Source organism: Hemibagrus wyckioides, linkage group LG22, assembly GCF_019097595.1.
Source record: "Hemibagrus wyckioides isolate EC202008001 linkage group LG22, SWU_Hwy_1.0, whole genome shotgun sequence".
Lineage (NCBI taxonomy): Eukaryota > Metazoa > Chordata > Actinopteri > Siluriformes > Bagridae > Hemibagrus > Hemibagrus wyckioides.
Genome location: NC_080731.1, coordinates 14,030,759 through 14,133,617, shown reverse-complemented (window position 1 = coordinate 14,133,617; position 102,859 = coordinate 14,030,759). Strand labels below are relative to the sequence as shown.

The following is a 102,859-nucleotide window of genomic DNA, read 5'->3' as shown; positions in this document are numbered from 1 at the left end:
GCAGCTGATATAAACAGCTCCTGAACCCAAGCAAGAATGCAATCACTTGAGGAGAAAACTTTCAGCTGGCTCTGTGGCTGGACAAAACAGTGTTATCTTAGTGGAATGAAGCAAAGCATTCTTCTCTGTTTTTTTCTTCTTTTTTTTGTTGTTGTTGTTGATGTGTTGTGCAGAGCTGGCTTGGTGCATATGATTACTGCAGGGGTCTTAATCAGAAGGCAGTGCTGTCCCAGACCCCAGGGGCCCCACGCTACTACATATCCTGTCAGGACACACTGAGAAACAATCAATCATTTCAGGGGCCTCTGACATGTAGAGGAGGTACTGATGCGCTGCTTTGGAGAGTGGGGGAGGGCGAGAGAGAGAGAGAGTGAGAGAGAGAGAGACAGACAGAGAGAGACAGAAACCTTCCCATCTTCCATCAGCTATGAATATGAAATAATTCTTCAGAGAGGATACAGGCAAAGCAAAGCCATGTCAACAGAGTTACAATTTACATCAACTCACGTCTAAACCTGGACTCCATCACCTTGACCTCCTTTTTTATTGTCACATCCAAGTCATGGATCATAAATTAAGCATAAATCATAAATCATAATCTATGATGCTAGCTAAAGATCACATGTCTCTTAAAAGCTCAAACTAGGATCCAATGCTCTGGAAAATATACAAGGCCAAAGTGATACCCGCGTCAGACTATCTGTCTTATCTGAAGACCCAGGAGCAACAGGAGCGACTCGTCAAAAAGCCGTCGACAGCCCTCAGCCCTGAAATGGCCTTAACCTGCTGAAACCACAGCGGGAGAAAATCCAAGCCACCATGCAAAGGATTTCCTCCAGAGTTGGCGAGCAGAAGAGGAGTTAAAACAGTCAAACAGCCGAGCCCATAAACTTGATTTATATTATTTAAAAAGATGTGCGTTCTTGGCACACTACGAAGGATATTAAGGCCTCAAAGGGAGGTAAAGACCGAAGAGCTCTTTAATCTCTGATAGCAGGACATTAAGGGGGTTGTGTGTTTGTGTGAGTGTATGTGTGTGTCTGTGTGTGTGTGTGTGTGTGTGTGTGAGAGAGAGAGAGAGAGAGATAGAGATGTACTGTGTGTTTTTGGGGAGTGAGCTTTGCAGTGGTGTACTGTTGATTTTTTTGCTGCCTTTCATGGCAAAAGTCAAACTGGAAAAATGTTTGGCTTACCTCTTGGCCCATCCCCCAAGTGCAGACATTCCCACCATCTGAAGAGAAAGAGAGAGAGAGAGAGAGAGAGAGAGAGAGAGAGAGATAGAGAGAGAGAGAGAGAGAAAGAGAGAGAGAGAGAGAGCAAAAATAAACAGACAGCGCGCACACAGGAATTGTGTTGAAGGAATCAGACGAGTAAGAGCAACGCTTGCCGAGAGCAAAGAAACAAAGAAGGAGAAATGCATCTCTGACAAAAGTGGCTCAAGGATCATACATCAAACACTTGTTACCCCTCCTGGATCTTCTGATTGCACATGACTGCAAACAAGTCAGTGATAAAAATCTGAAGAAAGATGAGAGTGATCCTGCTCACTTTGGAGATCATCAATCACGGCCTGTAAGCCCTGATATTATTAGTTCAACTTAAGCTGCACTCTTCCATTTTATGGACATCATAAAAAGCCAAAGGAAGCATGCTGTGGGGAAAGGGTCCTCCGGCTTTTCACAGTGTACTTTAACTACGGGCGAAGATGGAGCTCGCTGTGACTGTAATGCTTGGATCAAGCTGTTACCTCAATTTAAACATTAATGCTTCACTTTTATGAACACACACTACACACACACTTTCCAATTCCCATATACTTGATCCTCCATCTCTACATATTATATTTAAGGAATAAAACATGACAGGGGCATGCCGTTATAGAAAAATAATCCAAGTTGCAGTGTTAGCAACTGGTTTTCCAATAATAGCATGTCCTTAAATGTTTTATTCCTTTTATATTTATTAATCAAACGACATGTGCTTTTTAGCTGTTAGTTAGTTAATAGTTACATTAGGTGTGCTGGAATGTCTGTGAGACAAGTTACTTCCTGGTATCACTTATGTTATTGCCACCATTAGCAGTCGTTTAGCTATTTCTATATCTTAAGTCAATAAGGAAAAAGAGAACACAGATTGCCTTGTCATGTTTCCAAGAAACTGCAAAGCTTTCGCAAGATCCTTTGTCCTCCAGTGGAAAACTGACTGAGCATTACTGAGACATCTTCCATCCAGCTTAATAAACATCTCCCTAAAGAAAACTTCACCATATCAAATGTTGTACATGTTCTTTGTTAAACAGCATCACATTTTCTTATCAGTTTATTATTAAATTCTCTAGCATGTGTACTGTACAAGGCCTTGTGAATGATCTGTTACTATAGAAACTGTAAAGTAATAGAAAGAGTGCATTAATAGAAGTCTGTGGTTCGCTGTGCAGCCCGAACTTTCTGAACTGTTTGTATAAAATATTCATAAACATCATCTGACTCATCAGATAAAAAAAAAATCAGAAGTGCTGTGAAAGAAATTATATATAATTCTAGACACTATGTAAATAATAATAATAATAATAATAATAATAATAATAATAATAATAATAATAATAATTGTGTGGTCTATCCCAGTACACTTTCCTGATCAAAATCTATCTAAACCCAGAGGTCTGTGACCTTTTATTTCACACTAGCTCATGCTTTTGATATCCTATTCCGTCTTGCTTACACTTAAGCATTACCAAATCATTAATCACAAGCTTTTTCTGTTTACTAGCTGGCCACTGGAGACAGATAACGTTACCACGCTTCATTCTGCGGGGAGCTTGTTAGGCTGAACTCTAGCGTCTGAGCTAACAAAAGAGCGCGGCGGGGCTCTGGACAGCCCTGGAATGTCAAAGGGTTCACATTTCACATGCAGATGTGTGACCCTGGTGACCTTTAGCGGGAAGGTGTGCTTTAACAGCAGAAGCGAAGAGGCCGGCAAGGGGGCAGGGGGCACATACGGGGAGCAACAACAACCCCCAGATCGCTTTAGGAGGATCCTGGGCTCCTAAAGCTACTAAACTGCTCCAGTTGGGTCATGAAGTAATGTCTGGGGTGGGTGGAAATGGCTATTTGATTTGTTTACAACTGACAAAGTTTGTTTTTAGTGTTGAACGCATGTCTTCCTGATCAACTGAAAGGATAGTTTATAAAACAACACTTATTAGGTCTGCTCAGTTTGCTCTGCACACTCTGCGGTACTGCGGCACTCTGTATCGCCCAGCCTGTAATTGATGTGTCTAACTAATTTGTCAGTCATTCATGGCTCGAATTAATATACAAAGAGGAGCCTCATTCAAAATCACTCTGCGTACTCACTCATCCCAGCGAAACCTCCTTTCGACTTGAATGGGCCGGACAGCCAGAGCTAGACTGCTGGTCAAACGCACTTTATATCTTTCTTTCTTTCTACTTTGATAGACCTCAATTCGGTCATTTTATTTTCATTTATGAGATGATTTAATGTAGACCGAACCACTAATTCTGTCTGCATTTTTCCAATACATGTAGAACAACGTAAAATCTTGTAGTACACGTAATACTGAGAAGTTGCATGCATCATTAGAGATTTGGCTCAAATCACTGGAAGAGTTCCACAGGAGAGCACTTAAACCAGGAGGTCCTCAGAAACTAGACCTATATGTCTCTCTCTCTCTCTCTCTCTCTCTCTCTTACTCCTGAATGTATATGTAATTGTCCCGCCTAGTACTTATGTATTGCCAAATCTCTCTTCTTCTTCTTCTCTTCACCCAACACACAAGTGCTTCATTCTGCACCTCCCCACTTACTTGTGTCTGTAATTGCACCTCACTACTACAGCTCTAGTGTTATGCTGTGTAAGCATGCATGATGCACAACAAAACAAAAAAAGTGCTTCTGATTTCTTAGACACACTGCTGAAGCACATTCTTAGACAAATCTAATCAGATGTTGCACAATGACCCATGAAACTCGTCCAGTATATTAAACAAGCATAAACACATATTGCTGTAACACTGTTACTGAATTCTACAATCAAGTAAATAGAGGCCTGGCATCAAACAACTGAAATGAAGTGCAAGACAGTCTGTCTGTCTGTCTGTCTGTCTGTCTGTCTGTCCTTATGCATTTCACTCTCTTCATGTTATGACTTCCTTCAGTAGCGGGAAAACATTTATATTGGGTCTTGTGGAACCACCCATCACTGCTGGCTCTGCATGGTGCTCCGCAGAGGAGCTGGAGATATGATTTCTTTTTGAGGAAGTACAAAGCTGGTCATTTATCAGGGGCTCAGTCCCGCTCAGAGCCTCGGCTCTGTCATAACACCAGGACGGAGGCCATAAAGCCAGATGAAAAATACAACAGCGCACACCACACCAGGGCAAGTTATTATTCCCTCATCCTTGGACAATAAAACAAAATCAAAAGAGACAGAAACAGCCTACCAGTCATTTTTACACTGACTGCTAAAGGAATCAAGTGCGCCACAGACTGTTGACATTGGGATGAGGCTGAGAGTCGAGTACAGTATACTGTACATGTGCAGGAGGAATGAAGCGGTCACATATGTTCTTCTTTTTATCCAAATGGCCATTTAACAATAATTATTAATTATATTTAGCACATAAATAAATATACTTTGCGATTATTTATACGCTACTACTTAAAATATCATATTCACAAACACTCTCTCTTCAGAAAGATGTGTGTTTCATATAAATATGCCTCCAATTCGCTTTCAAGGTCTACTTATATACCCTTAATCAGGGGTTTTCAACCCTGCTCCAGCACATCCTCCTCCTACGGAGGTCAGTTCCAGGCCAGATGTAACACAGGGGTGTCATAAGGAGGGAATTTCCAGGGAAATTGTTGTGCTAAAGATATTGCGAGAGAGAGAAAAGTACTGGTGTGTGCCAGTGGCATTCGTCTCTAGAGGGCATCGAGTGTGTGTTTAGTGACCTGATATCTTGCAAGAGGAGGAGGAAGGGAGGAAGCGAGAGACCGATAGACACAGAGAGAGAGAGAGAAAGAGAGAAAGAGAGAGATTGAGCCATCTACAGGGTCCGGTAGCCATGGCAACAAACAAGGAGTATATGTCAAGCCTGCATCACTAAATTACCCATTAAAGCAGACAGAAGAGGGAAGAGAGGACTGGTCAGGCCACCAAAGGCTAATGGAGAGATAAGATGGCAAGCACACACGCGCACACATGCTCCCACACACATTTTCTCTCTCACACACACTCTCTCTGTATCTCTCTCTCTCTCTCTCACGCACACACACCAGAAGACAAAACATCTTTAATAAAGGTGCTCTTATAGCCTGTATCCACAAGAACACCAGTGGACTGCATTAAAAGATTGTCACCTCAAAAAAAAGCCTCAGACATTCATAGCAACTCAAGAGGAGCCAGACAGACAGAGAGCGAGCATGAGCGAGCCTTCACTTGTATCCTGTCCCCATGGCACTACCAGGCCTGAGCCAATGAATGAAAGACTAAATAACTGGATAAATATATAAATAAGTACAGGCAAGAGCCATACAGCGGGCAAATTTGCAGTGGCAGTAATTAGCAGACTGCAGAGTGAAGCCCTTCCTGTGGGAGGCTCTTTGATAGCTGCTGCCACCTCCTCCTACTCCTCTTTCATTTGGGTGTGTCAGTGCGAGATGCTACATCTTCATTTCAGGCCACAGCCAGGCTCGATACAGCTCGCCTTACCACTGCAGTGAACCTACGCTCCTCTGCTGAACAGACAGTGAGACGGAGGGGTGGGTGGGGGTGCGATAGCAGACGTCTCGGACAGTGGCCCATAATGAATGCAGTTATTAAATTGTTTCAGCTGCAAATAAGGCCGCTATTCTTATGCCATTATACAGAGATCCATTTATCCCCACTGATCGGCCCTGTCTCCTTTCTCCCTTTCTCACTTTGATCTCCTAGCATATTGCCATGATGTGTCCCATTCAATAGCGAATCTGGGGCAATTTTAATGCTTTTGTACCTCTCCACTGCTCCATTTCCTTCTTTCCTCTCTCTCTCTCTCTCTCTCTCTCTCTCTGTTTAAAAATAGCTGTTAATTATAAGTGCAGTTTAAATGTCTCTCGTGACCCAGAAATGCAGGTTGAAGGCAGAGTGAGTAAGAGAGTGAGGGAGAGAGAGAGAGAGAGAGAGATTGTAAATTACTGTAGTTTTCATAGGTGTCAGGTGTCTGCTTTTTTGTCTTACGATCTCCCAATACATTTGTGCTCTTCTACTTATGGATGTAGGTCCCTTTTGGCTCAGATGTGCTGGGTTTCTCAAAACTCAAATCTTAGATTTGAAGAGTTCCAAAAAACAGATCCAGGCAATGTGGCAGTGTTTTGAACTGGGGGAAGGAGCCGCAGAAACGAGAGCGCTCTTTTTCGGTGGAATAACCCCAATGGCACATAAGGAGAAGACTGATAGGGGACTCCGCCGAGTGGCTGCTTAAATAAGAACCAAGTTCTGGGAAGGGAATAGAGATGCAAGATGACATCTAGTCCTCGCTTTTTTTTCTCCTGTCTACCTGCTCACCTGAGGGCAACAACACACACACACACACACACACACACACACAGCTGTCTCATTTTGTCACATTGCCTTGTTGGAGTTTCACAACGGTACCGAAGAGAAGAATCAGGTGCCGATTAGGACACCATGTATACACACTCACACACACACGCACTATCTTTCACCTTGCCTAGGTGGATTTTCACAGCGGTACCGAAGAGAAGATCCAGGTGCTGTTCAGGACACCATGCACTATCACACCCGTGTACACACACACACACACACACACACTGCAAAACAAGAACTGACCCAAAGGGGAACCAAAAAAAAAAAGATTTGTCTTACAAACCTTTCTGTCTGTGCTTCTAGCATTTTTTCCCCTCTTACACGTTTATCCTGCCTCTGCCTTTACAGCTGATCGAAAACAACACAGTAGGTGTTTGTTATAATCTTTTGTTCATGTGAGATGTTAAACATGAAACATTAAAATTTGGTTTTTAATGTGACAAACATTACCAATGCACCATATTCTGAAATTTCAATTTATTTACTTATTTATTATTTTCTTATTTATTCTGTCTTTGTCACCTGTAAAAGAGATGTGGTGTGGAAACATGTCTAATGTAATAGGAGAGTAAAACTAGCTTTCCATATCATCTTCTTTAGTCCAGCATTTGGTTACTTATCGTAAAGTATATTAGCCAGCTACATCTACAGTGTAATTCATGCACAGACCTGAGCTTAGACATAAAATCATCCTATTCACCCACAAGCTCTACAATTGTAAAAACACTGAGTACACTCAAGGTTTTGTCCTCGTATCGTCTCTGGGAGTTTTTCTTTGCCACTGTCACCTTTGGCTTGATCATTAGAGATAAATTCATATTTCCATTCTGAATTCTTATATTCTTGTAAATAGGTCTATTGTTAAAAGTGTGGTACAAATCAAATATCAATTGAATTTTTCAAAGATTTTGCAGATTTATTTCTAACCTAAAAATATAAATCAGCTGAAGTTTGATTGATTGTCAGGTATAATAGCAGTCAGAGAGGAAGGAAAGCTTAAAGTGGTGCACCTCAAATGGGTTTGACTTGAAGCTAATAAATAAGCTGGCTGCACTGGTTTGCACATAGCTTTGGCTGTACTGACAGATCTCATAAAGCAATGTCCTGACCTTACTAACATTGTCCTGACAGTAAATAAAAGCATGCACACAAGATGACACAGGTCAGAGAACAACAACAGACAAAAAAAGGGCCAACTGGTTATTACCATGTTACACAGAGTTGCCAGTTTATTAGCTACAGCTCTCTAGTTGCATGCTGTTCCTCCTCTGGCCTTGAGAACAGCAGGAATTCTCGCCGGCATTGATTCTACAAGATGTAGGATGCTGGTGCAGGAATGTTGTACCATGTGGAAATGATTGCATTGCACACATCCTGCAAATTGGATGGCTGCTGCTGTGCCACGAGTAGACCTTTCATTTCATTTACTGCTTTTCTTGACCATTTCTAAAAGTATTGGCATCCAACATGGTCTTCAGCTCAAAACAAAGTTCAGTTAAAGATCATTTTAAGGTGCTGCCCTATAAACCATCATATATGTTAGCTCTGGCTACTTGCATGACATGATTTTCACCATCTTCTTCACTGATATCTGGACTGCTGAGTTTTACACCATTCATTATAGAATTTAAAGGTTGTACATGGAAAAAACTGGGATGACATCCATTTGGCACAAGCTACAACCCCTAGAAGCGCTGGCCTGCCTGTATATTAGCACAGATTGCAGTCATGTGACATTTGATTTATTGTAATGTACAATTTATGTGAAGGGGCGACTCAGTGTACTTCTGGCTTCACAAGGATATTTTTGCATTAAACAAAAATGTACCTTAGAACGTTGCACTGAGAGACAAATGCATGAACACTGTCTATTTGAAGAACTGAATTTCGCACAGAATGTACTCTGACATGAGTCAGCTAATACACTGCAGAATTCTAAAAATATCTTAGAGGATAAAAAATCTTTACATCTTTCTGTACATGTATCTGCAATCACCAGTAGTAGTTGCATAAAAAAAAAGATTTATTTCAACAAAAAATGCTTATAATACACATGCCTGTACATTATGTGTGAAAGCAACCTTATAGAAATGACAGAAAGCCACCCGGACCACCATTAGTTCTAATTAGAAGATTCAGATTACAAAATGTTGTATTATAAAATCAATATGATTAACATATCGATTTTCAGCTATTGTTTAAACTACGAGCAAAAGCTGTAATTTTACCTCTATGTTCCACAACAGTAAACAATTCAATTGCCTTTTGAGATCTGAAATATTCAAAATGGCATTTTAATCTCCAAAACTAGTAAGGAAATCACATTAAACAACATTAAACACTTGCACACCTGCAGTGGGAGAGGAGTGTGTAGGCACTATGGTCAAGCCCTTTTCTCCCCGATATCAATCTAATGAGATAACGAACACATGCAAATGAGCTCATGCATGCAAATGAGCTCACTAATCTTCTTAACGAGTGCTGATAGTCATCAGCTATCTGAGACAAACATCAAACACACACACACACACACACACTGAAAGAACAGGGTCAATGAATACAGGGCACATGGATCTACTCACACTGTACATTTACACAGTCTACATGCAAACATCTCCCTAATAATCATACAGGGATGTTGGCTTGTTGTTGTACTGCCACAGAATGCGCTACGTGACTTCTGGAACTAGAGAGGGAGTAAGTAATTAATTCTGAACTGAAATATTTACTAATATTACCAGGATTTTAAGAATAATATTTGCTTATTAGGGATTGGGAGAAATAGATTTGTGAGGGAGAGCAATAATGGCTAATGGCTAATGTTTCAGCAGGGTAAACAGTAATTGGGGTTAGAGAGCTAAGGGTGGGTGGATAATGATGAGCAGCAAACAGCCCACTATCAGCCATAGTCATACCAAACCTCTACACACACACACACACACACACACACTCTAAACCTGGACCTCATGCACTATTATTAACCCCAGCAATGTGGTACATTCCAAATGGTTAAAGAGCCAACTCTAGGCCAGCCATAATACAGCAGCCCTGAAATAACACATCTGCCACTGTGCCATCACCAAGTCCCACCATCACCACTGTAGCAGCACTGCAGAAAACAGGATGCCCTCCTCCGTCATTAACTCTTCTGTATGATGCACCAAATGTGAATCCATTTAATATCTCTTATCCATATCTGGTGTAGCTGTCAATTCCATTATTTCTATATTTAAAGAGCACAAACAGCAGCACAAACATCCTAACATGTTACCTAATGGTCTACTTTCTTACCTTTTCTGTATACTGATTGGACAGTAGGATCACATAATAAATCCCACAAATGCAGGAAGTTTTTTGGGAGTAAGATAGAGAGAGAAGGGTTACTGTAAAATTCAATCCTTCTTTATCCTTTTTCTTTGTGGGTTAGAAGTGAGATAATGTAACTTGCACTTTAATCAATTCCTTCTTTGCTCAATATTTCTCTCCAGTTCTTCATTTGCACATTCTCCTTCCATAAAATGTACGCATATCCAAAGGTCTCACAAATAAGCATTGTGCGTTGGCCTTTGATATACATGCACCCCCTTTCTACTTCATTATATATGTTTAAGCCAGATCTACTGATTTAACGCCTACATATTGCATGTAATTTGCCCACTCATTTAGTAGTACAGGAAAGTTGTAGGAAAAGCATATGTCATTTGGAGCCTGGAGCATTCATTCAGTGCCTGCTGTAGTATCGTAAACAAGGACTATTGATGTTAAAGCTTGGGTGACCTTTCTAGGCCGCCCCTCCTCTCCTGCACTTGAGACCTCCATATGACATTTAACGCTAAGCTACCTATTACAGCCAACACTTCTCAACACCAGGGGGTCAAGCACCACACAACACTCATAGCATCCAATATCTACTCATCGGTAAAGAGCATGCTTGCTGATGGCATTTGCTATAGGACTATATCTCAGCGCCTTGGGGGGCAGTGAACTGGCCTTTTATAGTACAGAATGTGACTGCACTTATCTCTTTGTTTGGATGCATCATGGTTTAATAACAGCCTGTAATAAAGCTTTTAAAACATATTATTAATGCAAATCTTCTAGCAAACATTTGTTATGTCCTAATAAAAGCGAATCATGCGAGTGAACCTTAATAGCTGATACATTTAGTAATATGATGAAGCCATATTGTGTTTGATAATGTACACAGTGCCATTTCATGTGGACAGGAGATGAGAATACAGAGATAAAAGTACATTCTCAGATATAAACTACATAACATATACACAGAAAACCTGAGACAGCTGAATATGTATGTTTGTATTTTTATGTAAAATGATATCTTTATCTAAAATGATTACATTAGAAAGTGTTTTATGCTTTTAGAAAGAGATACTAGCATACTTGTTTTGGTCCTTCACATGCACACATATGTGCACAAACTTATTTAGATACCAAGCTTGTGACATAAGTATGTAAGCTTAGCTCCTCTAGGCCGAGGTTTGAGTTGCTTCATTTAAAGGATCATCTTACACCTACGGCTTGTGAGCAGTGCCTCACACATCACCCACTACCTCTGAGCACATGATGTTCAGACAAAAGTGAGCAATGTTGTATAAAGTGGGCCGGAACCTAAGCAAAGCCTCATGCATTAGAGGCTTCTCTCTCTCTCTCTCTCTCTCTCTCTCTCTCTCTCACACACAAACACACACACACACACATTTGCTGTGCATGTTACATTTCAAGACATTGTTTTCACATACATGTTACACTTTTAAACATCTCTACATGTATGCCATGTATATAATATAATAAACAGTTATGTACTTGTGCATATAGGGCAGTGTGAAATCTGTTACAGGCTTATTCACAGAGCAAAATTTCCCACTCTTCGAATTGTCTTCAGCATGAATCTCACGAATCTCCCTTCCACTCTCAGCTTCTTCACTCCAGAGCCCATGGGAGGCCAACTAAGTCAGGCCCTTTACAGCCCCTTGAGTGACTATTAAGCCTGTTTGCCAACAGCGTCTGTGGCCATGTGCTTTCTAAAAGCCACCCCCTACTGGGTTGAGGAGAGAGCTTGAATCAGCTGGGCGTGTAGGTGTTCCTTCATGCACCAAGTGCCTTCTTGAACCATTGTGGTCCTCTCTCTCCCTCTCTCTCTCCCTCTCTTTTATACCCCCATCTTGTTTCCCCTATCATTATGTATTGTGTTGCCATTCAAAGCTCCATTACATTAGAGCAGTAATGTTGTTGGAACGGATCTGAAGTCTGATTGGTTAGTTCACTATTAATACTGATGCACTTTTAAATAGACATATGTAATGGAACTGATCTTAGAGAACAGTTCTAGAAGTTGATGGTCGACCATTTCCTGTTCCTGGACCTCATGCCATCCCATTCCAGAGCCCCTGTTGATTCTGCACTGAAGGTTAAGAGAAAAAGAAAAGCATTCCAGTATCAGTTTGTACTGTTCAAACAGATTTACAGTTTGTGTCTGAAAGTGCAAACTATAGCACCGTTTAGTTTGTCAAAAATGTACACACTAAAGCTAAAATATATAATATTACTCCTAGATTACTATTATTACTATTAAAAGCATGTGCATGAACGTGTTGAGACATGCGTTGTTCAATTCTTTGCAGTTATTTTTTTTTTGTTCAGTAGAGCTAAACATGATTGAATTATCCTTGCACTACAGCATAGTGAATTAATTCCAATTCCACTCAGCTTGTTTAGTGCTAAATATAGACATAGACATAGAGTGTGGTAGACATAGCATCCTCCACCCATGGAAGAGCAGCTTCTGAGCTTTAAGGAGGAGTGTACGGTCATCCACACGGTGCAGAATCAGTGTGCTGTTGTGTTATATGATTGATAGATTTTTTATTCATCAAATGTAAAAATGCAACTTTTTGTGCACTTTTATAGGTTGTTTTTTTAATTTTTAATGAGTTGCCTAAAAAACACTGAAGGAAAAAAAGCCGTTTTTGCTGCAGTAGAGCTGTTAATTGAAGTGCAGTTGAACACATTCTTTGCCATTGTTTAATTAACTTCACATTGCCAGTCTAAAAATAGTCATGTCCTGAATCAGCTTTTTCTGTAACCATGGAAAAGATGACTATTTTAAATTACTGGTTGACTGGTAAAACATTAATAGTTGTGAAGCCCTTTATAGCTACGGATTCTGGTAGGTAGTACACTATTAATATTGACACTTTGGCCCCTGTTATTTTTACACAACAATTTTGCTTTTAGTTTTCTATTTAGATTACAAATATACACTTCGTATTGTAAGTTATTTTCTTACACACAGAAGCAGAATATAATTTGACAGCTGAGGCCTTTGTGGTGTGTATGAGTGTAACTTATCACAGAAAACAGGAAACAATGACGGAGGTCATCAGTCATGTAGGTTCTTTAATATCATAGGCCTTACAGCATTAGCATCTGACCGACACTCTGTGATGATGGGTGAAGGGTTAAGGGCTTGACTGGGACAAATCTCAGAGAATGGAAATAGAGGTGCGAAGGGGCCAAAGCCCTGGTGCACTGATGCTCATTTAGTTGGGTTTAGGCTAGCAGGCACCTGTAGAGCAAGCCATATACTCTTCCTGAGCTTAGTGCTTCCTGCCATGACAGAGGCCTAATTAAGATGTTATTTGGTAGCACTGGTACTAAGAGATTTGGGTCAATTGAAGAAGGGATTTTGAGATATACAGTGTGGCACAGAAGGATTGAAAGAAGGGATAAAGGCTGACATGGCTGGGACGCACAGGCGCTCACACAATGCCATATCTTATCCCACAATGCTAGAGTGCCACAGGCAGCTGTGTTGTGAAGCTCATGAAAATGCCCAGTTGTCACCAGGGGGTGATTTACAGGAGAAAGATGCCAGCATTTTATAGACACTGTGTATGACCTCAGATATTTGTGTTCCTCTGTGTATCCTAATGCAGGTTGTGCACAGACTAATCCCAAATATTCTGGTTCTGCTTGATGTGAACTTCCTGGACTTCTGTAGCAAATCCTTCTTTATACAACATTCTTCTGATATGATGCCACGTGTCAAGCAGGCCACTTCACGGCCACAGGTCAATACACGCATCCTGGAATACACAAAGCCAATAAACATACATTCAAATATTTTCCTCCTCTTTCTTTTCAATACTTTAGTATGGTTTAAGATATGAAATAGAGATTTATCCTCATAATACTAAGGCAATGAATGATCAAAATTTTTTTATTATTAAATTAAGCAGCAGCAGTCATTAGTTGTCAAAGAAGAGATAGTATATTTTGTATATGGAACTTAACTACATGTATTTGAATGGATAATTGTTTAAAAAGCAAAATAGCTAGCTGTAATATTCTATAGAACAACATTGCAAATAAAGTCACTGGAACAACCCCAAACAAATACACTGATGTTCTATGCTGTCAATACATTTTATTCATAGCAGCAAGCCTTATTCAGAGTTAGTTTTTTTCTGATGGTGTGTACACTCGTGTGTGGTATTTTGGTCATGAGCTCTTAATTTCACTACAAACATGTGAAATAGCATGGGAACTGTGAAGCGTCTGACATTGTGCTAGGGCATGTCTCTGGCCTGGCTCAACACCTGGGTGTCTACACACACACACACCCAGACACACACACACACACACACACAGATATGAGCCAGTATGCCATTGTCAAAACCAGCATATTTTTTTGCTTAACATGAAAGATTATATAACAGTGTGATGTCATACTGTGTCTATTTTCTTTTTAAAATAATGCAATGTTCTGAGTTAGGCAATTATGTTATATTAAATTATATTATAAGTGACTGCACTTTCTGTTTCCAATGTAGGGATTTGATTGCATTGTTAAATGAGGCTGACCCACAACTAACATGTCTCACACCTTCTCCTCAAACAAGCTTATCACAGAAAGTGTTGATTGTAGTGAATAAAATAGTTTAACTTCGCTTTCTGTTTCAAGGTGAAAGTGTTCCTTTTAAATCAAAACGTTATACTATATTAGCAGCTGAGAAGTGGTACATCGTTTCATTTTCTTAATGAACTTCATATGATTTTTGAACAGATGGCTGAACGTAGAAAATGAAGCAATGCAGTGTTTATCTCTGCTACTCAGTCATTAAAATGGTTTAGCAAGTTGGCTGGTTGGGGCTGTTTTTTTTCCCCCAGTGCAACAGAGTTGTTTCTACTAAACCTCAGGACTTTCCAAAGTTAGTTTTGTTTGGCTCTCAGAAGCAGTTTTGATGAAGCATGACAAGCTCTTTACTCTTAATATCCCTGTACTTCTGGATATGTGCAGCAGAACTGATTTTGGAGAAACTCCATCAACAGCTGTTCAACATGAACACTGGAGGCAGAACTTAAAGCTGTGACCCAATAAACTGATACACATTCATCCTTCAGATGCTGTTAGTCTGTCCTGGCACTAGTTGGCCTTTGTCATTGCCTTGTAATAAACATTACTGTTGATTTATAATGATCCACAGGTGATTATTAGTTTAGGTTGTGCAGTACAAGACATTATGATGAATAATGACAATAGCATGAAGCTGTTAAAGCATAAAGTTATGCTAGCAGGAATCAATGCTTGCTAGCAAACGCTTGGTATTTTTTTCTTCACCTTGCTACTTAACCGGATAAACTGGATTCAGAGATCTGCTGCGCATTACAGCAGACAAATTTTGTTTTCCTTTCAGGATTCTTATTGGCTGTTCTTGATACTAGTCACTGCGAGACTGTGCTTGAAAATATCAGAGCGTCAGTAATTGTTTGCAGACTGAGAAAATTGCGTTGCTGAACCATTCACATACACGAGCAGACACCATGTGAGCGTGTAGCCAGAATTTGGCAAAGGGTGGGGTTTGTTTTGAGTTAGAAGCCACAGAGAGCCAGAATGAGTCGGTGACTGAGAAATTATGTAGTGTGCATTCGGTTCATAACACAATGCTTGCTCCACCTTCACTCCTTTTGTGTCCTAGGCTTTTTAAACTTGCTTTCTTTTTTCCTTTCCATATTCCTCTGCCTTTCTGCTGGGTATCTATATGAATAAAAGAACACTCCTACTTTCGTCAACCCACCCTCTGAATATAAAGAGACAGCAGAAGAGAGGATTATATGATTCTGGTCTGGCTTTGTGACCATTGCTAGCAATATGTTGTTAACTCTCTCTCTCGCTCTCTCTCTCTCTCTCTCTGTTTCTCTCTCTCTCTTTCCCCTCTACATATGTGTGTGTGTATGCACTCACATCACGATTCCCAGCCGCCAACTAATTTTGGGACTCAGAGACTTCTCACTACTCAACACTAACAAGGGGAAAGATACTACCTCTCCAGGGCAAGGCTGCACTCTGAAATAAAAATCTACCAAATTGTGGCCAAATTCAATTACGACTTTTACACCGAGTGACCCTTCTGGTATAACAGCTGATGCCCCAGGGCTCAGTGAATGCCACCCTCTACATGTTTGTGCTGGGAAACTTGCCCACCTGTTATAATGACCTAAAGCCCCATCTTACCCCTGTTTTGTGTGTGATGAGAGGCTGAGGTGCTGCGTGAGAGCAGACCTCACAGTGGGACACTGCTTTCTGCTATGGTCCATTTAGAGTCTCACTCCCTTCATTTAGCTTCGTTTTCATTTATCACTCTACCCCTGACAAACACCAGCTCTCTGCTTCCTGTTACAATGTAAAGAAAAAATAACACTCGTTCACATTTTTTGTCTTTCCTGAGCTCTTTTTCTTTCTTCCTCTTTCAACTCCTTGTTCTTTCTCTCTTCTTCCACTTTGGCATTGTTTTTTGTGATGAATAACAGTTCAAAGTTCACCATGATGAATGAGCAGAAAGTTTGATGAATCTATTTAGTTATTTAGTGAAGTTTGAAATTAAAAATCCATGGAATTTTGATGAATGAAACTTTTAATTTCTTTCGATTTCTTCCTCTGATTGAGTTTTCATCATCAGTCGGCTTCATTTTGTCGTTAGTGATCCTATGAAAGTGCTTTAATCTACCTACGCGATGAAAGAAGATAGCAAGATGGAAAAAGAAAGAGAGAGAGGCAGAGGGAAAAGTAGAGGAAGGGAAACTAAATGAAATTGCTGGTGCCCCTCCCCCCATTTTCCAAAGTGTGAAAGTCTCTATAAACCCATCAGCTCCAATAAGGGAGCAGCATGGAGAGATGGGAAGCAGAAGAGAGGGGGAGGTGACAAGGAGAGGACAGGGGGCCATGCAAGTCACCACACATTCACTTTCAAATGGGCCGGCATACACTCCTGCACTACTAAATGGTGTGTGTGAATGTGGGTGTGTGTGTTTATGTACTTTAACTGTATGCACCAAGAAGGACAGTCAGGTGAACAGAAACATAAAAGTACCACACACATGCAATCCTTTTTTTAGTTAACTCTCTCTCTCTCTCTCTCTCTCTCTCTCACACACACACACACACAAACTCACACACATACACACACCCTCTGGGATTTACGCCATCCATGGAGAGTGTGAGTGGGAGAGGTATATCTTTCCCCCCTCTTCAGCAGGACGAGGTCAACAATTGAGAGGAGGGATTATTGGGGGCCATGGCCCAATGGACCCCCTAAAGAGGCCACTCACACACACACACACACACACACACACTACAGAGGAGCTCTTGCTTACAGTTTCTCACACAGACACAAAATCATCTACTGCCCAGACTCAGCTCAAGAATTCCTCGGTTGGGTTGCATCTATTTCCAGAATCAAGCATTAAGCAAAGTAATCAGTGGAGCTGATGAAACCCTAGAAAGTGGCCTAGTCCAAGGAAAATAAAAGGGGGGACCTAGTGGTGGGAGGTGAAGAGAGAGAGAGGCCCCCTAAGGAAAGCATGTTTGGGAAGGAGCGCTCCATTAACTTTCAACACCCTGTCTGATACCCTCACCCGAGGTGTGCATTTTCTCTCTCTCTCTCTCTCTCTCTCTGTCTCTCTCTCTCTCTCTGTCTCTCTCTCTGACCTGAATCAAGTGAAACAGTAAGAAACGGCAATAAACAAACACACCGACATCCTATAACTGCCTCACCAGTAGACAGAGCACTGTGTGTGTGTATGTGTTTGAAGGTGTATAAAACCACTGCTAGCGATCCAATCAAAGGGATTTTCCGCATGAAACAATCAGCGCCCCCAAGGGACGAGGTCAGAGCACTGGCCATTACAGATCTAGACATCGAGGCCAGTTTTCTTATAATGAACAGGTTTACTGCTAACGTACACAAGATGGAGAGGCTCGTAGCCACCATAATGCTACTCTAAATCGTGTTCAATACTGCATAGTGCCTGTGTCATTAGGGCACATTTTGTGTTTCATTACAGCTTATCTAATAGATGTTATCAAGAAATGCACTGAGTATATATACACACAATATAATGTCTTCTTAAATAATGCACAGTCCTATTGCTCTACTTTGGATCTGTGGAGCACTGAGTTGAGGTCACATACTTAATAGCTATTATGTTGGTGGAAATTTATACATTTAATGCAGAACAAATCCTAAATACTGAATATATATATATATATATATATATATATATATATATATATATATATTTAAAAAAAAAATCATCCATGCAAAGTACTATCTCAGGTTTTACATTTTGCAATTGTACAAGCTAAAAGGGTCAAACAATCATAAACGTACCCATAAATCACTTTCCGACACTTGCAGTCTTACACAAGCTCTTCTGCATATGTATACATCGTACAGATTACATTTACACATGTCTTAGCTTTCAGCATGTGCCCTGAACACAATATGTAATCACATATGTATTTCACATATCCATAGGATTCATGCCTTGAGGGTGTGTAGCTCATTATTCATTCACTTAAACTGTGTGTGTGGGTGTGGAGAGACGGGACTGACACTGGAATCTAGATGACTTCATTTAGGATGCATGCAAAATGTCAGCATTTTGCACTCCATTCTGTAAATATAGCAAATTTGTGCAGATTCATGCAGATTTGTGTAGAATAGAAAATAATTTGATCATGGCGTTTACAGCTAATGTTTGGTAATAAAAAAAATCTATTCTCATTATTAGAGGATTAATTGAAATGTTAAGCAAATTTAGATGATTTCATTTTGTTTTAATCAGAGAATTATCAGTATGCTGTAAAACTCATTCTTCTTCTTTTGGTATAAACGTACCTGTAAAAGACCAAAGTCCAGCAGCAGACACAAAAGGGTCCTGAATTATCCATTGCTACACTTGCAGCATTCACAATCACTTCTTTCTGCACCACAGGGAATTCAGTGACTGATGTTTAAACTGATTGGCTACTTTGGGTTTTAGACTGTGCACCTGCCTTGCTTGGGGTTTGTAAATAAGCTTCCCTCCATCTCTCCCCAATGGTTCAGGCTTATTTCAGCTTCCTATCAGCACACCAGAGGAGAAGGGAAAAAAAAAAGCTAGAGGACTCATATCATGGTCGGGCCAAAGGTGACGCGCCCAGAGAGAGCGTGGGGAATGAAATTCTCCCAGCCCCATTTTAGCAGCCATTCAAAGCACATTACTCGTGGAGAAGGGAGACTTATAAAGGATCCTGGCGCCTGAACACATTTCGGTGTGTTTATGGGCAAGAGAGAAGGCACAGACGTACAGGGATCCATAATAGATTCCCAATTTAAGGGCTCTGTACTTGGCTGCCTCCTCTCATTTTTTTCCTTTATCTTTCCACGGCTGCTCTACCCGCACCAAAACCCAACCTGCATCGGAATAGACCAATTTGCTTCATTTACAGCCGCACCAGCTCTCAGCTCTACAGATGCAAATGACTGTGTACAATGGATTTAGGCAATTGACACTCACCTTCTAATAATCTAATAATCATTTCCTTCATTTAATATGTTTCGCAGTAGCCTACAGACACATACTATAGACCATATGCTTTCTTTTTTTTCTTTTTTATCTTTTGTTCTAAACAAAAGAGAAATGTGACATGTGAAAAGGCAATGAAATTACACAATTCATAAGTGGGACAGTAAATGTGTCAATCATCACCTTAAAACAATTCTGGATATCGAGGTTGAAGATGAGGTAATTGCAAATGTGTCATGTCTTTATCGTCAATCCTGTCGCTTACATGTAGCTAGCATATTTTTATTGACACAGATAACTTTGAGTAAAACTGAACTCATTAAAGAATTGAACATATCCATTTCACGAAACTCACAGGATCCCACCAGGCTATGATTAACCTATTCACCTCTCTTATTTTCACTTCCTGGCGATCATCAAACAGAAGTACCTTTAATTAGGTTACCATGTTACGTTTAGCTGAATGTACAACTTGGTAGAATAATGGTAGCTCTGATATTAGGAAAGAGACCTATATCATTGGACAATGTGTAAGTTTACACTCAGAACTAAATGGAGGTCATTGGGAACCTCCAGTAGACAGAATATCCCATGTGCTATCTCACACATAGCCAATAGAAAGATCTTTTGCTCTCCGTATGAATGATTACACATTATTACAATCCCTTAAATCCCTCCAATCCAGCTTTATCCTTTGGCATCAACTTAATACTCCGGGGCATGCTCGAACCTGAGTAAATGAATTCTAAGTAGACAAAAGAGTGTCATATGGTGTGATGCTGGATCAGGCGTGATGAGAGCAAGTGATGGTTATGGGAGGGTATGGTGCTGATGCCAGGCTCGCCTTGCTCCAGGGCTGAGAGCCAGTGAGAGCGAGAGATCAAGGTTGGCAGGTGGGCTCTGGCCTGAGGATAGGGCTGGCATCACAGCTGGGTCCTACCTGAAGTACCCTCAGGTGTTATAAGCATGAGCGAGACCAATGGTTCAGATATACGCCTCACTGTCAACATGATGAGTCCTGATCTGCCTAAAGTCAATAGACAAACTTCTTTTTTACTGTATGTATACACTATTGCAAAAATAATCCTAATTGTGCATTAGTTTAATTTGTATCAGAAAATGAAGTGATTTTTATAAATTAATAAAAAGTTTACTCTAAACCTATATATTACTCTCTATTTTATTTAATATAACAGATTATCAAATTTCTGACTGGCTTTAAACAGAGATGCATCAGTAATGGTGTCCTTCATGCTTTTCGGGGCATACTGTCCTGTTTTAATCAGTGCAATGTGAAAATGAAATGAAATGTCGTGGCCTTTAATACAAGAGCACTGAGGGAAATGTCGATTAAAATGTCAAGTGGTTGTGGGTAATATGGGGCTGCTAATGTCATCTGTACACCAATGCACACGAGCCAGTGGGCATCCCCAAACTTACAGTGAAGCGCAAAGAAAAACCTAGATAGACATATCCCCAGGCCTTCATGTATGCATTTATATATATTCACATAATATATTTATTTAAAAAAAAAAAAAAGAAACATGAAAGTGACTTTTCAAATTCTTTAAGACAGTAAATGGACAATCGTATAATTTCCTCCACGACTGATGGATTTAAAGTAAATGTAAAGGAGTTAAAATGACAGGCTGTCTGTTACCATTGGGTTAGCACTAATATCAAATCATGATATCATGTTTTGTGCGTGTATGTGTGAGACAGAGAGAGAGAGAGAGAGAGAAAGAGAGAGAGAGAGAGAATGGAAGCTGCTCTGCTTGTGCTGTATCCTGAGCGCCAAATTAGCCGTGTGGCAGACTGGACTGTCAGCTGCAATTATTTGCTCTCCTCTTCCCAGCTCTTGCCTCTCTGTCTTTCTCTCTCTCTCTCTCTCTCTCTCTCTCTCTCTCTCTCTTTCTCTCTCTTTCACACACACACACACACACACACACAGCAAATATCTCCAACAACTAGGCTACCATCAGCCCTGACATCCTAATAATCACAGCCTTACCTGGCCCACTCTCACCCTCACTCAGGCAGGCTATTTAGAGAACTATAGGTCCCCTCTTCCACACCATATTATGGCACAATTATTTCCCTGTAGAATGTTGTGTGTGTGTGTGTGTTAGGCTTTGCAAAATTGAATAGCCATAGGCTGCCATTGATTGCCTCTCTACTTTTATTAGCTGACTAATTAGATTTGATAACGCTGAATGTGGTTGGTAGTGACCACTCGCTTCAGAGAAGTACATTACGCCAGAGGTCCTACACTGTGACTGTGACCCTTACTGACTTCCTCATGTCAGAAAGATCATTACTGCCTTAACAGTGAATCAGCTTAACTGCAGCTGAGGTGCCCCAGTGACCTTTGTGGATCATCATCACTGGCAGAATAGATAGCCGTAACAAAATCTAGAAGTTTTCTTTTCTTTTCAAGGTCACTACAAGATGACCTTGACCATGATTAAAGAAGATACTCAGAACAACTGAAACAATGAAATTGACCCGCTGCTTTGTTGGTAGTAAAAAAAAATCAAACTGTCAAAATACTGAGTGTCAAATTCATATATTCTTTCTCTTGGAATTTACAGAAAATTGTTACACATACAAATGGACAAATTGCTTGAACATAAAGAGTAACAGAGATTTTGTCAGGTGATACCTGCATCCCTCTGTAGCTTTGCCCTGTCTTTAACCAAATCTGTGTGTATTCCCTGTAACTTGTGACACATTTGCAAATGCAGCCAAACTCTTTACTTTACTCCAAACACCATAAACTGTACCAAGACCTGCACCTTTTTTCACAGCATGTGCCTATAATGCCACAGGACACCAGTATAAGAAGAAGATGTGCAATCATCCGTGTGATCCATGTTTATGTAAGTATCCACAGGGAAGCCTGAGTATTGAAAGAAAAAGAGCTCACAGGCAGCCAAAGTGTCATCAGACCTGTTAATGCCAGGGCATAGAGAAGCACACAGTGTGTACCTCTGTCAGTATGTGTACTTCATCCAGAATACACAATTATATTAGGGCATCCACATACATGCACACACACACTTAATAAAATGACTTACAGCTTATTTTAGCCTAAAACAATATCAGGCTAGAAGATTGCAGGGTACAGTGCCAGAGGGATGGAGGTGATAGTGTTGCTTCCAGTCTATTTTCAACGCTACTATCAAAACACATTTCACATCTTAATACGGAGTAAGTGCTTACTTTCTAAAATAACAAAAAGGGAACTTGAGAACGGGGGCGGAGGTGTAGAGAGCTGGATAATAATCCGAGGGTGTAGTGCTGTAAAATCAAGAAGCAATGAGAACTCAATTGGAAGCCTCAAGCTGACAGCATCACCAGCAGCCCACAGGTAGGGAAAGAGCAGAGAGAGAGAGAGAGAGAGAGAGAGAGACAGGCAGACAGTGGAAGAGAGAGAGAGAGATACAAAGACATTCTCTTGCTCTAATTATTACGCCCTAAGGGTTTGACTAGGGTTGTGCTTGTATCACTGCAATACTACCAACACACACCATTTCCTACATGATCCATCATATCTAGCGAATATTATAAATACTATAAATACCATCTGTGCAGCTTTAGCCATCAATGCCACACAGATATCTGGAGCGCTTCCCTCCTACAGAGTTCAGTTCCAAAACAAATCCAAAACACCTGCTTTAATTGTTCAGAGTCCAGACTTTGATTTGCTGCATATTGCAGCTGTTGGCTGAAACCATGTCATAAGCAGCATACATTTCTAGTTAGAAGCTTGGTAAACATAGCTCTAAGCACCTTTGTGGTATGATAAAATCTTATTCAGATTAGTAAAACACTTTGTTTAAGACTGTCAGCTATAATTTTGGTACATTTGATCAGAACAGTGTACCCCACTAACAAATGTTTGAATGAATGTGTGTGCTCTGCGCACTGAGATGAACTGGCATAAAGTGTTTACTGAAAATCAATGAATAAACGTCTCCCAATCCTTTACTGATAGTTTCCAGAAAGCAGGCTCTATAGACACTCATTCACTCATACATTAGTCATGCCATCCACTGCCATGTTTTTATGAGGTGGGAGGAAACTGGAGAACACAGAAGAAACCCACACACAAAAAAATGGCCAAAAGACATGAAACTCCACACAGAGCTCAGGAACAAACCAGGTACCTTAGAGCTGTGAGGCGACAATGCAACCAGCTACACCCCTGCACTGCCATCACATACTCACAACAGCCAAAAATTGATCCGGCCTTCTTTTAAAATGCAACAAAAATGGCTAACAATTATTACTCAGCCATGATTTTAAGAGCATGTAAATGTCTGTGTATTTACAGCAATGTATTTACTAATAAGGACCTAAACAGATATGCACAAAATGTCATTTTCACTAATTTAGTATTTATTACTTGATTAGTTTTTCAAGTTTATTCTTTCAACCCAAATTATTTAGTAAACACCAATGAACCTTACTATACTATACTATACTATACTATACTATACTATACTATACTATACTATACTATACTATACTATACTATACTATATATTGTATGCTAGTCTTTGTCTTTGCACTTCTGGACAGCTATTCTGTTGGAGATTAGAATTAATTATGAGATCTAATTAGAAGCTGTCTATAGACATGAAGTTTTCACTACACCATCTCCTTTCTACTTACAAATCACTGCCTAAACTTTTATGACAAACTTTGGCAGCCACATGCAGATTCTCTTGAACTGAGCCCCATGGGGGAGTGAGAAACATTGGGGGATAATGGCAGCTACAGAGCAGCTATGAAACTTTGTGTAAAAAAAGAAGAAGCCCAAAGCCAGACTTCTGCTCATGCCGCTAAAGCACCTGCCACTGCACAACAATGACTCATCATTGGCTGTTAGTGAGCACACCAAGGGCTCCGGGGATTCCTTCGATCAGGTGAGAACTGAGTGCTGAGTGCTGAGTGCTGACTGAGTCTTTGCTGAAAGCGCCAATGCTCTTTTAGAGAAAGATCAGGAAGTTTGAACATGGGAAACAAAGCACATTCGATACACGGTGTTTCAGGTAATGTAGTGAAATGTTTGTGTCTTTTGAAATTACATTTAAATGTTAGAGAGTGAGAAATATGCAGGGACTGATGAGGTCAGATGATCTGCTATAGAACTTAACGGATAGAGCAGAAATCCTGGGAGCCTCGGACAAGCAGAGATTGCATATGAGACCTTAATTGTTGTTTTTTTTTTTTTACCCTGGTGACAAGAAAACACAATACTCCTTTTTGTCTTTCTCAAAACTAACATTTTCATTTGGTTTATAGCTAGTTTGTTTACACCTAACATGCAATCTATATGATGGTAGACCAATCTCAGTTGATGGATTAAATGGCATGCACATTTGACAGACATACAAGACTCCTGTTTATAAGTAACAGTCACCTCACAGTTAAAACACAACATGCGAAAGCCAGGTTCGAGTAGTAATTTCACGTGATGCAATGATTGAGCTTCACCTGTTTAGCTCAGACTATTTGTTGAGGGTGAAAATGCAACGTGCTTCTTTATAGAAAATAATCGCATTATACTTATACTCTTTGCCTGCATTAATACACTTAACTGATAACTAGCTAGTAATATGGTATTGCATTATCGTTAGCTAACTTTTTTTTCCACTTAGTCAATTAGGTTTCCAGGTAACCAAAATAATACACTGGGCTTTTGTTTGCCCAGTGAGTGAGTTAATGAATTTATAATTTGTTCAGCCCTGAACAAATTATAAAAGGCAGGTTAGTGTGTGTGTGTGTGTGTGTGTGTGAGAGAGAGAGAGAGAGAGAGAGAGGAAATAAAAAAACAGTTTGAAATACACAGTAGGTATATAATATATATTAAAAATTGATGTATTCTTAGCTGTAATAAATTCAGCCATCATATATGAAGAGCAGTGCAAAACATCAAACTAACTTCTTGAAGAGAGATGAGAAAAATATCCCCATATCCATCACATGTGGAAAACAAAAACGCATCCAGTTCATGTAGCAATAAAACAAGTTAGCAAACACTTTTCTCTAATATATGCAAAGTTCACAAAGCACAAAGATATGATGATTTATGAGAATTCTGTTCGGCAATGTTACACTGAAGTACATCAAATGGGCCATAAATCATAAATGTAGTCATTCGTCAAGTGTTACAGACCCCCATGGCTTCTCCCCAGGCTTAAACATCAACAGAAGAGCAAGGGGGAGAGAAGCCATCTTCAGACAACCTCCTAGTGGGTTCTGTCATATGCACCTCATGGTTCACCGCTTCCAAGGCAGGATAAAAGCAATTAATAAGTAAACAAAACACACTGAACTTCCAAACATGGATCTTGCAGAAAAGAGGCCAAATGGATGGTGAAAAATGTCTGGAATCTCTTTGCAATTTAAAAGTCTCTCATATCGTTGAGTCTTTAACAAATGGGTAAAAAAGAGGACAAAGTGATGGAGAAGATGAGTATTTAACATGAGTGTTATAAGTATTAGTATTATTTAGTGGCATTAATATTAATTAACATCTTTTCAGTGATGAACAGAATATTTAGAGAAATCCGGTTTTTTGAAACCAGGCTTATGCAGTTAGAAATGACGGAAATCTTGGAAATCTTTTGAAAGACAAAGAAAGTGCAACTTCATACAATGAAAATAAAAGGGAAAAAAGGTAAACGTGCATGACTAATAATAATAGAGACATTTCCACATGCACAGACATATTAGCTGGCCCTGATATAGAAAAATGATGTTGAGGTGTCCATATGAATTGACCAAAACATTTCCTTAAATACACCCAAATAATTTTATTGAGCTGCCTTTCGTCTAAATTACGCTCTATATTAACTCTGCTGAATTTAATCCATCAATTACCAAAAAGAAGCTGTTGCAAATTCTCCCATGTTGCCTGTAAATTGCTGCTTCGCACACCATCTCAGGGTGGATTTGGCGCTCACTATGTTTATCTCGTCCCAATGCATATTTATTTCTAATTCTTATATAGCCGCTGGCTGGGTGGCGATTCACCATCTTGCACAAGCATTAGCCACCCAATAATAAGGTTTAGAATTACATGTTGGAGTTGCATGGTGGGATTTATCATGTTGGAAATTATTCTCCACTAAAAGTCTGCAGCAGGAGCTGAAACATGAAGATGGGCAGTCTGGAAGCAGGAGTCTTGGATAGGATATAATGGCATTAATCCTGAAACTCATGATGCTTACAAAAGACTCAACCAACCCAATTTAAAGAGTGGAGAAAAAAAAGAAAAAAGTTGCCTCTGTGATGAGGCTGGTTGAGAATAAACTTCTGCTTCTGGGTAAACAAGCATTTAGAAAGGTCATGTGTGTTAGCAGGTACATGATTGGATTATGATTACAATTGTTTCTGGCCGTTCAAACAAAGTGACAATTTTCGTGATGCTGTGGGGTCATTGACATTGTCAAAATTGCTTTTCCTGACAGACGGCTTTCTAAAGTATGTGTAGTGCTATGCAACCTCCCCCACTGGGATTTTTAAAAGAACATTTCTGCCCACAAAGCCAGGTCTGTTTAATTTTCATTTGACGAGGTCAGCAATGCTTTGAAGGCTTCACTCATTGCCATTCTATAGCCAATAAGTGGAAACAAATAGTGTGCTTTCTTAACTTTGTTGTGGTTGCTCTAGTAATTACAAAGGAATCTTTCTCTGTTGTTCGATGACCTTTGCCCTCTGAAGGTAAGGGAGATAACTGCAGAAAACCTGATCTTATTTTCAGCCACTGGGCATGTCTTCTTCTCCTTCTTCTTTTTTTTTTAATCAAGCATTAGACTTCAGGTCAACTTCACAGCACAGCACAGCAAGTCTCCATTACCTTCCAGAACATGATATAAAATGAAAAGTCATGAAAACTGACCCACAGGGGAGAGTCTGTCCATCCTTCTAGTTGACAGATGTCAGTCTGGAAGTTCTTCCATCACCTGGTAGCATGTGGAGCAGATTAAGCAGATAAAGGGAAAACGAGTCAGTAGTAGCACACCACAATATCCAAAAATGGTTGTTTCAAGGTTCACTACTTACTGTGTTGACTAATGGAACAGGACTAATGTGTGTTTCAACTGCTAATGCGTGTTTCAGGTTGGGTAGTAGGTGTGTTGAAAAGCTAGAGAAAGCAATAACAGAGCTTTAAAAACAGAGTAGTTGACCCTTGGCTACTTCTGGCTGCAAACCTATCAGCAGCACCCATATCCAAACCCAGGTGCCTGCAGCAAACAACCTCCACATGAGAGGAAAAATCCTGTTCTTAGGAGCTGGAGTGGGACATCTTACCTTTGTTAAACCATTGTGCACTGTTTATAGTTTATAGTTTATAGTTCTCCTTCCTGAAACATTGTCTTGTTTTCAAGATAACAGAATAAGATAATGGAATACAACACATTATTAAAAAATACAAATAACTAAAAATATTTTTGAACTCCAATTTACCATAAATATAAAATATTTGTATTTTCGGCCTTCATTTGATCTTTAAAGATAGTTCTACCAAAAACTGACTTCATCTCATGATTATTAGAATCTCATGATTTCTAATTTTAAATTTCTTACCAATATACAATATAAATTAGACATCATTATCCATCCATACATTTTCTGTAGCATATATCCTACACAGGGTCATTGAACATGGAGTCTATCCCAGAGTACTTGGGGTACTGGATGGGGTATCAACCCATTGTTGGGCACAACCGTGCACACACACACACACACACACACTCACACACACACACACACACACACACACACACACACTCACAAACCTATTCACAGACTACGGACAATATAGAGATGCCAATCAACCAACAAAGCATGACTTTGACTAGACTAGAAGAGGAAACCCATTGGAGAACATGTAAACTCAACACACACACACAGGACAGAGGTGGGAATCAAACCCCCAACCCTGGAGGTATGAAATATGAACCTGCTAATTGCTAAGCCACCATACCCCCAGGTATCATTATTAGGTGGAATTTCAAATGGCTTTTTAATCACTGTGTATGCTCACTACATAGACTACAACAATGGTATTGTAGGATATCTGTAGTTTGCTATGTGTACAATAGCATGGCATTTGCATTAAATTTAAGCCGCATTCAATATTGGGATAAAGATTTCTTGTATTCCCCTAGATGTGCTTAAACTTTTATCTATTTTTCACCATAATTAATGTTTTAGCACACTTTTTTTTGCTGATCTTCCCATTACTGTAATCAGTCATACTATGAATGTATGAAATCATTCAAGAAACATCTCTCTCTCTCTCTCTCTCTCTCTCTCTCTCTGTCATACACACACACACACAAACACACACACACACACAATCAGATTAGCAGATATGGTGTTTAATATTCAATAAATCTAGACACACACAGGTTGAAGATTATAGAACTCTATACTAGATTATCGGAAACAACACATCCTCCAGACACGAGTGATTCTTAATAAAAATCATTGCGATTACACTGCAGGGCTTTGGCATGTTTCATGTTTTTATTTGCATGATATTGCTGCATACATTATCTACCAAGTAGAATTCTGCATAGAAAGCAAGATTAACATTAAATATGGGTCCATAATCAGTTTGGAAGCAAATATAGATGATGTTTAATAGCTGTTGAACCATAATAATCCACCCAAATCCAATAGAAAGTGGAACAAGCATGATAAATGAAGGGCACAAAGAATGCACCATCATACAGAAATATACCAACTTTGAATTAGGAGAAACATTATTAAAAATAATGTGATGCAAGCAAACATGCAGCAGCTCTCCTCGATATTATTCATTATTCAAATGAGAATACATGGGAAGTAAACTAACATGTTTCTATAAGACAGTGGGACACAATAGAGCATGGTTACTAACGTGAATCTTGAGCTATGCATATTCTGGTCAAATAACCTGTGTTTGTTGTTGCATCATATAAGTGTAGAAAGAGCCACAGGAAGTCGAAGGGTTTGTAATTGCACTGTCCTAATTTCTATTTTTCTCCTTATAGGTCTTAGTGAGTTTTTTCGTCTCCACTGTTGCCTCTGGCTTGCTCATTGGGGTAAAATTATAATTTTCAAATGTAAACCCTGAATTTAAATAATTCTATAAAGCCACTTCGTGACAATGTTCATTGAACTTAATGAGGTTGTGGGGGCATCAGTTAATCAAGTTAGCATGATATAACCACATCACTGATTAGTAAATTACTGCAAGAAATTTCCAAAACAGTTCTCTTTGAGGAGTCACAGTGGCACAGCAGGTAGTGCGGTTGTCTGTGTGCATGGTGCCGTGACACAGTCCCATCCAGTGTACCCAGGATATGCTCCACTGCTATCACTGGTTTTACTTGTCTATCTCATATCTCTCCTACTCAACTTTAGATACAGTGAGTTAATCTGCAGAAATGGTGGCTAGAGTTGCAGTATTTGAAGCCTAGAGAAAAATAAAGAGAATGCAAATATTGACACATGGCCTTAAAATATAACAAAATCACACCTTCAGTCACACACCTTCTTGGGGATCTTACTTGAATCAGGGGTGATGTAATAAATATAAATTTAAACAAATATCCATGACAAGAAAACATTATGGTTGTATTGTGATTGAAAAAAAAAATTACTTAGCAATTTTATGAAGTGATGGTATGAAATGAACATGTATATTGCCATTTACATCTGCCAGTTTAAAATAAATAAATAAATATTGGTATATTTTAATTACAAGATTGCTTTACCTATAGTCAATAGCTGTATTCATTTATTTATTTATTTCAATAAGTATATATTTATTTTTCTCCCAATCTGACGATTTGCTGCTTTCCACCCACTAATTAACTCTCTATCACATAATAGCTAGAACTTGCAGATGCACCATTGTCGAGATTTTTTCTGATTTCGGACAAATAGGTTGGCTCTCCTTTACACAACCTATCCTGATTTTTTTTTTATATCATCTTTATTAAATGGCCTGTTTAGTTTTGTAACCCTGGCATGAGCAGTAACCATAGCACAGGTCATTTGGAAACAATGGCATAATAAAGTTACATCATGGATTTGTTGCTAGACAGCACTGTCCAGTGGAAAACAGTCTGCAAAAGAGGTTCACACTTTGGGTGTCTGCTGGATCTCACTCACACCTCTCTCCTTCCAAAGCTGCAACTCTCTCACACCTACACACATACAAAGTCTTAAGCTGGAAACACAGAACAGCTAACACAAGGTGAACTATAAAAAATGTTGGACTCGGCCTAATTACCTGGGCATTTTCCTCGGCTTCAGTTTCCCGCAAATTCTCCAAATCCACCAGACAAAAATGATTAATGTGTACACTGGCTTTGGGAAAACATTTTTCACCCCAATAAAATAGAATAGCAAGGGTAAACCAGGAGTATGCTTATTCTGGCATGCGATCAAACTCACCCTATTAGCCATGATGGGCTTAGTATGTAGAAGTGTACGTGTGTGCATGTGTGAGTGTGGGGGTGTGCGGGGAGTACAAGGAAAGCAGGAGTGTGGTGTATCTTATATAAACAGTCGGTGTAAGGGTATTATTTTTAAAATCCTGCTTAGTGGAGGCTTAAATGTAACATTGAACGGCATTAAAGTAGTATTGCTATTATTGTGGACAAGGTTTGAAAGTTCACATGTAGGTCTCGCCCAGTGGACCCTGGCAGCTAGTGATAATAGCACAGCTTGTACTAATCCTGTAACCTTCTTTTGACCAACATTTTAATGCAGGGATGTGGAGCTATGAATATGTCCAGAGTTTCGGATTAGCTAAATGGAGTACTCAGTAGGAGCACATTCTTCCTGGTTGACTTGGCTGCTGAGGTCAAAAAGAATGTTGAACACACTTTCACACTCACGCCCACACGTCAATAAAATCGGCAAAGACCCAAAGCATCCTAACACCATGGTACATCCTCGACATCCTATCTCATTGACTACAAACTGACTAAGTTTCATAAAAGGAGTGTGTGTGTGTGTGTGTGTGCAAATGTAGTATTTTGACAGTGGTTTATTAATTCAACTGAAGCTTAAAATACCACTATTAGGGCACAGGGTTATATTTGAAAACACATTTAGGTCAAGAGCTCAAATCATTAGGGACATGGTCTGTGCTTATCTAATACAGCAAATGAAACAGATGCCTGATCAAAGTTCTGGCTGGGTGAAGTCACAGGAGAGGCAGAGCAGGTTCTGGGTCAGGGTTAGAACAGGCTCAGCAGACCTCTCACTAATCACATGCATATACACATTATGCATAACTTATATAGTCCTTTCATCATTTTTGATGCAGGCTGTAAATGCCACCAGTTGGGAATGCCTCTAATATTTTAATAGTATGAATACTATTAAGATTACCAGCTTCGTACATAATCATTAGTAATGCATTCATGCTTCACATGTAGCAGAACATGGGACAACTAATATGAAGGAAAAAAACATGGTAGATGCTGAACTGACACTTGTTTAATGGGAAGTGTTGCAAATGCACCTCTGGGTCTTGTGTTATGACTCCATTTGCAGACTTCTCTTCTTCAATGTGTGTGGCAACCTGGGAAAACCCTTTGCATGGTCCAATTTTGACATTTTCTACCAAATTTAATTTTGAAAATTACATCCCTGAGCATAAAATATTCTTCACTTTTGCATTTATCTCAACCAGAAATAATAAGTATGTGAACCGCAAAAGTGAAAAGGAAGAACCAGAACAAAACAGTTATTTAAAAAAAAAAAAAGAGTCTTACAAGCTTGCATTGGTAACCAGTACAATGGAAAGGTTCTCAAATTGATTCACAACAAAATACACACCAGATTTTTGTTGTATTTAATGAGGTAAAAGACACTTGCTATATTTAAACTCACGTCTCGTTGTTGTCTATTTACTCGACTGATCTCTGTTCATGCCAACATCAGTGCTGAAAGACTTACTGACTGACTGACAATTTTATTCTGCTCTATGTACTAAATTATTATTAATGCTAAGTCAGGAGGCCTTGGGGGCTTCCTCCTGTACTCCGGTTTCCTCACCTAGTCTAAACACGTGTTGTAGGCTGACAGGCATCTCTACATTGCCCAGAATGTGTGTGCACTTGTGTCCTGTGATGTGTTGGCACCATGTCCAGTGTGCCCCATCCTGGTGCCCCGAGCTCCCTGGAATAGACCCCAGGCTTCCTGCGACTATATGCAGGATAAACACTACAGAAGATGGATGGATGGATGTATAACATTAAATCATTTAAACATTGTTAATCTCATTGTACTGATTGTGTAAGTGCTTGCCTTTGCTTCGATGATGTAAGGATGAAGGAGCATCGCAGACATTCTCTGATTGTTCAAACGAATTCGATTAGACAGATGCCCATTTCAATATGTAATGTATGTATGTAATATGTAATATATGTAATTTTGATCAAGTTAGCTAGCAAGATTTTAGACATCTTTAAAGAGACTGACTGCATCTACCACTGAATTTGTTAAACCGACACTTTACATGAGCTTTGCCCACAGAGAGTCAAAATAAGCTTAGAAACTAGCCTAAATAAAAAATAAATCCATGTTGTTTTGGTAAAATCTACTTATGTTGTCTTGCAGTAGAGATATCCAAGTACATTACTGGCAGAAAAACCCTTTTGGCACAGTGACCTCTGAACAGTTTTCACAGATCACCACATACTTGTGCTCAGAATATGCAACTGATGCATCCAGGGATTGAAATTACACCCAGCAAAAGCAAATAAAATTTGGCACTGGTGGGTAACTTTAAAAATTTTCAGCTGTTTCCATTTATTTCCAGCCTCTCTCCATTTCAGAAGTCTTCCTCAGGCAAGATTACATTGTGCTGCTCTATGCCTGGCAGAACACTGTGGAGGAGCAGTGCTTCTTGCCTCAAGTTTCATTAATTGTTTGTTTGGGAAGCGTTGTTAACATATAGGCTTTCACATGCCATCTTCCTACACCGCTTGGATTGCGCATTTAATTGAGGAGGGTGTTGCTTGTTTGGTGCGACAGTATTTCAAGTGCTGCATGCAGTGGAGTCAAAGCACTCATTTGCACAGTTTTACATCTATGAGCAAAGACAAGAGTTAGAGGAAGGTAGAGCGAGAAGAGAAAGCGAGAGAGAGAGAGAGAGAGAGGCGACCGTAGTCTCTGAAGAGCTATCTAATTGTTACGATAATGTGTTTGGTAATTTGCTTGCTTTCCTTTGCTTAGACTCCCTCACAGCTGCCTGCAGTGAACAGAACAGGATGAAAAAAAAGTGTGTGAATGAATTGTTTTGTAACTCTCCTCATATGAGCTCTGCTAATGGCTTTCCAGAAAAAGGCGAGGAAACAGCTTAGCATAAAGCAAGAACAAGTGTCGTTGCCACGTCGTTCCCTTCAGAAACGTAGAGCAAAAAAAAAAAAAAAATCTCACGGAATAGACCACCATCACTCACACATTTCAGAAAGATATTACCAAGAGCCAGACTCCTCTGTACTGTACAGCCTAAAGCTTGTAAGTGTTTCATTACAGGGGCTTAGTCACAGAGAGAGGCTTTGTTGTAGCATGGCTGGTGAGTGCGCGGTCAGTCTCATCATGTAATTAAACCAGAGGATTATGAAGCATGCATACACACTCACACACACATGCACACACACACACAGGTCTTAGATGGCAGATTAGCCCAAGTAGGTCACAGGGGTCATAAAGCCAGACTAACACAGGTCACACTGCTATCTGAGGACAATATAAGCATTTGTTTATATAAATGCTATAACGCCATCTCATAACTCATAAGATCACAAAGAAAACAACAAAAAAGAAAGACAAAGAAAGACTGTGTTGCCTTCACTCCCTCCAGCTGCCTCGCAGCATTGGCATGACAGAGAAGTCAGTCAGCCGGCACCGGGGCAACCCTTGGGTGCAGATGAGATGCGTCCATCAAAAAGCCCTTCTTCTCACCCACGATGCACCTGGAGAATCCAGCTCCTGCTGCCCTCATCCACCCCCCTCGGAGCATCAGAGCTAACCCAGATGTGAGCCTCCCGGGGTGGATCAGGGCCCGGGAACGTGTGCACTCTGTTGTGACTAGTACCAGATGTGCTCCATTGACCCAAATCACCCAAGCAGTAGACATGCCACATAGGCATCACACAGACCCACCACACAATCAGCGACACACCTGTTTCTATTCACTCTGAAGCCTGGGAGCCCTGAACAGTGGCGAAGACCGTCAGTCCTCACCACATGTCTGTTTTTGCTTTTCTTTCTCTCTCCCCTCTGCTATTGTCTCACTTTTTTTTTTTAAATCTCCTGTCAAATTCAGCTCTGACATGTTTACTCTGGGGGCTAATAAAGAACTAGAACAGATTTATTCATTAAAAACACACCAGCTAATGATATGGGCGGGCTAATAATTGAGTTTTCCATCTAAACACTGAGAGCCATTTTCAGGAGGGTGGGGTGATGTGGGGGGAACAAGATATGAGGAGAGCACAGGCCTGTTTGATTTGAAGAGCTTGTTTCACGTTACTGATTCTGATTTAGCTTAAGTAAATACACCTGCGTGACCTCGGGGCAATGAAGAGGTCAAAGTCATTCAAACATTTAAAGAATGGTAATTAAATTACCCTTGGTGCTGAATAACTTTAATCTGGTACCTTTGTAAATTGCTTCCAGCTCTTTTTTTTTCTATCTCTACACAAATTGGTCTGTTCAGACTTACAGGGAAAACCTGTAACTACAAACAATCATTCTTTTTTTGGAACCTTAAGTAATCAGGACTAATTTGCTCCAGTTAAAGACAGGTCACTCTCTGTGATTTACATGGTAAGCCCTTAGAGTAGAAGAGGATGAGACTTTCTAAATACAAAAGTACTTGTCCTAAACTTTTAATTGAAGATAGAAAAAGAGAAATATTCTCCCTGTGTCCTGATTTACAGGTTGAAATAAAGTTGTCTCAGCATGCTATTAAAGTAGGCTTTTTGACTGAGAACTTTAGGGTTGTATTTCAGTGGCTTGCGGTCATCTCCAGGGCCCAGGTGGACCTACTTACGAGTCATCTATCGTGGTCCTCATGAAGTGAAGTGCAGCCACTGAGACACAGTAACTCTTCATTTAGAGGTTTGGCCCTGATCCAGTTGCGGTACTACCTGAGTCTGTTTGATGAGCAACATGTTGGACCTGCTTATTTAGCCATGCTGTTTGAGCTCTCTAACCCCGAGCACGGAACATGGATGCCTGGCAAAGCAATGTAGTTCCACTCAGTGATGAAATCGTTCACTTCAGGTGATAACACAAGCGCAATCGTATCGCCTCCTGACCACAGGCATGGCTGAACAACCCTCACTAAACAAGATGGGATTAAAGTAAAGCAAGTGTGCCTGCAGGTGTAATATCTAACAATATAGATTTTTTATTTTTAGATTTTACACTTTATTCTTATTCAGGTGTTCTACTGCTGTGCATTTCTCACATCAAAAATATATCAATATCTCAGATATGATCAAGCTGCCAATTTATACGTCTATTCGCTATCTGATGCAGAAAAAACGACCAGGTCAATAACTGTAGTAATCATTTCGTCATTAAGAGTGATATTAAAATGCACAGTGTGCTTATAACGTAATTAATATTTTCTCTGTTCATATATCAGAGGGCAAGAGGGGTGAGGGCTGCTTGCTCTGGCTTTGATTTAGTTCACTGCTTAAACTTTTTTTTTTTGTAGCGTGTTAAATATTAATAGCAATTAACCCAGTTCAGACTGCACAGCAGAGTGAGTAGGCTGAGTTCAAAGAGCTAGAAGCCAAGAGCAAGCATCAAGCTGCCTCCAACTGAGGTTACTGCACTGCAGTACAGCACACACACACATGCACACACATGCACACACACACGAATATTATGAAAAGGAAAATCAGCAATCCTTAAGGGCGATTAATTTGATGTTTTATTCAGTTCTGGAACAGCGTATTGCTTCATGTCTTTTGACTTTGTTTCCTTCATTCTTTCTTTCTTTACTCCTTTTCTGCCCTATAACCATCATCCCATCCTGACCCCGCGATCAACTTCAGCATTCCTCTATGCAACTTGCTCACCCATCACCAGAGTTCTCATCTCAGAGATCAAAAGCAAATGTAATTGATCTGCAATTACCCATACACCCAAGCTCATCATAGGCCCCCCACCACTCTTACCCCTTGAAGCGGGTGGCTTTGACACGTTGGCCCTCGACAAAAGCCGGCTTTGTTTACATGGCACGGCTGCGGAGAGTTAGAGAGCAGCCAAGTGCTGTCAGAGGCCAAGTTTCCTGGATGCTTTGCAGAGCTTTGAGAACTCACATGTGTGAGTTCGTCAGCACATGATCCCTTGACCTACTATTTGCCATGGCACTACATCAGGAATGTAACTTCTTCTGTGAAACATGCTGATATTTAAGCGCTAAGGTACATGGAGCAAATCGAGAGCACTTAGAATATGTGTTCCAGGTTGATTGTAAATAGCATATATAGCACATATAGTTTTAATAGGTTCTCTATACAGAATATAGGTTCTGTGGTAAACTGCTTGCTACTTGGGATAAAGGCAGCTCTTGTTTTCTTGACCTAATTCAACCTTATCATCTGTGTACTATGTAGACTAGGTTTGCGCGAGGCATTGTGGTTTGACATGCCCTTTCATGGTTACATGTTGTTTGTTGTTCTGGAATCAAGAAAAACGAAAACACATGTAGTTAGGACAAGATGTTTTCAAGCTAGCCCCATCCACAACATCTGACAATGAATGAAATCTCTGCCAGACCATTCAGTAACCATTCCTAATCTATAACGACGCATTAGCTCTTTCATATTCAAGGCATGACCCTCAGTCTGGAGGTTGACTTCATAAGACTTTCTTTGTCTAATGCACCACCAAACCCTCAGCGTAGCCTCTTTCAGGGGGGAAGAAAAAAAACACAAAGCTAACTGAGGATGCAGAATGAGAACAGGGCCAAGCCTGGAGAGCTGGGAAGCAAGTGTGTCTGTGTGTAATGGGGTGGGGGCATTTCTGGCATCACCCTCTGTCAGACTGGTGGGAAAGGAAGGTCACGCTGTCTATGCGCTCTGTCTATGATGATGTATCAAGGCAAATAACAGGCCCACTGTTAGCCATTATGTACCTATTAGTGCTGATTATCTTTTGATAGCCAGTTGCTTTCACTCAGCCTGACGTTAGACTGGGACTGAGGTTGAGCATCATGACACAAGCCGTGCAGCATCATGGGTCGCAGGCCAGGAGTCATAGAAATGTTAACAATCAGGATAAGAATGCCAGCAATATGTAAGTAGTTAAAGAAGGTTAAAATGAGCATTCTCTGTAGATTAGCCACAATGATTGTTTCTATACAGTAATTCACAGTCACAGTACCTTTGTAACTCAGAGTACGTCAATTCACAGAAAACACAAAATCACAATTTCTTCAATTTCCACTTCCCCAGCATGCTGAGTGTTACTTGGCGTAAGTCCTGCCTCTGACTCTGTTCAGTCTTTGGCTTGCTTTCACATAGTGTTCACCTGTTTTGTGTTAGACATTAAATTTCTAGTTAGTTATTTATACCCAGTTGTGTTATAGTATCTTGCAAAGTGCATTTGTTATTTAGATGTTTTAAATGCATTTGTACATCCTGTTTTTGACCTGTGCTTCACTTGCTGTTTTCAGGTTTATGGTGATTTGATCCCTTCTACAGTCACAGATTATGATTCTTGAATTAAAAATAGATAAATAAATAAATAAAAAGCACACATTATGTTTATGCACTTGTTTCCTGCCTCCATGCAGTGCAGGTTATAAACCTATTAAGATAATTTTAAAACGCAAGCTGAATCAAGCATTTAAAAGCAGGAATACCATCAAACAGCAATGGATATTCCCAGACTTTTTAAAAGCACACATTTTGGTACTGAAGCTGAAACTGTGAGCAATAAGTGATTTCTAGATTTGAATTCTGAATTTAATTCCTCTTTGGAACTTTCAGATTTTGTACTTTCTAGGAAAACCAAAGCCATTTATGCATTTTGTGGTGTGATAAAACACGATCAAATCTAGCATTTCTTCTCCCCAGAGGCCTCAGCACTCTTGCTGGGAAGATATATTCAATTTGCAGTTATCGCACTCCCCACTTTCTGATCTATATATTGTTCCTGAGTCATCTGGAGATGAGAGCCAGCTTCTCACCCAGGTTTCAGGCCTGTACTCCTGTTTGTTTACTATGCAGTGAGGCAGAGGGCGTGCGTGTCGGGTCAGAGCTGAAACACAGACCTGACATGGGCCTCTGGGACTGGAGACAGGTGACCTTGGCCAGGCCTGCCAGATGAGAACAGAGTTTGTAAAAGGTATGCAATCTGGTGGACCTCCCGTGGCTGGGACTGTGATGATGTGAGGCCGTGTTATGTTAAAAAAAAGTATCCTGTGGCTGCCCTTGCAGCTTGCAGAGAGCTGATAAGAGCAGCAGAAGGTGCTTGTCTGGGGTTGAGGGTGACTCTGAGCACCTCAAGGGAAACTGGTATTGGTCTCAAGAAGGAAAAAAAAGGAAGGACTTTTTTGTGGTTTGATTCTGAGATAGCTGGTAGTGGTTAATAATTTAGCAGCCAGATGAAGACATAAGACAGTGCAAATAACTGCTTAACATAGTCATGAATCATACATAAAACATAAATAACATCCAGCAGCACCCAGAATAGCCATTTAAAAAGAGTGTATAAAATCCATTTTGCTCTGTCCAGATTGATTTACAGTGTAGTGATGATTACACACTGAGAATAACATCTAGCAGGAAGAATGACGCAATAACATTAATAACCTGAATGCTCATATATATATATATATAAGAACAGAAATGGGTACATACTGATAACTGCAATACAAACGCTCTACAAACGTTTGCTGATAAACTATTTATAAGCATGTAATTAAGGATTAATTAATGATCACTTAATGAACCAGTGTCACATAAAATATGTTGGATAATATATTTGTAGTTAGATATCAAGCAAAAAGGATAGAATAAAAGCTAAATTTAATTAATACTTAAAACAATAATTTAATAAAAAATTAATTTTACATTTATTAAGCAATGAATTCTAAAGCCATGATTTTCCCGAGGGACTCACTACCCTGAAGAGTTTCAAGCTCCCTCTGTTCGCAACACTCTAACATCTTGATAATGAGCTGAGAAGCTGTTCATGAGCTGGTTCAGATGTGTTGAGAGCAGAGAAAACCTAAATCTTTAAAGGCAGTGGGTCCCTACGATTGGAACTGAGAAACTTCTCAGCCACTTGCAGTTTTAATTATTAAATATATTTACTAATGAAATATATTAACAATTATTAGGTAAACTGTATATTACATGCTTATAAATAGCTTATTACCAAATCCTAAATGAAAGATTTAGTTTATATTTAGCACTGATTAAAATATGACATTAAATTCTGAAATGTTGAACAGTATTATTTATAGTATTTTTAAGTAGTTATGTTTTGTTTTTCTTTTAAATAATGTGTTTCTAAGAGAGATAGACATTGAATTAATTTTTATTTATCCTCCACTTTTGAAAATGGACATTGTCACAAGGCAGCTTTACAAAAATACACTCCACTTTATTAGGAAAACTGTTACACCTGTTCATATGACAGTGGAACAATGCATAAAATCACAGATACAGGTCAGGAGCTTCAGTTAATGTTCACATCAAACATCAGCAAGTGTTATCTCTGAGGCTTTAACTGTGGCATGGTTGTTGGTACCAGGGCTGGTTTGATTATTTCAGAAAACTACTGATCCCCTGGGATTTTCACACACAACAGTCTCTAGAGTTAGAGACATAATGCAATATAATGCGACATAATGGACAGTGACTGCATATAAATTCTTGATATAAATTAAAAATGTATGAATATATTGCTAATGAGCAAGCTAGAGGTGATGGTATCAAGGAAAAACTCCCTGAGATGATACAAGTTCTAGTATCTAGAATTAGTAATTAAAATTAGTATCTAGTAGTTCTGGAATGAATTCTAGAAGTCTATTTTGTTGAAGTTATTCACTGATGGCAAAACTGTTTGTAGCAGTTGCCATCTTAAGCCATGGTACCAAAAAATAAATAAATAAAAAGGTTTACAGGTGAAGACACTCCAACCAGAAGTAGTGCATCAGGGTGGATCAGGAAGATCCAGAGAGCAGAAAGGGTCAGGGTCAATGTAATCTCAGTTTTAGGTCAAGAGGGCCACCTTTCAGGGCCACCTATCAGGGTCATGAAAGAGAAAGTCACTTGATATTAACAACACACACACACACACACACACACACGCACACACACACACACACACACACACATATGGATCAATAATCGCCTGTTTTACATAAAACAACTACATAAACTCTTGAATACTTGACTGTGATTAGTCTGAGGGGATTAATTTACTATAACAGTAGTTAATTTCATGCGAAGGGGGTGGATATAAGGTTATAGGTGCCATAAGTTGCTGTTTTGCAAATTACAGGACAAAACAGATTAAAAATTATGATCTATTGTTTTTCATCATAAGAAACAAGAATCCTGTGGTACAAGAGGAATTCTTCAAAATGTGCAGTTAATGGAAAGTAACGTCTTTAGGCTGCTTATGAGGCTCTGCTCTACATCACACCCCCTGTAGATGATCGTTTTCCTGTAACTGCTCACCCAGCCATGTTTATCTGTTACATAACAGATAGCAGTTTCCCGATCACTTTCTACTCAGGCTAGTTTTTAAACTTTCATGTTCATCAGTGGACAGAATGCAGCGTGCGATACACAGAGCCTCCCCCACAGCACAAACCAAGAGCGCTCAGGAGAATCACTACACAACATGCAATCAATTCTCAGCTTAACTATGATTAAGACTTGGGCTTGGGCTTATGGGTATGCAGGAATGCACACATGAACATTCAAGGTTTGATCCTTATCTTTGCTTCAACAGAAGAGTGCATAGATCAATATGTTGAGTATTGATTAGGTTAACTACACAGGGCGGTCTCGGTTCACAGGCCAGGTTCCTCCATTAAAACAAGCATCATTAACAAGTCATTAGAATGGAGAGGTCTGTCATGTGGGCTGGTGTCTAATGATAGCAGAGATCTATATACAGATACATGTACAGAATATACTTATCCTTTTTTCTTACATTTTTAAAGATTTTACTAGGAACTTATGGAGGGCTTGGGTGTGAACAGAAGTCAATATTACTGTAAAGAAGTCTGATGTATTGATTAATATTTGTCCTGTTGAACACACTAAAGCAGCAACTTAAAGATAAGAGAAGATGTAGAATGCATTTTAAATATAGCAGTTATGTCTCTATCGCACAGAATTCACAAGTTAATTGTCATAGTCGCCCCCTGCAAGTCGAGTGAACAGAGAGATGAGGCATCTAGCCTGCAGACAGGAATTACGAGGCATTTCATTGTTTATTAAAGCGACCAGCTCCTCCCAGCCCACTGGCTACCTTATGCTTTCGAGGGCTGTATGGGACGCCTGCCTTGCGTTAAGCGCTCGGGGCTGATCAGAGCCGTGGGAGGCCGATAAGCAGATTAGGTCTGATTAAACTATCAGTGGAATTGGAGCCGGAGACCTGCCAGGACAGAAGCAATGTGTCCGTGCTCTCCTCCACTACCCTGTATCTCTCTCTCCCTCTGTTTTCCTCTGCGTCACTCCATCAGGCATCCGCGACTGATCTGTTGCCCTGGCAGGAATCCAGATGCCATCAGCGACAAGCGAGCTCCATCAGATACTTAAGAGGCAGATTTGCTCACTCCTCCACATTAATGAGCAAACACACACATAAGTGATTACACACACTTTGGTTGTGACCTTAGGGGTGCTCTGATGGTTTTCTAGGTCAAGAATAAAAAGTAGGGAGGGAAAGAGAGCAAAAGGAGAGATATTGCTGGTCGGATTTGGGTTATCTGTTTAGGAAGAGGTGTTGGATTTGGGTTATCTGTTTAGGAAATAAGTGATGCCCTGAGGTCAAATAGGGTTTACTGAAATTAGACTTAAGCCATGGGTTTTGCGTTTATTAGTTAAGAGCTAAGATTCTCATGAAGTCAAAGGAGGACAGAACTGAAAACAGTGTACATGCTTATGTTTAGTGTCCATGTTTGTTGCAATTCAAGTGGATCAGTATTGTTTTTTGTTTTTTTTCATATGCTCGAACAGTCAGACCATTGAACTGCAGGCATTCAGTGTTTCCTGGGGGCCCAGAGCCTCATAAATATCACTGGCTGCTTTGAAACTCTCCCTAAACCGGCAGGCCTGACTGGCACTCACCCAGCCAGACAAAACCTCATTACAATGTTCCTGCGAGATTACAGCAAAATTCTAACACCTACCGTCAATAGCCAGGCCTGCGTGCACAAAATCACCTGCATGCTGTTTAAAAATATGTGTGCGTCATGTCTAACACCAAGTCAAGTCCACAGTAGATTCAGACATGTTTTATATTCTTATTTTACACTTCGGTTTATGATTTTGGCAGAGCAGTGAATCAACACTATTCACTCGGTAATAAGGTGAAGTGCAAAGGGATTTTGATGAACTGACTCATGACCTAAAAGACATGCATGTTATCTTTGCTTGATTGAGTACAAGTGTAAATTACAGTCAAGAAACCTCAAGGATAATGTGGGCAACAATGTAGCCTCAATGCTAAATAGGAAAGAGAGATGACATGGAAAGTGTGTCGATTAAATGGCTAAACTATAATTGCATTTGCTAAAAGCGCAGATATAGTAGTATATATATATAGTAGTAGTAGAAACAGTTTCTAAAATTGAACATATATAGAATGTATAGATAATAAAATATGTTTTCTTTTTTAGCACAATCATTTTTCGTTACTTCAGTATTTGGCAGTTATCTCTGCCTTCGGCTCTTATCAGTGAGAAGGTTGTGGGGTCATTGAGAGCGACACTGTGGGATGAGGCTCTTCGCTGAACATGGCTCCCATATCTGAGACACATGCCCTCTGGGGCTCGACATCTTGCTAAACAAACGAACTCTAAAAGGCTAAAGAAAGGGAGGGAATGAGTGGAGGAGTACAGGAAGGGAGGGGGATTCCTCAGCTCTGAGGCCATCTGTGGAGGTGGGTCAGGATAGGAAAGTGCAGGCAGTCTTGTGACAAATCTCTTGCACTCTCAGCGAGGGTAAATAAAGCAAGCACTGTTGCTCTAACCCCCACCAGAGAACAGGCCATCGGGCCACTTGCGGCTTTAGCCTTATGACCTGGTACCTGCTCTGGATTGTAAGGAGAGAGAGAATGAAAGGAATAGCACTTGTCTTGAAGAAAATACCATTGGTCAAACTTTTATAATCATCATCATGTGGCTCACTTACACTCTGCTCACTTCACACACACACACACACACACACACACCTCTACCAGCAGATTCACCATTTATCTGTCTAATGGCTTTTATGGACAGCTTAAAACTGTTGTCAAACATTCCTCCCTCAGTCATCACTTTTATTCTCCGTCTGCCATGTGGGGCACACCAGTCCTGCTGAGTGTTTACACACACAGAGAGAGAGAGAGAGAGAGAGAGAGAGAGAGAGAATAATAGATAGAAGAATGAGGATAATAGATAGAAAGAGGAAAAGGTATTAAATATCCACTTATTCCTCAGCATACATGACGAAGCACAGCTGGAAGCACCGCCTACTAAGGATATACTGTATATGTGTTTGTGGTGTGTTTGGCAGCTGAAGCCTTACTGTAGATCAGCACACACATACACACACACGCACACATGCATACACACACGTACACAGTGTATTTTATGAAGCAGGCACACATACAAACCTGTGACCTGCAGTTGACCGTTTGAACCCAGGAACGAGGGTCACAGGGGGTCCTAAACAGAAAGGTCACACACTGGTCATGTTGTACTGGCTGAATGCTAAGACCAGTTTATTGCTGTGATTTATACGATTAACAGAGACAGTTGGTAAGGAATGAGAGAGGGGAAGAAAAAGAAAGAAAGGGTGGTGGGCAGCCTCTTGTTCAGCACTCTCCCCCCAAAAATACTCCAGCTTTCGGATATAAATTTTGGATGTCTAGTCGAGCCCTCCCCACTCTCAAGCCTCCAGCTTGGGAGTCAGAGAGACAGAGAGAGAGAGAGAGAGAGAGAGGAAAGCAGAAAGGAGGAAAAAAAGCCAAAACGATTCATTTCCCACACTCGACCCCAGCCGGGCCAAGGTTAGACCTCCTCCTTTTCTCCGGTTTATTCAAACAATGCCGGCAGGCCAAATGGCCCTCTATTTCAGAATCAAAAGAAAAGCCCAGCTGATGAATTGTCAAGGCAAAATACTTTCATGAGTAATGAATTATTGTATAGTAATGATGGGGTGACGCTACTAAAAACAAAGCTCTTAAATCACACTGTGACTCAGGCCTTTTATGGAGACCCTTTTCTCGCCCCCTTTCCTTCAGCATTTGGACCCCATGAACCATGATGACAGAAAATTAACTTTTTCCCCCACCAGAGAAGCTTAGCTTGTTCCTATAATTCATGCAATTCACTGTTGCATATTATCAGTTCAACATTCAAAACACATAAGTGAATTTAAAACAGCTGCAAGCACTCTAAATTATTTATTGGTTGAAGTAAAAGTTGCTAAAGAACAAAACCACAGCTAAAATATAAGGAATTGTTAGACAACATTATTACTGGCACATCCTTTACAATGGGTGCCCCCCCCAACCAACAGTTAAACTATAAATGCTACATAAAACTGCATGTGACAAGCTGATACCTTGTGTTATCCATAAATGCAATCTGAGAAGTGAGAAGACTCAAACTGTGCCATTATGTCAAAGGATCATCCTAGCTGCAGACCCCTGAGGCGACCCTAAACCGTGGCGAAACCACGACCCTGTAAACCTCGCTAATCCTGATAGTTTGTCCGGACCCGCTGTGACTAGCTTCTCCTTATTACCTGAAAATAATGCAATGAAAGTGGTCCTAGGCCTCTGTACAACAAGCAGCAGCAGCTGTCAATCACAGACTCACTAACATGAACCACGTGAAAAAGAAAATCCTGCTGCAATCCAAACTGTTCCGATGATTTATTTCTGTTTTTGGAGCTAGTGCAGACGTAAATGCTGAAATGTTTGTGATAAGGATCGTCCCGCTGAATTCAGATTAAAGGTTCCGAACTGATAAAAAAACGAAAACAAATTGGAGGTAGTGTGTCCTTGCTTTGAAGTTATTAAAAGCCTGTCCTCTGGCCTTGATCCGACCGTAAGCGGGGGGGTCGGGAATGGGGAGGGGTGGGGTAACCCCCACCAGCACGGTGAAATGAAGCACATAATTGAAAAATCTCGTGTGCAATCCAAAACTAAGCGGGCCTCCCGAAACAATATCTGCACACAACAAATTTAATAAATGACTTCTGGGAGGGCCGTCAAAGGAGCCTAATGTTTCCATGGGCCGAGGCCTGCCGCGTGTGTGTTCTGGTGTGTAAGAGCTTGTGTGTGTCAGGCGGAGGTGACACTGACTGTGTTGTCAAGCGTAAATCCCGATGCTGAGGGGCTGGTGAAATGGGTGTCCATATATCAAAGGACACAGTGAAGGGGGCTGCCATTTGATCTGGCTGCAGGAAATTCAGGATTCCAGGCAGATGAGGGTGTGTAACTGAGAGGGACGCAAAGCTCTGAGCCCTGGAGCTCCAGAGCAGAGAAGTGCACCAGCTGTTTCCACTCACTTGGCTGGACTTGAACTCTACAACCTGCAGCATTCTTAAAGGTCCAAGGGTGATGGATGAGGCCTTTGCTCTAAGGGGCATGCTCCTTGTGGCACACACGTGGGTGTGTGTTGCAAGAAAAAGAATTAGGACAAAGATCACTTTTGAAAGCCATTTCTCGAAGCGATTTGCATTTTCTCTGTCTGAGCACCTTCTTTAAAACTCTGAGGTGGACCCAACTTTGAGGCAAAAGAAAGTGGGTTGAAGAGACACTGTGATGGAGGAGATAGAGGATAGAGGGAGAGGTGAGTGACAGACGTGCGGGGAATGAAGTGAGAGAGAAGGAGAAGGAGGTGAATGAGACCCTGTAAACGATTACTCCCAAACGTGAGCTGACAGCTGGATCCATGACCTTGGCTGTGTCAGAGCCAGCTTCATTTACATTGCTGCCATGCCAAGTCATTTAGACACCATTCCTATTCAGTCTCGTACTGATCCCCCCCCCCACCCCCAAGGCTTAGCAGGCCAAGTTTAAAGTAATTGCCTACAATGAGGTGCGATCTGCATTACAGGCAGTCTCTCCAACAATCTGTCCTACGATCCGGCCAGAAAAATCGGCTTAAGAATCATAAATATGATTTACTTTGTAATATTACAAAGTGTCAAGGATAGCATGTTTGAGTGAGTTAACTGAACTTCAGGGTCTCTGGCTTTGCAAGTGGAAGTAGAAGTGTGTGTGTGTGTAAAAGAGAGAGAGAGAGAGAGAGAGAGAGAGAGAGAGAGAGAGTATATTTATGTCCTCCCTCTTGGACAATGATCCCTGTTCATTAAAACTGAGGCTGAGCTGCTGGTCAAGGCTGCTCATTTGTCTTGTCTTGTCACTTGTCAAACGTAAAAAGAACAAACAAGCTTAATTTACTGAAATACAACCTCAGACTGTTTCTCTCGGACATGTCCAACGTGTCCCAAAAATGTAGCTTAAGATCTGATGCTATCTAAGCTGACTGAGCAACAACAGATAATGTAAGAACTCATTAAAAAGAAGTATGTGAATGCCCTTTTATGGATTTTCTTGCAGAAAGGATTGTGGCAAGTTAAGAAATTCTTTAGGAAAAAGACACAGTCATTTAAATGGGAGATTCCAGGATTACAGATTCCACTGAAAAACTTAAAAATAATTTTCAACACTGCACATAGGGTAAAAATGTCTTTTTATTTTGTAATTTTGCACTTACATGAGTACAATGTGAGCAAAGAATTAGCAAATGTGCAAAATGTATTTGAACTAGCATCTATTCTAAATACACGAGGACAACAAGGCAATTACTATGATTTACTTACATTTTAAATCACTTAATTTTTTTTTATCAATGTCTTTTTTTCAATGTATAGTTTAAGTAAAAGGGTTAAACCTTCAGAAGTCAATACATACAATTTAATAAGGAAAATACAAACAGAAGAGAAAAAAGAGAAAACTTTCTTGCCAAGATTTTCAGTAAATTCAGAGTATGGAACTTTTCACTAAACAGTTGAATTAAAGGGGTAAAAATATTCAGATAAAAAGGCTGAGTGAATGCTATGGGATTATTTTTTCTTATCTATCCATGAGATTTTAAACAGATTCACTCATTGATAAAAAAAGGAATTTTACTTATTTACTTTATTTTACTTATTATTACTTATTATTTTAAAATGTAATAATGACAGTGTGGACTTGAGCTGGTATGGACTCCACAAGTTTGTCCAGAAACTAATGATCCATTTTAGATCAAATCCATTGTAGTGCCATCTGAACACATACTTTAATACATTTTATTTTTTATTTTTTTAATTTTTCAATAGATTAGCCTCACAGAAAATCTGTGCTTTTAAAATAAAATTAATAAATAGGATTTTTAAAATAAAATACTAAATTGTAAATATTCGACATATTGAACATAAACTTGCTTTTTTTTATTTTTCAAAAACATAAAACCTTTCAAAAATTGAAAATCTTATGTACATTTCTTCTAATTTAATATTAGAAAAAAACAAAAAACAAAAAACAAACAAAAAAAACAAAAACAAACAAAAAACATATGACACCCCAGGTATGGAATCATCCAAATAAGAGACATACTACATTACACTCAAAACACCTGAACACACCTGGCTATACTGATATAAATAAGCAATTTGCATATATGCAGAGCCCTGTAACTCTTTTGGACTTTGATTGTTGTTCATGCTCCACTTAACACGCCAATCTAGGAACAGTTTCTCCAGCAATTTATAAGTCTAGCACTGCTAAAAGACATTCAGGTCTCAGATCAGTATGTGGCCATTGAGCCCCGTCAAAGGACAGTCAGTCACTCCTGAGCTCTGTCTCCACACCTAACTGCAAGAGGGATTTATGGCAAATTTCACACGTGGCTGCCACTCTGAAAGCAATGGGTCCATTTAGGACACAGCCCTGTTAATTAGGCAGGTCTGCACTACGGCATGAGGAACAGGGAAGAAACAGATAGCCTCTGCTTCCACTGCTGAGAAAGTGTGTGTGTGTGTGTGTGTGTGTGTGAGAGAGAGAGATAGAGAGATAGAGATAGAGTCATAGAGAGAGGGTATATGGAGGTTATGGTATTAAATAACCTAATAAAACATGGACTCCAGGACATCACTGACTCCCACTGTAAGAAACACCATCAACATTGTACGATGAAATCCGCACATCTCCAAATATCAAACATTGACATACACAGCAATCATGGATTCTGATGGTCATAGTTAGGTCATATGTCTCTCAATTAATATTCCTAAAATTTCCTTAAGCCAGTATGAATACATGGTTTTATATTAGTGAAGACCAGTACTGCTACCTCGATCCAAAGCATGTTTAATCCATGGCCACTGAGATATTTAGTGCTGCACTTAACACGTGTAATTGTGCAAGTTGACTTTTCTTTGGTAAGCTGAAATATCTACATAAATTTCAGAGTTTCTGTATGGGCTCCACAAGTCCAAGAGCTAATGATCCATTTTAGCTCAATTCCATCAGTGTGTCATCTGACCACATGAGAGAATCAGGTAAGTTGTACCTTTGTACCAATCAGGTAGTTTGTACCTTTGTACAAAGCACTTTCACACATTACTTTTAAATAGGAACCTAGAAATAATGTAGACTCTTGAATATTAAATATTTACTTTCATTCTTTTAAATAATAAAAAAAATCATTGTTTTTATTTAAATTTTTAAATGGAGAAAATATCAGTACCAGTGGGACAGAAATCATGGAATCATCCAATCATCCATAAAGAATATATTTTTGGTACATTTCAGTTTATTTAACTATAAAGCACATACCTGTGAAGCAAGAAAATTTACACCACAGTGTGGTAGACAAATCTGATTGGTCAGAGGGAGATCATTATTTTTGTAACCCTATGCTAATGAACAGTAACGACAGTAATGTCTTTGATTAATGAGCTCTTTCTAAAATGTTATATACTGTATATATTTCTATAGTGCAAGCTCAAACACAAGCTCATACACACTGTACCATGGATACTCTGTATATGATTTTGAAAAAAATTACTAACAAAGAAACGGATAATTGTTGATTTATTGTTGTTGTTACAGAAGTATGCTCAGGTATCAATGCTTTTAGTGTCAGCACTTTCAAAACACAGTGCTTTGCAAAGTTTCCCGGCACAGGAAAGTCTTCAGGACAAATGATTTTTTTCAACACAAATAAAATTAAAGCTATTTTTTCTTTGAGAAGAGAAAGAAAGGCTGGTGAGGGAATGATTGTTTATCATTGCTTTAATGCAAGTGATAACAAGAGCCTACATGTCCAGTAGGCGTTCCACAACCTTAAATCTAACCATATAACATTAAAATTGTCATCAATAAATTAAACGTTGCCATTGGAAACAACACACTTGAGACAATGCTGCTATATGAGAATAATCCACTTCATGTCAGATCATATCACACTACCTCAGGGTGGAATATTTTCAGTCTGTTGTGGTTTGAGAAGGCCTGATACAAAATACAACGTCTGCAAGAGTCTATTAGGGCATGGTAGCATTCAGTGTAGTCTAGTAAAATGTGAATTAGCTTGACATAACTATAGTTTTATCACAGACATTAGTAAAAATTACAGCTGCCCCTATAAATTGCAGCATCAACTGAACTTAAATGCGAAGTAAATCATTTGCAAGCTTGCAATCTGTATAAGTAGTGCTCTTATTATTGATCCCATTTTCTGCTTTTAAACAGTTATGTCTGTTGTGTTTTATTCCTTTCTTCTCTAAAAAATATTAGCATTATTCTTTATAACAGTTTCAGCATGTGAGAAGGTCTAGAAATGAATTTTGAAACCTATTGTTGCATTAAGCTCTGGTTCTTCCCTAGTTTTCCTGTAAAATAATTTTTCAGCACTCAGTATTCAGAAGGTGGATAACCAAGAACTGGTTATAAACAGTGAACAAATAATGAACCTGCACAGTATATTAGCGAATTACATCTCAGATGAATGTATACATATTCATATAAACAAACCCGATCTAGATTAAGGAAACTATGGTTTCAACAATCCACTGCTCTTGTGTTGAGCGAAGAGTTTAATATGATGCTGTGTTTATCTAGGGACAGAATGGTTAAAATTGATGCATTTAACAGCCAAACAGCCTACACGGGGCGGTGGTAGCTCAAGTAGGTAAAGCGCTGGGTTGTTGATCGGAAAGTCGGGGTTCAAGCCAAGCTGCCACTGCTGGGCCTTTAAGCACTGCCCTTAACCCTCTCTGCTCCAGGGGTGCAGCATCATGTCTGACCCAGCACTCTGACCCCAACTTCCCAAATCTGGGATATGCAAAGAAAAAAATTTACTGTGCTGTAATGTATATGTGACACAAATAAAGACTACTTCTTCTAAAGTACTAATATACTTTAAATAAATGTTTAAATGAATGTTTAGTATTAGACATCTATACATGTATTATGTTAGTATATATTATCTATTTAAAACTGGATTATTAGAGACAGTTTCTCTTTTACCTCACAGAACACAGTGCAGGGGGAGATCCATACATTTAACAGACACTTCTGACAACCAATCCAGGTTCTGCTAAAATACATGCTTTGATTACATCATTGCATTGCTCATTTCATTTCATGTCATCTATAAGAGCATCATGTTTACATACAGTGAGTGTGAAAACCATAAAAAAGTGGAGCTTGCTCATTGAACAGCAGTGTTTAAGTGATTGGGATTTAAAAAAAATCTTTTAGTCCTAATACATCAACAGATTGATTCTCTGCGCATCAGAAAAATAATGTTCCTGTCTTATGTCTCATGTTTAAATCAATTGGTCTGGTATACTGCAGTCGTTTTGTTTAGTCCATGGAAAACATTAGTAATTGCTTACTGCCAGATGCCTTACCATATATCTATGTATACATCACCTCCTCTATAGATCTGTGCCCATTTCCAATCATTGGACATGTAAATTCATATCATTTCACATTCATGTTTAATCGTGCCCCATGGCCTCTATTTTGACCATAGTCCAAGTCCACATCTGGTCTAAGGTCAATCTTTAAATGCCTTTTCATTGATCGGTATAATACCAATACTATTGACTGGCTGCCTTTGTAGCTGCTACAGCCACCTCTTGACCTATTGCTGCATGATTACTATTACACTGCCAACACCACATAATAGCTTGATATACAGCTATGAGGAGGCTGCATTAAAGCCAGGAATCACAGGGGACAATATGAGCAATGGTACTGCTGTGTGGGTCATTTCCTTCTCTTGTTTATTCCAGATTTAATCATTTAAGACTCACACAAATTATGTAATATTCGGCATTTTGTATAAAGAAGATGGGGGAAAAAACCATTCAGGATTTCTGTGTGGTAGTTAAAATACAGCATAATGCTAATCTAAACTATGCATTTTAAATCCCTAAATACATAACCATCCTCAGTGTAGCCAGGACTCCGTGGGAGAATTCTTTCTCTTAAACAGCAGGGGCTTCTGTCTTCATTACCTATTGGGTTAAGCCCAATGATTCTCAACGTGCCTTGTAGTAAACTATTATTTTAAGGGAAACCCGGTAATCATAGGCTGTGCTGTTTGTATAAACTGCTAAATTGGTTAATGCCAATGCGGCCCAAGATTTTTCCTTCATGTGGGGCGTCTCATGCTGGGGGAATGTGTTCATACTGAGCTGTGTTGTGTCAAAGATGCAGAAATAGATGCAGCACAGCACAGCAGAGCAAAGAACCACACTTTCTTTTTTTTTTTTCCTTTGATGGTATGACTATTACAGTCCAATCACTGGCAGATTTTTCTATTTCAGTAGAACAATTTGCACTAGTAGTTAATAGCTGTTTCGTTTAGAAAAAAAATATGCTGTAGACCTAGCCAGAAATGAATTTTTTTTCGTGTAGATACTCTGAATGCCCATTAAAAGCCAATCATTGAAGACATTTGTGTTTGTCTCAGGTAATTAAATCTGGATGTAATGGTTCACAACAGAAGTAAACAACATATACAAAGTCACTCCCACTGTTCAGTGCATTCTGTATGATTAATATTGATATTATTAGCATGAACATGGCTGGCTTTGGCAGTGAGATTGTGGGTAAACACTCATAAATGCTCACTTGACGTGACCAGTACGGATTTGCCACAACTGTCCAACATCTTCCATAATGCAAAATGACAGCTTTGTATATTGTCAGAGCCCTAAAAGCCTCTTTGAATAGCACATGGTCTACAACAGACAGTACTAGTGTCTCTTCCCTCGTGAGCGACAGAATAGTTAAGAAAGAGCCGATTGTTCCAAATGTGGCCACCAAGTCTAAGTGGCATAGGCACAGTATGACCTCCCAACAGGCATTAGAGTCTAATTCTACCCACCCATGGCTCAGACACCAAAGCCCATGCCGATCGGCCGTCTCTCCAGTGGGAGAAAAGAGAGAGAGAGACTTCTCACCCATGCTGAACACCCACCACCCCACACTCTGCCTCAAGACTGTAATCTCAGATTAAGGAGCTGATCAAAGACTGAATTAAATTTGGGCCACTGGGCAAGAGTGAAGATTATTTCACAGTAGCATGTTTATTGTGAAAGCTAAGTATGTACATTGTGCAGAGCCAGTTAAAGTGAGATCCAGAGACATGGGAAGTCTATTATCTACCATTTGAAAATTTAGCTTGAATTTACATTCATTGTTCATTCCATGACTTAAAAAAAGAATAAATAAAATTTTATATCTTAAATTAAATCCCAAGTGGTATCCCATATACCATATATAATATCAGTAGACTTGCTTTCTTTTCCTTCTTCTCAACATTGTGATTTTCACTGTGATTAAAGTTTTGCGAAATGTTTAAGAGCTCTACTGGCCTTCCATTACTGTAGGCAGGACCACAAACAATATTTGAGCAATTCTGCAAATATGATTATTAAATTAACTTGAAAATATTTTGACTAATCCACATTTTGTTCAGTATTAATGTTCCATCGTCTGAAATGACATTATTACAACTTGCAAATTACTAAGTTGTAATACTGTTACAACTAGCATGAAAGCAGCATAAGTAGCTACAACATGTCTAACTAAAGGCATAAAGGTGGGTGAATGAGCACCTGAAGAGGCGTCATGGTCTGTGCTTTGGGTATGTTAGCTTCATAAAGAAAATTAATAAGCTTTATCATAGCCATATTAAAGTTAATTTATATTGTAGAAGCAACATTCTGATGAAATGCAAGTAAATGAAGAAACTGTTTTCTAATTGTATTAATCAAAATACATGTTAGTTCAAGCCTCCTGCTAAACTGAGCTTTCTATTCAAAGGAAATTATGAGGCATGAATGTAAAGGACAGGCATGGGTCCTCAAAGTAGCATAAGAGAATAACTATGGCAGGAAATATACATAAATATATTATGGACACAGTAAAAGAGTACACGCTTTAGCCCCGAAAAGCCTTTCATGGGTTTTGTAATCCACTGCTGATTTTCTTTACATAAAATAAATTAAATGTCAAGTTAAAATAATTGAGACAATTTCAACAAAATAATTGATAGGATTCATAACTGCAGGTCAACTGGGCTTCAAACTTAATTTGTGGTAGACAACCATTTACAGATATTTGTTTCTTACAATATCTTACAAAATAATAGCAGGTTATGAATTTTCAGGAGTGTTTTACCAAACATGCTCTTCACTAATCACCGGTAAATACCCTCCACAAACCTCCTTCAGAAACCATAGGCAGGAGATTAAGAGACAAAATCCAAATCAGTTTCCAAAATTAAAAGGAGAATAATGTTCAAACATGAATTAGGTGCATCCTAAATCATATACATTGTGTAGTATAAATACTATGAGTAGTTTTTACCACACTGAACAGTGCACTTCAAGCACTAAGATGCTGCATTTATTCACGTTGATGAAATGCAGTGTGAAATGTTGGACACTTCACACACTTACAGCTTTGTGTACATAGAGGAAGAGGGGCGGGGCTACCAGGTACTGACGCTGGATGAGAAAAAAAATTCAAGATGCCCGACCACACTCCGGTGGACAAGACATCTTACAAATGACTTTTAAATTAGCCCAGGCTGGGTAATTTTTCAGCTTTAAAGCTAGCTTCACTTTGTTACATCCATTTGTTACATTATTTGCCATTGACAGGGAAACAGCTATTTGAGATGATACTAAAATTCCCTATTAAAATTCATACACTAGATGCTAGAGTATGTAGCGATAGCGTAAGTATTGTGTAGTAAGTCATCTGGGACACAGCTTAAGACAAACATACAGTCAGAACCACACTGCATTTAGTGAATGTTTGAATGTCCTTTGAACAGGAAGTGGTTAGTATCCATAGGTGGGGGACATCTCTAGGTGTGGAGGTGTAATGTCCAGGCTGGACGTGACCCAGGTCCTTGCTCAGGGTATGTATAGTTCGAGATATGGATTAGTAACCATGCTGCACCATGCTGTACTGCACTGTCTGGTTAGAAAAGTGCTCTTAGTTCTCTTAATTCGACACCCCCTCGTGCTGGCACACACTGAAACTGCAACACTAATAGAAATGCATCATGTCAGTGAGGCAGTTAGCACGCTACAACCCCACCAAAAACGGCTGTATTTTCTCCATGCTCACAGAAGAGGCTGCTTCACTTACGCCTCCAGGGTGGGATTAGAGAGAAAGATCTGGCAAGAAAAAGGAGCATAACCTTCACTTTCTTCCCCCTGTGCTTCTTAGCACAATATAGCACAACCATGACTTCCCAGCTAAGGGTAGGAGGGGAGATGCTCTGAATAGTGAGAGCCAATCAATTTTCTCCTTTTCTTCTGCACTGCATCGGCTTAAAGCAGCATGTAATCCTAGCCTCCCGTCCCTGTCTGCCTCCACTGGGGGCTTTTTGGAAACAATTAAACCCACCATACATTAATAGCATTCGTTTAGGCCTTTCATCCCCTTTTTTGTCAAAAGTTGTTGGGCTCTTATTTATATACATTTTATTATTAAATGTGCTGTTAAATAAGCTTCTCAAAGCCAATTAAAATGATTGTAATGCTCTCAATGGGATCATTTGCTTTTGTAGGGTTGCAGTTGATCGTACTGATATTGCATGTAATCGTTAATTGTTTCGATGCTAACAATAAGCTGAAATTCAAATGTAAAGGGTTTAAAAAAAAAAAAATTCTTACGTATTCTCACTGCATGACGGAAAGTGTTTAGCCAAAAAAAAGGAATTTTGGTCAGAAAAGGTCACAATGTATTGAAATGAATATTGCATATACTGTATGCAATGTTCCGGCTATATTACAGCGAGAACACATACAGAAGCAGGCATTTTAGTGCCAAGGTTGTGAAGCAGTGGGTGGATAAGGTCTCGAAATTAAATTCACCCCATCACCACCGAATCTGCCCCATAGCTACAATGTGCTCAAAAAGCTGCTAAGAAAAGTTACAGCACTGGGCTCTGGCAGCTTCACTCCCTCCAACGCTTCTCTGCCTTTGTTACAGATACATGCATGTACACACACACACACACACACAAACACACAAACACACACACACACACACAAACAAGCCCTTTTTACTGCTTAAAGTAGAAGAAGGGCTTAAGATCAGGCTAAGTTCAGACAAAGAGCGATGTTGGTGGGGCCTGCACCCGTCTCTCTCTCTCTCTCTCTCTCTCTCTCTCTCTATCTATCTATCTCTCTCTGCTTGTCGTCATCCGGGGCTCAGAGTAAATGGTGGGAGCACACAGCCAAGCAAAAGGGCAACCATTTATCACAGTCCTCCTGAAATGAAAGGACCCAAACATCTCTCTTTCCTTTTTTGCCCCTTCACCCCGTCTCCTGCCTGTTTTTTTTCCTTCAGCATCCCTTCTTTCTCTTTTTGCCCAACAGTTGCCAGCGTTTGGAAAAAAGTGAAAAGGAGTGTTAAGGAGTGTAAGTGGACCCACTGGTGTACAGCCAGCTCTCTCACGCTGTGGCTCAAGCAACCTATTGTATGCGCGTGTTTGAGTGTATGTGTGTGTGTGTGTGTGTTGGGGGGTGATTTGTCAGGCAATGGTGGCAGAAGTCAAGCCCCAGAAGGTGAAAGGCTATGACCCTAGGAGAGCCAGGGCCCCGAGGCCTCTGTTAGAATGGTTAGGATCCCAAAGAAAGAGCTCCTGTCCAGGGCCCTGAACGCCACAAAGGAGTCCATCTGCATATTTCAGGTAGGGCTCTGTTATTGGAGTTGACAAGGGTGTGACAGCCTGAATTGTGGAGGGAGTGTGTGTGCATGTATATGTGTGTGTGTGTGTATGTGTGTGTGTGAGTGGAGGGGGAGTTAACATTTGAGTGGCAGCTCTTTCCCTCCTTCAGGCTGAGAGGAAACCACTAACAACTAATCTCTTTTTGCCTTAATAAACAAAAACAGTAAACAATGCTATTGTTTACATGTCCAGCGGGCAGAGCAGTGACTAGCCTTTTGTAACAGCTGGACGATAGTCAGGGGCAGAGGCCATCAAAGAGAGAGAGAGACAGTAAGCGAGCAAATAGATAGAGAGAGAGAGAGAGAGAGAGAGAGAGAAAGAGAGTGTGTGTGTGTGTGTGTGAGAGAGAGAGAGAGAGAGAGAGAGAGAAAGGGAGAGAGACTGTGTGTGTGTGTGTGTGTGAGTGTGTGTGTGTGTGAGAGAGAGAGAGAGAGAGAGAGAGAGAGAGTGAGAGAGAGAGAGATAGAGAGAGAGAGATAAACAAACTGTGATATCTTCACTCTTGCCCTGAAACACTAGCCTTCCGGTTAGCCCACGTCTATTCCCTTCTTCTTTATTCCCATAGAGAAAGAACGCGAGAGAATGATCTCCAGTGAATTGTTTGTTTGCATGTTCCCACCTCTTTGGGGAAAAGGAGACAATAACACAACCCGTTCTCACACCAGCACTTCCCATTTTCTCATCTGACATGATACACATTACTGCTGTATGTGAATAAGGCATTTCCTGTTAGACTGGGGCTTTAATAAAACATTGTTGTTTTGATATTCTCAGTGGGAATGGATTATTTAGCAGAAATAGAGTGATGAAACGGTCAGGAAAGATCATTCCACAGCTGAGGAGACAAGAACCATTAAAAAGAACCAGAACAGTTTCTTCCAGTTTATTCAAAACTCTTTTTGATTAATTGAAGCAAACTGATTTAAGCTACTGATTCAGGTTGGGGAAAAAATTCCTGATAGAAAATGAATAATTGTACTAAAAATGCACTAAAGCTGACATTAGGTAGCAGCTAAATAATCAAACTGTTTTAGTATCATTGCAAAATGAGCTAATGATTTAATAAATTATTACAGTTCTGCTGATTCAATTAGATTTCAGATATCTTCATCTCCAGCAAACAAACACCTTGTTTAATCCCAACAATCAAAATTAAAGTCCAAACACATCCAGCGGTGGTAAGACGAGTGTACAGTTGACGTGGAGCAGAAGCAGTGATGTTAGGGTGCGCAGGTTAGAAGTGGAGGGTGCTGTCATTGGAAGCAGATGCAGCGCTGTAAAAAAAAAAAAAAAAAACAGGGGGGAGATGTCTCAGGGTAAAGCTTTTTTCCCCCCCTTCTGTCCTTGTGCACTGTCTGGAAGCAGTTATGATCCACCAAGGTTTCATATTAGAAAAAAAAAGACAGGGGGAAGAAAAGAGAGAGAATCAGGGAGGAGGAATGTTGAATCATCTCCAGGCGGAAAGAGGAGGTAAAGCGTATGAGCTGATCTCTGTCTCTCTCTCTCTCTCTCTCTCTCCCTCTCTAACACACACACACACACACACACAAACTCTGATGAGCAGCATAACCCAAGTCCCAAAGCTGCAACCCATCCCTGCAGAGACGGAGTTGCCAAATGCCTGAGTGTGTATTATATCTTTAATTATGGAATAAGAGAATTGCAGTGTTCTTGGGAACAACACTCTCTTTTCTCAGCCATTAAAATAAACATGTTCACCATTCCAGAAATGATGAGGTATTCTTGAAGAAAGGGAACATGACAGAGAGACCTTGGGAATGAGTGAGATGAAGAGAGAGAGAGAGAGAGAGAGAGAGAGAGAGAGAGAAAGAGAGAGTTCTGAATTCTATAAATCCCTGGACCTGAAATTTCTGATTAATCAAAATAAAATGAAAAATATCGAATTGATTCATTGCACATGTCAGTCCAAGGAATTTGCTGTAAAATGTAAAAAGTCTAATGAGTGATCTCACTACAAGTGTAACTCTTATTGTATTCTAAACATAGTTTTGACATTATATTTAAACAGCCGTACATCCTCTACCAGCTGCCCAAACACGCTGTGTGATTCTTAAAGCTGACATGTCTACGATGATGCATTAGTACCTTTAATTCAGAAAACTTTCCCATCAACCACCACTTACCAGCTGGCAATCATGGTCTACCAGTATGACCAGCTTCAGCAGCTGGTCAGACTAAGCTGGGGTGAAGAATCTTCAGCATTTGTTCTAGACATCTAGTCCCATGTTTCATTAGCTGAGATATGACCAGACACCTAAACTAAAATTCTGACCTTGACCGTATCTCTGCCCTTAACTCCCACAATGCCTTTACTAGTCTAGCAGGCAGAGGAAGTGGTGGGTCATGGCAGCTCTTTCATCCTGTATGTTAGAGGCGGCAGCGATGTGTGAGCGTGTGTGTGCATGTGCGTGTAAAGATGAATGGGCTCTAAGATAAATGTACTGAGGACAGTGTGCCATAGCCCCCCTGCCCCATGGACCCCAGTACCATGACATCAGAACAGAAGGGGCAAGCATCCTGGCTTTGTGGAGGGGCTAATTTAATTTGTACCTTCCAACGAGGGGTAAATATGTTTGAACTGTCTCTGTGTGTGTGTGTGCGCTGTGGACCCGTCGCCCGTTCTCACGGGAAACTAACACGCAGCAGGATTCTGCTCACTGCAGCATCTCCAGTTCCGTTTGCGAGCTAATTTGATTATTTCTTTTTGAATTTTTTTCCTGTTCTCTCTCTCTCTCTCTCTCTCTCTCTCTCTCTCTCTGTCTCTCTCACTCTCTCTCTTGCACTCAAATTCTCACAAACTCCATCTGTTCTTCTCTTTGGGTTTGCTCTCTCCTTCCTAGTCACACGCACACTTTTGACATACCCTGAAGGGGGGCCCAGTGACCTTCCACATGTCTGCTTGGTATCTTATGTAAAAAGGTCTTGTTGCTATGAAGAGGAGCATGTTTAGTAACAAACAGGGCTTACTTTCTCCTTCTCTGCTTATCTGTCTGTGTTATTTATCATCCGGTTTTATCGTCAGTCTTTTTACGCACAAACCATTCAGAACATCTGCCTCTATGGTAGCTGTGGTAGGAGTTTGCGGATGGGGTTCGATATCAGTATCTATAAATCTGCGAGCTTTGAAAAGATCTCTAGCCCAGTCCACTAAGGTGTCAGGGAGACACCTAACCTTTCACATCGCGGAGGCTCCCATGGTCGACCCCTGACCTTTGCTGGGCCCCAGCATTGGGGTTTGACCCCTGGGATGGCCCTGGCCCGCTTGAAGCAGCTGTGACTGATCGCTCCTCTGGGGACTTGGACTACCATCACCAGGGCTTCAAGTATCTCAGCCGGCTATTGTTTTTTTGCTGGGATTCACACACACACACACACACACACACCATAATATTGAAAACCACACAATATTTTCCTATTTTGCTGTTTCCTTTGTTTAAGGATCAAGGCTCTGAATTGTTCTTAGAGAAAAAAATCCTTTCTCCAAAATCTGATACAAATCTGTTCTACTGAACATATAATGAAATGCAGTTAATGTGTCATAAATACATCCAGTACATGCATACACACAACATGTACAGAATACAGACTTGACATGGAAAATATGTAGATATTTTCCTCGAAAGCTATCCATCGAATTAATTATATCAATGTTTAAATCGTTTCAGTCACAGATACACAAATATGAAAAATAGTAAGGTTCTTTAAACATCCTGCAAAATACAACATGCATACTGAACCAGACTGTAGTTCCTTAGCTAGAGCAAGCAGACACACAACACTCTGGCATTTGCTAAAAGTAGATTATTTGTCTGGTCTTACAATCTCTCTCTCTCTCTCTCTCTCTCTCTCTCTCTCTCTCTCTCTCTCTTTTCTTCCACTCAGTGACCCTGAATCTGACCATCCTGGGCCTCTGACCCACAGCTGTGTTTACAGTCAACACAGCTCCATGTTAGGACAGCTGGAAGATCAAGAGACGCAGCGTAGCCTACCACACTCACCCAGCACCCACGCACACACCCACCCACCCACCACACCAACACACACACACAGCAACACACACACACGCTCACACACACACACACACACACGCACACACACACACACAGAAACACAGTGTAAATAATACGAAGTGTTTCCTGCAGTATATAAAATTATGTAAGACCGAGAAGAAAATACCTTTTTATCAAATAAAAATAATTAAGCAAATTTAAAGATGAACCAAAAAAAAATAAAAAAGTCAGTCAGAGTCAGTGAATTTCATCAGTGAATTTTATGCTGCTGAGAAGTTAATAAGTTCAGAGTATTTGAACTAAAGCAAAGGAGGTTGAGTCACCTGTCACTGCTGAACAAGTTTATTATGAAAGCTGATGACACAACACACTCAGCATGATCCTCTTGAGTGTGTGTGTGTGTGTGTATATGTGAGTGTGTATATGTGCCCGTGTAATGGACACACAAGGTCAAAATAACATCCGTCTGTTTGCGATGCCATTGTTAACAGCACCAAAGAAAATGACAGGTCAAAAGACCCCTTTTCCCCTTAACGCATCAAGTTTCTCTCTCTATCACACACACACACACACAATCACACACTCACACACACACACATATATACACACACACACACACACACACACGTACACACACACACACACACATGTACACACACACACACACTCACACACACACACACACACACTCACACTCACACACACACACATATATACACACACACACACACACACACGTACACACGTACACACACACACACACACACACAAATGCAAACATCATGGGATAAACGTCATGGGAGCCTGAAAACCCCGGCATTTTTGTGGAGAGACTCTTGGTGCAAAGTTTCTCTTTGGGAGCATGGAAACATTTGCCTTTAGAGACACATTTTAAAAGATGGAATCTGTGTGTGTTTTGATGGTCAAGCTCCTGAACCACAAAATGTAAATCTATTTATCACTGTGCATTGATCAAATATCCAAACCTCAACACAAAGACTAAAACAGCTGTTTATAATTTTACATTTTTCACTCAAATGAGCTGCAGTCTCAACTGTAATTATGATCACATTTGTATTTTTAGAAGTAATATATCTAATATCATCAAGCGCTAAAACAAGATAAGAGATTTCTCATGTTTTTAATGTTTGCAACGACTCACCTGATCGACTCCATCTGCCAGTTGGCCAAACTCAATCAGAGTGAGATCCTTAGGTGCGTTTAATGATATCGATGCCTACTTATTTATATTGAGAAAGCTCCACTAGCATCATGGCCATCGTCCTAACAGGATATTGACATCTCACTTGGGCCATTGACATTCCTGTCTTATTTACTGAAGACTTTCTTGTCATTCCTCATCAGGACCAGGCCTGAAATTTCTTTCACCTCCTTGATGCATGCAGACAAATGATCACTCACAGTGCGAGTGATGAAAGTCGACACAATGTCTTTATGAGCGATTAGAATTGATCCAGGAACTGTGTTTTTCCCCCGCTATTCTGAAAAGTCTGTGTTCATTAAAGTTTTCAGTCATTGAGATACTTGTAGAATTTGTTCAGTGGTTCTCTGGTCAAGGGGTCTGTGTGCATGGTGCTCATTTGTTTTAAATTTTTGAAATGAAAAATGGAAAACAAGGAAACAACATTTTTTGTTTTGTTCTGTTCTATTTCGTTCTGTTTTCATCCTGTCCTGTTCTGTCCTGTACTCTCCTATTCTGTCCTGTCCTGTCCTGTCCTGTCTTGTCTTACCCTGTCCTGTCCTGTTCTGTTTTGGTTTAATGCACACACAGAAAAACAGAAAAAAAATTCTTATTTAAAAAAAATAAAATAACCTAATTCCCCATTTTTGATTGTTTCTACTTGTAAGAAAAACAACCTCCTGCAGTACATTTCTTGTAGATGTGTACTCTAGAGCCATACCCTATTGATTATAAATATAAATATTTTTGAAAATCCAGATTTTTAGAAGCCACCATGTTTCCCCCCTTTACATCACATATTGAAATCTTTAATCCTCTTGCTACTATCTACTCAGTAATTGCTGATACAAATCTAGTACATTTTAGGCAAAAATGACTAATTAATTGATCAAAAACAAGCAATATATATAAATCAATCAACAATATATACATAAAATTTTTATTAAAATGCCATATACTATTTGAAACATCTTCTTGATGACAACCTGGTGGACAGTGATTTATATAAGATATTTTTACTCATCTGATGTGCTTCATTAATTTCGAAGCCCAAATACTTATACTCACTCTCTCGACATACTGTGATATATTTTGTGGTCATTGCTCCAGAATCCCAAGACACATCAGAAGAGCCTGGACTGCATGTTCTGGCATTACTGATTGATGAGATAAAGTAGATAGAGATGTGAATTTCAATAAGGGAGAGGATGAACAACAGAGATAAAGTAAGAGATGAAAAATGACAATGATGTCGTATTGTGTCATCTGAAAGCTTGGTCAAAGACACAGACAATGCCACAACAGAGGACTCCTCCGTCAGACATTCCACGGCCTGTGCCCAAAGAGAGCCATGAATGGAGCCTCACATAAAAGAAATCAGCAGGCAAGTTCATGGGAATTAAACATTCAGCAGTGTCCAATGATTAATAATCCAGTCATCTGGAAAATGAAATCTGTATTAAAGCTAAGAGATGGATCCTGTTGCGTTTCATGCAGATTTGCCTGACGTTAAGAATAACAAAGAGTTTCACAAATATGAAACGTTCGCTTACATTTCAGCACCGGAATGAGTGGAAAAGGACATCACTTCAGATTTGAGGAGTCGTTTTGTATCAAGGTGTCAGGTGGAGAAAGTTTACCAGAAAACTCCACACTGAAACATTACATACACTTTAATAATCCTGCACTAATGCCTGAATTAATACTTACTTAAATGATGAGTTAACGCATGTAGTAACCACAGACTGATTAAGAGCTAACCTTAACTATTTATGAAGTCATGTGAGAATAATGACCAGGTCAAGTACATTAGATAGTGTATTATTAACACACAGTGCTAAACTAAATCAAGGAAGAAAGAATTTGGATTAAACCTGCATCATCTCAAATTGTTTAGATAATTTGTCATTTGCAGCTGCATACACAAACCACCAAATCATTGGATGGCGCTAGATTATTTTCAAAATTTACACTGATCCTCCTTATTGAACATAGAAAAACAAACTAATAATTAACCCCAATCATTTCACCTCAACTCGTTTGGGGCATCATTCTCCATCCATTTCTCTTCAAACCCCACTGTAGTACTAGTACATGCTCTGGCTGGCTCGGGGCCCTGGGCTCTGCTCCTTTACACACAAGAGTGAAATAATTACTGTAACTTTTATTTATGGAGCAGATGCTATTATCTATAAGCATTTAAAACCAAAGTTTAAAATGAATAAATGTTATTTGTTATGAGTGCATCTTTCTGAGATTGATAATGAGGATCAGTGATTTTCTGGTTTGTGAACGCAGCTGCAGTGCATATGACAAATTATATAAACATTTTGAAATGATGTTGGTTTAATTCATATTCTTTCTTATAGAGTATTTAGTTTAGCCTTATGAGTTAATTAATGCATTAACAAAAAACCATGTACTGACATGTACTTAAGCATGAATTCATAAGACTCTTTACTAGTTTGTGATTGGAACTCCTCATTAGTTCATAATTATTAAGTTAAGTTCATTTATTCAGGTATTAGTGCAGGATTATTCACATACTCTTAGGGTTAGGGTTAGGAGTATATGAACACTTCTATGAAGTGTTAATACAGTATATATTACAGTATTATATAACTGATTTTTTGGTTGATGTTTTTGCATTTTCTGTGAGAAGTTATTATTGTGTTGCTCTGACATCACATGGTGAGACTGTCAGCACTGTTATAAAGCTTGCTAAAATGTGAAAGGTTCAAATCTCAGACATTAAGGGTATCAGTAAGGCTCCACTGTTAGTTCCTAAGAACAAGAGCTTCTTCTCTTGCTCAGCATTTTCCTGTGATCTTCAGTGTTGTGTTAATGAGAAATGTAGCGCTGAAGTAGTAGAGACGGCAAACATCGGACTCAGAATGCAGTGGAGCAATACGGCACAGTTGAACTGATTAACAGTAGAGACTTGGCTCAGCTTGGCTAGCGATCTACAAGATGACAGGCACACTGACATTGACAGAGGGATTATCACTGGAAGCACTGGAAATTTGAAGCACTGATATGTTTGATCAGAGCATACAGGTGAGGAGGTGAGAGAGCTGGACAGACTAAACGGCTAAATCTCTGTCGCATTACTCTATGTAAAGATGAATTTCCTCTGCTGCCACTATCAGCAGGCTCTAACAGGTAACATAAGAAACTATTAGCCAAAATGAAAACAGGCTAAAAGAAGTCACAATTCAATGATAATTGAATCAACTGATGATCAAATATTGGTTATAAATAATATACATGTTGTTAAAGGTGGGGTTTGTTCAGGAGTCAGCAAAAGTGAAACGTTTACAATCCAGGGTCAGCATCACTCTGTCACCACTCAGGAGGTGCAGGACTAGAGGGCAAGAGCAGATAAGTGGACAGAAAGAGGTAAAAAAAAAAGAAGAAGAAGTAAAAAAAGAAGAGAGATGATTTGATACCCTCTGTACAGCCGTTTTTGATAGAAGCTTTAAGCCTTCCTTTTTCTCACACTGTGAAGGGATAGAAGGGGGGAAAAAGGTCCCCCCTACCTTTTCTCAGGAGATCCACACATCTAACATGCTCCATTCCGGTGAGGAACGATGAGCTGACAATGAGTTCGCACCACCTGCTCCCGACCTTTACTGAGAGAGACAGGCCCCCGGCCTATTTTTAAAGAGACAAAGCTTGCCCTGGGTGACAGCTCCAGCCCAGACGCGCCTTTCCCCATGTGGGAGATCCATAATCATCACCGAGAACAAGCCAGAGAGAGCAAAAGAGACAGAGAGAAACCGAGAGAGCTCGGTTCCCGAGGCCGAGCCTGGGACAGTGCTATGGGGAATGATGAACTATCAGTATGGCAGAATGAGACTTCCACATACTAGTATGAACACAGGGCTTCTTCCCCTTACTCACTCTAATGGACTGCTCCCACTCAGCACTCCATCTTACTGAGGAGAGCTCGCTCGCGTTCGCACCACTAGCACACAGGGAAGTCTCCAGAAAAAGGGAAAAAAGATTAAATGTGTATGTTTAGCCCTCCCACAGCTGCGTGTCACAGTGTATAACAATAGGAATAATTTCAGGGCAAAGAAAGAATAATAGAAAAGTTATAAAACATTTCAAATGAAGATTTATGTTGTTAGCATAGAAAGAAATTGCGCAATAAAGTGTTTTCCTCACTAGGAAAAGAATTACATTTCATTAATATTACTCTGTGAAATCCATCATGGATTACAGAAGCTAATGCAGGCTTGTACAGCTGTAAAATATTCCTCACAAATTTTTAGGAGAACCCTGAACTGTCACGCTGAAATATAGGAACTGGGTAAACACACACTCTCCACCATCATTCATATTAATTATTCGTTATTCTGACACCTCGCCCATTCCTGCCAGTCCAAACCCTCTCTTACCTGTGTTAACTCTGTCGCTTCTTCTGCCAAAGCCAGGCGATGTAAATAAAGCTGACAGGTGACTCCTGTTAGAGGAGCCTGTGTGTGTGTGTATGTGTGTGTGTGTGTGTGTGTGTGTGTGTGTGTGTGTGTATGCATGCGCACATGTGTGTGAGACAGAGAAGGCAGGGTGCGTTCGATGAGTGGGTGTCTGAGTTTTACATGGATGCCATGCACTTGGCAGCACAGGGGTTGCTTGTTTTGCTTTTCCAAACTGACATCGGTCCTAAACGCTGATAGACATCTGGCACAACACGGAGGTGACACGTTATTTTAACACACGCAAATGCCGCTCTTTTCTCCTATTTAGGTGAACATAATGCCAGCTGAGTGATGACAAGCATCGCCTGCTAGCGACAGTTCTGTACACATATGTCATGTAGAAATGATAGAAAAATGACATTGAGATTAAATTGAGGTCAAAACGAATTGCACGGAAATTCAGGAGTTGTTTTCTTTTTTTTTTCTGTAGGCAAAATGGTATGGGCAAAAGCGTGCGATTTCAGTTTGTAATCTTTGTAAAAGGAATTCAGAAAATAGTACACACTTAATTACAGCATGTTCCATGAAGCTCTTACACTTACAGTCATTACAGTGAGGTGTGGAAACTTTTTATGCCATTTTCTAGTACATGGTGTACAGATTTTCCCCGAAGTGAAATATGTTACTTTTTTGCACATATTCCAGTCAGGAAAAAAGTATAGTGGTTTTAAAATCTGTTTTCAAAAGTGAAAAGAAGATTTATAATAAAAATTCTATCCAATTCTGATTAAAGACTGCAGCACACTGTTTGTCAGTATTAAATTTAGCTAAGATGAGTTGGTTAAATTTCCCATTTATTAAACTAACATTCACATATATATATATATATATATATATATATATATATATATATATATATATATATATATATATATATATATATATATATATATATATATATATATATATATATATATATATATATATATATATATATATATATATATATATATATATATTTTGTGTGTGGTTTGTGTGTGGTTTGTGTGTGTGTGTGTGTACATTATGGATAATTTCACAGGTAATTTTACAAACTATACACAGCAACTTGATCAAAGCATAAAGAAAAATTAGAAAAATAAAGAAATCATCCTGATTTTTTTCCTACTGTTTCACTCACTAGCAAGCAGTAACTCCCTCATGTCTCATGTAGTTTGTTTCTTTTCTTTGTTTCTTGTCTCTGGGGTACAGCAACTACTGTTGTTGACTACTACTGTTGTTTATATATATATATATATATATATATATATATATATATATATATATATATATATATATATATATATATAAAAGGTAAATAAAAGCTCGTCTAAATGGGTATTTGTGAAAAACTTTTTCTTAAACTCACAAAAAAGAAATCTAGGTTATAGGCTAAAAAAAAAGTCACTAATTTTGGCTGTTTACCAGAACAAGATATATATCAGGATGGCTTTTCCCAGACTCTCACACACATAGTGAAGAATAAGACTCACATTCAATTCTTTTTTTTTGTATATTTTGTATGCGTTTGATTCCTGACCCAGCCTTTGTGTGTATTAATATTCTACTGTTTCTCTCATCACTATAGAGCAGCCAACCTGGCTGCAGATTATTTAAAGAGTAAATGAGATGCTAAAATCAGCTGGATTGGCAGCACCAAAGTATTCAGCAGACAGATAAGGAGGGGGAAAAAAAAGCAGACTGGTGGTGTCCCCTGCTCATCCTGGTGATGATGTACTTTTTAGTGGTCACTAAGAAGTCAGCAGTGACTGTGCCTAATCGTTTCAGCCAGTTTATTTTGCATCCTGAGGGAGTAAGCCTAGAGAATATTGGAGTAGTGGTATGTTAACAAGCCTTATTTAGCACTGGTTTCGGAAATTAAGGGCGTATGCAAAGTGAGTAAACATGCAGAGTTGACACATACACAACCCCTGGAAATTGTGACCCATATTATTTCCATATAGGTCAATATTTTTAGGTACAAAGAAGCCTTTGCATAGACCTAGAAACCCCTGCATATCTTTTGGAGAATACACACAATCGTTCACACACATACACAAACAGGCTGGCACAGTCCTTCTTTTAGCCCCTGCTCTCACTGATGAGGAAAAAACCCCCCAAAACAGCTCTCTTCCACATTCCCCCATAAAGCAGCTCTTCATACTGTAGGTAGGCTCTTCACATGTCTGCTCCTCCTCTCGTCTTCTGGCACATTACAATTAGCCTGGGATTCTCCTTCAGGGCAAAAATGTGTTGCTGTCAGATATGTGGGATCCATTTTACTCTAATGTCATTATTGCAGAAGGGGGAAGAGCTCTCCGTGGCCTCGTCTGGAACAGATTAAGGGCGCTCTCTCGCCCACAAGACGTCTCTCACCTTTGGCACCTTCCTCTGGATCCCGCCTAAGCTGCACTCTGCCAGCAATAACGTGCCCCATTTGTTTTCTCTCTCGCTCCCCCCCTCCCCTTTCCACCATGCAGCCAATCGATTGGCTGAAAGAGGGTCAGCTGTGTTTGAGTGATTGTTCTAATGTTCGGGGCCAGCAACTCCATCAAAGGGGCCAATAAAGTGAAGACTGTTTTGACCCCCCCAGCATCCCCCTACCCCCCTTCTGTGGTAGCCACGGTGACATGCTTGTGCAAACACGGCCAGCCGTTTGGTGCGTCACATGTCTTGCCAACGGGGGGAAGTAGAGAGAGGGCGCTGGCTCACATGCCAGATTATACATCTGGCCTCCGCTTGCCAAGAGGGAATCCATCACATTTCTGCCACCTTTTCTATCCCTTTTCTATCCTGCTTTTTCACCCTCTCTTTTCATTCCCTACTGTCTTTCTTTCTTTCAGCTTACATGTCCCCATCATCCGTTTTTTTTTTGCTGTTGTTTTTTTTTGCAATACATGCTTCTGACATCAAAGTGACAGGGAATATTTATTCAGGGCTAAACTATCTACTCAGAGCACAGGGATCAAACTGGGGCTAAGATCATGCTTTGCTCTTTTCTAAAAGATAAGAAGGAAAATAAAGAAGAGAGAGAGAGAGAGACAGAGAGAGAGAGGCAGAGAGAGAGAGAGAGAGAGAGAGAGATGCAGCTGAACTGAAGATGAAGTCATAACAAACACTATTAAAAAATAATTGTGTTTAAAGTACAGTTAAATCCAAGTCCATCTCTACCTGCACCCCAGTTCAGTTAAACTGGACTATCTACAGATTTTAATATCCAATATATCTCACACACAAGGGCTAAAAACATTTTGTTTAAAGATTTTAATTCCACTGACAGAGGCCCAGCTTACCTCTACATTTATAATCTAATCTACTAATAGAAATACAACACTAAGACATTTTGAAGACGTTTACACTGGGAAATGAGTCACTTCAATGATCAGCATCATTCCCATCAATCTGTGCCTGAGGTAAAAGTCTCTTGGTTATCCTACAAACACAAGCCTTCACTCCGCTGAGATCTGTGAAGAGTGTGTAAGCGCTGTTCTCTGTTTTGACTCTATGACGCTGCAGTAACATTGCTAATAATTTACGAATCTTCTCATTACAAACTAAATTTCACCGTGGCACGTAGCTGTGTGATTACTTGATCAAATCAAGACCGTCTTGAATTCCCCTCTGAGCCGAGCACAGTGAGCGCTGCTTGTGAGTCTCATTCATTCTCCACGTGTTTTTGTTTGTTTTGACACGTGCCATTGTTTTGGTTTTGGTCCTGTCTCCGCCTCTATCCTGTCATTGGTCTGGTACCCAACTGTGTTCACCTGTTTGCTGATAGCCCTTAAATGGTTTGTCTATTTAACCCCCTGCTGCTTCCGTCCATTACTGTGAAGTGTTATTGTGCTTTCTGTTTGAGTTCCATGTTTTATGGTTCTGACCCTTGCCTGTTTATGTGTGTTGATTATGGATTAAAAAAGGAATATGTGATCAGTCGGATTTAAGAAAAGTAATTTCAAATAAATTATTATATGATGCCATTGCTTGTATTAAACTTCACTTAAACAAGTTTCTAATGATGAATGACGTATAGTGAGTGTGATCATGCAGTATTAACGTAAATCAATTACTTTATAAAATCTCACAAGGATGGTGACACTGATGAGATCTGTAAGTTAGGGATTAAATTTCAGCAATTAGTCCATGCATGGTAGAATAACGTAGTGTGTTGAAAAAGTGTCGTGAGTTCAATTTTCAGCTCAGGTTCACGATCGTGGTTCAATCATGGGTATTCACTTCAGTGAAGGTTTTTTTTTTTTTTTGATGTTATGTGCAGTGAAAAATGATGGGTTGTCCATAATAAAACATATTCTTGCATCCTGTCTTCCACTTCCACATGTTACAATTATATCAGTTGTGCTATAGAAGCACACTTGGCCATCAAGAATTTTTAGTCTGAATGATTGCATTTACCACTGCTTTTTGTAAGGCAAAGTTAGAAAGTATAGTCTGAATAAAACATTTCCACATTTGATAAATATATTTATGTTTTCTTAGAGCAGAGATGTCAAAGTGTATTACTGGCAGAGAACTACCCCCCTCGTCGTGTGACATGTGATGGGTTTTCCCAGGCTGCTTCATGTATATCAGATGTGGCATAGGGATTTCAGTAAAGGGGGATCCTTCAGCAAAGGTTAATGCGAAACCATCCTCAATAAAAAGAGCTAATGTGCAAAGTGTAAAGGAAAATAAAACATTCATGTCGGGTAGACGCTACAATAATATTCCCATGGAGTAAAGAGGATGGAGAGAAACATTCAGTGACCTGGAGCTTCGATCCCATAAGTATGAGTTTCCCCCAAGAGCATATTGTTAACTCACTGGCTAAACATTTATGACCACAGCTGTAATTATACAAAAGGCCAAATGAAACTAAACACTATTAGTGATCTACTCAACAAGTCCAAAGTAATACAAGACTCCAGTTTACATGTAGTGGGGCCCAGTGATGATGAAGGGAATTAAAATAAAACAGTTCAGGAGCAAACACAATATATCACAAGTCACTGAGTCAAGAATATAGAGGCGGAGAGAAGGAAAGTGACATTTTCACGTCTCATTCAGGTCTCAGCCTGTTTTTGTCGCCTTGTCAAATGTAAAAGTGGTGATAAATTTCATCATCATTATCTGTTTACACCGCTCACATCTCTGTCTCCATGATGTCAGTCAGATAAATGATTTTTACACATGCACTGATACTGACTAGTGCATACTCACACACACACACACACACACACACACTCACACACACACACAGACCTTCAGCAGAAGTCCTAGGGTTGAGGAGGTCAGCCTGCTGACTGTTTAACAGCGTTCTGCACACTGAAACTGTCCAGATTCCCAGTGATCTCAGCCCAATAAAAACAGACACGACCAAGGTGGAGTAAATCACAGCAAGCTGGAGATGTGATGACAAAGTATGACCTCCACCATGTGGGCAACTACACTAACACTTGCTGCCACTGCCTCTGTGTGTTTGTGTGTGTGTGTGTTTGTGTGTGTATATACAGGTTGTTTCTGAGGTATGATTCTGAATGGTCAGCAAATTTTGATTAATTACAACAGCCCTAACAATTGTGCCAGATTCAAGGCTTTTATTAATTGGCTATAGATACATTTGATTACTGTCAATTGTTTCACTTAGAAACCATGAAGGCTGAAATTGATACAAACAGTTTTGTTTTAATAGGTTTTGCAATTGCCATGAACAGATCTGTAGTCTCCATCAGTTATCAGTTGATCAACAAAATAGACTTCATGTTAAAACTAGAATGAATGTCCTGGTTATAAAACTGTACTTTTCTGACCATACAGTGTACAGTCATAAAAGATAAAAGTCAGAAAAGATTTCTAATCACACTATCCTTTTTCTTCCTCATATTGTCTCAGAGAGTTTTATCCCACATGATATTGTCTTCACTATAGAGGACTTTAGTGGCTTTTTGATACAATGACCAGCTGAATTTTTTGCCTTATTAGTTGATAGAGAGAGAGAGAGAGAGAGAGAGAGAGAGAGAGAAAGGGAAGATAAGCTGGTGATGGCAAGACTATTTATAGCTGTAATAATGCATATGATGACTCATGATGACCAGCTTGCATTATGCAGCATTTTACAGATGTTTAATAACATGAAATATAATAATTATATTCTAATTAACGTAATTGAAAATAAATGAAGTATGATTAAAAAGTACAACATACCAATTTTAAGTAACAAACAACATTAGCAAATTACTGTGGTATAAGAGAAATTAAACAAATACTGTAATTGGAAAATAAAACTTTCAGATGATCACACAACCTGATTTTTGATTATTTTCTTACAACAACACACTGCATCATTTTTTCCCCCCTGTACTTCATCAACTGTGATGAATAAATAGTTTGCATTAGTCAGGCTTAAGTCCACATTATTCTGACTCAGGCAGACGTTCCTCCAGTGTGTCAGGATGAATGCTGACAGCAGCTCTGAGTAATGACTGCTGGTAGGGAGAGATGCTTTCACATCCCCTTGAACACTGTGAGAACTAGCAGACATCAGAATCAGCATTTCTGAAGTCCACATTCACACCGCTGTTCCCCCATCACTCCCACACTGATGCCAGCTAATTAATTTCAGCTGATGGCCAGTAGAGGATAAACATAGCTTAGATTGATGAATAGCAGGAATTAGTAAAAACAAAAGCTGAACCGAGTGTTAAAACTTGTCGTCTTTTATGCCAGAGCTCATTATAACAGCAGGATATATTACCTCTCTGCCAGCTAGAGCTTTATATACAGTCAGTTCCAGTATCATTGGCACCCTTTATGAAAATGAAAAAAAGGGAATATATGAAATTAATAATTGATTAACACATACATCGTCCTCACACACGCTCACAAATGTTTTATTTTTCATCTTTCTGAAGTGCTTTTTATTGTAGTAATGATTTATTGTTTCCAATTAAACCTAAACTAACTCCAGTTTTAATCTCAGTGACAAGAAATAAATATTTTGCCAGGAAAAATACAGTATTTTTGAGAGGCTCGGGTGTTCCTACAACTGTGAATGGTTTGATACGATGCACACAAATGCAACAAGCTCACACTCGCATGGACACACATACAGTGAGTAAGGTTAGAAGCATAAAGAGGAAGAAATGCTGTATAGTTTTCTTTTCAGTCCAGTGTGCAGTAGTAATTGCTCCCTCTTTAGTCTGAAGTGTTATAATGGAAATGTGTGAGTTATAATATAAACATTCTGTAGTAATGAGTAGTTATTGGTATTATTATGCAGTTAATCACAATGTATTTTTATCATTTGCATGCTTTCTAGAGCACTGGTTTCAAAGTGATCACAAATCTCACATTGCATTTTGCACGCATTAGTTTTAAAACACTGATGCTTGCCTACAAAGCCAAAAAATGGACCAGCACCATCTTACCTCGAAGCTCTTATTACTTCTTGCACTGCACCTCACTCCCTCCTATTCACTAGCACTACTCGACTGGTCCCACCATCTCTCAGGGTAAGAGGTAGGTACACATCTAGACTCTTCTCTGTTCGGGCACCGAGGTGGTGGAATGAACTTCCCCTAGATGTCCGTACAGCTGAATCACTGACTGTCTTCAAACGACGGCTGAAGACCTACCTCTTTCTGAAGCACTTCTGAAGCTACCTCTTATTATCTGTTTGTTTTATGTATTGCTGTATGTTGTATGTACAACCAACAACTCAGTTTTTAGGCTGATGGTATCCTAAGTCTATGACCTATTGAACCAGTGTTAATATATACATTGATAGAGACTTCAAAGCACTTCTGTACGTCACGCTGGATCAGAGCATCTGCCAAATGCCAGAAATGTAAATGTAAATTTTGTGGTTAAACCACAGTGAAAGTGTCATGACAGTGAGAACCCCCCAAATAAATCAAACCTTCTTTACCATTCTCCTCACTGCATTAGTTGATTTTAGAGGAACATTTGACTCATTTGTTTGTATTAATTAAACATGATAAAAAAACATCACCCATTCTCCTGATGGGTACCAATACTTCTGGATGGCTGTAATTCAATGTCCTGCTTTAAAATAACTTAAAAAACTTGACCCAGGAGTACATGTCATTTTAATCATAGACATATCATCTCAGTGGCATGTCAGAAAAGCCTTAACTGTCCCGACCTGCTCTCATTCAGGAGAGTCTGAGAGACCTGACCATGCATGGCTGATGTACCCTCACCCTAATCATGGAGTCACACTCCAGCACACCCGGTGTGAGTGTATGTGACTCAGCCAGGGGAGCAGAGCTTAGTCTAGAATGGTTGAAATGAGCTGCCTTGTACTCAGTTGCACGCATGTGCTTGCAAACATACGTGAGAACACAAGCACACATGGTCTAAAAAGTCAGAGGTCAACCGAGTTTTTTTCCCCTTCCTTGGCTCATCAAGCAGAGCAACAAAACCAGCCCTTTGTCAGCTTCTGCAAAACACTGATGGTTTTGAATGAGATGTCAGAATTTAATTGCTTCAAAAAGCTGGAAGGTGGAGAACTCCCTGCTGTCAAAGTGGCACGTGAAAACTGTAATTAATTCCCTGTTAAACTCACCTTTACATATTTTATTTCTGTGAATTGCATGTGCAAAGCAAAAACCAGTAACTCAAGCCCCATGACCACATATGGCAACGCTTTTTAAACTCCTCCACCATTATTGTTATGGGAAGGCCCATTTCTGCCGAAACGCTTGATAGACCTAAGCAAACATAAAGCAGACATGTGGTGCGCTTTATGAAGAATGGCATCATGGGAGTAAAGGAGGAGGTATTAAATGGTGTGCACATATAGAGCATCTTATAATGTAGTGGAGAGCTGTAAATTTCAACCTCAGGATGAATTATGTACTGAGCTCAAGAGTGCACGGTTAATATGGCCATATCAAATGCATGGGAATACACTCCTACTGTGAAACAAGACACAACAGGAAATAGCTTCATGTTTTTATTCTGGGTGAAAGGGACCAATAACTGTCACGTTTGTTTAGAAAGGCTGGAGCACAAGAGCCCAGTGTCTACTCGATCGTTTGAGATGGAGCATAGAAATTAAAAAGTCAGTGTGTTCAGTTTCCTGTTTTGGCTGCTGTGATGAGACACAAACACCTGTTGTATGTGTGTGGCTTCCAACTCACCCCGTTTCTTTCTCTTTTAGAAAACACCTGACATTTATGAGTGTGCTGGTTCATCCTCAGCTGGATACAGTGTGTGCAGATACTTTTAAACGCACCATAAGAAGAAGGAATCCAGTGTCCTTCACTGTTATCCTCTCCTTTACCTCATCAGCTCATCTATAAAACTCTGCCTCAGTCTGCTTAAACATGCAGAGATGAGAAGATCAGGAGGAAGAAGGGCAAAGGAAGTGAAGCTCAAAAGCCCACAGGAAGCTCATAAACCTGCGGCTCTGGGGTCAGTGCTCTCCATTCCACAGCACTAAGACGAGTCATAAAAACGTTCAAGAGAAGGCGTCGCTCGTTAGTCCAGTCCAATAAACCTCAGAGCGCTAAGCTACAAAATGTTCTGGATGGGATACGCTGGATGATTGAATAGGTAAGAGCAGAGGTAACAGCAGCTTCCCTTAGCACACACAATCTCACTGTGTTTTTCAACTCAACATTAAAAGCAACTGACAATCTAAAAATACACTAGAAAATGAAATCTGCAACAACTTTTCTAAGCTTTTCTTTTAATTGACAGGAAAGGAAGCCGATATGGTCTTTTGCTGTTGTAGCACAACAAGATTTGATATATTTTACATACTGCACTGAGATGCTTTTCTGCTCAGCATACTTGTAAAGAGTTATTATTTGAGTTATTTGACCATAGCTTTCTAGTCAGCTCCAACCAGTCTGGTCATGATGAGCTTTCTCATCAACAAGGTGCTTCAAATCACTGAAGCTCCTTGTTGATGAGATCAGTGCTGCTCACTAGATGTTTTTTTTTTTGCACCATTCTGAAAAAACTCATCAAAATCTCAAGAAATCAGCACTTTCTGAAATATTCAAACCAGCAGTTCTGGCAACAAACCATCCAGTTCTCTGATATTTGTTGCGAACATTAACGGATACTCTTAGCGGGAGCAAAGAAATGACATCATATTTCTCAGTTTCTTCCCCAATTGCTTTGGCTCCACATTAAATTTTAGTGTTGATTTTAAGATTCTTCTGTTTGTGTATAAGACACAAAATGACTCATGGCTATGTTTGTGATCTCCTTCATCTGTATATAGGCCCTAGGCCACCTAAGATCACATAGTCAACTGTTTTTTATCCATTCCTTGTTCACTTTGTAACTCTGAAGGAGCTCATGCTTTTTCTGTAGCTCCCCCTAAGCTACTTTTTAAAATTAGGGCCTCTCCTGTGCTTTTAAAGCTAGTCTTAAGACTTATATTTTTATTCTTTAGCTTTAGATTCATTTTGTTTACCTATATACTGTTGCAATTTTTGTTTACAGTTGTATTTAGATACTACATTTCGTATTTTAAGCACTTTGTTGTGTTACATGCTCTGTAAATATAGTTTCACTTGCCTTGACTTGACTCTTGTAACTGAAGTACTGTATTTGCTGTATGTGATGTTGTATAATCCACATGACTGTATTTTCTATGTGATGTATAATCCACATGATTGTATTTGCTGTATGTGATGTTGTATAATCCACATGACTGTATTTTCTATATGTGATGTATAATCCACAAGATTGCATTTGCTGTATGTGATGTTGTATAATCCACATGATTGTATTTGCTGTATGTGATATATAATCCACATGACTGTATTTGATGTATGTGATGTTGCCACATGATTGGCTGGTTGGATAATTCTATGAATGTGCAGGTGTCCAGATGTTTCTAATAAAGTGTCTGGTGAGTGTGTATTGTAAAAAAAAAAAAAATTAAATACCAATACCATCACAACTAACAGCAATGTGGAGAGTACAGCCCAAGAATTCCAATAGAGAGTAAAAATGGCGGAATATACTAAGTATCCACATACAATATTAAAAACAGAAACAGAAACACAGACAAACCAAACAGAAATCATACCCACTTATGACCAACTCCCATGTTGTGAAAGTCACGTCCACCAAATGAGGCATAAAGAATGTAAAACGCATGTGGAGGAGTGTGAAGCAGTGCTATGTGGGCTGGATCCGGGCACCAGAGGCCTCTCTACAGCCGTCCTGCAGCTAGCAGACGTGTGTGAGAGGTTAAGCAGAACCTCCTGACCAAAGGGGAGGATGAGAGCAGCCGAATCCAAGAAGGAAAAGACCACCTACCAGCTATCAGGGAACAACTGAAGAAAACCTCGGCCCTAAGCTCAGGCCCATGCTGGCCCCCGTAGACGCATAAATAACCTGGACGCGGACCGTTCATCATCACTTATTGGTGTATGTACATGCTGTGGGTTTGTGGGAACATGATTGGTTGGTGCATTCATCAATCTGATAGGAATCAGTCCCATATAAGGCTGTATAAATCATTAGTCTGGCGAGGGCTGGAGCGCTGTGGTGCAGATAGTGATTATTGATGGTTTAATCCAACTCATGTATGTTTGAATTCTGGGAAAGCGTCTCGAACGCTTTTTTTTTTATTATTGTCTTCTATCTATCTCATAATATCATTAAAACAACTATTTTCATGAAGTGTTATATAATAACTGCAAAATATAATGCAGTTTATGTCACATTATTTTAGGTTTATTATCAGTTTGTCAAGTTATTTAGCATGATTGATAAACAAACAAACAAACAAACAAACAAACAAACAAATAAAAATCAGAAAACATATCATGGAATTAAATTAAATTAAATTAAATTAAATTAAATTAAATTAAATTAAATTAAATTAAGTTAAATTAAATTAAATTAAATTAAATTAAATTAATTAAACAATGTCAATTTATCTGAATCCTAAACCATGAAAATACAAATGGTTTAAATAACAAATAATAATTTAAAAACATAAATAAATAAATAAATAAATAAATAAATAAATAAATAAATAAATAAATAAATAAATAAATAAATAAATAAATAAATTAAATTAAATTAAATTAAATTAAATATAAAAGTAAAATAAAAACAGGCTTCCTCCCAGATTCATCTTTTCCTCATTATAAATTCAAGCGTTCTAGGAGTTGTTCTTTCCTAATGCTTCTTTTTCTCCTGCATGAGTGTATGCATCTGTATGTGTGTGTGTGTGTTGGTGTGTGTGTTTTCTTCTCTTGAATGAAGTTTAGCAGGATGCTTTCAAAAAGCCCTGAGGATAAATACTCTTTTCAAAAGTAAACAGAGTCACACTGACCTTGCCAAGTGAACACTACTGCTGACAAGCTGTGCTGTTTTCAGACTGCTTAGCAAGGGTCACATTAGAACCAAAATTTCTTTTCCACCCCGAAAACTGCAACTCAGTTGTGTAGAGTCAGTGTAATTAATGAACCTCCTCAACAAAAACAATCGACTGTGTTTTAGCCCTTCAAAAACCAGTCCAAGTTGAAAAAAAATGGCCAATGAGATGATGAAAATGGGTGGGGAGAATAGAGGGGTGAAAAATTCCTCACCAGTTTATTTAAGGGCCGGAAATGAGTAAGTTTAAAGGCATCTGTTTTTGGTTTAACACGGGGGTCAGAGGTTAGCAGTCCTTGGCTTGGAGTGAGGTTGGTCAGCTCTTTAGACACACAACATGATAAGACTGCAAATAGCTCAGAGCGACTCCCTTGTGAACACACACACACACACACACACCCTATGGGAATGGTGACTAGCAAGTCCAGAGACCTGTGACTTCTCCTCTGACCCTGCCTGTTATTGGATCCAAGGGTTAGTACCACAACATTTTGGTGTGAAAAAGGATACCTGAGCCATTAATAGCTGTGTACAGGAGGAGTGTATTTGGTACAGAAGAGTATGTACGGATGCAGCGAGTAGTCCATCTGAGAGTGGCACAATTATTCAACATCTTTACAGCATCCATCATTTGAAAGCATTAGTAGATTAAAAAAAAATCACTGCCTAATGATTCAATCTGGTCAGTGCTGGCTTTGTCATGGTCTCTTTTCACTGACTGCAGGGTCAAGGGTCACTGGTTCTCTGGTAAATGTTGCATAAAAACTATACAACTTTGTTACTAAGACACACACACACACACACTTCTGCTTCCATCACCAGGGCCAGATAAAACTTGTGTTACTATGCCTAAGTATTATTTTGCCATATTTATACTTTAATTGTGTATTATGGAAATTGACTTCTTGTACTTTTACTTAATTACATTTCCAAGGGGGAAAAAAATACTTTTGACTGCTTACATTTTTATTTAGACCTTCAAGGTCCTCACTGCAAATCTCAGAGGTCTCTTTTTTTCTCATCCAGTTGATGACTTTACGCCAATCAAATGAGCTCAGTTTGGCATCCAGTCATTTCTGTGTAACACATTTAATCAGGTCCGTCAATGCAGAAAAAACTCTATGTATCAGTGTAGAAGCTGTGACCTTCACATGCTACACAATGTACAGTAGTTATTGCTCTAGCTTTCTGTCTGTATCTGAATATAGACTGCAGTGTGGAGCATGAGCGTCTCTACCTCTACCTCAGAAGAAATATTTCATCTTCTTCTTTATCTGCTTAGAATTTGGAAAGCAATTTTGAGGTAATTATTGAGGTAATTTTTGCTATTTTGGTCACATTAACTGGCTATATTTAACAAAGTTAGCCAGTTTCCTTTGCTAATGCTATGTTAGCACTGATACTAGTCATGCTGTAGAATTGGCCTGGAAGCAAGAGAAATTCTAGCTGAAGTAAATATTACAAACATAACCAGGATTGATGTATATTTTTAGGTAAATCGTTGTAGTTTTAAATAGCTTTGAATACAATTATAGTTAATTTTCCCATGAAAACCCTTGATATGTTCACATTAAGATGGCATTAAGATGGCATTAGCTCTTTCTAAGAGTATTTTTTAAACATGCAACGTTGACATGTAAGCTTGGTACTTTTAATTGCGTAAGACATCACCATTCCTTTGTATGTTTGCATGCTTCCGGGGTTTCCTGCCCAGTCGAAAGACTTGTGTTGTGGGCTGATTGGCATCTTTAAACTGTCTGGAGTGTGTGAATAGGTGTGTGAGTGTGTGTCTGTACAGTTGGGACCTGTGATGGACTGGCATCATGTCTAGGTCACCCCCACCTTGTGCCCCAAATCCTTGGGATAGACTACATGTTTCCTGAGACCCTGTGTATGGATGGATGTTGCTACATTATCTTGAGGGGAATTCCTCAGTCCTTCCTCTGTGTTAGGGATCATGTACAGGTATGCTCATGTGCTGCAGCTTTTGAAACTTCTTTATTACAGCCTTGATTGTACTGATTGCTAATTATATTTGGTAATGAACTATTCTGAATTTGCATTCTTCTTCTTCTTCCTCTTCTTCTTCTTCTTATCATTATTATTATCATTATTATCATATTATTATCATTGTATAATACTAATAAGAAGTAGCATTTCAGCACAAGAAATAGCGCTTGAAACAATTCATCACTCTGAATTTTGTCATGGAGGCATTGGTATAAAATAAGAGACAAAATATACAAATTCCATCATTTTATTTTTCAAATAATACAATAGCACAGTGCAACTACAACCAATTGAACCAGTGTAAATAATATGATAATAAAACAGTAGCACTACAGACACAAACAACACTGTATCAAGATTGCTGTATTATCTTGCTGTACAAATAATGCAAAATGTATATGATACAATAAATATAAAGACAGCAGAAAAGATTTATAGATTGCAAATTATAGAACTGCAAATATTTATGGAATATGTACTGAGAGAGACTCAAGTGTAATTCATTGTATTGTATTAATAATAATTTATTTATATTCTTTAGATAGGAAAAAAATGCTTTAAATAACAATGTAGGAATTGCTAATCATTTTGATTAATATAATTAGAAAATGATTTGGATTAGATGGAAAGGTTAGTCATTTCTCTAATAGTGATAATGATTGAGTTGAAAATATGTAGTGTTCTGTATGATGTTTAATATGTGTAATCATTTTTGTCTGGCAAGTTTTGGGTTCCATATTATTATTATTATTATTATTATTATTATTATTATTATTATTATTATTATTATTATTTCTTTTTAAATTAAGACAAATATGCTAAATATTTTGGCGAAAGTAAACTAATTGATTATGTTGAGATTCATGCAGTGAAATGAGGAATGCTGTAGCAGTGATCAGGGAAAGCTGATGAAGAATAGTTTTTTTTTTTTTAGTTTTACAGTTCATTGTGTGAGCCATGTTATAAATGATGCTTACAAATAGGACAGCTAGTCAGAAACAGAATTAGTCACTGTGAATGAATCCTTATACTGTACAGGAAAACTGAAATATGGATCTTCAGTGCACTTTTAGACTTCAAGAAAGTGAAAAATTTTCATATCATAATAAAACATGAAGAGCAAGCAGAAGAATGGTGACTGTCTTCTAACCAAGACCTAAACCTGGGTCATATTAATCTTGATGTGTGTGTGTGTGAAGGGCATAGGGGCACATTTGCAGCCCCTCCAGCGAGAGGTCGGAGACTGTGTGTCCTGCGGGTGGTGTTTGTCACGTAGGAGAATCTTGTTATATACTCGCTGCTACTCACCACTGTGATAAGTCATCGTTATGGTGCTCCGACCTGGCAACCTAGTGATAAGGGAGCCATGTTCAATCACAGCCGCAGCTAATATTTCAAATTCCATATTGTCCGCCTCCAGCTGGACATACCTCTATAACCTTTCTCACCTCTCTCTCTCTCTTTCTCTCTCTCTCTCTGCCACACAGTCACAGAGGAGAAGGAGGAGGTCTCTGTTTCTGATGAAGCTCTCAAGGGGCAGAGTGAACATTAACTACCGTGTAGTGTCACTGTCACTTCTAGAGATGGATGCTTACATCCTGTGTGGATCAGCAATGAGTGTGTGTCAAATCATGACATGTGTACAGCTCAAAGAGTAATAAAGAGTAATATAAGTGAGGACAAACACGTCAGGTTGTGCTATTTTCAGACCAAAAATAAAAAAATGTAACAATCCAGTTGAATCTCAGTTTCCAACCCAAATCGGATTGCTTTCCTACAACAAGTGTTTTATTCTCTAATACTGTAAGACAGCAATTTGCCAGTGATTATAAATTCTTATGTATTTACAGTATGAATGACTTTTTAGGCATGTATAGTTACATCTAATATTGTTCAACATCCTTGAAAATGATAATAATAAAAAAAACAACTTGTCACATGTTACAGAAGACACTTGAGACCAAAAATGTTAAATGCTCTTTTTCCAGAAAGCGTCACATTATAAATAATTCACTATTGTCCCTATTAAATAACTACACATCTATTAATCTGGTTATCAGGAGGCATCCAGCATACAAGTCTCTGTGTATGATATTACTATAGAAATGACTGTGGTATAATAATAACCTATTAATGTACCAGTGTTAAAGCATCTCACTTGGTCAGAGCTGAGGAGATGCTGCAATTTGTCTTTTTTTTGTGTTTGTACAGCTTTCTGAGAAGGCAGTTTAGCAGGTGCATGGCGCTGTAAGTACACCTGAAATCCAACACTAAGAGGATTAGAGTTCGAATGATATCTTTCTAGTAAATAATGCTACGTGAGCAAAGAAAGAGAGAGAGAGAGAGAGCTGGCGAAGGAAGAGTGAAAACAGACGCTAAATTAATGAGCTTTCATTCTGCAGATTCATCCTCAAAACACAAAATGAGAGTTTATATAAATATAAAAATCACAGGTGTTAAGTCTTTCACAAACAGGACCATTTAATAAGGTTGGGTTTGGAGGACATGTTAGAGCAGATAAACTCATTTCTAAATAAAATGCTCTTTTTCTAACTTTAATCCACAACTAAGCAAGTAAACACATGAAAATTGAAGCTTTTTTTCCTCTTTCTTTTTTTCCTAACTTTGAACAGGGTCAGTGATTTTCGATAGAAGAATAAAAACATATCACGTCTCAGCCTGGAGGGAGCAGCATATTCTTTTTACCTGGTGGGCCGTGTATTGTCACAACACAGGATACAAACGATCTCACCTGGGCAGTGAAAGCAAAGACGCTTCTTTTTTTTTTATTATACCGATTCCTGAAGCATGAAAAAGCTCTCTCTGGCTTTCACTCAGGATGAAATGCCAAAGGTTATCGCGCTCACTTCATGAACACCTGGGCCTTCTCTCGATAGCCTGGCTCTCTCTTCCTTCTCACCCCTCTCGATTTCCTCCGTCCCTGCCCCCTTTCTTTCCTCTTTTTAATTTCTTAATTCCTCAGAGGAGCCCTCCGTGACTACCTGGGGTCCTTAGCTGCCCACTCATGGGGAGCAAAGTGCTGGATGTTTACACCTGCTAGGCTGCATTCAATGTGTGGAGGCGGGTTTAGGGCGGCACAGCTGGCTCCGCCTCTCCTCCCCTCTCCCAAAGGAAACAATCGGACTGTAGCGGGCCATCAATGGGCCTCCCAGCTGGGTGCTGGGCTCATTGAGTGGAGAGGCGCTTGAACAGAGTGAAGGGGATGGAGAGATGGGCGACTCCAGAGGCTGGAGAGTGACTGAGTTGGGTGTTCAGCTAATTTCAGCCAACAATCAGGGGCATTCCCAAACTGGTGAAGTGGACAGAGGGAGGGAGTGTGGACAGGACTGATAGAGAAGCCCCCGCTGTGAATGAGTGTGAGGGACAGGGCTATAAAGAAGTTTGATATTGGAGTAAATCAAAAGCATTTATACTCATTGTTGCTGTCAGTTGGTCTGATATTTACTGATGCCAAAACACTGTTAAATACAAAACTCTAATTTGTTAGATGTTGTTGATTAATTTTAACCATACGACTTCACTTTTCCTTTATGTATATATATATATATATATATATATATATATATATATATATATATATATAAATATATAAAAATAAATATAAGTTATATATATATATATATATAATATATAAAATAAATCAAATAAATCCCTAAACAAAAAACATTGAATTAAAAGGAGTGTCCAAACTTTTGACTGGTAGTGTATATATATATATATATATATATATATATATATACACACTACCAGTTATATATGTATCTATATATATATATATATATATATATATATATATAGGATATTTATTTCTTGTTCTATGAGACAATTCGTATAGAAATCTTATGATGTTCAAAATGCTTGTATAATTATGCAAAATATGATGGAAATACAAATTTGGGTCCTGTGCAAGGTTCTTATTAGAATCTTTTAGGAGTTTGTGACAAGAGAAGCTACATATATTTATCTTATTAACTTTAAGAGAGCTGAAATAGAGAGCCTGGTGAGGGAACAGCTGTGTTCACGGTGCTGCTATAATGTACGTGATAAGAGGACATAACTTGTCAGAAGTTCCACAACATTAATTTCTCTCTAACAATTAATTGTTAAAAGGTATGTTGTGACATTCATTAATAAATAAAACCAGGGAGAATTGTTAACAACTTGCTATGGCATAAAAGAGCCACACTTCATCCAAGACATGCTGTGTTTTTAGACACTCGGCCTCAGGGTATTAACACAGACTCTTCAGATCTCAATCATTGCTGTATCACAACACCCTATCATTGATTATTTTCCTATACCAGCATGCCCTTATATGTGTGGTTCCTTCTAGACTATGACAGACTGTGCTATGACTAAGCTTATGATCAGAAAGACAACTCAGTAACTATGGTTCTCACTCTTGTAATGTTACATGATATAATAATTGTAGGTGAGCCGATGTGTTCAGTCATCACAGTGTAATAGCTGCAAATCTGTCAGAAACCTCTCGAGGCTTGTCAAGATACATTTACTGTGGGACAAATGAAGGCACAGAGGGCAGCTTTCCAAAACCCCAATCACCAGGGGAAATGTTTAGCTCAATCTTGTTCTAATTCAACCGGATGGGTTCATGCAGAATTGCAGTAAAATGTAGACACCCCACACAGGAGCCTGTGAAACAGGACAAGGTGTTTGTAGTGGAATACTGACAGACTCATGACTCTCTCTCAGCCCTACTGATGTCCCCCTACTGACACCTTCATCATCATGCACACACACACACACACACACACACATCTTTGTGAACTATAAGCCCTGCTCTCTCCTCTGCTTTAAAACGGACTGACAGTGCTTTTTAATCCAGAGGGTTTCAAAGGTTCACTCCTCCCTGAATACAAAATACACAGGTTTCTGAACTTTTGATCATGTTGAAGAGAGAGAGGAGCCAAAAAAAAAATCAAAACGTCTCTCAATAAAGTCTTCACATGATGGGTTCACCTATAGTTCACTCCAGGCTTTTGTGCTTCCAGAAGAGTGATTCCTCAGGTCCTCTAAAAAAAATTCCTCAGGTCCTTTCGCAAAAAAAAAAAAAAAAATCTCCAGCCCATTAGACATTTTATTAATTGTAACCTTAGCTTAAAAAAGTTATAAGAATTGATCTACAATTTAATTTTCATACATTTAATAAAAGAGGAATAATAATTGTTTGATCACTCTCACCATATATATATATATGTGTCGTTTATTAGTGAATCTACTGTCAGAGGCATTTTCAGAGTCTCTGAAAAGCACTGCAGCACAAAAATCACAAACATGGTAGAGCGAGCATCACATCTCTCTCTCTCTCTCTCTCCCTCTCTCTCTCTCTCTCTCTCTCTCTCTCTCAGTTAAGATGTTTTGGGAAGCCAGTTATCTTGCATCCAAGATAAACTGTATTCTTGTGTTCAACTTTAAAATAAATATATTTCAAGCAACAATAAAAGAAAGCGAATAAGATCTAAATGACGTGTGAACAGATTAATGTTAAATATTTTATAGATTCACTTTCAAATGCTTGTCTCAAAGACAGTTATGTTCCATAATGTATTTTTAACTGTTACTGATAAATTACAAAATAAACAGTTGTAGCTATTATACTTACTGTAGATTTCTTTAAAAAATACAAATGTTTTATACTAAACATTAATATTAATACCTAGATAATAAGTTTTATTAATAGAACGTGTGTTTGTGCAGGAGATATTTATTGATTTATTGTTAAGATCTGAATTCACTGTAAATGTCTGTTAAACATAGTTAAACCTGCCCCTGCATGGGAAAACAGCTGGGACAAGGATGGAAACACTTATCCTTCCCCCTCCTCCCATGCGCTTATTGTTTATTTTTCCTCTCTCTTGACCGGTCAAGAACATCTCTTAGTTGGACACTCTTGTGGTATTTTTTTGTGACCCTCTCTCGCTTTCTCATATTTGGTTTCCGTGAGAATTTTCAGGGGATGACAAGCAGTGTACAGTAGCAGGAATGTGGGACGCTTCGATAAAAAGAGAGAGAGAGAAAAGGAGAGAGAGAGAAAGAGAGAGAGAGAAAGAGAGAGAGAGAGAGAGAGAGAGAGAGAGAGAGAGAGAGAGTGAAGGACGCTGGATTTTGCCGAGAGCTGGAGTTGGCTGAGCCTTGTGGATGTTGCCACAGTAGAGCAATCTGAACACTAATGATGCATGCTGGTTCCTCACTGTTTCCCCAAAAGTCTATTTTCACTCATTCTTTCACGCGTTCATGTAACAGTGTGTTAATGAACGAAAGCTTGACATGCACCTGCTGTGAAATGAGAAGAAGGTTCATTAGCAAGTGACAAATAGGCATGAATATGATCTTGTATTGTCTGTTGCCTTCCATTCCCCGAAGTGGAGTTGTATTTATACTGCGCAGAAGCTCTGTGCTATAAAGTCACACTACTGTTACTACTGAGCAAGTCAAATCATAATAAATCCTTATACTAGGTTCAAACCTTCATTAATCCACAGCCAAGGAAGGGACTGACTGATGAAAAATGACAACAACAAAATTCTGAAAACATACAAACATCAAGCAAACTTCATGTGACATTTATACATTTTTTTCACACAATACATTTATTCACTCTTACTTTTCACACCTTACAAATGATTCACACTCATTTTTCACCTGTGGATTTTTTATCACATTTTATTCACATAATGTTACATGAGAAATGTATGTGACTGTAATTTTTGTTAAACTATGAAAATAATGTGTTTTACAATGTCAAATAGTCATAAGTTAGTGCCCTCCATGGCTTAGTGGTTAGCACATTTGCCTCATACCTCTGTGTTTTGGGGATTGATTCCTGCCTGTGTGTGTGTGTGATTGTGCCCTGCAATGGGCTGGTACCCTGTCCAGGGTGTCCCCATGACCCTGTGTAGAATAACTAATACAGAAAATAGATGTATGTATTATTATTATTATTTTTATTTTAGTATTATGTTCAACTCCCTTGTTTCTGTTGTAGTTGGGGATAAAGTACCTTGTACACCTCTCATCTAAACACTTCAAAAGATTACAAAATTCAGTCCTGGAGGCATGCATTTTTAATAAACTAAAGAGTGAGAATGTGTGTGTGGAATTTCACCAAACAAATGTTTATTAAGGTGGGTGTTGAAGAGGTGTTGAAACATCTGAGAAGTGAGGGGGCGACTGAGTAAGTGAGGCTCCACGGAGCATGTGGGCAAAGCCTTGGTTTATTTGCAGATGTTATCAGGTCACCGCTCGAAGCGAAACTCAGATTCTCCCCAGAGACACAGAAAAACACTGGGATGTTGAAGACACATCACACACTCTTTAAGCTAAAACTACAACTTTGAGCAGGCTTTAGTGGATGCCTCATCCAAATAGGGCTACGGTGGCCTGTCAGGGCAAAACACATTAATACAGCAAAAGTACATCTAAATCAGAACACACAACAAAACAAAAACAGTGACGCAGCAGTAAATAAGAACCATAAAACACAAAACAGAATGGGTGAATCATTAATGAACAGCACATGCTGGTTGCTGATTGAAAAAACCCATATCTGATTGGTGTGCATTATTTTACTATAACTGTACAATTGACAAAAGTATTGTTTCTCTAGCAACAGGTCATACATAGACTTGTAAGGCAGATGTTCCACATAATCTCCTGCTAATAATAAATGGATTAAAAAAACCCCCAATAAAAACATATAACCATTAATTTGGTAACTCGGGTCTCTGTGCTTTGTAACTGTCGTGGTGCTTTGCAAAGTTTCCCAGGAGGGGAAAGTCTTCAGGTCAGAGGAGTTTATGCTTTCCTATTTAAAATGACAAGCTGTGGTTTCTGAGAGAGAGAGAGGGAGAGAGAGAGAGAGAGAGAGAGAGAGAAAGAGAGAGAGAGTAAGTAGGAGACACTGTTAAAAGAGTCAATGTTTATCGTGGCTATAACATAAGTGAGAACAGGAACTAACTTGTCTCTTGAAAATTCCACAACATTAAATCTGACTATAAATTGTCAAAATGCGTTAAAGCATCATTCATTGTAAACGTTGGCAAATCGCAGTGGTATAAGCGGATTAACACACTCCAGATGTGTGTGGTTATGCAAAAGCTATCCACTTCGGGGTGGTAGCGGCACTCAGCTTTGTGTTGTGCTGCATCACTCCACCCGGCATGCATTATTTTTGTATAACTGCACAGTCTGGTGTGTATTATTCCTTACTTATCATCCATCAGTGCATTTTCTGTATTGCTTATCCTACACAGGGTTGCGGGGAACCTGGAGCCTATCCCAGTGGAGTCCAGGTACAAGGTGGGGGACACGCTGGCCACAGGGCACAATCACACACTTCCATACACAACATACAATTTAGAGATAGCAATCAGCACGCCTTTGGACTGGGGGAGGAAACTGGAGTACCTGGAGGAAATCCCTGAAGCACGGGCAGAACATGCAAACTCCTCACACACAGAACAGGGATAAACATCTACCCCTCAACCCTGAAGGCAGACATGCTATCCACTGAACGTCTGTGCTCCCCGTCCTTACTTATTACACCAAGCAACATTACTTAAATGATTACAGTGAAAAGTAATTCCTTCTTCTGAATAAACCTGGCTACAGTTTTCATACTCACATTAATGTGGTTCTCAATCTCTCAGACTGATGTGTGAGGCAGCAAACAAACAACTAGCCTGTCTAGTATTTTTTTAAGGACGTACCTCTTCCATTTAGAGTTAATGTTCTGATTTGCAGTTGTGTATTTGGTTTGTTCATGTGTTCCCACTCATATGGCCCGGCTTTTCCCACACATAAGATACGATGCGTACACAATAAATGTTTGAAGCATGTTTCCAAAACAGAACAAGATTATATATTATGACTATTACTATTAAAAAAAACAACAGTGACAAGATTATTGTAGGATCTGCAGCACCAAAGTCTGAGGAAAACTTCAATCATGAATCTCTGCCATCATAACAAGCACTCATCATGGCTAAACACAGGAAACAGCTGCCTCTTTTCCCCTTTTCTTTGGCATTTTTTTTTAAATGGACACAATTTTTTCCTTTTAAAGCACACTTAATAACCTAATACTCATGAGCGTCTTCTTCTTGGGAACGTTATCTGCTCTCACCCACTTTTTTCTCACACTACTTGAGTGAAGTGGATTACTCAAACCAACAAAAAAAAAGGTGCTTTTCTGACATTTAACAGACAAACCAGTCTTAAGGGTCAATGATCACTGCCAAGGAGGCTGAGGAAAGATTCATCATTCTCACTGAGATGGATGTTTGGAATTTCCCCAGTGCACTTCCTGTATGGTACATTAAGCTATAAAAACCCTATAAATGGCTGGCTGTAATTGAGGCATGAGCATGTAGGAGTTTGAAAAGCCACACATCTATTAAACAATATGTAGGAATTAGAACTGGGAAGGAAATGAGCTAATCTGGTGATTATCTACTGACACTCCTCTGAGTAAGCTTTATTAGAATAGTTATAAAACACACATGGACAGCTTTAATACCAGAACCAGATATATTCAAATGCACCAGTGTAGCTTTATTATATTTGGTAAAAATATCCTGCATATGAATCTGGAGCAATATTAAATCTGGTGTATATTTTAGACCAGGCACAGTTAGAGAATGCTAACACACCAATTTCTAGTGACAATTACAAATTGTAGCCTTTAGGAACGGGATCTCTTCATACCATTATGAAGCACTGTAGCACTGTAATGTGATGTTGTTTAAATGCAACACGTTTTGCTGTAATAATTATCATGTGGCTTAAAAAATGCACTGAGGCAATATGTGACTAACAATGCGGCATGAGCGCGACTTCCTATCGTTGTTGTTGACAAAATGGTGAAGTTGACAAACGAGCTCGCCACATCTGCCCCATTTCTTCAATAATGCTCTTTTTGCAAAAGCAAGGAGTGTCATCCATTATGGATCAAGGACCTGAACTGATTTTTTTCCCTTGTTTGTCATGAGCACAATGTCAGTGTGCACAAGTCAAGGGGAAAAAGTCCTTTGTCTTTCATTCTGTTAATAAACACAGCACATTAAATATTTCATGTGGCGGGAAGCTCCAAGCTCGCGGCGCTGACGTGAGACCCTCGCATGCTGAGCTTGAAGCTGCTTTCCACTTTGGTGTTTGTGGGTAAACTTTGCGTACCACCACCAGCACGAGGCCTCGTCAATTCCTAACTTCTTTAACGAGGACTCGTCTTGAAAGTGCTTCCACCCTGAGGATAGACAGTTTGACTCGACTTTGCGTCTGTCTATTAATAAATTAGCCATTCTGTCATACTCTGCAAATGAAAGATTCAATTATTCACAGAAAGCAATGCATAATGTGTTCGGCGTCGTTTTAAGCAGCCTATGAATAATTTGGCTATTTTACTTTTGGCTAATTGAAGCTATAAATCTAATTGTCAGCGCTGACAGACCCGTGGTGCTATTCTGCGTCAGAGGAAACAGTGTGTTTCCGCTTCCTGTGCTGCAAAAGCTAATCAGCGACACTGTGTGAATATACATGCAGCATTGTTTTGCTTATTTTTTTTTTTTTTCTAATGTTTTATTGGAATATAAATCACTCACTTATTGGCACGAGGCAGGAGAGAGAGGGAAGGAGAGAAAACGTGAATATTTCTTTTGGCCTTTCCCCTTTTTCCCATGCTTAGTAAGTGATACGGAGATATTGTAGGCTTATTAATCAGTGGGAAACATCTCCTTCACACAGCTACAGAGGAAAGACAAGTGCAGCTACTGTATAGTGACACTTTTCAATATGGTTCTGATGCAAAACTTTTATTTGAATCCTCTTTTTTCCCTTTAATTTAAATCTTCAAAATACAACATATCTACAAACAATGATAGCACTAAAACATTTTAAAAAATGTATAAATAAATATAAAATGATGATTTATGATTTTCATTAAGAATACCAGTATATACCTTCACAAGCAATCATTTAGCACAAGCGCTCACAAGACAGAAAAAAACAAATAAAACAATATCCAACAGAGGTGTTTAAATATCAATATCCAGCTATCCATCTTTCCCCTGAACACACACACACATACACACACACACACACACATTCACACACACACACATTCACACACACACTTGACTGCATTTCCACCCTGGCTGTCTCAATTAACCCTTCGTTAAGCTCAGACCTCCCACAGCAGCCTGTATCAGGGAGCTGAGGCTGAATGGGAGATGCTATCTGCCAGAGAGATTACATTGCCACAACCAGATCAAAGAGGGCTGGACTTTAAGGCCTCAGTGATTAGCCCAAATTAAATAAAGAACGTCTGTTTAAACTTCATTAGCAGCTGGGCATTTGCTTCAGCAGAATGGGCACAACTCGAGCGCCGTTAATTAAATGATAATCCAAAAGGATTGTTCTCTAATCGCCTTCCAAAACATGATTTCTCCACCTTTTTTTCAGCAGGGAGTAAGAGTCACTTAACACACTCACGAGATATTTTCATCCGCTGTGAAAGTGTGTGAGAGTCGTCCTAGCAGGGTGTTACTGCAGTACACTTGGCCTGGATGTTTGAGGATGGATTCTGTGTTTGTTTGGGGGCGGAGCTTATAATCACAAAGTTTTTTTTTCCCATTTTGTGAACCATGGCTTAATTGTGAAATTCAATACATTATGTACAGAGCTTTGTAAAATGGTGGACACTAGATTAAATCATTTTTTTCTTTCTTTCTTTATTTAATGAATTCTTTGGTTCAACACTTTCGTAATGCTTGGCATGTTAGATGACCTGCTAAACACTCGCTCCACAGAGGTGAACTGATTACAGTGCTGCACTCTTATAAGGTGTTCCAGCTCCTCCTCCACCTCCTCCTCATATTAACACATTCCCCACCAACATGGAATGTGAAACACAACTAAAGTTTCAGTATTCAAGAATTTATTTGTCACCTACAGTTATATTACAGTATTGTAACTGTAATCATTAATTTTTTTTGCACAGTCAATTTCATTATATTCACACTAGTCATACTGTTTTGAAACAGCTCCATATTCATATAAATATTTTTTTTTTATTTTATTAATTCATATTCTTTTCCTTTGCTTGTACAGAAAATTGTATTTCTATTTTTTGGCAACTATTTTATTCTATTTTTATTTTATTTTATTTTGTGCTACTGTAAAGCACAAAATACTTCACTACACATGTGGTACTGTGTATGGTTATGTATGAGACTAATACAATTTCATTAGAATTTGAAATGATATTCTGGCCTACTCCTCTTTAGACTGTGTAGATACTGTAAATAACTACATTAAAACTACAAAGAAATAAGAAATAAGAAGAAATAGAATATTTGTGCAAAAAAGTGATGTGCAGTTGTGTTATGTGTCGTAACAGTAGCAGTATAAAGTAGTTGGTTGTGAATGGAGAGCAGAGAGTCAGAGAGTCTTTATGAAGTCCTTAGGGATCTGTAAGGTGGACATGTCTGTGTTCAGGAGTCTGATGGCCTGAGGGAAGAAGCTCCTCCTGAGTATCTCAGTTTCAGCCATCAGACTACAGGAGCGCTTGTCTGAGAGCAACAGGTAAGGTACAAGTGTTGCTTAGTGAGAGTGTATAGCTTCCACACATAATGCAGACAACACAAAGGTTCAGTCGAGACCACAATCTTAAACACGACCTGGGATCGGCTTCGCACCTCACCAAATACACCAACAGTGAGGGCACACAGAAGTGTGTAAATGACCTTAATTACACACCAGCCCAAACAATAACAGGAGAGAGAGAGAGAGAGAGAGAATAAAGTTGTAAAAAAGAGGACAGACAGAGAAAGACAGAGAGGGAGAGACAATAAAGTTGTAAAAGAGAGGAGAGAGAGAGAGAGAGAGAGAGAGAGAGAGGGAAACAATAAAGTTGTAAAAGAGAGGACAGAGAGAAAGAGAGAGAGAAAGATAGAGAGAGAGAGAGAGAGAGAGAGAGAGAGAGAGGGGGGGAAACAATAAAGTTGTAAAAGAGAGGACAGAGAGAAAGAGAGAGAGAGAGAGAGAGAGAGAGAGAGAGAGAGAGAGAGAGACTCTTTCTGATAACATCAGTTTAGCATGCTATTATCTAAAATGGTGGGAAACCACACTTGTGCACAGTCTGACATAAATCTTAGAGAGCTGTGGGGACATTGAATATGCATGAGCTGAAACTGATATGACACTGCTGGCACATTAATATTCCTGTCACTGGAGGTTTTCAAACTTTCAAGTGGATGACATGAGCGAAGCCAGTCTGGGGTCGCTCTAAAACAGGGCCAAAAGAACATGATCTATAATTAAAGATCTACAAGCCTGTGAACTCTGGCGGCAGGGAGCACAGAGGAACGAGGCCGTGGACTCGGGATCATTCAGACGACTCGGTGCACGAGAGGGAAGGATACACATTCGCCTGCAAATAAAGTAAATAACAACATCAAGATTATATAGTAAAGCATATTTGGTAACTCTCTGTGAAGCTGATGTTCATATTTATAGCTTTATACCTGCTTAATAAGTATTATTAGCAATTCTTTGACTTGACATTTGTCTTGTGTCTCTGTTCTTTATAATATTATACTTTAAAACCTTTATAACCATCATATTGAACTATGAAAACATTCGTCTCATGATATAATGAATTTTTATTATGCTTTTTGTTACACAAATTGTTATAATTATATAATAAAATGCACAGTTTTATGAATATGGGCTTTATGATACTCTATTTGTCTTATTTATGTAATTTGTTTCTTAGAACTACACAACTGTTCACAATTCACACATATGTTAACAATAAAACAAAATGTGGCCAAACTTAGCACTCTCTGGCCTCATCATTTCAAGAGAGTGGCCGACATGATTTCACCCTAAGTAGCACTGTCATTCTACCAGCCAATCCGATCCCTCGCTAACCCTGTAATCAGGGCTTGTCTTGGATTCCCCTCATTTCTTAATCTAGCATTTAAGATTAGTCGTTGCTCTGTGGTGTTTATATTTGTGACTATAAATTGCAGGCTGAGCACAGCCAAAGCAAATCAGTCCATCCTGGAGTTCCCCCCATCTGTTTACTATCCTCCCTTCCTCCGCTTGTTTTCCATCTCCTCCCTCAATCCCATCATTTCATCCAAATGGAGGAATGAATCTGACCCCTGTGCAAGGCCATCATCAAACTCAGACGCAGAGTTTATGCTTTGGGAGGTGTATCTTGTTGTATTGTTACTATAAAAGGGAATCAGTGTGTGTGTGTGTGTGTGTGTGTATGATGCACTAGTTTGAACTGGGTTTGGGTTGCTGAACTCTTACACAGAGTGAAAGTTTATGAACTGATGAATTCCCAAGCACAGACATTTGAATCCCAGAATGGAAACATTTTGTAAATGTTAAAAATTCCTAAATGGATTGAAATTTGAGAAATGTCTTCATTGGTATTTTATTTTTCATTCATTCTTTTATTCTTCATAACGTCAGGGTTACTGGAGCCTGTCCCGGGAGCACTGGGCAAGAAGCGGGATATACACCATGAAAGCAATGCCAGGTCATGAAAGGGCACCACACACAAACACACACACACACACACACACACACACACACACTAAATCATACCTAGAATAGCCAGCGTGTTTTTGGAAGGTGAGAGGAAACCTGAGAACCTAAAAGAAACCCATGTGGCCACAAGGAGACAAGACTGTCTCTGCTAGTATGGAATAGTGATAAATTATTCTCATACTATTAGCTCCATGAAAAACAGCTCTGGTTTCTGTATAAAATTTTTGAGAAAATTAAAGGTTTAACTTAACATATTTGTTAGGTTATGCCAAACCGTGGATTTCCCATCACACACTGCGGACTACAAAACATGACTGCACCGGACTCCACTTCCCACAACACACCTTTACATTCACTGCCACCAGACTGATATTCATTTCATGTCTCCATGGGTTCTGTCAATACGAAGCCAGTTTCCTCTGTTCATCCTTTTTTTCATATTTGTCTTGTTCACTGTTTTGCAACTTGCACACTCTTTTAATGATCTCTGTTTGCCGATCACCTGACCTGTGTCTGTTTACCTTTGGAGATTGCATAGCTTTTTTTTATTTGTGCATTTGGGATAATAAACCACAAGCTAACCAGCACAATATCCTCCTCTGAGTCTCTCAGTTTCTGTCCTAAAAAAAGAATGAAGCAGCAGAATGTGCTTTCTGATTTTATTGTATTTATTTCTACTTCTATTTAATTTTAGTTTAGTGTTAGCCTAGCAGGCACAAAGTATCTTTTAAACATTTTATACTGGGATTAGAGAACTGAAAGAAGAAACTGGGACAGCTGTATAAATAACAAGTACACAGTAAAAACAGGATAAGGGTTGAAGCACAAGGAGACGGAGAGCAGACGCTCAGACAGCGGAGGCTTTTTAGATTTATTTCTGTGCTATAGGGGTCAACCTGGACGCCCCAAACATGTTTACAGTGAGACTCCCAAGCCTCCCAAAGCCACATTACTGAGTCTCTATCCAGCACTATTCAGATCGATGGAGTTCACCAAGATCAATCTTCGCCAGGATTACATCTACCATATGAGATAGGAGGTGTTTTTCTGTACCCCAATCCCCCAACACACGCACACACACACACACACACACAAAGCCATGTTGATGTAACCAGCAGCAGAAGTGACAGATAAAGGTAAAAAGTGAGTCAGTGTAAATAACTGACTGAATGTATGAGTGCAGAAAAATGGAGAGCACTTCATCCAGAGTTATGGCCTTGAAAGAGAAATACAGGTTACCATGGAGAGGTAGTGCAGCGGGAAAAAGAAAGAGAGAGAGAGAGAGAGAGAGATCCCCATCAGCAGGATTGTTAACAGACATATTTCATAAATTGATCTGGCTCATACAAAAGTGGGAGAGTGAGCACATAGCCTAACCTTGACTATCTCTTAAGCACAGCGGCCATAAATAAATAAAACCAAGCGCCTTTGACAGGAGCTGCCCACAGTTCTATTTTACGTCTCATCCACACACACACACACACACACATGCACACACACACACACACACGCACACATGCACACACACACACACACACACACGCACACACACACCCTTTGTTCGGAATGTTTGTGAGCAACCATTCATCATAGCTTGCCATAGTCCACCCCTCGTCTCCCCTTCAAAAGTAGCCATTTTGTCCCTCCTTGCTTTCACTCTCTTTGACGATTTGGCAGCTTGAACAGTTCAGTTTACTTCTCCAGAGGTCAGAAAACAAGAGATTACTTTTTATTAACTTTTTTAGTTTCGAAATGATAAAACACTTTCAGACACACATTCAGTGTTTATGTAGAAATGTTGGTGAGGTGGTGACTCTAGTTTGTTAGTTGATGATGTATCTGTGTTATACCTGAGAGAAGATAGGAGTGGTTATGCCACCAAACTGTAAGTTAAACACAAGTTTTAGCAGTCAGGTTTTGGTGATATTAATGAGAAATCCAACCTACAATGCAAAACATCACACACAGGACTTCAGAATAATGTAATGTAGGAAAATGTAAACACTGACCAACAAAAAAATCATTATGTAACAGATTTTGGACATAATTGAAGATCATGCTAATTATTATGCTAATAAATAACAAATAAGATTATGAAAATCTTCATAAAAAAGAGAAATCACTGGGTTAAAAGTGTTTTTTTTTTAACTTTTGATTAAAGTCAATAAACAGGAAATGGATGAATGATTTTTATCAAATCTTGAATGAATGATTTGGACCACCAGCGTCCATCCTCTCAGGACAAGATGGCATCTCTACTTGCCTGAAGAGAATATCGTCAGCTAACTTCTGCCAAGGTTAACATGACCTAGACCATCTCGCATATAAGACAAGACATGCATCTCTGGATCAGCTAAAGTGGTTTAGCCTGCCCTAATAATACCAGCATACTCGACAGTAAGCGCTGAGGTCAGGCCTTTAAACAGAGCAGAAATCCATCCTGCCTTTAGACAGCCTCTGGACACTCCGATTTTCTTTTTTTTTTTTTGCTGTTAATTTAGCACATTGGTGAATCCTGCCCGTGTCAGCAAGCTGAACTGAATGGCCAAATGTCACGGCGCTACAATGGCGGAGAGGACTCATCAGCCAACCCTGTATCACTACATGGCAGCCACACAGGAAGATAATAGATTAATTTCATGAGAGTCAGAGCCCTAGAGCACAATATCTTTTCTCTCTTTTTTCCTCTTCTCATTCTTGGAGCTGTAGAACAGTAAGAGGTTTTCGGCAAAGGGAAAAAGAGTCCATTCAGATAGACCTGGACAGACGCAGAGAGGGCAAAGTAACCTCGAACCAAGCAGGGAGACAGGATGTATTTGTCATAGAAAAAAGACTTCACACCAAGAAAGAAAAAAAATCCCAGACCAGCATTGGATTTTGAGATAGTAATTAACAAAGATGACTAGCGTATCGTATTTGCAGCCCATACTGTCCTCCCAGTCAGATCATTTTAAGTAAACGCGTTGTCATTACCCAGATCCGAAGATGTAGAAATTCAATGCAAACAAATTTGAATTTAAAGATTTTATTTTAATAAGCTGCCTCACAGCTTCAGGATCCCAGAGTCGATCCTAAGCTTATGATATGTCTTGTGGTGTTTCACATATTCTTCTTGTGTCAGTGTGGGCTTCCTGTTGGTTCTATGGATTCCTCCCACATCGCAGAAAACTGCTGGGTGTACTGGCTACTGGAAATTGCCCCTAGATGTAGGTGTGTGTGTGTGTGTGTGTGGTCCCCTGTAATGAACTGCTGTGCCATCCAGGATGTATTCCCGCATCGCACATATTATTCCTGGGATAGTCTCTGGATCCACCATGACACTAACCGTGATAATGATGAGTAAATAAATAATCCAAAACAAGATTGATGAATACTCAAACATCAATTCAGAACCATATATCTAAGAATAGCTATTGTTTCTGCCATTTTCTGAAAGGTCTGCTAGGTCATTTTCCTGGTTTCCATGCCACACAGTCAGTCTCCACTTCACTAGCTTCTTTTCAGTCTATTATGAAGACCAAGAATGTGCCAGGCTCTGACGCTTTTAAAATGTATCACATAAAAGAACAGAACAAAGAATCCATTGGGTCATTCCACCCCGATTGAGACGTCCAAGAAAACCTTGCATTATTATGCAGCCATGAAGCTTTTCTGGTGTTCTGTGTGGAGATCACACGCATAGCTGACATTACTGCTCCATAATGCTCGGCATAAAGCGCGTGGCTGGAATTCTTCACCTCCTACAGCGAGATGCCACCCTGACCAGAGCCAGTTACATGTGTGATGTCACCGCTCCATAGAAGGGCCTGGAATTGCTGGATGTGGTCATTATGCGTTCCATCAATGTCGTCTATACACTGCCTGTAGGCCATGTGTTTTCTGTGGTCAGACAAAGCAAATACGTGAACAGGAAGCTAATAGCTGTCTACTTTTTCTGTCAAACGTATTTCGAAACATCCTGCTCAGGCGTATGCTGCATATACTGCAATTCGAATAAAATGTACTCGCGGTAATGACGTGCCAATTGTGACATATCCAGAGATCTTTGAGGCGCCGGCTCTTCCTCTAAAGCACAGCTTTCCCATGTTTGCCTGTGAATGTTAACTAGATGGTCAGGGTGCTGTCTGAGGACGGCTTGGGCCTTCGCAAAGGGGCACCCTGCAATTGACACAGTCAGGAGGCAAAAGAAAGAGCAAAACAAAAGTCTATTCACAGCTGAATCCTCTTATGAACTCACCCATCCCCCTGCTTTAAATCAAGAGGAAGAGAGAGAAAGGAACGAGAATGAAGGGGAGAGGGAAGAAATTGGAAGTCTGAATGAAAGCATCAGAGCAGTGGAAGAAGAAAAGTGAGTGACAGGTAACTTTTCAAATGCCTTTTTTAGGGTCTGCTTGATTTCATGTTTCTTTTACCACCATTCCATGTTATGAAGTGATCTGAAATTGAGTGTTTACCCACATGACGTTCCATACTGGTCTAATTATCGATGAAATTAGTGGAACATTCATAACTGTTACTGAAGCTTCAGGTAAATAAAGACTAAACATATCACATTAAAGTAAACCCATACTGACCTGCTTATTCTATTTCTCTGTCTAATCTATTCTCTTGCTGTGGTTGAATGTGTAAACCATGCTGTAGTCAATATGTTAGGTCTCCTGCGCAGACATATTGAACTAAATACAGTTTAAGACTTTGTGCATTCACGCTGCACAAAGCATTTTATCTCTCATGACAGTAAAATCAGCTACATAACTGACTCCCATGATGAGGTTGTGTTTCTGTCCACTTATGAATTCATGCTTGTCTCATGATTAGCCCTCATCACCTGAGGAGGAGAAGCCAGAGCGCCATTATTGTTCTTTAACCGCCCATAAATCCACGTGGAGATGTTTGCAATAGGAGGAATTTGGGTCAAAGGTCACCTTAAGCTATCCTTTGCCCCCCCTCTCGCCAGATGGCACCTCCAACTTTCCCAGAGTGTCCGAGAGCAGCAGCCAGCTTGCCCACTTCTCTACTGCTTCAGGGGATGTTCCCTTGTGACTTGAGTGTAAACAAAGATTTCTGTCCTTTTTTTTTTGGTTCCATTACGTGTAAACAGGAAAAGAAACCAAACTCCAGTACATTTTGGTAGTGCAGTGTTTCATCAGGGGACCGCCTGTAGGTGCCTGCTGTCAGTCCAGCCAACAGCAGACATCTTTCAAACTGTATTTAACACTGCAAACTCGCTGCGCCTTCAATATGTGGAATTAATATAAGCGGCTTTTTTTCTCCCCCCACCCGATTTGCTCTTTTCTGTAATTTGCCCTGCTTGATGATATATTTGCAAGCTAAATGGATTTTGCAAAGATGTTTAATTTCTAAGATCGTATTTCAAAGCTGAATTAGGCGTATTTATACTGGATTGGAGTGATATTAATGGAGATCATAATGAAGTAATCCTTGCAAATCATCATATGAATATTGATAGGACTACTACCCCCCCAACACACACACACACACACAATGCAAATGTAAAACATTGGTAGACAGGGTAGACTCAAACACACTGTCAGTAATTGAAGAGGTTTAAATGTGTGTCAACAGCAGTGCAGTTTTTTTCCAATGCATACTGTTATATTTCTTGTCCTAATTGCACTTTGTCACAGAAAGGTTGCTCCTGGCATAATACATGCTAAATTTCTCGCCTATACAATTACCAAGACTGCATTAATGCTGGATTATGATAAATGGACTAAACTCTGCATCTGTGCATGGAACGTACAAATATTGAGATGCTGCTCCATGATGTACTGTACACAGTAAAGTAGAAGGAGCAAGACAGAGATAAATATTCGTAAAGACTCTCCACGATCCATTACTATGTCAGGAAGCTAGTGCTAGTTTAATCTCATTTGACTAGATCAAGAAATCTGCTCCAAATGCCTATTAGCAGTAATGCAATATTTGACCCTTTTGATTAACTCTCAAAGTGGCAACTAGCAAATGGCATACAAATGCCAAATGACAGACTGTTTTATATTTCTAATTTCATGACCTTAGCATTACGAGGGTTTTTATCTCCCGTTCCTTTTTAACCCAGATACAACCTTATAATACTAAGGTCAAGATTCGTTAATTTCTCGGGGCGATATAGTCGCCTGAACTGCCTGTTCTAATTATAAGACTCAGCTCAGGCCAGAACAAACTGATAAAACTAGCGTGAAGCTGCCCTGATCCAAAAACGTCACTCAGGAAAGAGACTCCACTCACAATGCTTTAATTTCACTTTTATTTCAGTTTCAATGTATGAGATCTGGAGTGAGGATACTACAACAGTGCCGATCAGATTTACAACAGGTTCATGATCCTAGAGCAGCAGTTTGGAGGTGAGGTGTGGAGTGTGTGTGTGTGTGTTTGAGAGGGAGAGAGTCATGAAACAAAATATCCTGAAAGGCATCTGATTGTTAAGTGTGTCACTGCCATGGTGGTCGATGTGGATTTACTCAGCACACTCTCCCTGTTGCACCAGAACCTCAAAACCCTGAAACCAGGGCAAGCCCCTAGCGCACAACAGAAAAAGCACTAGTTTAGCGCTAGAGAAAAGCATAAAAAAGGACATGGCTAAGTATCTGTGTTGGTCAGATTGGCCACCATGTTGGCTCAGGTGTCCAGGTTGTACCTTCAGGTAGAAAGTGAAAGTAAAATGTCAGTAATCAATGTTTTGGTGTGGTCTAAACTTAATTATAGACCAATGAGCTTCAAAATGTTTTTCCCCCATAACTATATAACCGTTAAACCTTTCATTTAGAGGGCGAGAAACCAAAGCATGGTTTGCATAAAAATTGGTAAAGTGAAAGTTGTCATGTGGACCTGGAAGCACACCAAAGGGACCGAACTCGAGACTACCTGTAGGCGACCTGTAGGTGATTTTTGTGAATGTGTCTGCCCTTATTCAGGAGGTAAACCTGCACATGTGCATTAGCGTGATTAGCGTGTATTAGAGTGATTCATCATTAGTTTCCAAAATACACGTGTAGCATGAGTGGCTACAGGAAAGGTGAGGAGCCTATATATATATATATATATATATATATATATATATATATATATATATATATATATATATATATATATATAAGCAACAAAAGAATAAATA

General features: G+C 39.3%; 1 long non-coding RNA gene across 1 annotated transcript; it reads right to left on the bottom strand.

Moving 5' to 3' along the window:
• Positions 1-13,028: 13,028 nt before the first annotated feature.
• LOC131343602 (uncharacterized) lies at positions 13,029-79,208 on the bottom strand. Its single transcript, XR_009203155.1, has 4 exons — positions 79,067-79,208; positions 27,559-27,640; positions 27,395-27,458; positions 13,029-13,718 (listed from the first exon to the last, which is right to left on the bottom strand). It is a non-coding gene; the product is annotated as an uncharacterized LOC131343602 (long non-coding RNA).
• Between the last annotated feature and the right edge of the window lie 23,651 nt (positions 79,209-102,859).